At 34.8% G+C, this 144,179-nt stretch overlaps 1 pseudogene; it reads left to right on the forward strand.

Annotated features, from left to right (window-relative positions):
• Nucleotides 1-31,745: 31,745 nt before the first annotated feature.
• On the forward strand, nucleotides 31,746-104,005 carry LOC149551739 (polyadenylate-binding protein 2-like; annotated as a pseudogene).
• The last annotated feature ends 40,174 nt before the right edge of the window (nucleotides 104,006-144,179 follow it).

Below are 144,179 nucleotides of genomic sequence, written 5' to 3' on the forward strand. Positions count from 1 at the left end.
TTATTGTAACCTCATCCATTTAACTCTTCATAACATTAATATAGTGATGTATTATTATTATATTTTAAATATAGTCATATATTATTACTATATAGTAATGGGGTTATAGGCTAGCCCTAACTCCCTAGGGGTCCTAGGACACCTAAGGACACATGTCAGACTACAATGGGTCCAACAGGGTTATGGTCCATTTGACCCATTGCATCAATTACCCTAAGACCCCTAGGGATACATGTCATGATGCAATGGGTCAAATGGGTTCATGGGCTAGCTTATGACCCCATTGGACCCATTGCATTGATTAGCCTTCGTCTCTAGCGATCCTAGGATGCAAAGGAACACATGTCATGATGCAATGGGTTGAATCGGGTCATGGGCTAGCATATGGCCCCATTCAGCCCATTAAATCAATTACCATATGTCCCTATGGGTCCTAGGAGCCCTAGTGATGTAGGAGCATCCTAGGTTACACTGTTATCCTGCATGTTTTCTGTTGTTATCTTGCTGTTGAAACTGTGTTCTACTGAAACTATGTTTTCTAGTTTCTAGGTACCTGTTCCAGACCATGTAACTAATTTTTCATGATGAATGAAATTCTATTCACTTCATATATTGAAGATGGCCTAGAGTGTTATCTATGATCGAAGGTGCAAGTTCTAACTCCTTATGAGTTGGGAGATATGACAATTCTCCTAGAGTATCAATTTTTGGTAGTTCTACATGATAGTTTTTTGTACTTGACTTTTAGGTTGGATGCACACTTTTCCTTGATGAATTAGACTTTGTGCACTTAAGGGGTTGTAGAGAACCTAAATATCTACCCAAAGTTCAAAGTGCAAGTTCTAACTCAATTGAAGCTAGGAGATATTAAAATTTTTCTCGGACATCAATTTTTGGATAGTTAATTGCTGATTTAGGCCAACTTGTGTATTTAATGTTAGGTTTATTTTCATTTAATATTTTCTTAGAGCTGAATTGTGGCTTCTCCATGTTCTAGAAGGATTTGTAAGCCATTTTTGCTAGTATAAATAGAGTGTTTATGCTAGGAGCTAGGTAGTTAAGAGTTTTAGGAGATGATTTGAGAGCAGAACTAGAAAGTGTGAATTTGCTGTTGGATCTTAGATTTGAATGTATTTGTATTTGGCCATAACCAAAAAGTCCTTACAGCTAGGCATGCATGTTGAATATTTGAAGAATTCATAAAATTATTTTACTCTTCTTCCTCCTTTGGTTGTTGTTCTTTGTGTTTTCTTTTGTTGCATTAACTTTTTTAGGGTGGTTCAGAGAGCTAGGTGTGCCATTGGCCCTAGTTTTCCCTATCCTTCCTTGCCTCACCTAGGGATACATGTCATAATGCAATGGGTCCAATGGGGTTGTGGGCTAGCATATGAGCCCATTTGACCCTTAGCATCAATTAGCCTATGTCCCTAGGGGTCCCATGTCACAATGCAATGGGCCCAATGGGGTTGTGGGCTAGCATATGAGCCCATTTGACCCATAACATCAATTAGCCTATGTCCCTAGGGGTCCTAAGATCCCTAGGGACACCTATCAAGATTTAATGGGTCCAATGGGGTCATGAACTATCCTATGACCCCATTGGACTCATTGCATCAATTACCCGATGTCCCTAGGTGTCCTAGGACCCCTAGGGACACATATAATGATAAATGGGTTAGATGTCTGCTCTATCATGATACAATGGGTCAAATGGGGTCATGTCCTAGCCTATGACCCCATTGGACCCATTCCATTGATTATCCTATGTCCCTAGGGGTCCTAGGACCCGTAGGGACACATGTCATGATGCAATGCATCCAATGGGGTCATGGTCTAGCCTACGACCCCATTTGACCCATGGGCATAGGGTAATCAATGCAATGGGTCAAATGAGGTCATGGGGCTAGCCTACGATCCCATTGGATGCTTTGCATCGATTACCCCTATGTCCCTAAGGGTCCTAGGATCCTTAGGGACACATGTCACAATGGGATGGGTCAAATGGGATCGTGGGCTAGCCTACAACTGCATTGGACCCATTGCATTGATAACCCTCTATCCCTAGGGGTCCTAGGATCCCTAGTGACACATATCACGATGCAATGGTTCAAATGGGTTCATGGGCTATCCTATGATTCCATTGGACCCATTGTATTGATTACCCTACATCCCTAGGGGTCCTACGACCCCTAGGAACACCTATCGTGATGCTATGGGTCCTATGGGGTTGTGGCTTATGACCCCATTGGACCCATTGCATCAATTACACTATCTTCTCATGATGCAATGGATCAAATGGGGTTGTGGGCTAGCCTACGACCACATTTGACCCATAGCATCAATTACCCTACGTCCCTAGGGGTCTTAATCGATCATATTGTAATTAAATAAACTGTATAATAAGATGTGATAATTTCTAATACTATGTAATAATATATATTTAATATAATAATAATATATTATTATATTTTAAATGTTAAAATATATTTAAATATGTTTGTTAACTTTTAGTTTAAAATATACAATTATTTCCCACCTTGTCAATTTTTGAAATTTTTATTTTTGTCACTAAATTTTGGGTACCCGATCTAGGGTAGGGTACCTAATTTTGGATCGGGTACTTGATTAGGCTTGGTATATACCAAACCTTTTTGGTCAACTCAAAAAACATGTTTTTATGACATTCAAACTTCAAGTAGCCATCTGACAATATTTGTTTCATCTAAATTTAATGAAATGAAAAGGGTTTTTTTATAACACTCTCAAGATTCCATCGATATAATTGCTATCAAATTATGAGTTCGATAAGTATTTATTAGTTAATTTTTAATTAAAATATTTTAAAAATTTTGATTGACATACTGATTGAAAAATAGCTATAACTTTCAAACTGTATAACATTTTTGAAATCCAATAGTTGCATCACATTCTATGCTTCACCTAGTGTAAAGAAAAAAAGAAAAAGCTATTTTTGTAAAGTTTTCAATTAGTTAAGGTGGTTAGATATGGGAGTTTTTTATTCTGAAAAGTTATAGTAGAAAATTCATATTTAATTATTTTTAAAAAATAAAAATACCTAGAAAAATGCATCACATCTGGGCACGAGTCTATGTTTAATATCTATAATTATATTAAAAAATATTATCATTTGATTTTGATTAAGGTAGTTAGACATACACCTACTTTTTATTTTCACCCTGAAATTTTTGTAGTACTGCACAAAAATTCAAAATTTTGACAAATTAAATAATTTTTTCTCCAGATAAGGCCTAGTAGTTTAGAAACTACATTCAATTTCCTATTGATTCTTTTCTTGAAATTTTTTTATATAAAGCCCATAACTACTTTAAAATTATGTGTCAAGTTAACATAACCCTAATTTGTTGATTTTTTAGTGTCACTTAAGGCCATAGTTTGGTTGACCATGATATATATATATGTATGTATGTATGTATGTATGTATGTATGTATGTATGTATGTATGTATATGAATGTGTGTGCGCGTGTGTGTATAATCTAATCCAACATGAAAGAATACATAAAAATTATTTATATATATTAATAGTGGCATAAAAAATGAAATAAGATGTGTGTGGGTGTGTGTGTGTGTACAATCCAATCCAACATGAAAGAATACGTAACAATTACTTCTATATATTAATAGTGACATAAAAAATGAAATAAGATGACTATGTGGACATGATAGATGATATGTGATGCATAAATCGTATATACTAAAGTATATAGTATATTATTATATATAATTTAGTAGTTGTATATCAAGACACTTGTACTTCTACAAGAACTATTTTTTCCACATGTGTAGATGCATTTTTTATAGGTCAAATTTTGTGTTTCATACCTCATCTATAATCTTTTTTAAAGATATAATAGTTGTATATTTAATTTGGGAAATGATTCCCATCAATAGCAAGAAAAATTGGTATAGTGATCCACCCCTATATTTAATAACTAGTTTCCTAATACTTTTTTTAATTGGTAAAATTTCACTTTTGACTAGAGCTATGCACTAGTAAGATCACAAATCTAGGGGACCTCATCCTTGAATAAAACAATTAAGACCTATAAGCATAGAAGCCCATTAGGGATGCCAAGTTGGAGGGGAACAACTAGAAAAATTGGCAAGGGCTTGATACAGGTTCTAAAAGCACTCCTATCCCAACATCAATCTTGATAGTTGACTATCATTCTCTCTATCTCTATTGGTGAGAGACCCCAACACCTTGATCTCTATTATGAGTACAACATTTATGTAAACCTAACCACCACCACACATTACAACAAAGGTGGTCCCAACTAGTATTTACACTATTTTTGGGTAGAGTGAAGATTTCAACCTTGGTTGCACTAGTAATAGTGGAATCAAGTCACTACTACACCACAAGGTGATTCACTAGTTGCCTAATACTTGAGAGTTAACCCTCTTCATGTTTTTCTCCATCTGAGAGTTTTATGATATAAAATTGGAGCTATGTGTTAGTTCTTCTTTATTTTATTTTAGATCTTTCTTTTTCAATGTGACGATTTGTATAAAAAATTTGGTTTTTTCACGTGAATACTAATTCAACCCTCCTCTCTCAATATTTCAAATGATAATTTTAATAATTTACGCTATATGTTGATGAGGGCACAACCCAAGAAAAAATGACCACAACAAGAAAGGAGCCTTTTATTATCAGAATGATATCGTAATACATTCATTACAAAAAAGAAAGCTCAACTATATGCCCTATGGGCTTACAATATAATTAGATTATAGAGAAAAACCCTTCTCATTGTGCCTTCTCCCAAACTCCACAAAAACTACCTTTACAATGCAAGAAATGATCTTAAGTAACCCAAATTAGGTTTAGGTTTAGGAATACATTTTAGAATATTTCATTTGGCATCCAAAACCAATGAAGAAGGTTCTAGAAGACATGTCAAAAGTTGGTGCAAAATTAGAAGAATCAAGAAATGGTAGTCCAACTTTCAGTAGGCGTAACTTCTGATCTAGGGTTCTGATTGACAAACTATTTACATTTAGAGAAATCTCTCTAAGCACTCTATGTTAAATGAATACCTTTTATTTTTTCCATTTTTTGAGCCTGTACAAGGCCATTTAGTGCCTCAAATATGACTTTGAAGCATTCTTAGGAGGTCTCTAAGCAACTTAAAACTGTAATAACTTTTAAACTGTAAAGCCTTTTGACCTAATTCTTTTTTCTTTAAAATTAAAAGTATAGCAATTCCTCCAACTTACACACTCCAAATCATCATAATTAAGTATAAATTAAAAAATAATCCATTTTCTACATTGGTACATATCTCAAGGTGCTAAAAAATAGTAACTTGGAAAAATAATAGTTAAACTATGAGAGTTGGAATCTCTATTTGGCTCAAATGGGTATCCCAAAATACAAACACATTAAATAGAAACTATCACTAAACACATATTTTGGGGTTTTATAGTTTTTCCCTTACACCATTGGATGCTCCTACATGAAACAACTAAAGTAAATTGAAAACTAATGGTATCACTTTGTACCTAGTTGAGGAAAGCCCAAATGGGCAACCTTTGTCTTGGATATCCATGTTAAATCTTCCAATGTTTGTCCCTTCCACTTCACTAGGTACTCCTTATACTCTACCTTTTTGGTATTGTAACCAACAAAACTGTCTAGATTTCTTCAATCTCCTTCTTTTGAGAGGTGGGAATGGGACATGGCTCCAGTATCAAATCCTCACCTACAAAATCTTTATGATATTATTTTCATTTTACAATATTGAAAATAGGGGAAATATGTATCCCATCTAGCAACTATACTACATATGTATTCCCTAAATCATGTTTCTTCAAAATCTTGCAAGGGTAAAACTTATTCATCTTCAGCTTAGTGTAGGTGCCCACCAAAAATTGTTCCTTCCTCAAGTACATCATAACTAGATTTCCAAATAAGAACTCCTTATGTCTCCTCTTTTGATTTTCTTTAGCCTTATAATGCAAGTTCATAGTGGTAATATGTTCATGTACCTCCTCATGTAGGTTCTTTATATATTCACAAAAGTGTTCTCCCTCAACACTAGTCCTCTCACCTTTCTCTATCTTCCTCAACTCTAGAGCAGTCTGTGGACTTCTCCCATACACCTCTTGGAATGGTGATCTACCAGTACTCCTATTCACAAAATTAATGTAAGAAAATTTCACTTGTGGTAGAATCAAATCCCATCCCTTGGGCTTATCTCCAACTAAAAACCTCAACAAATTTTTTAGACTTCTATTCACCACCTCTATTTTTCCATCAGTCTACAAATGATGTGAAAATCTAAACTTCAACTCTATCTTCACCTTCTTCCAAAAATTCCTCTAGAAATACCCCACAAATTTTGTATCTCTATCAAAAACAACATGTTTTGGGAGACCATGTAGCCTTGCCACCTCTCTAAAAAAGAAATTGTAATATGCACCACATCATGGGTCTTATGACAAGGAATAAAATGAGCCATATTTAAAAACTCATCAACCACCAAAAATATTGAGTCATTACCCCATTGTGTCCTTGGCAACCTAGAATTAAATTCCATGCTTATGTCTTCCCAGGGCCTTGATGGAACAAGCAATGATTGATAGAATCTAGTATTATGACTGACTCTCTTACTTGTCTGACACACTCAATAACTCTGCACAAACTTGACGCAGGCAAGGGAGGTGAATAACTAGGGCCAAAGGCCAACTGATGTAGGCAAGGGGGGTGAATAACTAGGGCCAAAGGCTCACATACCTATCCAAACCACCTTGCAAGAGTTAACACAATGGAAGCAAACACAAATGGACAACAACCAAAGGAGGAGAAGAGGGAAAAGACTTCTATTGATTCATCAAAATATCTTCATACATGCCCAGCTGTGAGGCCTTCTAGGTTACAACCAATTACAATATATTCACATTCAAAGATCCAACAACAAATTCACACTTTCCGTTCTGCTCCCTCAAATTTTTTCTTCTCTTCTAACAACTTCCCTAGCTTTAAGCCTAAACTTTCTATTTATACTTGCCAAAATGGCTTTATAGAACATTCTAGAACATTACATAAGAGGGGGGCTGACCCAACAATGGTCTAGACTCATCCCAAGAAAAGATCTTAAATTAAATGTCATAAATGAAATAATTCTCGCAAGTCAACTCACAAAAATTACATCCAAATACTGGCACTCGACATACACTGGGTAACTCGACACTTGAAGAAATGTGATAGGAACTCAGCACCTGAAGAGTGCGATAGGAGCTTGGCACTTGAAGAGTGCGATAGGAACACCCAAAGGGTGCGACAGGAGCTCAACACTTGAAGAGTGCGACAGGAACTCGGTACCTGAAGGATGCGATAGGAGCTCGACACTTGAAGAGTGTGATAGGAACTTGACACCTGAAGGGTATGATAGGAGCTCGACACTTGAAGAGTATGACAGGAACTTGGCACCTAAAGGGTGTGATAGGAGCTCGACACCTAAAGAGTGCGACAGGAACTTGACACCTGGAGGGTGTGACAAGAGCTCAGCACCTGAAGAGTGTGATAGGAGCTCGGCACTAACAGCCAAAAGAACAAAAAAAAATGAGCAAGATAACAAGGCAACCCAGGATGCTGCTGCATTAGACAACCGAGGTTGGAAGAAATGATTCTCCTGAATCATTGAGATGTCCCAACCTGAGCTGAATCCAACTCAAATTGAGAAATCCATGAAGCATCTTCAATAGGTCTGTTCTTCCACTTCACCAAATATTCATAGTAATCTTTTCCTCTTGTACTCTTGCCAACTCTCTGATCCAATATCTATTCAACTTCGTCAATCTGTTTCTTAGGATAATCATCTAGTATAACAAATTCATCCTCTAACTCATGATACTTATACAAATCAACAATGTTAAATATAGGAGATATATCCATGTCATCAGGTAACTCAACTTCATAAGCATTACCACTATCAAACTTCTTCACGATCTTACAAGGTCCAAATTTCTTCATCTTCAGCTTGCTATATGTTCCAACTGGGAATCTTCCTTTCTTTAGATGAACCATTACCTCATCACCAACCTGGAAATCATGGTGTCTTCTAGACTGATTAGCATTCTCCTTATACTTCTGATTACTTTGTTCCAACTTCAACTTCAACATCTCTCAAATCTGATATACCTCTAGGATGCATTCCAGTAACAATCTCAAAAGGTGTCTTCCCTATACTCCTATTCACAGAATTATTACATGCAAATTCAACTTGTGCCAATACCATCTCCCAATTACTTGGCTTATTCCCAACTAAACATCTCAACAAATTACCCAAGCTTCTATTCACAACCTCTGTCTATCCATCTGTTTGTGGATGGAATGTAGAACTAAACTTCAATTCAGTACCCATCTTATTCCACAAAGTCTTCCAAAAATAACCAACGAACTTACTGTCTCTATCTGAAATAATGCTTCTTGGTAATCCATGCAATCTCACAATCTCTTTAAAGAAAAGTTCAGCAACATGCTTAGCATCTAATGTCTTCTTACATGGTATGAAATGAGCCATCTTAGAAAATCTATCCACTACAACAAATATGGAATCATACCCTTTCACTATTTTAGGCAATCCAAGAACAAAATCCATACTTATATTAGTCCAAGGTTTCTCAGGAACAATAATAGGTGTGTACAAACCTATATTTTGACTCACTCCCTTTGCAACTTGACAAAATCCACATATCTTTACAAATTTTTGAACATCCTTATACATTTGTGGCCAATAATATTTCTCTTTCAGCAAACTCAATATCTTATCAATTCCAAAATGTCTAGCTAATCCACCACTATGCTTTTCCTTAATCAAATTCAACCTCATAGGACTTCTAGGAATACACAACTGAATACCTTTGAACAACATACCTTCTTGAATGAAATACTCATCATACTTATGTGATTTGTTAGATTTGGTGCTCTGCACTCTCTCCACGCCTCAGAAAAATTAGGATTAGCATCATATAATTCTTTCATCTCATCAAAACCAAGAACTTCAACCTTCATTTCATTCAACAAAGAATGTCTTCTACTCAATGCATCAACAACTTTGTTAGTAACTCCACTCTTATGCTTGATCACAAATGTAAAACTCTGCAAATACTCAACCCACTTCATATGTCTTTGATTCAATTTATGTTGACTTCCCAAGTATTGTAAAGCTTTATGATCAGTGTACAACACAAACTCCTTAGGCATCAAATAATGTCTCCATTTCTTCAATGCTTGAACAATGGCATAGAATTCTTGATCATACACAGAATATTTCCTTTTAGCATCATTCAAATTTTCACTAAAGAAAGCAACAGGCTTATCTTCTTGACTTAATACAGCTCCTATTGCATTACCACTTGCATCACATTCAATTTGAAATACTTTGTTGAAATCAGGTAAAGCCAATACAGGTAATTTAGAAACCTTTTTTTTCAAAGCCTCAAAACTCTTATCAGCTCCATGCATCCACTTGAATTCCTTTTTATCTCCCCTCATTGTTTCAGTCATAGCATTGCAAACAACACTAAAATTCTTTATAAACTTTCTATAAAAACTAGCCAAACCATGAAATGATCTTACCTCACTCACATTCTCAAGTGTAGGCCATTCCAAAATTGCTTTAACCTTTTCAGGATCCATCTTCAAACCATTAGCTGAAATCACAAATCCCAAATACATAATCTCTTCTTGCATAAAAGAACACTTTTTTAGATTAATCAATAACTTTTCCTCTTTCAACCTCTACAATACTTGCCTAATATGCTCAAGATGTTCTTCCTTAGTCTTGTTGAATATCAAAATATCATCTGAATAAACAATCACAAACTTACCCAAGAATCTTTTCAGAACTTCATTCATCAACCTCATGAAAGTACTAGGTGCATTAGTCAAACCAAAAGCCATAACCAACCATTCATACAAACCATCTTTTGTCTTGAAAGTAGTCTTCCATTCATCACCTTCTTTGATTCTGATCTGATGATAGCCACTCTTCAAATCAATCTTGGTAAAATACTTTGCTCCACTCAAACAATCCATTATGTCATCCATTCTTGGCATAGGAAACCTATATTTCACTGTTATCTTGTTAATGGCTCTGGAATCAGTACACATTCTCCATTCTCCATTATTTTTAGGTGCTAATACAGTAGGTACAGCACATGGACTCAAGCTTTCTCTGATCAAACCTTTGTGCAACAGTTCATGCACTTACCTGTTAAGTTCTTCATTCTCTTCAGGTGTCAATCTATATGGTGCTTTGTTTGGCAAACTAGCTCTAGGGATCAGATCCATACAATGACTTATACTTCTTACTGGAGGTAAACCATCAAGAATATCTTTAGCAATAATGCCTTTATACTCATTCAACAACTCTACAATTTCTCTTGGTACTTGGTCAATACTACCATCTGTCACTCGGTCATCACTAATTGGCACTCGGTTAACATTGTTTTCTAGCACTCGGTCTCCATTGAAAAAACCTGGTTTTCTTGGAATTATAGCAAAACAAACTTGATTCTTTTTCACTTCTTTTTCAAATTCTTTCCTATTAACCATGCAAATTTTTATAGCGGTACAATTAACCTCATCTGGAACTTCAATCAAAGGAAACAATGTTTGTTTCTTCCCATTTACCCAAAGAGTATATTGATTCAATCTTCCATCATGTACAACATATCTATCATATTGCCAAGGTCTACCCAAAAAAATATGACAACAATCCATGGGCATAATATCACACAAAACTTCATCAACATAATGTCCAATTTTAAATTTCACAAGGCATTGCTCACTTACCAATATCTTATGCTCATATTTGATCCATGAAACATGATAAGGTTTGGGATGTTTGAGCCTCTCCAACTGAAACTTTGTAACCAGCTCTTCTGATGCCAAATTTGTAGAACTTCCACTATCAATGATCAATTTACAACATTTTCCAACCATCTTACATCTTGTCTTGAAAAGACTTCTCCTTAGAACAGGTTCCTCATTACCTCCCTTATTACATAAGGTTCTTCTCACCATCAAATTTTCTCTAGCCTTAGGTCCACTTGGTGAACCCTCATCATCTTCTTGAATCACAACATTTTTATTATTCTACCCACCTTCAAAAGATCTACATTCAAAGGATCTATGCCCTTCTTTGCCACATCTAAAACAATTACCATTAAATCCACCTCTAGAATAAGAATTACCTCTTCCTCGGTAAGAATTAGTGCCTCCTTGGTAAGAATTACGACTTTTCCATTTAGACTTGCCTTTGTCATCATTCTTCCATTTAGATCTGCTTTTATCCTACACAAAACTTTTAGATCTACCACTTTCTCCATAAGATCTACCTCTGCCTCTCTAGAATCTACCACCTCTACCTCTCTGTCTTTGTTCATGCTTCTTTGTCAAGATCTCCTCAGCTTTCAAGGCATATTGATATGCTTCTTCTACACTTTCCAGCTTCACAAAACTTATTTCATCTTGTATTCCAAATCTCAATCCATTAATGTACCTTGTAATTTTCTCAACATCATCATCCACATGTCTAGATCTGATGTCCAGTCTATAGAATTCCTTAGTATACTCTTTCACAATCATGTCTTTTTGTTTCAAATTTTGCATCTTTCTCAACAAGCTAACTTGATAATCAACAGAAAGGAATTTTTTCTTTACCTTATTCACCATCTTTGGCCAAGTTCTGATCTTTTCCTTTCCTCTCCTTTGTATATTAGTTTGTAAGTGTTCCCACCATAATGATGCATGACCTTTCAACCTAGTGACTACAATCTTCACCTTTCTATTATGAAGAGTGTTTTCATACTCAAAGAACTTCTGCATATTAGAGATCCAATCCAGCACACCATTGGTGTCCAATTTTTCATCATAAGGAACAACTTCTACAGCAGGCTTTGAATTCACTCTAGACAATACTCTCAACAATCTTGCTTCATCTTGGTCTTCCTTAGGTTCTGGATTATGGTTTGGTGCTACTGCTTCATCATCACTTACATCATCAAGATGTGCTCCTCTCCTCTGGGCTGTCTCCACAGCATCTAATCTAGTTGCAATTTGTCTCAACTGATCCAATATAGCATTATCAACATTATTTCCTCTACTACGAACCATCTTTACAAATCAGGTTCCTGCAAGATCATAACGCTCTACAAGTTATAGGTCAAATCCATAGATCTGCCACCCTACAACCAAATCCAAATCAAGGTTCTACATGATCCAATCTCCACAAGGATGAACCTCAAGCTCTAATACCAACTGCCACAGGAAAGGGGGGTGAATAACTAGGGCCAAAGGCTCACCCACCTATCCAAACCACCCTGCAAGAGTTAAAACAATGGAAGCAAACACAAATGGACAGAAACCAAAGGAGGAGAAGAGGGAAAAGACTTCTATTGATTCATCAAAATATCTTCACACATGCCCAGCTGTGAGGCCTTCTGTGTTATGGCCAATTACAATATATTCACATTCAAAGATCCAACAACAAATCCACACTTTCTATTCTGCTCCCTCAAAACTTTTCTTCTCTTCTAAAAACTTCCCTAGCTCTAAGCCTAAACTCTCTATTTATACTTGCCAAAAAAGCTTTACAGAACATTCTAGAACATTACATAAGAGGGGGGCCAACCCAAAAATGGTCTAGACTCATCCCAAGAAAAGATCTTAAATTAAATGTCACAAATGAAATAATTCCCACAAGTCAGCTCGCAAAAATCATGTCCAAATACTGGCACTCAACATACACTGGGTAACTTGGTACCTGAAGGAATGCGATAGGAACTTGGCACCTGAAGAGTGCGACAAGAGCTCAACACTTGAAGAGTGTGATAGGAACTCGTCACCTAAAGGGTGCAACATGAGCTCGACACCTAAAGAGTACGATAGGAACTTGACACTTGAAGGGTGTGACAAGAGCTCAGCACTTGAAGAGTGCGATAGAAACTCGACACTTGAAGGGTGCGATAGGAGCTCAGCACCTAAAGAGTGCGATAGGAGCTCAACACTAACAACAAAAAGAAGAAAAAAGAGAGAGCAAGATAACAAGGCAACCTAGGATGCTCCTACATCAAAACTTCTTCATATCTTGTGATAATTGAGGCTAGAAATAATATTTACTTACAATGGAAATAGTCTTGTCTTGACCAAAGTGTTTAGCCATCCCTCCTCTATGTTTCTCCTTGATCAAGTTCATCCTCATGGAATTCACTAGAATGCATAACTTACTACCTTTGAACAACATACCATCTTAGATCATATAATCCAACCACTTAGTCCTATCTATAGTGATATGTTCCTTACAGTCCTTCCAAGCTTCTGCAAAATCAAGATCCTTGAGCTACAAAGTCTTGAGTTCACTAAGTCCAACCACTTCAATTTTCATTTCTGCCAATAACGATTGTCTCCTACTTAATTTATCTACAACCCTATTAGAGCTTCCACTTCTATTTTTTAATACAAATATATAACTTTGCAAGACTTAGACCCATTTCAAATGTCTCTTATTTAATTTACCTTGGTTATTTAGGTACTACATGCCTAATGATCAGTGTAAAAAAAAATCTTTTGGCAACAAATAATGCCTCCATTTGTTTAAAGCTTAAACTATTGCATATAAATCCTGATCATAAAAAAATTACTTCTTCTTGGCATCATTTAATTTCTCACTAAGATATGCAATAGGCTTACCTTCTTGCCTCAATACAACTCTAATGGCACTACCACTAGCATCACAATCAACCTAGAACACTGTTAAAATTAGGAGGTGCAAAGACATGTTTCTCTATTACCTTCTTCTTTTGTAACTCAAAAATCCTTGCAACTCATGTAGCCCACTTGAACTCTTTTCTATCTCCTCTCATTGTTTCGATAAGGGGTGCCTCAATACTACTAAAATTACTAATGAACTTCCTATAAAAACTATCCAAACCATGGAATGACTTCACCTCAGTGGAAGACCTTGGAGTAGGCCATTCTAGGATGAGCTTTACCTTCTTTGGGTCCATTTGGAGACCTTCAACTGATACAAAAAACTCCAAATAGACTAAATTCTTTTTGACAAAGCAACACTTCTTCAAATTAATAAAAAATGTATCTTCTCTCAACCTCTCAAAGACACTATGAATGTGCAACAAATGTTCATCTAGAGGCTTACTAAAAATCAAAATATCATCCAGATAAACAAAAACAAATTTTCCCAAAAAATTCTTTAGTACCTCATTCATAAGCCACATAAAGGTTCCTAATGCATTGGTCAGTCCAAAGGGCATGAACAACCACTCATATAGACCCTCCTTTGTTTTGAATACATTCTTTCACTTATCTCCCTCTCTTATCTATATCTAGTGATAGTCATTCTTGAGATCTATCTTTGTGAAGTAGTAAGCTCCACTCAAGAAGTCCATAAGATCATCCATTATTGGAAAAGGAAATCAGTACTTGATGGTTATCTTATTTATAGCCTGAGAGTCTATACACATCCTCCACTCTCTATCCTTCTTTGGTGCTAGTACTCTAGGTACTGCACATGGACTCAAACTCTCCCAAATTAGATCTTTCCTCAATAACTCCTAAGCTTGTTTGTTCAATGACTTAGTCTCAGTAGGAGTCTTCCTATATGAAGCCTTATTATACAAACTAGCTCCAAGGACTAAACCTATCTGATGACTAATTTTCCTTACTAGTGGCAACTCTTCTATTGAGCTTCTCTATTTTCTATGCAAACTCATTTGTGAAGTACAATTTTTTTAAGGTTTTATTTATATTCTTTTGAACTTGATAGAGCTTCATATTGCTTTTGTATTCTCTTTGTTTTTACTAAAGAAAATTTAATTGCTATAATTGTTCATTAATTGTTTCAAAGAAGACAAGCAAAGTTAGTAATACTTTACATTAAAACTATAGTTGTTCAACATAAACTAGTTAGATTCGTAGGAAAATAGCCAATATTAATGTGTACTTATTATATGTCTTTCTCATGAATTGTTTAATATTTATTTTCAAGTTTATGTTTCATGATTCTTAATGTTCCTTGGGATGGTACTAGGAATATTGTTATAGGAAACACAATGAGATTTTATCACAGGAAGCATTGTGGCTAATATACTTTTCCTTTTAAGTCTATCATATTTCCTATTATGATCATTTGAGATTTGTGGGTGATGGGTTCTTCTATGCAATGTGGGTAATAGCTTCTCCACCTCTGATGATGATGATGAACTATTGATTTTAATTGTTTATAATCTATAATTTTGAATGCAAAAAGTGGTAGCATGTCATTGTTTCTTAGTTGCATCGGTTATAGTCATAATGCTAGTGGTCATTTTGTTTTGACATAAAATAAAAAATAAGACATATTTAATAGGCATGTCCAATTTTAAAAACTACACCCTTTGACACTTTTGTCATTCCCTGTAGCCCTTCTTTTATTGAAATCAACTTGAATTTGTGGTCCTCTTTTCTTCCTTCACATTTATTATAGCACATTGTTTATTTGTCAAATTCATGTAGAAAAGATTGTCTTCACTGTTTAATCACATTTTATGAGTAGCTTGAACTTAAATCAAGCTATTTATGAGATTCATAATATAACATAGTGAAAATAAATCAAAGAATTGTGTGAGGTAGGGTTAAATAGTACACACTCAATGTTGAAATATAGGAATCTAGGTATTATGTTTTAGTTTAGGCTTTAGCCATTGCCTCTTCAGATAAGTAGTATAATAAAAACAAATATCTTTCCAATGATGTCACTACTAATCCCTGCAACAATTAAATCTCACCATATGTGATAGAAGATAGAAGTATGACGGCTTCTATATAAAGTAAAAAAATTATGTCTTGAAGTTTCATATATTCCTCTTGGATGAGAAACACAATTGATCTAGGTGGATCTAGCAAGACTCAAATTTTCATAGTCTCAAAATCTCTCAAATTCAACATCATTCTAAAGATCTCAAAAAAAATAGACCCGACATAACTTGGAATGAGTCAAAAGGAGCTCATATGCAGAAGTTATGGTTAGTCAAAGGTTTGGTGAAATTGACAAATCAGAGGGCTCAGCAGAAGGTAAAAAAAATAAATTCATGGAAAATGGTCAATATTGGTATCATTGTGAAGAGTTTTTAAAGAGATTTCCAACAGTGTTTATTTCATCAAAATCTGAGATAAAATGTGGAAGATATTGCAGAATTACTTTTACCTTAGAAAAAGGATCTCCCTATGTTCAAGTGCCCCTATTTTTGTGGGTTTATATTTTCTAAGAAATTAGCCACAAATTTTTTTTAAAAAAAAATGTCCTTTACCATCCCTAGTTTAAAGGGTTGGATTATGAACCCCTATAAAATAGCAAGCTTTATTCTCTGCTATAATTAAGGATACAAATCCTTAAAATATTAAGTCTATTTCTAACGAAGCCAATCAAATATTAAAATGATTTATAATTGTTATAGATAAATCCAAGAAGGATTTCATGATCTACTTATAAATCATTCATTCCTTGGGAATTATATTATTTTGTAAGAATTTGTTGTAATGGAGAGATTTTTGTGTAAAAATGGGAGATTTGTCAAATATTATGGTTTTAACCATAATAGGCAAATAAGCTTGTATAAAAGGGGGTTATTTCTCTCTTGCAATGACAATGAGTATTAGAGAATTTGTGTAAATTTTTGGGGAGAAATTTTGTAAATTCTTGGGAAGGGAATTATTTTGTGCCAAGAAAAATAATAGTCTTGGAGAATTTTTGCAGGGAGATTTTTTTTTGTAAAGGAATAGTTTTCCTTGTGAGAGAAATTGTAAGCACAAAAGCATTGTATAGTGCTTTCAAGTGCATGGAATAGACTGTGAATGTTTGAAGCTTGGATTCTGTAACAAAGTATTATTCTTGGCAGAATTAATAGAGCGGTCCCCCAATTGAGAAGCGGACCTGGAGACGTAGTCCTACCTAGACGAACTCCGTATCAAATTGTTTGTGTCTCTTCCATCTCTTTCTTATTTCTCTCATTTCATTTTTAGTTATGTTCTTTGTTTTATGTTATTAAACACATTGTTAATTTTAAGTGTTTAATGCATAAATCTCCTTGTAATTTCAACGGTTTAAGATATATAACCACACATTTACTACAAGGATTAGGAATTTAAATCTGTATTTTGGATTAAGTTATAAAACTTGTAAATCCTAGTTTATAGATCACGTTGGTATCAGAGCCTCTTTTTGCAGAGAAATTGTAGGCGGTGAATGTTAACCAGGTTGAGGTTAAAGCAAGGAGAAGGTGAACTTGCAAAATTCAACTTAGAGATTGGAAAAAGAAAATCTTTTCCACGAATCATGGAAACTGAAAAAAAATCTTCCCAATTTTGATGCAGAAGCCTTCCATAGAGATTTTGTGGAATTGAAGGCTTTGGTGGACATTCTTCTTCAAGAAAGGCATGAACAACAGTTGAGAAAGGCAAACAAGGCTAGGAAGAAGGAAGAAGCTAAATCTTCATCAAAAGATGACAAAGGCAAAGGAGTAGGAGGTGGTAGTGGCCTCTTGAACCTCCATCCCCATCTTCTTCATCTTCTTCTTCTCTGTCTACTCCTTCTAAAAAGAAACATTCTATGAAGACACCCTTGTTAAAGCTTGATGTAAAGTTTGATTTGCCTATATATAATGGTGAATTAGATACTGAAAAATTGGATAATTGACTTAAGCAGATTGAAGTGTACTGTAGGGTTCAAAATATTTTGGATCATTCTTCCAAAATCCAGCTAGCTACTCTCAGAATGGGAGGCACTGCATTAGTCTGGTGGGAGACAAAGATCCAAGATGATCTTGCTACACATGGTAAAATCATTTCATCTTGGTATGAATTTACTTCTGCTTTGAAGAAACAATTTTATCCTTTGGGTCATATGCAACAAGCAATTATGGACTGGCAAAATCCAAGGCAAGGTAAAGGACAGTCTGTACAAGAGTATACGCAGGTGTTTAGGAAGAAGGCACTAACTCTTGCAATTCCTCTTTACATGCAAGATACTTTGTTAAAGTATATAGGTGGTATGCATTCTTATTTGAAACATACAATATTGATGTTTAGTCCTTCTAACTTTGATGAAGTGTGTGTTCAAGCAACCTATATTGAAGCACGTGGAGGAAACCAAAGTTTCAATTCAAAAAAGGAATTTGTTCCACCTGAAGGCAACAAGAAGGGAAAGAAAGCAGCCACAATGAAAAAAGAGGAAGGTGAAAAACCTACTTGTTCACATTGTCAAAAGAAACGGCATGTGGATGCAAAGTGTTGGAAACTGCATCCTGAGTTAAAACCAAAGTGGTTTAAGAATAATAACAAAGGAAAGCAAAAGACTATGACTATTGTTCAGGATCTTGGATCAGATTCTGATGATGAAACAAAGATATTAGTTATAGGCTTAAAAGGTAAAACTTTTGCTAATTATTCAACTAATGTTTCATGTTCTTCTTCCAAAAGTCATGATGTTCCTGAAGATAGTAAGAGAAGTGAATTATTTCATATAAGGGTGATTTCAAAGAACACCAAAATTGACACATTCATAGATAGTGGGTCCCAAGTTAATCTGGTTTTAGAAGAAATTGTTAAAAAATTGGGATTGGAAACTAAGCCATATAAGAGACCTTATCCTTTAGGTTGGGTGTGCAATGATAATAGATTGCGAGTAACTAAGAAATGTAGGTTAAGATTTGCAATTACATCCAAATACATAGATGAGGTTGACTTTGATGTGGTTCCACTTGACATCTGTGGGATTGTGTTGGGTAGCCCATACTTATATGATAGAAAATCTATCTTCTATAGGGAGCATAATAAGTACCATTTGTTTAAGGATGGAATTGAATACATTGTAAAGGCTCATCACATGAAGAATGAAGGATCAATTGTAAATACAGGGCATTTGAAAATGATTGTAAATGCAAGCAGTAGACTAACTCTCATATCTGCCACAACAAGTGAGGATCAGATGCAAGTAGAATCAAGTCTTCAACCAGTGATAGTAAAAGAGGGTTTGGATGATTCATTTTCTAATGAAATTCCTATGCAAGGGATCCAAAGAGTTGATACTTTTCATTTTTCATCAATTTATTTAGTGTTGTTGCTTCTTTTTCTACTAGTTGGTACTATGTGGGTGATGGATGCAACAATGAATCTTGGTGGATGTATGGTTAACTGTGTCGACAATACTATCTCATTTTTAATTATGTTTGTGATGAGTCAGATATTTAGACTTCCTATAGGTTGTACAAGTGATACTGGACAAGTGAGACAAACATGCCCTCACTTTCATTCTATGTAAAAATAGACTTTTGGAGGTCCAAAAGCTTCTCAGTTGGGAGGAATGATCTAGGTGGATCTAGCAAGACTCAAATTTTCATAGTCTCAAAATCTCTTAAATTCAACATCATTCTAAAGATCTCAAAAAAAAAAGACCCGACATAACTTGGAATGAGTCAAAAGGAGCTCATATGCAGAAGTTATGGTCAGTCAAAGGTTTGGTGAAATTGACAAATCAGAGCGCTCAGAAGAAGGTATAAAAAAATAAAGTCATGGAAAATGGTCAATATTCGTATCATTGTGAAGAGTTTTTTAAGAGCTTTCCAATGGTGTTTATTTCATCAAAATCTGAGATAAAATGTGGAAGATATTGCAGAATTACTTTTACCTTAGAAAAAGGAGCTCCCTATGTTCAAGTGCCCCTATTTTTGTGAGTTTATATTTTCTAAGAAATTAGCCACAATTTTTTTTAAAAAAAAAATGTTGTTTACCATCCCTAGTTTAAAGGGTTGGATTATGAACCCCTATAAAATAGCAAGCTTTATTCTCCGCTATAATTAAGGATACAAATCCTTAAAATATTAAGTCTATTTCTAACAGAGCCAATCAAATATTAAAATGATTTATACTTGTTGTAGATAAATCCAAGAAGGATTTCATGATCAACTTATAAATCATTCATTCCTTGGGAATTATATTATTTTGTAAGAATTTGTTGTAATAGAGAGATTTTTGTGTAAAAATGGGAGATTTGTCAAATATTATGGTTTTAACCATAATAGGAAAATAAGCTTGTATAAAAGGGGGTTATTTCTCTCTTGCAATGACAATGAGTATTAGAGAATTTGTGTAAATTCTTGGGGAGAAATTTTGTAAATTCTTGGGAAGGGAATTATTTTGTGCCAAGAAAAATAATAGTCTTGGAGAATTTTTGCAGGGAGATTTTTTTTTTGTAAAGGAATAGTTTTCCTTGTGAGAGAAATTGTAAGCACAAAAGCATTGTATAGTGCTTTCAAGTGCATGGAATAGACTATGAATGTTTGAAGCTTGGATTCTGTAACAAAGTATTATTCTTGGCAGAATTAATAGAGCGGTCCCCCGATTGAGAAGCAGACCTGGAGACGTAGCCCTACCTAGATGAACTCCGTATCAAATTGTTTGTGTCTCTTCCATCTCTTTCTTATTTCTCTCATTTCATTTTTAGTTATGTTCTTTGTTTTATGTTATTAAACACATTGTTAATTTTAAGTGTTTAATGCATAAATCTCTTTGTAATTTCAACGGTTTAAGATATATAACCACACATTTACTACAAGGATCAGGAATTTAAATCTGTATTTTGGATTAAGTTATAAAACTTGTAAATCCTAGTTTATAGATCAAAAATCTAACACAATATGGAAATCCCCTATTGTCTTCTATACTAAGCCTACTAACAGGGGAAAAGTACCTAGTGTATTGAATTATATGTATTTCTATATATAGTTCATGCAATTTTGTTGAGAGTAGTAGATGACCATAATTGATTATGGTTTAAGTAGTACTAAGGTCAAAAGTCTAGTGACTTCACCTACATTCATTGCCTCTTCCTATTATACAATATGATTTCATGATCTTTCTTTGAATAGATTTTTAAACCACCTAATTAGGCAAGGAAAATAAGAAAAGAGTGAGTTGAGGTTTCATATATTATTGTGAGTTGACGTTTCACTCTATATTTTCTATCTAAACTCATTACGCAAGTATGAAATGTTTTAGGTCTTCTTCATATTCATTTGAACTTGATAGAGATTCATGTTTCTTTTGTAGTCTCTTTATTTTTAGTGAAGACAATTCCATTGCTATAATTTTTCATAGATCATTTCAAAGAGGACAATCATGGTTAGGAAGAGTTTACCTTAAAACTATAAATTTTAAATATAAATGAGTCAAATACCTAGATAGAATGCATTTCTCATGGTTTGTTCACTATTTATTTTTAAATTTATGTTTCATGATTCTTAATGTGCCTTGGGACGGTACTAAGAGTGTTGTTATAAGAAACATAGTCAATTTTTGTCATAGGAAGCATTGTGACTAATATACTTTTGTTTTTAAGTCTATCCTATTATCTATGGGTGATGACTTCTTCTATGCAATGTGGGTAATGGCTTCTCCCCCATAGATGACAGATGATCATGATGATGAACTAATGATTTTAATTACTTATAATCTATAATTTTGAATGTAAAAGTGGTAGCCTTCTATTGTTGCTTGGCTGCATCAATTATGCCTATAACATTAGTGGTTTTTTTGTTTTGGCATAAAATAAAAAACAAGATATTTTCAATAGGCATGTCTAATTTTAGAAATTGAACCCATTGACATTTTTGTCACCTTCTAAATCCCTTCTTTTATTGAAATAAACTTGAATTGGTAATCCTCTTTTGTTCCTACACAATTAATATAGATCAATTCTAATTTTTTTAATTCGTGCAAAAAATTTATCTTCCCTTATGAATCAAATTTTATAACCAGCCTAAACCTGAATCCTATAATATATCAGATTCATAGTGGAGTATGGTCAATGAATATACCATGTAAAACTTAGCTATTAGTGTACTATTTTAATCTCACACTATGAACACAAAATATATAGCCACTTATGATGTTTATATTACCTTCTACATGTTTATGAACATTTGTTAGTGTATGTGTATAGCAATTTCTTAAAGCTTAGTCAAAAAATCCTTGTGAAGAGGGCAACCAGATCTAAAAGTATAGACTACCAATTTGGTGGGGAATGGTAACTAATATTCTATACAATAAAATTTCTTTGTATTTTCATGATGGTCGATACCCACATAGCTCATCATCATCTTCAGCAGTGGTTAATACCCTACCTCTCATCTCTCTCCTTGTCACTACATCTCATCCCTTCATCCCCTTATCTCTCTTCTCCTTTTCCTACCTCCCTTTCCCATTATATTTCACTATCTACCCCTCTCCCCTGCTGTCCCTATCCTCCCTTTCTCTATACCCCTCTCCACCACCCTTTCCCTCTGACACCCCCTTCACTCCCTCTCTACAAAGTGGGGACAAGGAAGATGAGGAGTGAAGGAAGGGGAACTAAGAGGGAAGGGAGAGGAAGAGGGAGAGGGAGAGGGAGAGGGGAGAGTTAAAGTAAGAAGGAGAGAAAGGAGCAATAGGAGAGGGGCAAAGAGGAGAGTTAAAATAAGAAGGAGAAGGAGGAGAAGTAGTAGAGGGGCAGAGCAAGAATGAGAAGGAGAGATCAGAAGGAGAAGTGAGAGGGAAAGATGGTGAGGGTGAAGTAGGATTAAAGGGGGAGAGGGAGATGGTGAGGATGGAAGGGGTTGGATGGTGCGAGGGAGAGGTGGGGGGACAAGGGTGAGGGAGGGGTTGAGGGAGATGAGGACAAGTAGGGGTTGGGAGATGGAGAAAGCAGAGAGTAGGAGAGGATGATGGTGAGGGTGGGAGGGAGAGGGAGGAGGAGGGAGGAGGATGAAGGAAAGAAGGGGGGGGGGGGGGAAGGAAAAGGGTGAGGGAGGGGAAGTTGGAAAGAGGGGTGAGGTTGGAGTAGGGGAAAAGGGGGAGAGGGAGGAAAAGAAGGGTGGGACAAGGGTGAGGGAGGTGAAGTTGGAGAGAGGAGTAAAAGGAGAGGGGGGGAGATAGGGGAGAGGGAGGGATCGAGAGATGGAGAGAGGAGAGGTGGGAAGGAGAGGAGGCAAGAGGGGGGAGAAGGAAAAAGAGAGGGAAAGAAGGGGGGGCACAAGGGCAAGGGAGGGTAAGTTGGAGAGATGTGAGTGGGGGATTGGGAGATGGAGAAAGGAGAGAGTAGGAGAGGTGGGAAGGAGAGGGGGGGAGAGAGAGGAAAAGAGGGAAAGAAGGAGGGGACAAGGGCGAGGGAGGGGAAGTTGGAGAGATGAGAAAAAGGAGAGGGGGGGCACGAGGCAGAGGGATGGATTGAGAGATGGAGAAAGGAGATGGTGGGGGTGGGAGGGAGAGGATGTGAGAGGGGATAGAGGGATGAAGAGAAGGGGGGACAAGATGAGAGAGGGGAAGAAAGAGGAGGGAGAAGGAGGAAGAGAGGGGAGGACAAGGGCAAGGGAGGGGAAGTAAGAGAGAGGAGAAGAGGGAGAGGGGGGAGAGGGATGGGGTGAGAGAGATGAGGATAGGTAGGGATTGGGAAAGGAGGTGGTTGGGAGGGTAGGAGTGGAATGGTGAGAAACAAGAAGCAAGAGGGAAAGAGGAGCGAGGTTGAATTGAGAGAAAAGGAGGAGAGGGAGAGGAGAAAGAGGGGGGGGGGGGGGGGGGAGATACATGGGAAAGGGAAGAGAGGGAGATGAGAGAGGGGAGCAAGGTTAGATGGAGAAGGGGATAGTGAGGGTGAGATGGTGGAGGGAGGGGAGGATAGTAGGTGGGAGAGGGAAAATAAGTATGAGAGTGGGGGAGGGGGAATGGTTGAGGGAATGATGGTGGGAGGGAGAGGATGAAGGGAGAGGGGGAGGGCAAGGGCAAGAGGGGGAGAAGGGGGGACAAGAGTGAGGGAGTGGATGTAGGAGAGAGGAGAAGAAGGAGAGAGAGGGTCAAGGGAGATGAGGAGAGGGAGGGATTGGGAGATGGAGAAAGGAGAGTGTAGGAGATGGTGGGGGAGAGGTGATTGGGAGAGGGAGGGGGAGAGGTGGCTGGGAGAGGGAGGGAAAGAGGGGAGATACTAAAGTAGGAGCAAAGGGGGAGATGGTGGGGGTGGGAGGGAGAGGAGGAAAGAGGGGGAAGAAGGAGGAAGAGAAGAGGGGACAAGGAAGGGCAAGGGATTGGAGGAAGAGAGGGGGAAAAAAGGGCGAATGAGGGGAAGGAGAGAAGGAGGGTGGGAGGGAGAAAGGGGAGAAGGAGGAAGAGAATAGGGGACAAGGGCAAGGGAGTGGAGGAAGAGAGGGGGAAACAAGGGTGAGCAAGGGGAAGGAGAGAGGAGAAGAGGGGGGTGGAAGGAAGAGGGGAGAGAGGGAGGAAGAGAGAGGGGACAAGGGCAAGGGAGTGGAGGAAGAGAGTGGGAAACAAGGGAAAGCAAGGGAAATGAGAGAGGAAAAGAGGGAGAGGGGGGAGAGGGAGGGGTTGAGAGAGATGAGGAGAGGGAGAGAGTAGGAGAGGGAGGGAGTGGAAGGTTGATAAAGGGGAAGCAAGAGGGAAAGAGGGGTGAGGTTGAAGTAGGAGCAAATGGGAAGAGGGAGATGGTGGGGGTGGGAGGGAGAGGAGGAAGAGAGAGGGGGAAGACATAGGGGATAGAGGGATTCATGGAGATGGGGAGAGTGAGGGTGAGATGGTGGAGGGAGGGGAGGAGAGGACAAGAGGATAGAGAGGGAAGAGAAGTATGAGAGTAGGGGAGAGGGAACAACCAAGGGAAAGATGTTGGGAGGTAGAGGGGGAAGGAAGAGGGGAGGACACGAGTGAGAGGAGGAGAGGAATGGGTAGTAGGAGAGAGGGGGGAGGTAGGAGAGAGGTGGAGAGGGAGAAGGGAAAGGGTGATATGGTGGGAGGGAGAAGGGGAGGACAAAGGTTAGAGAGAGGAGAGGGAGGGGAAGTATGAGAGTGGGTGGAGGGAGATAAGGATAGGGAAGTAGGAGAGGAGTGAGAGTGGGGGGAGAGAAGGGATGAGGGAGATGAGGAGAGATGGAGAGGGGAGGATGGGGATGAGAGAAGATGGGGATGAGGTAGATGAGGAGAGAGAGAGAGAGAGAGAGAGAGAGAGAGAGAGAGAGAGAGAGAGAGAGAGAGGATAAAGAGCGAGGAGAAAAGGGGGAGAGATTAAGGATGATGGCAAGAGGGTGGGAGGGAGTGGAGGGGGAGAGGAGTGTAGGACAAAGGGGAGTGAGGAGAGAGGGAGGGGAATTAGAAAAGAGGGGGAGAGAGAGAGGGACGGGAGGGAGGGGACAAACGAGGTGAGGAGAGGGAGGGATGGGGAGATTGAAGGGTGAGAGAGTAGGAGATGGATGGAGGCAGGAGAGAGGGGAAGGGCAATAGAGAGGGAGGGTGAATGCAAGAGGGGGAGGGAGAAAGAGGGGGAGAAGGATGTAGAGAGGGAGAGGGAGAAGGGGAGATAGACAGGGAGGGAGAAAGATAGATAGATAGGGAGGGAGAGGGATGGGGAGAGAGAAGTAGAGAGGGGGTGAGAGGAAGAGGAAGAGGGGGAGGCAAGGGGATAGAGGGAGGGAGAGGGAGGAAGGGGTGGGGGGAAGAGGAAGAGAAGAGAGTGAAAGGGAGTGAGAGGAAGAGGGAGAGGGAGAGATGAGGGGATGGAGTGAGAGAGAGGAAGAGGGAGAGAGATAGATGAAGGGATCGAGGGAAGTACAGGGAGGAAAGGATAGGGGGAAGAGGAAGATAAGAGAGGGACAGAGATTGAGAGAGAAGAGGGGAAGAAAACACAAAGAGGGAGAGTGGGAGAGAGAGGAAAGAGAGGTAATATGAGCATGAGAGAGAGAGAGAGAGAGAGAGGGAGGGAGAAGGTGGGGAGAGGTAGAGGGAGAAATAGGGGAAGAGGGATGGGGAGAGAGAAGGAGCAAGTGGTGGAGGATGAGGGAGAGGAGGAGCAGGAGGGGGAGAGTGAGAGGGGGAGATGAGAAAAAGTGGGGAAAAAGGGAGAGGTGAAGGGGGAGGTAGAGGGACTGAGGGGGGAGAGAGAGAAGAGAAGATGGAGGGACATAGGGAGGGAGAGGGAGGAATGGGCATGGGGAAGAGAGAAGAGAGGGAGAGGGAGAAAGGGGGAGGAGGAGGCTAATTGGAGAGAGAGGGAGATAGAGAGAGAGAGAGAGAGAGAAAGAGAGAGAGAGAGAGAGAGAGAGAGAGAGAGAGAGAGAGAGAGAGAGAGAGAGAGGTGAATGAGATATATGGGAAGAGGGATATGTTAGCTATATGTGTGATTGTGTGCATTTAGATATGTGATTTTGAGTGTATGCACATGCATGAGAGGTATAATGAGTATGTGTGTATTTTCATGTATGGGAGTGTGAGAATTATTGTGAGTGAGTTTGATTGTAATTGTGGGAATCTATGTGTCTCTAAGAGAGAAGGGGATGGAGAAGACAAGGAAGGGAGAGGGGGAGAGTCAAGGAGGGAGGGAGAAGAGGAGAGAGAGAGGGAGATATGAGGAGAGGTAAAGAGAGGGAGGATAAGGGTAGGGGAGAGGCAAATGAGATAGGGAGAGAGGGGGATAGGAAGGAAGAGAGAGAGATCATGGGTCCCCTTCCCATTATTTTTAAAGAATGACAATATCTAGAAGTGGGCACAAGAAGAAGAAGATAGGTTTGAATTGTTGAAGTTCAATCTCACTACAAATCTAATGATTATGTTGCCAAAGTATAAGAATATGTTTGAGGTTCAAATAGATATTTCAATATTTTCTATTGGAGGTGTTTTTATGGAGACACACTTACACATATAAATCGATAAAATGGAATGAATGATAAAGATAGAAACTACTCATCCCATGAAATTGAGATGGTAATGATTGAAAAATGCAAGTTTGGTGACAACAAATGCTTCAAGTGCATTTGTTTTAAAAAAGACAACATTGATTTGATGTATTTCAAGACTCAAGATAATCTCACCATGAAGTATGAAAGATGAAAAGGACTGAATTGGATGGATCCTTTCTTAAAAGGGTTCATCATAATTCAGTTGTTGCACCCATGAGGTGGAGTCAACTTAATTGTCCATTATGCCTAGTAATGGTTTCTAGAAATTGTGTTCTACATAGATATGAGCACAATAAATCACCTTTTTAGCTAGTTTTTAAAATGAAATTTCCACTACTTTCCCAATGGTAACACTATCATATGCAATCTCCTTTTGTTGGAAAAATATTAGTAGCCAAAATTTTTTTACCCATATTGAGATCCTAGAAGGGATAAGAATTGACACAACTAACAAAAACATAAACCAATATAAGAGATATTTTTTGTAGCATTTAGATCATATGCTCTACAAACTCATTGATATGTCTTTTTATTGTCTTATATATACCCATTAAATATTAATATACCTTTCTCTTAAGGCTCACTCTTTCAGAGTATGCATTCTATTGATATTCAATAAAGTATTAAAAAGTATTGCATTAACAAAAATTAATAGAGTGAAAATGGCCATAAAAACTAGTGATTCATTATCCCAAATAACCCCAACAAATACTATGCATCACAAGACAATAATAACTTAATAAAGGAACTAAATAATTAAATTAAAACCACCATTATCGCCAAGAAAAATCCAACCTAGAAAGAATTTAGAAAACATATTAAAGATAGAGTTGACATATTGAAAATATCCCCAGTCACCCCCACCCTCACCTTCCCCATGCACAAAATTTGGATGCTATCCAATAACACAGAAATCCATTAAACAAAAAAAACTAACAAGTGTCCATATACCTTTGGATTTTAGTTCTCTTCACTAATATCATGTCTCTGCCATCATCTTTCCCCTTGTCTTCCACTTCCAGTTCCTTATGTGACTATCCTCTACCACCATCAAATTATCAGTAATTTTGACTTTTCCATTGTTATTCATATTATAGATAGTTGGAATTCATCTAGTAATATCGATGATAAGTTTAAAAAATCTATTGATTATTTAAATTTATTTCTCCAAAGTTTACCACAATAGTGAAGAGACTATTTCTCACCTTTTTTCTAGTGCCCCTTTGCCAAACAGATTTGGCACTTCTAGTGGAGTGTGTAAGGATGCATGTGCTGGCATGTTTCCTCTTTGTCTAAATTTTGGGACCATTTGTGCCATCCCCCTTCCAAGACTTCTTTTCTTCAAGTTGCTTGGACTATTGGCCCTTCACTTATTTTATGGCATGTTTGGCTTGAGAGGAATAGGAGGATATTTCATGATGTGCAGTTTGAGATCAGGCACCTGTGGGGGAAAATTGTTAATTCTCTTCATGAAATACTCCTAGTTAAATGTGACATTGGTGGAGGTTTGGATCCTAGAGATGCTAGTATTTACTCATACTTTTCCTTTCCTCTTCAGGGCAACACTCCCTCGGTCCCCCACAACCGCTTTGGGAATATAGCTAGGCAACACTCTCACCATGTTAATCATGAGGGGCATTGGTCTCCTCTTGAGGTGGGCATTCTTAAAATCAACAATGATGGTTCTTCTTAGGGAAATCCTAGTCCGACTGGTATTGGGGGAGTTGGGTGTGATAGTTCTAGTGATATTCACTTTCTATTTTCTATATACAAGGGTTACCATACTAATAACCTCATGGAAGCCTTGGCTATCTTGGTTGTAGTAGAACAGTGTTGTCAATGTGGCTAGAAAAGAATTATCTATGAGATTGACTTGTAGGTGGTTGTGAATTTATTGAATAGAAGGAACCTTATGCATGTGGATTGGCATTTGGCTCTAGTTATTCAGCATATCGTTCGGTTAAGCAATTGTCTAGATTTTGTTTCTTTTATGCATATCCCTCGTGAGTGGAATAGTGTGGCTGATTGTCTAGCTAAATGGGCCTCTGAGGATGGGTTGGATTGGAACATTATTGATCATAGGATGTTTCCCCTTGATTTATCTTAGATGCTAGTTCAACTTGTGGACTAGGATAAAGCTTTGTAGTTCTCTTTGTTTCTTGTGTTGTTCTACTCTCTTTGGTATTCAATAAATTTTTTACCCCTCTTTTAGTTTAACTAGTAATTATGACAAAGATATCTTTAGTCAATCTGTTGACAAATTTAGAGATATTCATGCATCTCTTGCTTCATCTTCCAAATTTAAACCAATCCCAGGCTCAGATAACATATAGATGAATATCACTATGGTTTAGTCCAAGAAAAATGAAAAAAAATCATTCCATTCACCAAAACTATAAATCCCTATCTAGAAATTTAAATAGTAGATTTGAGGAGTATGCAATTTTTTAAATTCCGTCTATAGGATGGAGAAAGGAAAAGAAAAAGAAAAAGGTCACAAATCCCTCAGGTATAGATACTCAAGAAGAAAGAGATATTGTTAGGAAACGAAGTGAGTGTATTTTAAAGAAAATTTATTTTAGTAATTTACATAACAATAATTCTTATTTTTATTTCATGTTTTAATTATTTGTTATTGTAGGTTTGGGTGATCAAGAAAGTATTCCACAACCTCAATTACATTTCTTTATTGATCTAAACCATACGATAATAGATGAAGTGTAGTTTACAAATAGTAAGCTTTAACTATTAAATGTCTTTACTACTTTTATAAAAAAAATACTTAGTCCGTATTTCTAACCACTTTTGTATGTACTTTAACAAATAAACAAGATACAAATTCTAGATATCAACCATCAACGATCAATATTATCCTTGCCCATACCTTTCAACAAGCTATTGCAAGTAGATAGTAATTTTCATATTGTTCAGATTATTTACATAAATTAATTTTATACTTGAACATTTTATCTAAATAAAAATGTTAAATATGAGTTTTTTTGTAGTTTTGGATGATCAACAAGAAGCTCAACAATGTATGTTTCCCTTTTATATTGATCTTAACCAAACATTAACAATAATGGATATAATCAAAACTAGATATGGTAATGACATTATATAAATCAATCAATTATTAGTCTTTATTTTATAATTTTATTTTGTCAAATTTTACATATGAATTATTCATGTTATTGTAGGATTAGATGATCAACAAAAAAATCAAGAATACGTGCAACCAATTTCCATTGAATCCAATCAGACATCAACAAAAAATAGTGCAATGGAAGCTAGATATGGTAATGAAATTATGAAATAAACATAATTATGAGTAATTAATTTACAACTATATTTTAAATTTATTCAGGATATATATATTATATGTTAATGCTCTTGCAGAATTAGATGATCAACAAAACATTAAAAAACACAAGCAACAATATTTTATTGATCTTAATCAAACAATAGCAAAAATGAACACAATGCAAAGTGGGGATGGTAAGGAAAATATGAAATTAACTTCAACCAATTGTGTGTCTTTAGTTTGAAAATGAATTTTAATATTAACTCAATAGATTTTCAAGTGTTGGTGAAATTTATATCGAGGATGATGATCAACACTATTTTGGAAATTAATCAAAGTGATAAATTTGGTTCCAATTAGAAGAGTGTGTTAATGTAAGTCAAGACCAAGATCTTCATTGTGAGGTATTTTAAGAACTTATTGTATCATTTTATCATCTAAATGTTGCATCCTTGATTTTGTGCTTTTGAAAGGGATTTGCTTTTGTCTCATGGTGAAAGCATCATGGCTTTGAGCTATATTTTTTTCACTATAATTGTTCACCATCTTCACATATTTATGTTGTCTTCAACTTTCCATGTAATATTTGGTTAAGTTAGCATGTGATATCTTTAGTATTGTAATAAAAAAAATGTTAAAATAACATGTATGTGTATTGTTATGAATAACATGGTCAATTTAAGCATTTTTTATGTAACATGTGTATATGGTTAATAATCATACAATCAAACTAAGCAATTTTTCTCATTCTTGACTATAATTAGTTTTGAACCTTGTGTGCCTATTGTTGCTTGCAATGCTAGAACCTAGAGAAATTTATTTATTTTTATTTTTTGAAAAGAGGGGTAAATGCTTTGACCTGGAGCTATGAACTAGTAAGGCCACAAATAGGGGACCTCATCCCTGTGAGATTTGAACCTTGATGGCAAGGATAAAAACTCAACAACTTAACCATCATAACATGCCACTATTGGCAAAACCTAGAGAATTTTAAACTTCAACACATCACATCATTATATGCACCATCAAATTCTTAACCCTATCCTCCTATGCACCAAGAGGCAATTAAATGATAATATTTGATATTTAAGAGCATAGTTAATAATTTATTCTTAGAATGTAAATAGTGTACAAATGAGTTAATTAATTAAAACTTCTATTATTCATTTTAAAGAATTACATTTTTTAAAGCCTCGTCATTTAATTATCAAAAGAAATCAAAAGTACACTTAAACATCCTCTAATAAATTAAAAAATAATAATAAAAAATAGAATTACTTACCAATTATTATTTAGTAACTTACTAAAGTTAAAAATACTACTTAAATAGAAAAAAAAATAAAAATTGAGTGATAATTAATACATATAAGAAATAAAATTTAATTAAACTAAAAGAATGATTTAAGTTCATTAGTTGAACAATTAATCTAACCAATAGATCAAATCAATCAGCCAAAAACTAAAATTTTATATCATATTTTAATTTTTTACTAAGAATATGTGTTTTTTTTATTATAAAGAGACAATTTAATATTTTGAACTATATAATAATTTAAAAATAGAAGAAAATAACATTGTGGGTTGTGCAAAGAGGGTTATGTATGACATGTGTATGCAGCATGGAGGGGTATGACTAGTGCAAATATGTTGCACCATAGCCGATGCCAAGATTTAGTGGATGAGACATCACTTTATGGTGGAAATTGTGCAAGTGGAATAAGGAAACTTCTGGAAGGTACAAGAAGAATGTCTATTTATCATGACTTAGAGATGTTCTAGTGTGGAGCACAAAGATAACTTGTTCTAAGGAAGAAGAAACATTAGCTGGTGCCAACATTTAGTGGATGAGACATTGCTTTGTGGTGCAAATTGTGCAAGTGGAATAAGGAAGCTTCTGGAAGGTAAAAGAAGAATGTCCATTTATCATGACTTAGAGATGTTCTAGAGTGGAGCACAAAGATAGCTTGTTCTACAGAAGAAGAAACATTTAGGACTTTAAATTGTTTTGAAATAGGGAAAATCCCTTTTTTACTAGACTTGATGCTTTGTAGAACTCTACAGCTAAATCTGCAAAATAATTTAAGAATCTTGCTAGAAGAAAGAATACAAACTATAGAAAATCAAAGAGAAAAACAAAGATATTGAATAAAATCTATATTCATTGATTAACAATTTGCATTCATATGCATGATGTATACAGTCTTACCACCGAATCAACTAAGAAATAATGGCAAGAACTATAGGATTACTCTATTGTTAACTGGTAACTATCCACTATTTAAGCTAAAAGTGAGCAACCAACACCCTCTCTTAATTCTAACTAAGGAGAAAAGAAGAATCTAAGAAAAACAAAGAGGTAAGAGGGAAAACTAGTGAGAATAAACTCACACCCTCCTCCCCTTCAAAATATATGTTAATAAAGCAATAAAACTATTGTACTACAATTTCTTTAACCTCGAGATGATCTCAAAGAAAGTGAAATGGAAGAGAAAATAGACCCCTCATAGTCAATGGTGCAAAAGGTGATCCATGAGTTTTGAACAACATTCTTCCCTTTAGGAAGAAACAAAACTGAAGATGTATGAATGAAGTCTCCCCAATTCTGAAAGAAATATATAGGATGAAATCTCAAGATGTATGACACCTCTGAAAATTGCTTCATTGTCTCTATGTAGATATTGAAATAGCTAGAATCTTTTAGAATCTTGAAATGGGAGATTCTACAAACAAAGAAGAAATGCCTGATAGAAATTGATCCCAATGAGTTGAATCTGAAAGATGCAAATGATCATGATGTAAAGAATCATTGGAAGCTTTCAATGAAGCAACTCTAAAGAAATAACAGGAGCACCAGGGTTAGAACTGGTCATCCAAGGAGGATGTATACGCACAAGATGGGGTGACTGAATCTTAGTATCACCCATAGAAGTTTGATTATCAAATGAATCATCACTTTTAGATGAAGAATCAATATCTCCATACAATTGTCAGATGATGGTCCAAGCTTGATGAAAGGGCACTTTGTATAATCTATATGCTATAAAATATTCTCAAAAATAGTAAGACATATTAGTTCATAGACAATAACATTACTATTTAAGCATGGAGTTTTTTGTTTATAACCCATTGGCTTAGAAACATGTCCAAGGAGATAGGGCAATAGATGTTGCTCAAGGCACTAATCCTCTATCCTCTTTTTCCAAGACAACTAATTTTTTGAGGTTAGCTTGATAACAAAAGAATGAAAATAATTACTAGAATCATTGATATCCCCCCAAAATGGAAATTTATCTCAGTTTGTGATTACAAATAAAAACACATTAACAAACCCTAATCTAGTGAATAAAATTAATCTTAAAAAAAAAATCTAATTTGAAATACCTATAATAAAAAATAATACTTCTTTTGGCTTCCTAAGCCCTGATACCATGTATAATTCTACAGCTAAATCTGCAAAACAAATTAATAATCTTACTAGAAGAAAGAATACAAAGTGCAAAAAATAAAAGAATAAAACAAAGATATTGAATAAAATCTATATTCATTGATTAAGAATTTGCATTCATATGCATGATATATACAATCTTAACACTGAATGAACTAAGAAATCATGGTAAGAACTACTCTATTGTTAACTCGTAACTATCCACCATTTAAGTTGAAAGTGAACAACCATCCATCCATTATTTATGGAAAGAAACATAAACTTAGCTTGGAGTTGGAAACATAAATCATATAGTTCAAATAACACATGTAGATAGAATTAGTCACCAATGTGCTCTTGCTAAGATTTAATCTTATAACAATAAGCACCCAAACTCTTATTAAACAAAAATTATAAATGGAAGCTGAAAATTCATTAAAAGGAAGATGTTGGTAAAAACAATTGTAGGGGAAGAACATTGAAATTATTTCCAAAAACTTGTGTCTACTCTAGCATGCTCATGCAATAAAGAGATTATTTCTATGTGATTATTTAATATCAAATGGTAACTACATTCTATAGAAGTATGAAGGGTAAATTCTAAATTGTATCAAATTATAACTTTTACGAAAGCCTATTACTAGTGAATAATTCATCGAATTACAGAAACCCATTGAAATAGAAGAAACAAGGATTTTGTGAGATAAGTACCATACACCATGAATGATTAAAAGCTTAGAGACAAAGAAATATTAAGTCTTTGTTGTTTAGAAAGTCTGCCACTAATCGCTCTTGGAGTAGAAGGGGATAAATGGTTTTTGCTTCATCGCCTGTCTGTTAGTGTAGCTACATTTGAAGAAGATCTAATGAACATTGAAGGGGAATATTAAAATTTGGCAAAGGAACATTCCAAAGATTTTTATTTTTTTATTTATTTATTTGTTTGATGAAATTAATTTTAACCCTAGCAAAATTTAGAAAGCCAATAAGAATTTAGGAAATTTTCATTTCAATTTTATAGTCATTTTTAAAATTGAATGTGATGTATTAAAGAATGCTTTTACTCTTTATATGCTTTTGTTTAGTTCAATCATGTTTCCAAGTCACGTTTGCAACTTATACAGTGATACATCTTATTTTAATTGACATTTTTTAATTTATAAAATACATGTATCCATAATTTTTACTTACATAATCTTTAGATATTTAACTATAAAATTTAGAGTACACTATTTCAAATGAAATAATAAACTATTTTCTCCTAATTTCTATATTGTATGAAAAATAAGAAAAAATAAAAAATAAAAGCAACTCATTATTTTTCTTTTCTTTGGAGTATTAATAAGTAGTTTTCTAATTATTGAAGTCATATTTGTAAGTCATTTATTTTGATGGCCTTTACCACCCTCAATAGTCACATTTTCTAAGCCATCTACTTTGCAAGCCTTCACCATCCTCAATAGTCTTGAGCTAATATTCCAACCATTCTTTTAGCTAAGTCAATTCCACATGGTTGTAGGATCTGCTTAATCAGAAATTACATGGTGATAATTATAAACTTTGAGGTCAACCAGGGAGTGTGTATTTTGTGTACTTGTATTGTTTGTACATTAGTTTTCATAGAAAATTAGGTTCGTTTCCTTTATATACCCTACAACTCAACATTGTTATCATTCTGTAAATTCAACACCCAAATTTGTGTAGTGACATTATGTCTTACCAGGATATTAACATTAACAACATTTTTTCTTGGTAGGATCATCATCATAATATTGCTCTACAATGTTAGATTGATATTAGTTGATAGTACAATGTTAGAACAAAAATTGCATTTATGAAACTGCCTCTTGCTAGGCATGCTATTAACTAAGCTTGCTCTTATTTGAAATTATTGGTACAAGCCCACTCCTTGGTTTTTTCAAAGACTAAAAATTTATTGTTCCTTTTTGGAAAATGATTTAATTCAATTAGATTTATTTGTATTATTTTTGCTATGCCCTTTTCTTTCTATTCAATTAGTTGAGGAATTGTTGGTAAAAAAATTTCTTAGTTGTATTACTTTTTTTGTGCCTTTTTCATTTTATGGCATGTGAATCTTTCATGGATCATCTTAAGCCAATTAACACTTATGTGAATCTTTGATGAACCATCTATAAAGCAATTCTACAGTCTTTGTTATAAACAAAAATTATTCATTGTTATATTTGGATTTTTTTTTAGCTTTGTTTTTATAACAATTCACGTGGATGTACATGAAAGCATTATCTTTAGTGTAGGACTACAAAAATATTCTATAGAAAAAAGATGAGAAATTTCTTTCACCATTACTAGTTTTCTAGAAATTGCTTTAAAAATTGTCATAATTTGTAGTTATGAATTTAACTGTAAATTGCAGGTAAAATTGTATGCTAATATTTTAAAATATATCATAGAATTTAAGGAAATCAGATAAAAATGTCATCTAGCCAAATATAATTTTTATTTCATTAAAAAAAATAGTGAGATTGAATTAAATAATTTTAGATCACAAATTTTGAATCAAATTAATCAATTTAATTTTGTGTTTTGTAATTGTTGTGATATTTTGATCTAAAGTTGTTTTTACTATTCATCTGAACAAATGAAATTAGATATTTGAATGTGAATATTTTTCCCCCTTAAAACTAGTCATTATTGACATGATTTACTTAGTGTTGGTATTATAAAATTATCTATTTTACATAGTTTTGATTGCACTTGAATCAATTTGAATCAACTCCTTTAATCAATACTTGGAATGCTGAAATTTATTTTCTTCCTATATTTTTTTTTTATTGTAGTTCATTTATTGTCATGTTTCTTTTCTCTATGTTTGAACTTTTTTTTACATTTTTAAAAACATTTTATAGTCTATTTATTTTTTGTGTTTTTTTAAATTTTAAACATTTTTTTTTTGTGTGGTAGTGGAGGGGAAAAAGAGAGAGGGAGGATGAGGAAAGATAGGAAATGCAAGATGAGGTAGTTAGGGGGAAGGTAAGAGGAGGAAAGAGAGAGGAAGTGAGGGGGAAAGAGGGAAGAGAGAGAGGATATGGAGGAAGCAGAGAGAGAGAGAGAGAGAGAGAGAGAGAGAGAGAGAGAGAGAGAGAGAGAGAGAGAGAGAGAGAGAGAGAGAGAGAGATGTGAAGGAGAGGAGGAGAGAGCAAGGAAGGGAGGGGGAGAGGAGGAAGAGAGAGGAAGAAGGTGTGTGTGTGTGTGTGTGTGAGAGAGAGAGAGAGAGAGAGAGAGAGAGAGAGAGAGAGAGAGAGAGAGAGAGAGAGAGAGAGAGAGAGAGAGAGAGAGAGGTGTAGAGTGGGAGAAGGATAGAAGGTGAGGGGAAAAGGGTTGAGAGAGGGAGAGAGAGAGAGAGGGTCCCCACAATCTTCTCCCAGTCTCCACCCCTCCTCCATCTCCCTCCCTTTGCCCACTCTCTTTGTCTTTATATGTTCCTCTCCCACAAGTCTCTACTCATGTCTCACACCCACCCACACACCCCCCCCACTGGAACCCCCCCCCCCCCACCCCCTCCCCCTCGCTTACCCCTCCCTTTCCTCATCTCCCACTCTCTATACCACTTTCTTCCTATCCCCTTCTCTCCCTCCCCCTTTCATTGATTCTCACCTTCTTTCTATCTCCCATTCTCTCCCTCCTCCTTCCCCTCTTTTTGACTTTCTTCCACTTTCTTCTTATCTCCCCTTCTCTCTCTCTCTCTCTCTCTCTCTCTCTCTCTCTCTCTCTCTCTCTCTCTCTCTCTCTCTCTCTCTCTCTCTCTCTCTCTCTCTCTCCATACAAACCTTCCCCTTTCTCTCTTGCCCCCCTCTCTTTCCATTTTTTTGTCTACCCATCTCCCCCTCTCTCCTACTCTCTCTCACCATATATTTCCCTCCCCATCCCTACCCATTCTCTCACTCTCTATCACTCCTCTCACCCACTTTTTCCTTATCACCATCACCCCCTCTCCCTCACCCCCTTTCACTATCCGTCCTCCCTCTCCCACTCTCTCTTGGTCTCCCTCCCATCCCTCTTAATCACTCTCTCTACCTCTCTTTCTTTCCCTTCTCATATTTTCTCTTCTTCCCCTCCACCCCTCACTCTCTTTATACCTCTCATCCCTCTCTCTACCTCACTATCCTCCTCACTTCATTCTTCATCTCTCTCTACCCATCTCCACCTTTACTCCCCCTACCTCTCCATCCTTAACCCCTTCACTCCCTCTCTCTTTCTCTCTACCCTTCTCCCCACATTCTCTCCCTCTATCCTGATCCTCCCTCTCTCCTTCTCTCCCCCTCTAAACCTCCCATTCTTCTCCCTATCACTACATCCCCTCCCTCCATCCCCTTTTCTATCTTCTCCTCTCCCTATCTCCCTTTCCCATTATCCACTCCCCTCCCCTTCTATCCCTATCCTCCCCCTCCACCCCTCTCCACTTCCCTCCCCCCCTTACTCCCTCTCTACCCTTCTCCCTATGCTACCTCTCTCCCTCTCCCTCTTGCTACCTTCACTCCCTCCCTCTATCCCCTTTGATCTATTCCCCTCTCTACCTCCCTTTCCCATAACCTCTACCCTTCTTCTTATCTCCCTCTCCTATTTTTCCTCTCTTCCATTCTATCCCTATCCTCACTCCCTCTCTTCCCTTCTCCCCACCTTATTTGTCTCTCTCCCCACCCCCCCTCTACTTCTCTCTCCTTCCTTTTTTCCCTCCCTCTCCCCTTCTCTCTCTCTTCCCCTCTTCATATTGTCTACTCTTCCTCCCTCTTCTTCACCCCCTCTCCCTCACTTCCTTTCTCTGATTCTATCTTCATCCTCGCCCATTCCCCTCCATCTCCCTACCTCCTCCCTCTCCCTTTCCCATTCTCCCTACCTCCCTCCTCTTGCTCTCTCCCATCCTCCTCTATTTACCCCTCTCCCTACCTCCTCCTCCCATCTCTCTCCCTCTCTATCTATCGCTACCCTTCTCCCTACTTCCCTCTCCTTCCTCTCTCTACAAGATCTCCCCTTCTCTTTTCCCTCCACTTATTTTTCACTCTCCCCCTCTTCTTCTCCCCCTACCTCTCTCTACCCATATTCCTCTCCCTCCATACCTCCACCCCTCTCTGGCACTCTTTGCTCCTTCAATTCCATCCCTACCTCCACCTCTCTCCTTCTTCCTCTCTCCTTGTCTCTTGACCTACATGTCTCTCTTAATCTCTCTCCTCCTTCAACTCCATCCTCTCCCTCTCCCCTTTTCTCCCACTCTCTTTGTCTCTCCCTCTTCTTCTCCCTCTCCTTTCATCTAGCTCACCACTTCCCTTTTCCCCCCTTCACTTCCTCTCTTCCTCTCTCTAACCCTCCCCCTCTACTCTCTCTCCTCCCTCTCTCTTCCAACCTCTCCCACTCTCTCTCTCTCCCCTCCTCCCCCCATTCATCCTTCTCCTTCTTTCTCCCCTTCTTCCCCACTCCATCTTTCTCACTCTCCCCTTCTCTTCCATACTTTGTCACCCTCTCCTACCTCCCCCTCCATTCTTCTCTCCCTCCCTCTCAATCTTCTTCTCCCCCTCTCACTACTTCTCCCTCTCCCTCTTCCTCCCTCCCTCCCCCCTCTCCCTCTCAATTAAATTGAAACTTGTTAATAATAGATAGATAATTATTGCATAGCTAATTAAATTATTGTTTAAAAATATCATGTTTCCTAACTATTGTAGTGCACACATTCGAAATGCCAAATATTTAGAAACGTGATAAATAAATAAAAAAGTTTAAAAAATGCATTTTGAACTCAAGAAAAATGAAAATGAACAAATTTGACCAAAGAAAAAGAACTCTAATCAAACAAAACACATAAAATGACAATAAAAATAAATAATATTGTAACACTAGAAATAAATAAATAAATCATGGTAGCAGTAACAATTGTGTAAACAAAAGAAGTGCCACATAGTGGCTAGTACTTGCCAATAAGAAAATTTTAGTTCAATTATAGTATTAAATTAATTTGATAAATATAGTAAACTAGATTTAATTAAATATTATAATCTTATATATAATTAGGTATAGTAGAAAACATAAATATAAAGAATTAATTGAAGAAAATTTAATCACTTGTTAATAAAAAAGTGATTGCAATAGTATTTAGCCTTTTGCAAATACTAATAAAGCTGAACATTAATATTAATATAGATCGAGGCAATAGTTATACTAGTGTAAAACAAATAAACCTATTTGAATTTAATTAGCTAAACTTTAAATAACATAATAATACAAAAGAAATAGTATGAAACTGCTCTTTTATTACATAAATATAAAATATCAAATGTTGTTTTCTAGATGAATAGGCAAAAAAATTCTATATCAAACTATCAAAATAATCACAAAATTACTATTTCACATCAAAAATAAATTGGTTGATTAGGAGTTATTATAAATTATTTATATCATTTCCATTGTTTTAGTTTTAATACATAATAAAAATCCTATTTTTTACTAGGAGACGTTCAGGGTTCATTTGGTTCATGGAATGACAAAAATTGAGATTTCTACAAATCTTGAATTAGCCAAATCAAGGTTTTGCAAATCCTCATCCCTATTTTTGGTATTTTACTTCTACTATTTATTTGACTCAAAAGATGAGTGGAAAAATACATTTTTATGTGTAAGCTTGGAGTTGAAAGCAGACTCTAGAAAATAGTCCAATCTAATTTTTTTACACTACTCAAATAGCATAACCAAGTTTTGATTTTCAATTCCTAGTTCTAGTAGGAAGTCTGATAAACCAGTTTTGAGACGAATTAGAAGTTTGGTATTTTAATTCTATTTTTCCAATTTTGAAATAAACACAAAAAATTTCAAATCCAGATTATGAAAAAACCAATTCCTGTTATCTTCCATGAACCAAATGGACCCTAAATTATATGGTGTCATTTACAGGTATTGATATTCAAAGTATAGTTGTAAGTGTATTTCCTCTGTAGTGAGTCCATAATAGTTCAAAAAAAAGTAGTATTCTAAACATTTGAGAATTAAATTCTAGAAATTATAAAAGAAATTTCATAGCTTTCCTCTTCTAGAAGATTTTGTACCTAGTGATAAAACAAATGAACTAAACCAAGGATTATGCAATCCTATAGCTATTGGATTTGGTTTTAACCGAGTGAACAAAACTAGTTTTAAATGGAGAATGTAGATTAGCTAGCCTATGGTCCATCAAAAAACCAACATGAAAATATTTTCCTTTTCAATATGATATATATTGTCACATTTACTTATAGGAAAGTAGTAGCACTTACTAGAACCCCCTAATTAAACTACCAACCCTGACCCTATCCAATGCTTCTGAAAAAAAAAATGTTGTTAGAGCTAGACAAGTGTAGAAAATGCTTATATAAATATTTGAAAGATTTGATGTCAAGCTACCTTTTTCCCACTCCTTTCTCCCATTGGAAATAGAAATTCAAATTATATGCTCCAATTTGTTAATTTTAATGACTTGGCTTGTCTCCTTTTTAAGGAAATCACAGCTAATGTACATGCTAAAAACTCCTTGAGCTACCACAAAATAGAATCAAGACAACCTCCTCATCCATTCAAGACTTGACTTTGCAGCATGTGTAAAGATGACTCAACAAGATGGGAGATCTAGCTCATTGGCCGATTGTGATTTGGAGAGCACCATATCATACTGCATTGTTGTCAAACTCATGTTTATCTAGTATTGTTGTAGTGATGGTTAAGTCTGATGTCATGAGCATAGCGCTATATCACTCTACATTGTTGGCTGATTCATGTTTATCCAACATTGTTGTAGTGATGGTTAAGTCTAGTGTCATGAGTATATTCTACTGATTATGCTATAACAATATTTTTTTATGTTGTAATGTTAATATTTTAAATGATTTGTAATTCTTAGATTCTAATTCCAACAAAAAATAAATATAATCATTCAATACTATAAAATTAAGAAATTTGGGAGTAATTAAAGAGATCATGTTTGAGAATGAAGTTGTGAATCTCTCTCATCTTTGGGTAATGCCTAGCATGATAGAAGATAATAACAAACAACTCTAGAATCATTTACCACATGCTACTCGAGACCTTGTGTATGTCTGTTAGAGTTAATAAAGTTCTTGCTAAGTTTGTGAATGGGCTTAATGTTCTTAGACTAGATTCAAACTAGATTTGGGTTTGTATTGTGAGCAGTATTGGATGTCCTATTTTTAAGATTACTTATTTAATAGGAAGGTGGGGATGATGTTTGAAATGAACAAAACTAACTTGACAACCCTAGTTTATTTTCATACTCTTTGATGTAATGAAAGAGGGGATAATTTTTGAGCAAGGAAAAAGATTTCTGCACTAAAAGTGATTACTTTTGGGCTTTTGGATGGTCATTTTGTATTTGGATTCTCTAAGAACCAAAGTGAATAAGAAAAATTTAGGATATATCACCATGCTCAAAAACCATTCAAAAAGGTGATGATTAAAGAATATTTTATCCATGGTGTATTCATTCTTAGTGAAGAATATTACAAATTATTTGATTTAGTGGACCTACGTTAGGAGAAATAATTGACTACTATATGGCATGATTCTATAAATAAAAGGATGAAATCAAAGAAATCAAGCCATAAAAAGAAAGAGAAGATAGCTTGAAACAATACATAAGCGATGAAAGAAGAAAATTCCACTAGTGCATTTGGGGGTCATTTTCGACCTCAAATTTTGATAGCAAGCCAATTTGGCTTGTCAAATTCATTTATTTAAAAAAAATGATCCTAATAATATTGAAATTTCAATGAAAATTAAGTTTAGCATCAAAATTTTGGATATAAACAAAAAGGAAAAGAAAAGTGGAACTTCATTTGTTCACATGGAAAAGTGCAAGCATGTGGGAGGGGGGCTTGATAGAGAGTTTTACAATGCCATTGAACAAAAGTCTTTTTTGAACAATCCAAGATAACCAATTTCTTGTGTATTCTCCTTAATTAGGGCTTTGCATTTATTGTGCTATGAGTTATTTTTTGGAGGGAAAGAATTAGAAAATACCTTGATGCAAAATGGCTTACAAATCTCTACTAACATATTTGAGCGAACGAAATAAGGAAGAATACTGTTAGTCCTAAGCTGGACAAGAGTAGATTCCTTCACTCAATTTACCTACCTAGCTCAACAATGTCATCAAGAGGAATATAACTACTAACATTTATTAAAACTATCCTTTGAAACCTATTTGTATTAGGATGCACTATTTTCTACACTAAGTGGACTAAAATAGTGAATATGAATTGTAATAGATTTACTTCTCTTTAATTCAGCATTCAAGGTAGCAGGGAAACTCTAAACTCCCAAACTATCTCTTGCCTATATGGTATTGATAAAGATCTTTTTTTCAATGTGTGTATCAATTATTCAAAGGCTCTTTGAATTAGGAGTCATAGTGAGATAAATAGTATTCAACACATTTAATTATAACCTAATTTAAATGAACCTTTATATTAGCATCATATGCACAATGTTCATTTAGAATGACTAAGACATCAAGGAGGGAACATAGTGATTGATAAGAAAAGTGTAAAAAATGACGATCCATCCTTATTTTGCAAATAATTCAATTCTATCTTTATCCATCCCAATCCTTGATTTTGAAGTTTTCCCTTCACTCGTTGCATGTTTCAATCTTCTATTGATTTTGGGCTCAATATGTTTAGCAATGCATCACCTGAAGGTACCTTCCTACTGTTATGTTTCCATTTGATCACATTAAATGTGTTTTTGTATCATTTTTCCTTACAACTAAATAAATATCCTTTGTCTCTTTCTTCAATATAAACTCACAATATCCATTTTCAAGGCATAGTTGTTTTAATAGGTATCTGATATCTTCTAAACTTTGTAATCTGTCTTTGCATTATGATTGATCAGTCATATGAACACTATATTCTCTTCAATATATAGATACTTACTTTATAATAGTTCCTATTAGGGATATTTAATATTTATGTAATGTATGATCCCTACAAGAGTTCCATCTCCATACCTTATCATTTTGACTTAGTTTCTTTTGTATTTTGATAATAGCGTAACTACAGTATACATCTTTTATTTTTTAATTAAAATTGTATTGCTTAGTTAAGTTATTGCTCCATTTTTTTACCATATCTTTGCCTCTAAAATACTAAACTAAAAGGTTTCATATATTTTATTATATGTCACTTCAATAATTTATTTTTAATACTAAATCTATAGCTACATTGAATGTTAATTTAAAAGGTTTCATATCTCTAATAATCTATGTCTTCATGTGATTTGCGACTACTAAGTGATGAATCAAAATGTTTGACATCTTAAAGATACATCCCTTTACTGATCCATGTTTTCTTTCCTATAGCTACACATGATAAAAACACATTAGATAAAAAAAATAGACTTCTTTCCAAAAAATAAATAAATCCATGCTCTTATTTTAACCACTTCATGCTTTCTCATTTCTTTTATGTGGCTAGAAATACACGTGAAGAAAAATTTAGTTCTAAAGATTGGTGCTTTTATTTTCCATTGCTTACCCTTTTTCATACAAGACAAACAATAGGAAAGTATGATCTTATAGGAAGGTAAAGTAACCAATAAAGGGGTATGGAGAAAAAAATGCATGAAACCCATAAATAAACCAATGCTATTGTTGATAATAACTAGACCAGCACATTAAATCAAAGAAAAGGGGAAATGAAATCATGTGGTATTATAGTTAATTTAGTAACTAAAATTTCTAATACATAACCATGAAATTTAGATTGGGTGATGATATTTCATTGCAGCCTACTACTCTTGACATAGATCTTACACATGATGAGAAAGGCACAATTCCTACACATGAAAAAGACCTCAATGTCCATAAAAATGCTATAGGTCTATATTCAATTTCTATTGAAAATTAATCATGTAATTATTAATAAAATTTATCATCCTAAATTGCAATTGGTGTAACCTTTATGTGATAATTTTTGAGTATGTAGAGCATGATGTTAGTGTTCAGCATGTTGAGGTTGGGATTGAAAAAAATGTGATAGTAGATGATGTGGCACTATTAGGTAAAGAAAAATCCTTTTTATGTTCTTTAGATTAATGAAGTAATTATAACATTTTAAAAATATTTAGAATTAAACCCATTTATTTCTTATTGCAGGGATGCATCAATCTTGTCCTCGATAAAAGAAGAGGAAGCCTCATGTCATAAGATTAGAATAACAAGAGCCCTAGGATGTCGAAGATAGTCACAATGTTCCTATTAGCCTTTATCTTCAAAAAAAGAAAAAATAAAAGAAGAAATTAATGTTAAAAGGCTTGTTTGATGATGAACGTGTTGAAGGATTTTTATGAATGCTTTTTATTAATGGATTTTTATGATGATGAATGTTACTTATTAATGGATTTTTATGAATGTTGATGGATTTTAATGAATAATGATGAATTTTATATCATGTTGTTGAATATTGTTATGTGATTATAATGATTGATGTGTTCACGAATTATTGATGAATGTTTATAGGTTAATGAGTTATATATCATGTTAATGAATGTTATGTGAATATAATGATTGATGTGTTCAAAAATTATTGATGAATGTTTATATGTATTAATTAATTGTATGTCATATTAATGTATGTTATGTGGTTATAATGATTCAATGATATACTTCTAAAATGAATGAATGGAATATTTACTTAGTTGTTAATGGGGAATTTAGAGTGATTATAGGTGGGAGGGGAGAGGCCAAATGAGCTTCCACCTTCATGTGGTTGACCTTGTTAAGAAGAGAATATAAAATGATTCTCAAAATGAAGTGAAGATCAAACTAAACCCATTAAAAGCATTTTAGTTACAACTTGTTTTTGTATCATGTCATTAAATGTAGATGGGGATGCTTGAACTTTGAAGTATCCAATGTGGTACTTACTTTTAGTGGGTGAACATAGTAGGTTCCAAGTGAATACCTTAAAATGGCCTTAACATAAGTACTATGAATTAAAACATGTTGCTTTCTCTAAAAGTTGTATGTAGATTATGATTTATTGTTGATTATCAATTTGCTTCTTTGGTAAAATGGACAACATGCTACTTTCTCTATAAGTTGTATGTAGACATGGAGCTACTCTCACGAGAGATTGTGTATCACACTTATCCACCAAGGAGGAAAAAGTATTTGATTAAATCAATATACATATATCATGAGCAACTATCTTATTTGTGTCATTTGAGAATGAGTCTATTATTGTAGAAGTTGTGAAAACCAACTTCATAGATTGCCAAGATCACCTACATGCAAATAACCTGCTGAAGAGAAATCAAAAAAAGAAGGAAAAAGTGGAGCTTGGAAAAACTCAACAATATGAGAGAAACTGTATTCCCAAATTGATTGAATGAATGGATGAAAAAATAATTACAAGAGTTCAACCTTTAAAGGTGAACGAAAGCCCTAAAGCCTAAAAAAGCTAGGTTGCACAATATAATTAATAAAATATTAATTATATGCATCTAAAAGCAAGCTTAAGAATTAGAGTAATAAATCACTTAATCAACTAAATCAAGATGATCTAATTAATAAGTGAAACTAAATAATTACTCTAACAATTATGTCATGGGTTTACAATTTAAAAGGCTTGGGAAGAGGTGGGTATAATCAAGCATATCTAGAGTTGTTCTTGCATTATCTTTTTGAAATTGTAAAATTTGTTTGGTTGACATTAAATTACTTTGTGGTTGTGTACAACAAGAGTTATGCAATCATACATTGAATTTATATATGGGAGTTTGGACTATACATGTTAAGAAGTAAGACACTTTCTATTTTATCTTATTCTTTGCAATATTTTATCTAACCATTTGGGGTTGCTTACTCCTTATTTCCAGGTAGAGAATATTTAATTTATTCTTTTGATGACTTAATGGATCAATATAACCTAGTGTGCAGTTCAATATCTCTTGAAGTATATAAGCATGCCATTTTTTCCCTTTAACATCAATCAACATAAATCCACTCACATTGAATTTATTTTAAGTAGAAGAATCCACTTTCAACAACTCTTGCACCATTTCTACATGTTTGTCTTCCCTAGATATTGCCTAGTGCAATGGAGCGCTTCCAAGTTTGTTTCATAATTTAACTAATTTTGGTAGGTCTTGTAGAAACTAAAGCTACTACATCTTCAAAGAATGAAAGTACTATAAAACATGAAGGAGATCAAAGTTGAAATTTATATTAAGAGCCTTAGAATGCACAAGCATGGAAAATGCTGAGAACTTTGATTGATTTTATATATAGTTACTATGCATAAAAGAGTCCATATTATGTATAATATATGCTAAAAAGGTATATTAATCTTCTAAGTTTATTGGATTTGTTTCTTATACTATCTTTGTTACTGTCAATATGTTATGAGACTATCTACAAGCATGAGTTATGAATCTGTACAAGTCAAATGAAGGTGAATGAGTGTAGATCGTAGGCTGAAAGATGACTCTGAGATTGAAGGGATATGAGAGCATTAGGCACCAGATACCATAGAGCTTATTTAGTTGATACCAAGAGTTTCTTCCAAGTTTTAATTTATTATCATCCTTATTTTTCCAAAAAGATAAAAGAAACCTTGAGATCCCTTTTCTCTCCAAGCTCCTTAAAGTCTATCATAAAAAGAATTATGTTTATATTGAGACAAAAAGGTCAAGAATTCTATAGGTTGTGAAGATAACAACATGCCTTTGTTAGTATAAAAAAAGTTTGCATCATTAATTTATTGTAGTTATTGTCATAACTAGTGGCAATGATATATGACGACATGTTTATTTTATATTTTCCACAATGGTGTTGTATGTCACGAAAACATTTGATTATTTGTCATGGAATGACCCTACGAAGTAACTTGCCACTGTCATTTTTTAATTTAAGTGCTCTCATAATCAAAGCCCTCCTTGATATGCTTTGACTTAAATGGACTTATGTTATCATGGTTCTCTAATTCAATCTTGTTTATTGATAGCACATGCATTGTTTACATATATTGATGATTGACATGCTGAATTAAAAATGTGTTCAAAACTCACCACTATTGGACTTGGAAAATGCAATCATAAAATTGGCCCTTTAGCACAAAACTACGACTCTAAAGATATGGCCAGGACAATGTTTCAAGCATGAAATAAACTTACTACTATAAATAGTTTAAGATAACTAACTTAAGACATACAAAAACTATATCTCAGAAAGACTAATAGGAAAATGTTGAGAACTCCAATTGATTTGATATAGAGCTACTATGCATAAAAGAGTCCATATTTTGTAGTATATATGATAAAAAGGTAGATTTTGGGCTATAAGTGATAGAAGTGAAGATGGAATCATATTTCAAACTAAAGACCACTGATACAAATCAAAGGGTAAGATTTTTTTTTAAAACTTTGACTAGCATCAATATTTTGACACATTTTGTTGTTGATGGTATAAGTATCCTGTCGAATCATCTCTACTTGAGTCATCACTATTTCAATGCATCTTGTCATCGAGAGTACGATAGACCCATCGAATAATCTCTACAAGTTGTTAGTATTTCAATGCATCTTTTTATTGAGAGTATGATACACCCATTGAATCATCTCTCACAGTTGTTGATATTTTGACACATCTTATTGTTGATAGTGTTGAATACTTGTTAAATCAGCTCTCGTGGTCATTGATATTTCAATGTTTTGAACTAGTAGTCTAACACCACCATGTGACAATGATGGCAATAATTTTTTACTAATATTATCATTGATACATTGACAACTATCTTGTGCATGAAAATTGTGACTCTAGTTTAGCGACAACCATTTTCAATTTTTGCAAGTTGCAATTTTAACATACGTGCGTTGAAAATAGGTCCAAATTTACTAGTGTTAGAAGATACTTCCAAGAATAGAGAGGATATTGGAAGTAGCCAAAGGGTGCAATTATTGAAGGAAACAAATAGTAGATTGGCAAAATTGATAAGATTGAAATTTGAAGAAGCTAAGTTGGTCCTGAACAATTATGATTTCTTAATGGAGCAAGGATATAAAAGATATTTAGGGGTTTAGATTTTTTTTTAAAAATTAGCCATCTCCAATAGCCATTGAGTAAAGGAGTAAGGGAAAATATCAAGTGTTTTAGACATGGCTTAGAACAACCTGAAAATGTATGGGAACTTATAATTAAAATAGGATGTAAAGTCACAAGAAAGATTGAATTTCATCAAAGATAAACATTATGCTTGCAAGTTCTACTTGATAGTGATAGAAAGATAGGCTATAGATGATCAATAATTACATAATAAAAATTACTATACTTTAAAGCATCTGTGCTAACTCCTTATTAATGGAAATATAAGAATTCCATAAAAATTAATTTACTTTGAAATTGTGAAAAACAAATTCAAAGGGAAATGAGATTTTATTAATTAAAAATGCAAGGTTGAAAAAATATCATAGATTAGGCACTATCATGAGATATCAAATATCATACGGTATAGCTAAAATATCATTGAAACTGCTATATATAGAGCTAGGAAATTGTAAGCCCTATTTTGGCTATGATACATGCATTTGCACATTTATATAGAATTTATGAATGAGCGAATCATGTCACTCTAAAACCTCATGACTAAAGAGTACACACAAAACCAATAGAAAAATTTAATAATTAAAAGAAGAATGTGATTACATGAATAATCTCAATACAAATCTCATGGTTAAGGAGTATACACCAAATTAATAACCAAGTATGAACATTTAATGCAGAGTATGATCAAGTGAATCATTTCAATCTAGACTAACAAAGGTCATGAACTTTATGGTTAAGGAATACATACCAAACTAATAAAAATAATATGAGCATTTAAAGAAGGAATATAGGAAGTATGAGTTCCCCTATATGATTTTAAGGAAGAGTAAGATATAGTTAGTCATCTTGGTACAATTATAAGGAACATAGAAAGTAATACCTCAACTAGAAAATATAGGACTCTTTAGTCAAAGTTAAAATGATAACTTCATGAATAAATAAGAACCTTGAATGATAGAGGCAAATAAGCATAGTGTGGAGTAGTAGCACCAAGATACAAGCATAATCATTCAATGAAATACTAATTAACAGATAAGCACAGTGGAGTTATGATCACCAACATACAAGCAAAATATTGAAACCTAAGTAAATAAATCCTTCTATTTTAGATGCTTAATTTGAACACAAGGAAGGATAAAACTATTAAAGGTGGGCTATAAAATTGACAAATACATCCTACCAATCTTCTAGTTATGGATATTAACATGGAAGGAAGAATAGAACATTGTGAATAGAGCACAACTTAGATACCTTAGCCTCTACAATATTAAAAAAATAATGGATAACAAAATAATATTTGTATTACCAGAAAAAGGAATAATTGATAGTAGACTAGTGGTTGTATTACCTACGATAACATGCAAGGAAGAATAAAACATCATGAATATAACATAGTATAGATACTTACAATATAAATTCTTCATCCTTGTCCTCAATCATGCTAAGTTCTCCTCATTCTTTCCCTCCTCCTTTCTCCTCTAGGGAAAATAAGCTACCATAAAAAAATGAAGCAACAATTTTTTTTTAAAAAGGAAGAAAAAAGATGAAATGGGTCATGGAAAAAAAAAAACCTTGTAAAGAGGGAGCTCAAATATGAAAGTAAAGACAACTAGATTCACAAAGAAATGCATTTTTTGAAATTAGTGTCCAATGAATCTGCTCTACATTCTATTAAATCGACCTCCTTTATTACTTTTATATTTTTCATGTGACGCTACATCTTAATATTTAGAAAAAAAAAATCCTTCATATAAACCACAACTCCAAGAAATGATTGATGCAAGGAGGAGCAAATAACTAGGGCTAAAGGCACACCCAATAATCAAAACCAACTTGCAAAGATAACACAATGGAAGGAAACACACAAAGAGAAAAACATCAGAGAGAGAGAGAGAGAGAGAGAGAGAGAGAGAGAGAGAGAGAGAGAGAGAGAGAGAGAGAGAGACTTTTATTGATTCATCAAGTAATTAGCATACATGCATAGCTGTAAGGTCTTTCGGCTTACAACTAGATACAGGATCCAACTTCAAATTCACACTTCCAAACACATATGCATTGAACTTTCTAAGTTCTCCAACGTATATACTGTTGGAAATATTCAAGATATGACAAGTTACTGAGAGGGGAGGGGTGAATCAGTAACTTCTAAAATTTTAAACAATAAAACTATATACTGATATATTCACCATTCATCCAAGTAACCTATTGTAAGCATGAAACAAAATCATTTGCAACACTTGAACACACAGATTTGGTGACCCAGAAACCTTCCAAATAGAAAGTAAAATTGGGGTGGGGATGAAACCCACAAGCTTCGTTACTGCAGTATGAAGTTGGCCGGTTAAGGCTTACAATGACCACTTCTGGTGATCTGCCCTGTTAGGAGCACAAAGGATTGCTAGATCCACCTTGTTAGAGCATTTCCAAACATACAATAAAGTATGCACTCTGTTAGGAGATTTACAAAAGACTGTTAAGTCTACCTTGTTAAAGGATTTACAAAAAAACTGATTCACCTATTAGAATGAAACAGTGGATCTGATTACAACTGATTGCTGATAAGATCCGCTATGCTCTGATTCACCTTGATGTGATAGATAAAACTTTTCTGCTTCAAAACTAGACCTGCTAAATATCTTCACAATTCAGCCCACATACTTTCGCACGCATGTATTTCTTTCGCACTTTCACACTTTCACACTTTCACATTTCCATTCATTACCATTGCCATAACAACTGTTCTTTGAATGATACAATACATTGCATATATATACCATCCATATAAACAATACATGCAAGGTTGGCTAAACAATACATGCAAGGTCGGCTAAAACAACAAGTGCAAATCTCTATACAAAGTCGGCCCAAGGTAAAAACTCGGGTTCACTGAACTGACTTGGTGTCCTTCTGATACTCGGCATCCACTGCGTTACTCGGCATCGTCATGCACTCGGTAGAAGTGAAGGCACGGTTCATACTAAACACTTCGAGTAGTTCTGAACTCAGTAACCACTGGAGACTCGATAGAAGAGATGTCACTTGGTGAATAGTTCTATCTGAACTGTTGCTCGGTGATCAAAGGAAACACTTGATAGAACCTTGTGACTCGGTGATAGTTAGTTTCCTTGATATCCGTCTGAGCTCGGTAAAAATTAATTTCCTTGATAACCTCAGGAGCTCGGTTATCATGAAGTTCTTGATTACATCTTAGTACATCTTTACTCGGTCAAAACTGATTCCTTTCTTTACCTTGAACACTCGGTAAACACTGGTTGCTTTGTTCACCTTGATGACTCGATAAACACTGACTTCTTTGTTCACCTTGATTACTCGGTAAACACTGACTTCTTTGTTCACCTTGATTACTCGGTAAATACTGACTTCTTTGTTCACCTTGATTACTCGGTAAACACTGACTTCTTTGTTCACCTTGATTACTCGGTAAATACTGACTTCTTTGTTCACCTTGATTACTCGGTAAACACTGAGAACTAGGTAAAGCTTGGCTTCCGGTGAGAGCTCGGTAAGCATTCAGAATCCAATAAGTGTTGTAACTAATGACAAAAATGTATCATAATGCCAACAATCTCCCCCTTTGGCATTAGTGACAAAAACACTTATGAGACAAAATTTATCTGACATGCTGATGACTGATTCTGAATATACATGGCTTCGTTATATACAACTCCCCCATAGAATAGCTTTGTTATATACAACTCCCCCATAGAATGTACATACATTATTTACATGAGCTGTATATCTCTTCCTTTGTACAATTTTTCTAAAAACACTTATTCACCCATAGTATACATATCCAACAATAATCTCGCCCTTTTTGACAATAATGCCAAAGAATAAAGAATATATATACTTATATAGAAACACCAAAATGAGAGATGAACTCTGAATGTACCTGGAGAATAAGCTGGAGAGTCTTATCCCAATTCTCTTGCAAAATTTTGCAGGTGGAAAGAGCTATTTGGACTTCAGCCAAAAGTTCAATCACATGATCTGCAATGGAGAAGTTATTATCATGGATTAATGTCTTTGAATGTGCAATATGCTTCTGCATTGAATCCATGGTGGGAAGGATCATGTTTTGGATATCTATCAATGTAGATCGGATCCTTGCCTCTTCCCTCAACAGCTCTGCCTGCTTCTCTGACAAAAATTTGATTCTGAGGTGATGAGATGAGCTTAAACTGGGGTCAAGCTTCAAGTTCTGTGCACTTACCTTCAGATCTTCATCAATTTTATTTAGTTTTTCTCTTATTCCTTTAGTGTATTCGGTAACATCACAAAGTTTAGCAAAAAGAGATGTTACATTATTAAAAGAATTTTCCATATCTGCCAAAACTAAGGTTAATGCAACCTGATTTATTGCAATGTTCTGGGCAATGTTCCCTAATACCTTATTATCAAATTTCTTTTCTGCACGCTCAATTAGCTTTTCTTGTCCGGAGGCATCTTCATTGAATTTATTAACTGCCTCTTCCAGTTGAATCAAAATGTGTTGAGAAGTATCAACATCAACACCTATAGCCTCAGTAATTATGTTCTGGGCTTCCTCAATTATCCTATATTCCTTATCCCTTTCTGATCTTAACTGCATCTGAGTAGCCTTTTTCTCAATAAGTTGACTAGCATACCCCATTTCTTCAATGGTAGCATTATCAAAGTCAATCTTTGGAATTACTATCTCTGTGTCCAAGTCAATGTCTTCAGGAATTTCCTTTCCAGTGATCATAAGTCTTAATGGTTGCTTTTGTTTGACTTCTGAGATGACTGGTTTGACCTTTGGAATATACACAATAGTAGAGACAGAAGGACTAGCAGTAAAAACTGGGATGTTTGAGGTTTGAGTGCCAATAGAAGTATGTACAGGGTCAAAAATTTGAGTGCTGGCCAAAAATGGTGATACACTCGGTAATATAGTATCTAAGCTCATGTGCCTGAAGTAGATGGTGACAAAATTGTAGAACAAATTTGAGTTGTCAAAATTTGAGAACTTACAGCAATACCAACTGATGATGATGGAGTCGAGGAGGCTAACTTGGTAGATGAAAAGGGGTGCAGCTTGGTAGTCGAAGAGGGATGTAGCTCGGTAGATGAAGTGGTAGTCACTTCTACTGATGATACTTGGAGCTGAGATATGGTAGGTGTAGATGGTAAATCTGGTGTAGATGAACCTGCTGATGCTGACTCCAACCTTGATGATGTCACAAGTTTGTCTGGGGAGTGAGGAAGGGATGCAATAGCTTCTGCTACAATTTTTACCGTATCATCCTCCTTATCTTCCTCTTCAGCTTCTTCCTCTTTGTCTTCTTCCTCTTTTTCTTCCATCATTGCATGCAACTCTCCTGGTGTAACTGTGATGGATGGAGTGCTATCTGATTCATCACTGCTACTGCCGTTGTCATCATCTTTTATTTCTACTGGGTCTACACTGGGCTTATGTAGATGATAGATGTTTTTCCACATGTTTGTAGCATCATTTACAACATGCTCTATATCTTTGATCAAAACCAAACAAGTGTGGAATCTGATCATCATTTTACCTTCATAGGTTTTCAATTTAGATTTTACCTCTGCTCCAGTGAGACTAGGCCGAAGATTCTTTAGGGATTGCTCATATATATCTTTTACCGTCTTGGTGGCTAACTCCCATCTTGGCTGTACTCTCTCCAGTAGTTCTTTAGAGATATGAGGAGCAATCTGGTCTGGGGAGTATTTCCATTTTCCCATTTTGTTAAGTACCAGTTCCTCAATTTGCATTTTCTCTGCATCAGTCCTTGTCTCAAATCTTAATGCCTTGAAATTTGCAATGCCAGCTCCTTCTTCCAATGTTTTGAGCCTTTGCTCGAATGTAGGTGTAGGTTTGACCAATACAGGTTCCTGAATACCTTTTCTCGTTCTCTGAGTGAATACTGCAGTAGGCTGCTTCTTGGGCTTGGTAATGATTACCTTGCCTTTCTTCTTTGCCGGTTGCTCTTTTTCTGATTCTTTTTCTCCTTCTTTTTCTTCTTCACTTTCTTTATCTTGATCTTTTCCCTCGGTGACCATAAGAGAACTCATTTCTGTTTTTAGTTTGGCCATTTTCCTTTTACCTTTGCTGATGGCCTATGGAATTTTGATTTCTAGTTCAATTCTGGCCTTTGCTTCATCATAAGTACCAAAAATTTGTTGCCTTAGGTCTACTGGCTCATTTACCAGTGCTTTAATGATATCCCTGGTTTCATCAATATTTACCTCATATGGAAGAGGTTTCACCCATGCAACTCGGGGTCTAACTGCCTGTATGTATACCTTGTCACAGTCAACCATGAAACAGACATCATCCTTATACTCTTCAACAAGTTTTGGAGGTATTCTGAATCTGTTGTTCATCCTTTCCTTGAAATCTTCAAAATAATTGTCCATTACTTTGTCAAAATTCATACCCATATCTACTATGAATTCATTTATTTGATACAAAATTGGAGTATCTTTCCTCCATACAACTGTACCTTTGGATGGAAAGAATTTCTATACATAGAAAAATAAACAAACTAGCAAAGAACCAAATTTACAAGGGTTTGTCTTTGCAGTCCTTATGCTTTCCATGTTTTTATTGAATTGTTTTAATAGTACATCAGCTAGGTCAAACTCCATATTTTTCTTTATAATTTTATATGCCAAATCTACAACCTCGCAAGGTACACTATTCAGCCTGCTGGAACTATACAGTTTGTATGCAATAACATAAATACCAAATTTCAGTTCTATATCTGAAACATTGTTGAGTTTTAAACCTCTACCATCTCATTCAGCTTGGGTTTTCTTCTGTAACTCATCCCGTCCTAGGGTTTTGGTGGTTTTGGCTTTGCTGAGCATTGGGAGACCCGTGATTTTGTGAATCATCTTCTTGGTTATCAAAACTGGTTGTTCCAACCACAACTGACTATTATGTACTCGGCTCAAGATATACCTCACCCATTTCACTTGGAAACTTCTTGGCAGATGCGGGATATGGGTTAAGCCTTTGGTTTCCAAATGTTTGAACTCAGGTTTTAGGGTTCCATCCATGCATAACTCGGCTAGGGTGCTATCCATATCTAGTGTCCCTATTTCTTGCACAGTACACTTGAAATGAGTACGAATATCATTGATTAGAAGTACCTTTGGAGGAATCTGTGATTGAGCTCCATGCGGGTCGAGTGATTCAGCGATGGCAGGAACAAGCTTGAACGTCGGTGCCTTCCATTCCATTCCCTTTACAAGCATTTCGGATCCTTTCTTCGCCTTGCTGCTGCTGGTGCTTGTGAAAGCCATTGCTACTCGGTGAGTAAGAAGATTTTGTAAGAATACTTCGCTGGAAAATTTCTTCAACTCACTTGAATTCGCTTGAAAGCCCTCTTTTTGTAAATCTCGAATTCGCGGTGAAAAATGAGGTTGAAATCTGCCCTTTTGATGAAAAATTTGTCATTAATGTTTAGCACGGAGGTAGCTGCGATCGACAAGCTGTCATCCACTAGCTCGACTTAAACTTCACAACTTGGTGACTAAAAGAAAATAGGTTAATCTGCCCTTAACTCGGTAAGAGAAGAACCAACCATGCTCGGTAAGTGCAACTTGGTAAAAGAATCCTTATTGCACCCGACTGAGCTCGGTAAGGTCATGTACCGACCATGATCCTGATGTATCTGAAATACTGATTTGATCATATTTTCATTCTAGGACTGCTTAGGATATTGCTTGTAGATACAGTCCTGGTCTTATCCTGATGAGTCTTAATTGGAAATGGGAGAGTCACTCACTTCTTGAGTGACCATTCCATCACTTGAATTATTTGGCTCGGTAGACTTTGGAATCCATTGCTGCTTCATTTGTTTTTGAATATTATCTACTTTGATTTTCTTCTCATCCTCGACTTTTTTTATGTTCATGCAGTTTTTAGATATATGACCAAGTTCTGTACATGTATAACATCTTACAGTGGTATCACTTTTTCTTAGGTGATGCCTTGCACAGTTTATGCTAGTATGACCATATTCTCCACAATAATGACATTTGCACCAAGTGTTGTAGTCCCAACCAAATATTTCTTTGACAAGTTGTTCAGCTGGATTAAAAGATTTGAATTTGCATTGTGATGCCTTATGACCTTGCTTTTGGCATTTGTGACATTTACCTTCAAATTTTGGTTTCCTTTTGCATTCATTGGCTTTGTGTCCATGCTGATTACAATTGTAGCACTTTCCATTAAATTTTCCTTTTCCATTGCTCCAACATCCGTTAGATGTATGACCTAACTTACCACAGTGGCTGCAAGTAGGTTTTTGATTCTTTTGAGTACCCTGTTTGGAGGATTCACCTTCTTCCTTGTATCCAAGGCCTGCTTTACCATTTTGTTTATGAAAGTTTTCTTCATTTTGCAAATTCAATTGATCCATGTCTTTTTGAGATTTTACCATTCTCTCATTGACTTGTTTTTCAGAGATTAGATCACTTTGTAAGCTTGCATTGATTTGTCTTTCAGTAATTAAGTCATTTCTCAAAATCTCATTCTCAGATCTCAGATTCATAATTTCTTCATTTGCATTAGATAATTGAGTTACAAGATTTTCAAGCTGAGAGGATTGATTATTCCTTACCTCTAAGTCTTCAGCTACCTTGTTCCTTTGCTCCAAGATTTCACATAGCCTAATGGACTGGATTCCTTGTTCCCTTTTGAGCTTTCTTACTTCTTCCTACAGAGATCCATTCTTTTCTAAGAGTTCTTTGATTGCTTTGTCAGCTTCATCTGAACTATTTGATGGTGAGAGATCTTCAATCTTTTCTTAAACATATTGATGGTCATTCATTTTCTTTGCAAGTTCTTTTCTTCTTTTCAAGGATTGTGAAAGATGCTCTTTTGCTTCATTGAGTTGAGCCATGGCCATTTTCAGATCTAGCTTTTCATTCTCAATAGTTTTGTCAAGTCTGAATATCTCCATTGTCCTTGATCTTTTCTCAAGCTGTGAAGCTTTTATCTTGAGAACCTTATAGCTCTGATACCAATTGTTAGAAATATTCAAGATATGACAAGTTACTGAGAGGGGAGGGGTGAATCAGTAACTTCTAAAATTTTAAACAATAAAACTGTATACTGATATATTCACCATTCATCCAAGTAACCTATTGTAAGCATGAAACAAAATCATTTGCAACACTTGAACACATAGATTTGGTGACCCAGAAACCTTCCAAATAGAAAGTAAAATTGGGGTGGGGATGAAACCCACAAGCTTCGTTACTGCAGTATGAAGTTGGTCGGTTAAGGCTTACAATGACCACTTCTGGTGATCTGCCCTGTTAGGAGCACAAAGGATTGCTAGATCCACCTTGTTAGAGGATTTCCAAACATACAATAAAGTATGCACTCTGTTAGGAGATTTACAAAAGATTGTTAAGTCTACCTTGTTAAAAGATTTACAAAAAAATTGATTCACCTGTTAGAATGAAACAGTGGATCTGATTACAACTGATTGCTGATAAGATCCGCTATGCTCTGATTCACCTTGATGTGATAGATAAAACTTTTCTGCTTCAAAACTAGACCTGCTGAATATCTTCACAATTCAGCCCACATACTTTCGCACGCATGTATTTCTTTCGCACTTTCACACTTTCACATTTCCATTCATTACCATTGCCATAACAACTGTTCTTTGAATGATACAATACATTGCATATATATACCATCCATATAAACAATACATGCAAGGTCGGCTAAACAATACATGCAAGGTCGGCTAAAACAACAAGTGCAAATCTCTATACAAAGTCGGCCCAAGGTAGAAACTCGGGTTCACTGAACTGACTCGGTGTCCTTCTGATACTCGGCGTCCACTGTGTTACTCGGCATCGTCATGCACTCGGTAGAAGTGAAGGCACGGTTCATACTAAACACTTTGAGTAGTTCTGAACTCGATAACCACTGGAGACTCAGTAGAAGAGATGTCACTCGGTGAATAGTTCTATCTGAACTGTTGCTCGGTGATCAAAGGAAACACTTGATAGAACCTTGTGACTCGGTGATAGTTAGTTTCCTTGATATCCGTCTGAGCTCGGTAAAAATTAATTTCCTTGATAACCTCAGGAGCTCGGTTATCATGAAGTTCTCGGTTACATCTTAGTACATCTTTACTCAGTCAAAACTGATTCCTTTCTTTACCTTGAACACTCGGTAAACACTAGTTGCTTTGTTCACCTTGATGACTCGATAAACACTGACTTCTTTGTTCACCTTGATTACTCGGTAAACACTGAATTCTTTGTTCACCTTGATTACTCGATAAATACTGACTTCTTTGTTCACCTTGATTACTCGGTAAACACTGACTTCTTTGTTCACCTTGATTACTCGGTAAATACTGACTTCTTTGTTCACCTTGATTACTTGGTAAACATTGAGAACTAGGTAAAGCTTGGCTTCCGGTGAGAGCTCGGTAAGCATTCAGAATCCAATAAGTGTTGTAACTAATGACAAAAATGTATCATAATGCCAACAATATACAAGTTTTCTCTTACTTCTAACATAAGCCTAAACACCTTATTTATACTTTCCAAAATGGCATACAAAATATTCTAGAACATTACATATATATATATATATATATATAGAGAGAGAGAGAGAGAGAGAGAGAGAGAGAGAGAGAGACTTTTATTGATTCATCAAGTAATTAGCATACATGCATAGCTGTAAGGTCTTTCAGGTTACAACTAAATACAAAATACATTCAAGATCCAAGATCTAGCTTCAAATTTGCACTTCCAAACACATATGCATTGAACTTTCTAAGTTCTCCAACTTATATACAAGTTCTCTCTTACCTCTAACATAAGCCTAAACACCTTATTTATACTTGCCAAAATGGCTTACAAAAGATTCTAGAACATTACATAACAGAGAGCACAACCCTAAAATAGTCTACACACATCCCAAGACATTATTGTATCATTAAAGTCACAATAAAAATTAGAAATATTGAATATAAGAGATATATCCATGTCATTAGGTAAAGCATTACCACTATCAAACTTCTTCAAGATCTTACAAGGTCCAAACTTCTTCATCTTTAGCTTACTATATGTTCCAACATGAAATCTATCTTTCTTCAAATGAACCATCACCTCATCACCAACTTCAAAAATATGACATCTTCTAGACTTATCAATATTCTCCTTGTATTTTTGATTACTTTGTTCTAATTTCAGCCTCACTTCCTTATGCAAAGATTCCATAAAATTAGCAAATTCTTCTCCTTTAGCACTTCTCTTCTCTTCACTAGAAACATCCCTTAAATATAATACTTTTCTAGGCTACATTCTAGTAACAATATCAAAAGGTGCCTTCCCTATACTCCTATTCACAAAATTATTATGTGCAAACTCAGCTTGTGCCAATACTATCTCCCAATTATGTGGTTTATCTCCAACTAAGAATTTCAACAAATTACCCAAGCTTCTATTCACAACCTTCATCTTTCCATCAATCTATGGATGGAATGTAGAACTTAATTTGAACTCAGTACCCATCTCCTTCCACAAAGTTATCCAAAAATAACCAACAAACTTATTGTCTCTATCAGAAATAATAATTCTTGGTAATCCATGCAATCTAACAATCTCTTTGAAGAAAACTTCACCAACATGCTCAGTATCTGATGTCTTCAGACATGGTATAAAATGATCCATTTTAGAAAATCTATCCACAACAACAAATATAGAATCATACCCCTTTGTTTTTTTAGGTAATCCAAGAACAAAATGCATGCTAATGTCACTCCAAGGTTTCTCAGAAACAAAAATAGATGTATACAATCTAGTATTCTCACTTACACCTTTTGCAACTTGAAAAACTCCACAAGTCTTTAGAAATTTCTAAACATCTTTATATATCTATGGCCAATAATACGTCTCCTTCAACAAACTCAATTTATTATCAATTCCAAAGTGTTTAGCCAATCCACCAGAATGCTTTTCCTAGATCAAATTCAACCTCATAGAACTTCTAGGGATATACAACTAAATTCCTTTGGACAAAATACCTTCTTGAATGAAATATTCATCATACTTACTCATGTGATCTAATATATTTGGTGCTCTACACTCTCTCCACATTTTAGAAAAACCAGGATCAGTATCATACAACTATTTCATTTCATCAAAACTAAGCACTTCAACCTTCATCTCAATCAATAAAGAACGTGATCTACCTAATGCATCAACAAATCTATTAGTGACTCCACTCTTATGCTTAATCATAAATGTGAAACTCTACAAATAATCAACCCACTTCATATGTCTTTGATTCTATTTATGTTGACTTCCCAAGTACTGTAAAGCTTTATGATTAGTATACAACACAAATTCCTTAGGAATCAAATAATATCTCCACTTCTTCAAGGCTTGAAAAGTAGCATAAAACTCTTGATCATATACAAATACTTTCTTTTAGCATCATTCAACTTCTCACTAAAGAAAGTAATAGGTTTACCTTCTTGACTCAATACAAGTCCTATGACACTACCACTTGCATTAAATTTAACTTGAAATACCTTATTAAAATTAAGAAAAGGTAATGTAGGTAACTCAACAACCTTTTGTTTCAATGCCTCAAAACTCTTATCAGCTCCCTATGTCCATTTGAATTCCTTTTTATCTCCTCTCATTATCTCAGTCATAGCATTACAAACAACACTGATATTCTTTATAAACTTCCTATAAAAACTAGCCAAACCATGAAACAATCTTACCTCATGCACATTATTAGGTGTAGGCCATTCCAAAATTGCTTTAACCTTCTCAGGATCTATTCTCAAACAATCAACTAAAATCAAAAATCCCAATTGCACAACCTCTTCTTGCATAAAATAGTACTTCTTTAGATTAATCATCAACTTCTCCTCCTTCAATCTCTGCAATACTTATCTAACATGCTCAAGATGTTCTTCCTTAGTCTTACTAAATATCAAAATATCATCCAAATAAAAAATCACAAACTTACCCAAGAATCTCTTTAGAACTTCATTCATCAACCTCATGAAAGTACTAGGTGCATTATTTAAACCAAAAGGCATAACTAACCATTCATATAAACTATTTTTGGTCTTGAAAGTAGTCTTCCATTCATCACCTTCTCTGATTCTGATTTGATGATAGATGAATCTTGGTAAAATACTTTCCTCCACTTAAACAATCCATTATGCCATCCATCCTCAACATAAGAAACCTATATTTCACTGTGATCTTGTTAATAGCTCTAGAATTAGTACACATCCTTCATTCTCCATTCTTTTTAGGTATTAATACAATAGGTACAACACATGGAATCAAATTTTCTCTAATTAATCGCTTCCATAGCAATTCATGCACTTGTTTGTTAAGCTCTTCATTCTCTGTAGGTGTCAATCTATATGGTGCTTTGTTCAAAAAACTAGCTCTAGGAATCAAATCCATGTAATGACGTATACTTCTCACTGGTGGCAAGTCATTAGGAACATCCTCTACAAAAATTTCTTTATTCTCAGTCAACAATTCTATAATTTATACTCATGCTCGGTCAATACTACCAATTTTTGTTGTCACTTAATCATTACCAACTTTTCTTGCTCGGTCATTACTATCAAAACTTGGTCCTCTAGGGATTATGGCAAAATAGACTTAACTCTTCACTTCTTTTTCAAATTTCTTTTCATTAACCATGTAAAATTGAATAGTAGTACAATTAACCTCATCTGGACTTTCAATCAAAGGAAACAATATTTGTTTTCTCACATTCACCCAAAGAGTATATTGATTTAACCTTCCATCATGTAAAACATATCTATCATATTTCCAAGGTCTACCCAACAAAATATGACAAGAATCCATACATATAATATCACACAAAATTTCATCAAAGTAATGTCCAATCTTGAACTTCACAATGCATTGCTACCTTACTAATATCTTATGCTCATATTTGATCCACAAAATATGATAGGGTTTAGGAGGCTTTAGCCTCTACAAATACAACTTTGTGACAAAATATTGTAATGCTAAATTTATAGAACTTCCACTATCAATGATCACCTTGTAGCATTTTCTAGCCATCTTACATCTAGTCTTGAAAAGACTTCTCCTTAGGACACGTTCCTCATCACTTCCCTTAGTACATAAGGTTATTCTCACCATTAGATTTTATCCAACCTTAGGTCCCCTTGATCAACTCTCAATGTAACCTTGAATCACAACATTTCTATTACCTTTCCCACTTTCAGAGGATCTACATTCAAAAGATCTATGCCCTTCTTTACCACATCTGAATTAGTTACCATAAAAACTACCTCTAGAATAAGAATTGCCTCTTCCTCAGTAAGCTAATACCTCCTTAGTATGAACTACCAAATTTCCACTTGATCTTTTCTTTTTTCATCATTCTTCCAATCAGATTTGCCTTTGTTCGACATAGAACTATCAGATCTTCCACTTACTCCATAAGATCTACCTCTGCCTCTCTAGAATCTACCACCTCTACCTCTTTGTCTTTTTTCATGCTTCTTTGTCAAGATATTGTCAACTTTCAAGGCATATTGTTATGATTCTTCCATACTTTCCAATTTCACAAAACTTATTTCATCTTGAATTCTAGATCTCAATCCATTTAGATATCTTGTAATTTTCTCAACATCATAATCCACATGTCCAAATCTGATGTCCAATCTATAGAATTCCTTAGTATACATCTTTACAATCATGTCTTTTTATCTCAAATTTTGCTTCTTTCTCAACTAGCTAACTTGGTAATCAATAGGAAGGAATTTCTTCTTTACTTTGTTCATCGTTTTCACCCAAGTTCCAATCTTCTCCTTTCCTCTCCTTTGTCTATTAGTTTTCAAATGCTCCCACCATAGTGAAGCACAACCCTTCAACCTAGTAACTATAACTTTCACCTTCTTATAATCAGGAGTATTTTCAAGCTCAAAGAACTTCTCCATATTAGAGATCCAATCCAACATAGCCTTGGTGTCCAATTTTCCATCATAAGGAACGAATTATGCAATAGGCTTTGAGTGTGTCCTAGATAAGACTCTCAACAATCTTTCCTCATCTTGATCATCTTCAAGTTCTGGATTAGGGTTTGGCACTTCTAATTCATCATCACTCACATCATCAAGATGTGCTCCTCTCCTTTGGCTATCTTCACAACATCTAATCTAGTTGCAATTTGTCTCCACATATCCAACCTTTCATTATCAACATTTCCTCTACCATAAGCCATCTTTACAAATTAGGTTCTTGCAAGATCATAACACTCTACATGTTATAGGTAAAATCCTTAGATCTAAAACCCTACAACCAAATTCAAATTAGGGTTCCATACAATCTAATCTCCACAAGTACAAATCTCAAGCTCTAATACCACTTAACCCAAGGAGGAGCAAATAACTAGGGCTAAAGGCAAACCCAACAATCCAAACCACCTTACAGAGTTAACACAATGGAAGAACCACATAAAGAGAACAACACCAAAGAGTGAGAGAAGAAAATAATTTCATTGATCATCAAGTAATTAGCATACATGCCTAGCTGTAAGGCCTTCTAGATTATGACCAGGTACAAAATACATTCAAGATCTAAGGTCCAGGCTCAAATTCACACTTCTAGGCACATATGCATCAAACTTTCTAAGTTCTATTCCAACTTCTCTACAACTTCTTGCTTTCCTCTAACCTAAGACTAAACACCCTATTTATACTAGCCAACATGGCTTATAGAAGATTATAGAAAACTACATAATAGAAAGGCCAACCCTAAAAAAATCTACACACATCCCAAGATGAGATCATATTATTAAAGTTGTGCTTAGTGTTAAATACACAAGTTGGCTCCCACTAAGAACCAAGACATAGACAACTTGGCAAAAGAAGGAACCAAAATGCTAATGCTCAACATCAAAAGGTTCACTCATTGCATGAAAGAACACTTGGCCAATACTGGATAACTCAAAACACACTAGCTAGGTCGACACACACTATAGAAATTGACACATATTGCATAGTGAAATAAGATAACACACTAACCAGAAGGTTAGCACAACTTGTGATAACTTCAACTCAGCTGATACAACAAGATTAGTGGCACTCAACAATTATTACAACTTGGCAATGACTACAACTCGATAACAACTGATAGAATGAACACAAATGAGTAGGATAACATGTCAACCCAGGATGCTCCTATATTAATAAGTGTCAATTATTTGTTCTCTAAACACAAATTTAAGAAAAAAGTAATGTTCAATGTATATAGCCCAAAAAGGAGATTCTAATTTAAGGGCAGTATTTTGAAATTCAACATCTTAAATGTAATTTAATTTTCTTATCTGTAGAATGTATAGAATGATTAAACAAAGATTATTGCATACAATAATGGTAGATCATAGCCAGATCATGTAAATGCCATAACATAAAATTCTCAAGGAAAAGTTGGATTTTTTTCCAAAATGACATATAACAATATGATCGATTCAATAATACCATAACACATTGGAAATTTTTCTTAGCATATTAATCATTCAAAAGTCAATATATTAAATTTAAAAGTTATCAATTAAATCCACATACCACTACTAGTAAAATAACCAACATAACAACATCTTTTTCCACAAAGAAATTTGAATTCCCTTTATAGAAGAATGGACACTATGAATCAAACCTTGATAATAACAACTTGACCTATTTATGAGAGTCACCGATCATCCTTAATTACACAATTGGTAAATTCTTTTTGCATCCAATGACAATGCACTATGCTCACTACAATGTGATTTATGTATTTGTCTTATTTTATTGCCTAATTCTTCTTCTTCCATTATTAGTTAGCACTAGTACATTCTGGTAAATATGTGATTATGTGACTAAAAAATTTAGTCACACCACTAAAATTTTTAGTCACATGACTAAAATTGATCATATTCTAACATTTCTTTGTAATTTACAACTATAGGTGACTTAATAAGTGACTAAATTGATCATAGGGTAAAATCACAAGATGAACCAAATAAACGTGACTAAATAAGCTACCAAATATATGACTACTTAAGTGACAAAAAAATTAGTCACCTAAACAAAAACTGCTAAATAAAATAATAAATAAGTGACTAAATAGTTAGTCACTAATGATCATTCACCCAAAAAAAAATGACTGAATAAAAGTTGGTCCTTAACTTTGAGGAATCTTGGTGTTGAAAAAAATATTTCCTTTCATGGAAGGCATAGTCATATTCACCATATATGTTCCTCCTCGATGTTTGGATTTTTATCCACACACCTTAACCATCCCATCCTTCTAGAATTAAAAAAAAACTCTCAACATCCTATGGTTAAAACCATGGATCTTATATTTCTTGCAAGGTATAATCCCACCTTTATTAAAAAAGAATTTAATTAAATCATGTTATTCTACTTTACCCCTTCAACTTCCATGTATAATAATGTATACATATACTGTAATTAGATCTTTAATGTAAACTATCAATAGATATGTTAAAAGTACATACATGCCTTTTTTTAGGTGTAAATAAGATAAATAAGGTCTCTCATAGTCCTTCTAGTTCTTGAAGGTGTTGAAATCATGTACCATTTCTTGTACTATTTATTTTAATATAAAAAAATTATCATAAAATCTAAGAAATGATTGTTCCATCTTCATCAATATTTTCATTATGAAAGAAGGATAAAACTAGGAGCCATATCTAAATCCTTAGTCTATTAAACATTGTAACATACATATAATTAAAGAATTTTATGTAAAATTTGATGGGCTATGGGGTGCCCAATGAGAAATGGCCCCTACTATTCTATGGCATCTACCAAATGGAAAACTATATTATATACATATATTAAATTAAAAATTGTATTACATATAATTAAGGAAATTCATATAATCATTATGTTAAAAATCATAACATAATATTTATTGTTATAATAGAATTTTATACAATTATTATTTAAGTTCAATATTAAAAAATTTAAAGCGTTCGATGTTTGGTTGCATAGATAATGTATAGTAGAAGATTTGAATTTAATATTTCTTGTAATCCAAGGATTAGGTTTGGATATAAGAAGAACCATACATATCTCTACAAATTGTATAACAAACCCAACAAATATGACCTCTCACAAACCTAGACAATCCTGATGAATAGTGAATTAGTCTTATTTATATGGTAAATTAGATAATTAAAGGAGGAATCAACCCCACTTTTCCAACATTAATAACCTAATAGTTTAACTAGAGATCTATAATTATAAACATTAGGGTGCTAGAATTAGAGATAAGATGAATTCACTCTGTGTAGAGGATAGGGGCTTAAATATATTTTAAACCTTATGAGACACAATAGAGGGAAAACAATAGGTCTTTTGATGTGGATAATATCTCCTCAAGTGAATGTGGTTTTATGAATTCTATTTCTTTTTCTCACCTTGTTATCTTTTAAAAATGATAGTTAGTTCAAAGAGGCTAGAGACTTTTGGCAAAGGACTATGCTAAAGAGAATCAATTGGTAATATGTCCTATCCGTAGACAAAGATATCTCTCTAAAATTACCAATATCATTCACTGCATCAATAATAAAAAGTCCCTAGCCATTAACACTCTTCCTATTGAATTTGAAGAAGTGTAAATTGGATTGAAATTGGACTAATTAAAGTTTATAAGGATGCTTTCCAAAAAAAAATTTTTGGTAAAGATATTAATGAGAGGTATTAAACATATCCTAAGAAATGTGATAAGAATCATATTAAAAATTAGAAGTTGACTATTTTTTTAACGTCTCCAATAAGATCTTCACTTAGAAAATGGAAAGAAGTTATAGGGTATCATAATGAAGAGTATTAGCATCACCTATTTGTCCTAGCTTCAATTTGTTTATGACACCTCAATATTCAAAGTTTATTTGTACTCAACTAAGATTATTAGCTTTTAGAGTGGATTAAGAATAATAATTGGTAGTGGGGTGGCACAAATTAGGTGGTTAAGCATGTTTTCTATTTCTTCATTCTTGAAAGATATGTGGGATTGGCAAAACAAGTAGTAGCAAGAAGCAATACACACAAGTATTAAAATTAGTGTCATATAGAGTACTATATATTTTATCAAATTGACCCTAGACCATAAATTCATGCCCTAATTTCTAAGATATTGAGAATAGCCTTGTTTACAAATTAATGTTTTTGAATAAGTTTGAGCTATCAACCAGCTAACTACAAGCTATAAAGAAAGTTGAATCTATTATCCATTCACCCATCTAGTGATTAAAATGGTCCAAATGTGCATCTTATGTTGAGACATTTCTTTTCCCCTCTATCTCCTAGGAATTGGTCTTGGATCATGGAGTATGATTTGAAACTTCAAAAAATTGCACACAATATCAACATAGAAATACAACTAAACAACGCTTTATCTTGATGTAAGTAGGACAGTTACATCAAGTGCATCTCAATATAAGGACTATTCATTAGATGAATTTACATTATATAGATTTTTAATGTATAAATTGTCACGGTGAAGCATTTTTGTAGTTTGGTCATAAATTGTTTCCTAATGTAGGTGATTTGAGATGTAATAAAGCATGTGGCAGATAATGTTTTTGATTCCTTAACTTTTGTATCTTTATATCCAACATCCACCTTTGCTTATTTTCTAATCAACATGATGCAAAAGAAGTAAAATTAATTTTGGTAGTTATTATCTCATCTTAAGAAACATATTGTGACCCTTGGTTGAAAAAAAATAAAAGGTGACCTAACATGCACAAATTCTTGGGGGTATGGCCATAAGTTCTATGCAATAAAATTTGGCACAAGCTATCAAAAATTCATATGCAAGGAGTGGTTTGAAAAATAAACCAATATTAATCTTAAATGGTTTGAAAAATGAACCTATATTAATCTTAAGGCACATTGGGAGTAGGTGGATCTCAAGAGCTAAACTAATAGTCCTCCACTATGTCTTATCTTGAAGCCTTCATACTTCTTACATCCAAGTAATTTTCCTTGTCTTTATATAATTAGAATGCATGGTCAACCATTGCCACATCTTTAGATTGTGCCAATTTTGGCATAGAAATAATTCCTTCAAGGTTCCTTACCAATCCATCACTACTAGTGTCGTGAATGATTTTTCATTCACATCCATTGAGAGAAGGAAACCTAATCACCTTAGTTGTCATCTTCTTACCTCCTAGCTCTTCTTATAGAGCTACATTAAGAATCATGAAATTAAGAATGTTGTTAAAGTCATCTAATATGATCAGATGCTTGGTAGATCAACAAGCATCTAACAATTAATCTAGATATTATAAACTAGTATAGGTAAAAAAAATGAATTTAAGATGATATTTCATTTTTTTAATATAAGCCTATTTTACAAAATCATTTTCATAGTTTTTGAATATCTAATGAAGCATAATTATGCTAAAAGAGATTTTTTTTGTGGGGTTAATCGTGACTTGCATGCATTATTTCTGAGATTGACAACAGGGGAGTAATTGGATGCTTCATTAAGCATGGGATGCCAAAGGCACTGTCCTATGTTGGATATGCACCTAACAAGAACTTGTATAATCATGGCAGTATGATGTGGAGATTGAAAAACTTCTTAGAAGAGAAGAAATGTACATCTCCTATCCCCAAGGTTTGAATATCAATAAACATTAGATCTAAATTAGGTAAAAACGTATTCTACTTGAAAGAATCATCATGTATTCTTTTCTACGATTAGATTTATCTTCATTTATATTAATTATGTATTCTATTTTGTAATTATATTTATCTTCATTTATATATGATAAAATTTTATATAGTATATATACTATTTACATTTTGATAGATCCTCAGAGAAAATTTTGGTTGAATTCTCCACAAATTACAGTGCGGTTGATTTAAAATTTATTGCTACCAAAGCTTTCTTCTAGGTTCCTAGATCTTGGGGAGTTATGTTGGGGAGACAACTCATATTATACCTATCAAATTTTACTTCTTGTAAGCCATGCTTAGGCTTAGTGTTGTGGGTACATTGATCAACTATTTATAGGTATCTTTGAAGATTGATATACAATTTTATGTAAGTGTTCATTGGTTGAGTTGAAAAAATGTAGTGCTACACATTATTAATTCTATAAAAAATATAAATTAAGTACTTTTATATATGCTTACCTTGTGTATGTCTAGGATTCTTCTCGTGTATATCTAAGGCATGTATTGGAGAAAAAAAGAGTCTAAGCAGCACTGGAGGTCCCTAGACTTGATAGAAATGGTTACATTGCTAGCAATGGAAAAACATAGTATCACAACTAATTTTTTTTTCTCTACCTAAATTTAATGAGTAGGACAACTCTAAGATCATCTTTTCTAATTGATGATGACTTCCACATTTATTAGCAACAAGTCCCTCTCAAATTCTAAGATAAATATAGTTCTAAGAAATATTAACTACCTTGACAAGAATCAATCTTCCAAACTCTTTGCTTATTTCAATTGATATACATTGGTGGCCATGACCATTGGAAACCAAAAGGAAACTACTTTTCAATATTTTCTTGCTCCCTCTTATTGTATTTTTTATCGATCTTATCCCTATATAAATAATGATGGGAAGTTACAAATATTTCAACTATTGTATTATAATTACTATTTATATTCATATAATAATTCATTCAATGGACTTTTAAAACTATTGTGTTCTCATTAATCTTTAAAACATTGAAATGACTTTTATAATTTCATGATGTCAAGGTGCTCTTGCATTAGGCTTTCACATCATTATAGTACCAAACCTCTCCAATTAGCTATGAGATATAACTTCTCACATTGACTTCCTCTCCTCAAGACACTATTCATTCTTAGATCAACATTATGCTTTTTTTAACCAATCCCTCCATACCAAGCTTTCAATAGACCTTCAAGTGGTCACACAACACTCAAATCACCTTACTCCACAAGTTTGTTATACTCATCCCCTATTCATCAACAATTGTATATCAATACTTATATAACATCATATTTCTTTGATTAGTTCAGGCCCTGACATTGTTACAAACACATCCCATTGAGGATCTAATTCTAGATCCTACACTTATTATTGTCCACCAACATTTGATAGTATTGATGACTAAGCCCACATACTCAATTTTTTTGTTCTTACTATGATCATACCAAATTAATACCTAACTAATCAATACCCTATGTTCAAGACCTTCTTTTCACCCTTGATTTAGTGGTTCCTATCCTACAACACCCTAGGATCAATTAGAGAAATCTCTAGGATTTTTGAAAAATTCTCATTCAATGCCTTACTACCATTAACTTCTTTAGAATAAAACAAAAAATTGACTGTCATACCATGATAGTCCCATAGTGCATTGATGAATTCAATTGACATGCTCTACCCTTGGGCTCTTACTCTCTCCAAGGAAATCATACAAGGAAAGCCCCTCATTTACAATTATTGATTCAAAGTGTTTTGAATAGGGAGAGGTGGGATGAGATTTTGAAGAAAAAGCTACAAGAACTTGCTCAAAGGCAGTACATAAGCTTACCCATCTATAGCTCCACTTAAGATGGGCTAGACCACTCACCTTGATTCAAGGTAATTGTCAAATACAAAAGACAAGTTTATCACATTGAAAACATCTAAAAAAGCATCAAGAAAGTCAAGACTACTGCCACAATGGATAAAATTCATCAATTTGAATTGGAACACAATCCTCCAAAAATGAAGGAATCTATGAGTGTACATATGGGGAATTTTGAACTGCCATCAAATTTGCAAAGTGAATCAACCAAAGAGTAGAAGATGAAATAAAAGACAATATGCCAATAATGTGACATATATTTCCAAAGTTGGAAATGCAAACATTATGGAAAATGGTGAGCTAAAATCTGAGTCATCACAAGTAACACAATCTCCTCATGTCCCATTTTATATCTCAAGGATTCAAGTAGTAAATTTTGAGAATTGTCTTTGACTTACTCTTAGGCATAGAAAACCTATGCTTCTATCTTTTTTTTATTGAAGTAAAAAGAACTCAACACCTTCTAGATGCCCTACTACATGGACTTGGCCATTAAGCCAAGTGCTCTCTTGGCTAGTGCTTCTATCTTGAATCCATAAATTAGCTTGGGAGGATATCAATTGCATAAAACATCAAGATCCTAAATAAGGCATTGGTGAACTAGTCTCATGCTAAAAAATGACCACTGATACATAGTCATGCAATCCAATTCTAATCCCTAGAAATAAGATTAGCTTGAATTATATAAAGAACATAGACTTTTCTTCTACCCATATGTGATAGTTTTAATCTAGATTATATGAGACAAAGATAAGACTTAGTTTTGTGACATATTCACATAGTCCAACTTACATCTTACATGCTCTAGTCTTTCACTCTTGTTGTAGAAGCACCAACTTTTTTTTCATAGACAAGCTTATTCTAAAGACAACTTGCATGCTTAGTAAATTGGAGAATTAGTTTTCTTTTGTATAGAACATCAATTGCATTGGGAAAAGAGATAGTGGGGAAGAGATAATGATGAGGAGTTTCTTCCACAAGAGCTCGCTGGCTGTAGTGAGGCTATCTATAGCCTCCTAGTGTTCTTTCCTCAACCCTACTCTAGGGAATCACACTCTAGGTCCCCTTCTAAGAAAACTCCCCAACAATTAAAATCTCTCTCTCTCTCTCTCTCTCTCTCTCTCTCTCTCTCTCTCTCTCTCTCTCTCTCTCTCTCTCTCTCTCTCTCTCTCTCTCTCTCTCTCTCTCTCTCTCTCTCTCTCTCTCTCTCCTTCCTATTCTTTCCATTAGGCATATTTATACCTACAATGGAAAATCCCATCATACTATTATTCCTCAAAAAAAACAAAGCTTAGGCTCTCCTAATGTGTTCATTGACACATTCCCCACCATTTACATCATTCTTTTAGGTCCACCACACCCATAAATTCAAATTGCTCAAATTGGCCTTGTAGCCCTAAGAGTCGCTATCAGACCTCCTAAAAAAAAGGGTTTGGCTATTCCTCCAAAAAAGCCCTTAATAAGGCCAATTAGTAACTAAAGGAATTTTTCTCTTATGGATCTAAGCTAAAAGATTTTGGTGGTCTTAGGTCTCAGTACTATCCATACAATACAATTTCTAGAAACACCTATTTTGAGGGTTTCTTAGGTAGAAACAAGGTTTCTCTCCTCATAAGGTGTTCAACTTCACTCCCTACCTCCTTTTTTGAATCCAAAACTCTTAGTAACCTGATCTTGCTATACCTTCTAGAGATTTCCTCATACCAATCCCCTATTCACCACTTTACTTCTTTACAATCATTCATTATGCCTTGCAAAGCTCTTTTAGCTTGCCTAGGGCTTGGTTATAAATATGGCCAACTATCTTGCACAAACCCCAGCCTCCATATTTACAACTTGTATAGAGGCTATTTCCTAATTTCCAAAATCCATGAGAGTTTGATTGTGGAAGTTAAAGTTGTCACCATTGCTCTGCTAATAACTCAAAATTGGATAGTAGGATTGCACAAATAAGATGATTTTCTAAATCTAATGAAATGAAGCACTTGAATCCAAAAAAATATCTAAAATTTCAAAAAATGATCCAAGGAAACTAAATCAATGAAAATAGTAACACAATCAACTCCAAAAATTCATTAGTTCTCAAAAAGCTACTCTAGTGCTCATACAATGATCCACTTACAGGTGTTGTCCATACATCCATGTATCCAACTCTTGGAACTTGATTGAGGGATGTTTAAATAGACTTCCCATTACTTCTTATCCATTAAACCAATTCATAATTTCTTTGAGTAGTTATTTTTCAAAAAATTCCTAAAAAGTTGCTAAGGAACTTTCCAAAATTGAAAAGTTGTTAATGAGCAACTTTTGACAACTTTCGCAACTTTTGCAACCTAAGACTCCAAACTTGACCAGTTTCGTTCCAAACCTTTCCACATGGATTAACAACATAAAATGAAAAATTTCTACCTAATTTGACTACTCATTGGGTCTTTTCAAAGTATTGTGACATTTTGAGCACTTTAAGAAACTTTTTACTTCTTAGGACCTACTTGACAACTTTTAACTCCTAGACTCAAATCAACCAAATTGACTTATATACACTCACCTTGGGACTTTACATGTAGTCCCTATATTTTCCATGGTTGGTTAAACCATGTACAAACCAAAATGTCTTTATTTTTTGACCTTACCCCTAGGTGCTCCTGCATCATTCTTCCCATGTGAAGAAGAGTTCAAGGTACCTTTGGATTGATGAGCTCTTTATTGATGCCTTGCTTCTTAAAATTAATCTCTACAACCCAAGTAGCTTCATCTTCAATTTTATCCATCCATTTCACTAGGCTCTCCTAGTACACCTTATTTCTTGTACTTTTCTTCACTCTAGAGTCCAGAATCTTTTCCACCTATGGTGGCTCTCTTTTAAGTACCTACAAGTTTGTAACATCCTTGTTTAGCTCCTCCTAATACTATCCTTAATCAATCTTTGTTACTTTATATGGTATAAGGTCTCTCACATTGAAGATGGGAAAGATAACCATGTACTTTAGTAAGTATATCTTGTAGACATTAAGTCCATACTTCTCAAGTATCTTGCATGGCCCAATCCTCTTCATCTGTAAATTTCTTGGCATTCCCTTGGATAGTCTAGCCTTGTTCAAGTAAACCATTTCTAGTCTCCCACTTGGAATTTTAACTCTCTTCTCATCTCATCCTTTTTTCAACTTCATATTATTTTTCATTAAGGTTTGTTTAACCTGATTATGCACCTCTTTCATAGATTGGAAAAAATCATCAACATGCCCACTGATGTTGTCATGTGAAGGTAATTCTCTCAACTCCATGATACCCCTAGGTTGTATACCATACACAACTTGGAATGGGCTTAACAGTGTGGTCCTATTTTTTCTATCATTATAAGAACAAATTTCTTGAGGTATCACCTGCTCCCAACTTTGCCCATATTCATTAGTAAGGCATCTCAAAAGATTTCTTAGGACCATGCTTATAACCTTCATTTGTCCATCTATCTAAAGATGGTAGGTAGAACTATGTGCTAGGTTTGTTCCAAGTCTCTTCCATAGGGTCTTCCAAAAGTGCCCCATAAAATTCACATCCTTGTTAGCCACTATGATCCTTGGTAAGACATGGATTCTCACTACCTCCTTGAAAAAAAATTTAGAAATATTACTCTCATCATGTGTTATTTTGCATGGGATGAAATGGCTCATCTTACTGAACCTATCCACCACCACAAACATACTATCTAGCCCTATCTCAGTTCTTGGCAACCCCACTACAAAATCCATATTGATGCACTCCCAAGGCCTATTAGGAATAGATAGAGGTTGGTAGAGTCCTACATTTAATGAAGTTCCCTTTGCTTTCTGGCATATACTACATTGCTCCACATATCTCCTTATGCCTCTCTACATTTTGGGCAAATAATACAACCTCTCCACAAGGTCCAAGGTCTTATTAAACCAAAATTCCTTCTCATGCTTCCCTTGTACTTTTCTTGTATGAAATTCTTCCTCATAGATCCCCTTGGGATTCAAAACTATGGCCCTTTAAGCAATAACCCATTCTGCAAGGTATATTCAAAAAATGCACAATGAAAATGATTAGCAAAATCACTATGCACCTTATATGCTCTTGAGAAATTAGTATCCATTTCATATAGGTCCTTGAATCCATCCAAACCTATGCTTTACAACTTGACTTCTTGGACTATTAGCAATCTCCTACTCAAGGCATCAACTACCTTGTTGTTAGTTCACTTCTTATGTTTGATTGTGAATGTATAAGATTTTAGGAAGTCCATCCACTTTATATATCTCATACTTATCTTCTCTTGTGAGTGAATAACACTAAATGTTTGGTTATATGTGAAGACCAAAAAATCCTTTGGTGATACGTAGTGCCTCCACTTCTTAAGGGCTTAGAAAAAAGTATAAAGTTATAGATCATATGAAGAATACCTTGTTTTGGCTTCATTAAGCCTCTCACTAAAAAATGCTACTGGTCTACCCTCTTGACTTAAAACTTCCCCTATTGTTATGTTGCTAGCATCACACTCCACCACAAATGGTTTCTCAAAACTAGAAAAAACTATTATGGTTTTATAATGCACACCCCATTTCACCTAAAAATGGGGACCCCCTACTTTATTTTTTAGCTTTCTATATCCCTAGTCTAGGGTCTGAGTCTTTCTTGGGGTTTTGCCTCATGTGTTCAGTCAAATCTGTGTCCTGGACTAAAAACATAGATTTAAAAAACCATCATCTAAGGGAGTAAGTCATTTTTTGAAAGAAAAATAGTGCACCTAGCACACCTCCCTTGGTGTGCTAGTGCACCAAAATATTCAAGGAAAACACTTCCTCTTTGAAGTGCACAACATTGTAGTAGCACACTTGAAAGAGGTGCACTGCATCCTGAGTCTATAAAACCTAGGACCCTCTAACCTCTTATTCACTTTTCTCTCCTCTAGCTCCTTGACCTATACTTGCATAACTCCCTAGGTGTGCTAGTGTGTTGGGTCTCCTCCACTCCACCTGCACACAAAAAATAAAACTTTAAACACCAAAAGAAGGTGCACTACTACGTACTTTCTTGTTTAAAAATTCTAAAAATCCAAAAACCTAAAAATATTAAACCATGTGAAGGTGTGCAAAAGCGCACCTATCTAGGTGCACTATCGTACACCTTCATAAGGATTTACATCTTTTAAGATGAAAGGGTGTGCACTTGACACACCCAAAAAGTTGTGCCAAATGTGCACCCTTTGTATAAACCTAACCTGGTTGAATCAAGGTGCACACTTGGAACACCTTAGAGGTGTGCTAGATGCACCTAGTGCACCTCTAAGGTGTGCCAAGTGCACCCATCTTTGTGTATCAAAGTATAAATTTGAGTTTTTTACATGTTTTTGTCAATTAGGGTTTTCTAGTTTTTTTGTGTCATCATTAGGGTTTGTATTAACTGATTTTTCTTTGACTTTAGATTAATGGAAACTAATTTTGTATAGATTAAATGGCTTCTTTATCATCCTCCCTTGCTACAAAGATGGTCCCTAAACTAGTGCTCTTCAAATTCCAAGGTGTTCCAGCAAAGTCATGCTTCCAAGATGACTATTTGAGGATCTAGGACACTAAACTTGGTCATACAGACTAGAACACATTATTGGTATTGTGCAAAAAACCCACAGAAAGGTCCTCAATGATATTTGCTCTTATTTGACTGTACTAGTCAATGATACATCACATCTAGTATTGGTATAGTCCTTAGAGCTAATCATGACACTGGCAGAAAACTACATCTCTAAAGAAAGGGTCGTAAAGAGTATAACTAGAGTACTAGATCTTTGACATAAGACATAGAGAAGGTGTTCCATCTTCCAAGGGTATATTAATTTATCAAATTAACCTATCACTAGGCTGAAAGATGGTATAAAAAACATGTAGAGGAAGCATCCAAAATCATCTAGTCTTCATACCTCATTGAGAAGACTCCTCTAGGGCATAAAGAAAGTAATGTGGACATGAAAAGGGGTTACATGAAAGAAGATATTGGATATTCTATAATACTATCGAGTAGAGTTATGGGCCTGCCAACAATTGGACACCTAAATATATGGATGGTACACTTTATTAAGACTATCAAGACAACAAAGATGCCAATTGATTGGGCTTCCATTCTTAATGAGAACTTGGATGAGCAACTAGTGATGGTTAAGAACAACTGTAAGTTCTAAATGACATCCTATTTGGTGTACCTATTAGCTACAAGGGCAATGGATTATCTGAGACTCTTTAAAAAGGCAGTATGCAAGATGAAAATGCATGGCCATATATAATATATCCCTAGTTGGTGAAGAAAAAGATTCCAAAACACATCAAGGAATACAACATAGTGAATTATGCTTCATATATGTAATTATCCAGTTTATTGAAGGGGATTATGAGAAGAGGATGTTAGATGAGGCAACAATAAACATTTCAGAAGTTTGTGCCTATTACATCCAATTTTGAATATTCACTTATTTGAGGGTAGCAATTACCATTACCAATCCCAAGAAGCTCCCTAGGTATCCAAGTGATAGACTTATATTATTGGAGATCGCTTGAAAACTCTTATCTACTTACAAAAGAGTAAGGAAGAAATACAAGAGAACCTTGGGGTGGCCCATTACTATAGGACCATTTAGTGTGGTCCAAAGACAAGATATTCCATCTTTTAAGCCTAAGTGGGATAAATATAAATCTCCTCACCCTTATTTTGATAACATTGGAAGAGTGTAGTACTTAGCAGAAAAGACATTTCAACATGAAGATCTAATTGAGGACTAGTGGATGAAGGTAGTAGAAAACTATGATATCCATAGAAGGGATTATTGTAGGATGATTCTCTATCAAGAAAGTAGTGCTTTGAAGATAAAGGTTCCTTTAAATGTTATGCAACAAGATACTGAGGATGCCCTTGATCCATTGTACAATAGAGACAAGATTGATGATCAACCCATTATGAATGTTAACATTGATAAGGAAGAAAACTCAAATTTTAATCATGGGTCTAGGCATGTCATCAAATTGACCAAGGATTGGATCAAAAGATCTTTCAAATTGGATCCAATTCCTCAAGCAATAGTCTTCCACACTACAAACCACCCAGTAAGACGTTGAGGAGCTAAGGTAATAATGCCCACTTTTATAACATAGTCCCTAGTGAGGCCGAAAATAGTACACCAATTTGACAGAGAAGTTGGATATTATAGGGCTCAAAAAGGTAAAGGCAAGAGGAAGAGAACTTCTCACCAACAAGCTAAGCTAGAAGAGGAACCAATTCAAGCACCACCATAGCCTGGGGTAGAAAATGTACAAGGGTTAGAGAATGTAGAAGCTACATAGACCTAGGTCAATCCTCAAGTGCCACCAATTGAACAAGGGAAAGGAGAAGCTGAAATAGAAGTATAAGAAGTGTCTCCATCCACTCAAGAGGTGCAAGCCCCCCATCTTCTCCTAAGAGAAGAAAGATCAAGACTCTGGTCAAGAGGAGACAAAAGGTGATTAGAAGAGTTATTCCTTTCCCATTAACCCCATAAGCTATCCTAGAAGGAGAGGAAGAAGAGGATGATGAGGACATAGAAGATAACCTTCCTTTGAATCAGAGGAATCATCTTGCTAGAGCCACAAAGTTTGAATGGAGAAGAAGCTTCACAATTACACCAACATCCATTCCTAAGGAGCCTATTCAATCTACCACATTAGAAGCTAAGCTAAAATAATGGATTGATGAACAAGAAGGTGAAGGCATTGATGTCTTTTAGATGTTAGATTTTGATTTTATACTGATTGGCACTAAATTGATTTTATACTGATTGGCACTAAATTGGTGGGAAATAAAATAAGGGATACTCCAACTAATCAACCTCAATAGGAGGATTGAAGTTAGTTGCCATCACAGCCACAAGGACCCAAAGTATCTCCACCATCACCAAATCTAGTTACATTTTGCATGGATAAACATTTGGCTACTCCTCTTCCTCCAAGAAATGAAGAAGAATAGGTTCAAGTAGAATAGGAGGAAGAGACACAAAAAAATCTATTGATGAAGTTCCAAAGGAAGGGAAAATATGTGGGCAACCTCAGCAGACTTCCCAAGACACAGAGATGATAATTATGGACTCAACTAACACAAAGACTTCCAATGTAGATCTCTCACAAAAGGAGAAGACTCTAGAGAGGAGTGATAAGGGGAAGAGCATAGAAGAGAAAACTCCTTTTTCATGAAAAGGAAAATCCCTAATGGAGCATGTTCCAAGATGGATGAGAAAAGAGGTGATTAGAAACAAAAGACAATGATATGATACCGAGGAGGAAGGAATAAGAGGATTGATTGAAGTTCTTAGAAAACTCAAGTCACTGCCAAAAGATGCATGAGCATTGACCTTCATCATGAGTGATCAGAATTAGGATTTATTTTCTCATGTTGCTATCCCTCCCTCATATGTAGATGTTGAAGAATTAAATCCAAAAGATTATTAGATCAGGGAAGTTGTGCTTGGAAAACCCACATTGGACACTGTTAGTGTAGTTTTTTATTTTTCCTATTTTGCTAGGTTTTTCCTACACTTTTAATAATCTCGCTTAGGTTAATAAAGCATGTCTTATTAGGTGAATGGTTGTGAGGTGTCATCTTCCTGCATGTGAGCATCCATTAGCTATCTTGGGAAGATACTTTGCTATCTGTAGTCTGATAGATGGTTGCTCCTCATTGGTTGGTGTTGCCACCTCCTCCCTCTTCCTAGCCTATATAAGCATGCTACCTGGCTTGTATTTGCATCTCTTGTTTTTGCATCCTCTTAATGCTATTCTGCTTCCAGCATTTGCATTACTCTCTTGGAGACTAACTCTATGATGCTATTTTGATTTCGTATCATTTGCATTCATAGTTTAGATATTTACTCTTTGCACTAGTTTTCTGGGTTATTAATCTTTTCAGATTCTAACATGGTATCAGAGCTTTTCTATGTGCAAGAGTAGATTTTAGTTTCCTTATTTGAGAGATTCGAGGGGGGGGGGGGGGGGCAAATAAACTTTATTATAGTTTTTTGAAAAATGAAGTATGCTCTTCTCTTGCATCTTTGGATGATCCTGAGAATCAGAAAAGTTTTGACAAAAACAGTTTTTCTCTGGGGTTTCAATCTCAAATCTGACAACCAACTTGCATATTTGGAGTTTTTAATCAGTTTTGTAGGTTCCAGCATGCCATTGATGGACTTAAGAAGCTGATCCAGCATTTGCATGTCATATTTTGGTTGCTGGGGTCGTTTTCTGATTTTTGGAGCCATTTTTTACTATTAAAGGCGTCTGATTTACACTACAGCAACATCTTTTGTTCATCAGCAAGAAAAATGTTTTCTGGGTTTTGTTCGCAGCCCCGAAAAACCATCTGGGTATCTTTAAGATTTTGCATGAAAGCTGTATATTTTTCAGAATCAAGCATGCAAAGCTACAGCCATACCCCTCTCCGTTGGCAGCTGCATATTTGAATGCAGTTTTCAAATGTCTCATTCTTGCTCATACGGACTCCGATTTTGATGATTCTTGTTATGAACTTGGCTATTTTTTTGTGCTCTATCCACTAGTGGAGTTATTTTTTGATTTTCATGCATGAATTCTTCAGAATTTGCAGATTCTCAGCCGTGACTGTGCACAGTTCTCGTTTTGGAAACTTCGGAGGATCATAACTTTCTCATACGACCTCGTATCGAGGTGATTCTTTTTTTGAAAGTGCATGATTTTTTGAGTAGATCACAGTGGTGCTATTTTTTTCTTTGATTATTGTGCCCAAGTTTCACTTTTAGCATATGCTCTTATGAGGGTTTGTAATGCATTGAAATCAAGACCACTAAGTATCTCTTTCTAGTGGTAGTTGTAAATGCACTAAAATAAAGTGCCAAATCATATTTCTTTGGGGGGGGTTCTTTGATTGAGTAAAGAGAGGGGGGGGGGCATTATCGTGGCTAGGTTCTCTTCTTTCTAGCATTTCTTCTCTGCATTTCTTCATCATGGATCAAAAAAATATGCCCATCCTAACTCCATACAATTATTTTGAGTGGAAATCACGCATGAAAATTCACTTAAGGAAAGCTGGATTAAATAGGATAACTATGGGACTTGAAACTGAACCTGCTAAAGATGAAGATAAGCCTAAGTGGTTTAACAAATGTGATGAGGCATTTGGAACATTGTGTTTGTCTGTTTCTCCTGACTTGCTATTTCACATTGAGTCTTTGGATACACCAAATGAAGTATGGACAAAGCTAGAAACACTATTTGGCACACAAGATTCAATGAGGGGTCATATGTTGGAAAATGAATTAATTAGTTTGAGTCCAGGCAATTTCAACACAATCCAAGATTTCTTCACCAAATTGAAATCACTAAGGCTACAGTTAAAAAAATGTGGAATTGAAAAGAAAGATGAACAACTAATTCTTAGTATTCTCTCTAAGCTAAGTTCAGAATATTCTGTGTTTGTCTCTACCTTCTATGCTACTAAGGGTGCACTTGGTACTCAATTCACCATGCTATCTTTAGATGATTTTGCTATCAATCTCACTCGAGAACAATACAAGCTAATCTAGATGGGCATTCTTAAGTCCTCTAAGTCACAAGCCTTGGCTGCTAACCAAGGCACAAAAGAACAACAAGGACAAAGTAGTAACAACAATAGTAAGGACAAGAAACAAAAGAATAGCGAGGAGAAGAAGGATCAGATGCCAGTTTCTTCAAAAGCAACTATTGATACACCATATTCCAAGGGCGATAAACCTAAGAAAGAAAAGGTCAAATGTGCTTATTGTAAAAGACCTGGTCATGATGAACATAAATGTTTGCAGAAACAACTTGATCACTTGACATACATTCTTGAGAAGAATAATATCAGTGTTCCTGAGTCTATCAAACAAAGTTCTAATGAAGGGTCTAACAAAGAAAAAGAAAACAGCAAGGGGAAAGGAAAGGGCAAGGCCCTTTTTGCAGTTGCTTCCTCACCATCCACTTGGGTTCTTGATTCGGGTGCTTCACACCACATGGCTTCATCTAAGGAAGAAATTGCATCCTTGGAGCAATGTACTATGCCTTCTATGTTGATGGGTGACAACACTCCTATTGAGGTGTGTGGGAGAGGGTCTGTTGATGTGGGGGATGGCACATTCCATGATGTTCCTTATGTACCCTCATTGTCAACTAATCTCCTATCGGTACACCAGATCACTCACAACGGGGTTTAGGCAAGCGGGTTGAGTTCACTCCTGATTCAGTGGAGATACGTGAGTTGCACAATGATTCTACAATTGCAGTTGGGAGAGCAGATCATCAGTCAAGACTCTATATGTTTTCTCACCTTGTTCCTGATCCTCCTTTGACTATTTTTCTCACTCACTCTAATGATGTGAGCAGATTATGGCATGAGCAGTTTGGCCATCTTAACTTCCACTACTTGCATCAGCTTAACCAACAGAGCATGGTCACAGGGTTGCCTTCTACTTTGACATTGGAGTCACTTGGAATACATGATAGATCTTCTGATGGGTCAGATTCACTTGAGCAGTCTTCTACCTCCACTTTTGATGCAGAGAGTGATTCAGAGGACTCACCTCCTTCCTCTCCTAGTCATCATTCACAGGTTGATGATTCTCCTCTAGATTCTCCATCTTCTGGTCCACTTTGGGCTAGACAGACCTTGCAGTTTGCAGGTGATTGGGTTGGGGATCCATCAGACACCAAGCAGACTCGTTCACAATTCCAGGATGCTCTACATATCTTCATTGCTACTGCCTCAAATCCATAGTCCTTTCATGAGGCTTCTGGTATTTTTGAGTGGGATATAGCTATGCAGGAAGAGTATAGTTCCTTGATGAGGAACCACACTTGGGATCTTGTCCATTTTTCTAAGGGAAGAAAAATTGTTCGATGTAAGTGGATCTATCGGACAAAATTTGCAAGCTTTGCTGGAGGTGCAGGATGCTACATCTTTTGGGGGGGCCTCTTCCTCTCACTTGGAGTTCTAATTTTCTTTGGGGAGTCTCTTTTCTCTCTCTTTTGGGGGAATTTTATGTACATGGGTACCTCATCAGGCTTGACTTGCCGGGACCCATTTCTACATCCACCTAAGCTTCGCTTATGGGGGGGTGTTAGTGTAGTTTTTTATTTTTCCTATTTTGCTAGGTTTTTCCTACACTTTTAATAATCTCTCTTAGGTTAATAAAGCATGTCTTATTAGGTGAATGGTTGTGAGGTGTCATCTTCCTACATGTGAGCATCCATTAGCTATCTTGGGAAGATACTTTGCTATCTTTAGTCTGATAGATGGTTGCTCCTCATTGGTTGGTGTTGCCACCTCCTCCCTCTTCCTAGCCTATATAAGCATGCTACCTGGCTTGTATTTGCATCTCTTGTTTTTGCATCCTCTTAATGCTATTCTGCTTCCAGCATTTGCATTACTCTCTTGGAGACTAACTCTATGATGCTATTTTGATTTTGTATCATTTGCATTCATAGTTTAGATATTTACTCTTTGCACTAGTTTTCTGGGTTATTAATCTTTTCAGATTCTAACAGACACTACTAAGTTGATGGTGACAATTGGGATTAAAGAAGTATTTAGGCACTTAGAACAAGATGACATAGAATTGATAACACTTTAGAAATAAAATGAGATCCTAAAAGGATATCTAAATGAATTTTTATGGTCCCTTAGATCTTGAAAGTCCTAAGGAGACTTTGAATGTAGCATTGGAGAAAAGGGATAAGGAGATGGTATAGCTAGACCCATTTTTGAAAGCTTGTCAGCAATGGTGAGAAAGTTTTGAAGAAAAAGGTGTGTAGATTATACAAGGAAATTTTAAGCTACTACACCATATGCATAATAATGTATATAAGTTGGTAGGCATTTTTAATCAAGATTTGGGTTTGATGGACAAAGTACATACCTGGGGCAAGGACCTAGAAGCACTATAGTCAATCAAAGGTCAAAGGTATCTGATGTTAATGGAGATATACAGAGTTGAAGAGTTAGATAAAATTGATGATTAGATAGAGAAGAAGATTGTGGATGGCAATAAACTAATGGAGACATTACACACAAATATTCATAAGCTCAAGGATCAAACCCAAGAGAAAATTTTGGAGGCAGAGAGATATTATAGTGATGTGTGTTTAGATATATTTGAGGATGATTCAAGGGACAAATTGATGTCCATGGAAGTAGTTGTTGAAAAATTTTGAAAGAATTTTGAAGAAGCTTCTAATGATGATGATATTAGACAAGCATTCAGAACAAAAGAAGCATTACTAGATTTAATTATGAAATTGGGAGATTTTGCAGAGACTCACATCGAGGTGGGAAACCATAGGCAAAAAGTGAAGGAAAAATATGAATCCTTATATTTTCTGGATGTAGCTCAAGTCGCTAAGATTATTGAGAAATTTAAGAGAAAACATCTAGACATATCTCTGGTGTAAAGGGGAACAAAACCTAGAAGCTAGAATTTTAATTTTGACACTTGGTGAAATTTTGCATTTTTTTAACCTACTTCTAAGGTGCACAGGTGAGCTAGGTGTCCAGGTGTGCTACTTATGAGGTTCACTTTTTTAGAGACATGTTGGAAGTTTTTGAAGAAGTTAGAGGTGTGTTGACAATTAACTACCTGTTCTAAATTTAGAGCTTTCCATGTATCAAAAACACATTCTGATGATAGTTTAATTCCTACAAACACTCAGTAAAGATGAAGATTCTATTTTTTGCACTTATAGACACTCCTACATCATCTAAAGGCTTTCTTCTTATTTTATCATGCTTTCTTTGTTTTAAGACATGTAAAGGCTCATGTGTTCATTTAATGATATAAATATGGATGGAGTCCTACTAAGCACCAGTTAGATAGTTAGTTTGTACATATCTAGATTTGTTTTATTAGTTTAGAAGCATATGTTTGCATAAAGATATCTCTCACTCTAAACACAAATTGAGGAGAAAATTTCTTATAATTTAGGAATGTAATATGTATTCCAGGCTGCCATTATTTTGATGCAATAATATATGCTATTGATACTCGCACTTGGAGTGTAGTGATTCTTGCCTAAGTGTGTTATATTTTGTGGATGTATTTTCATGTAATGTAAATGAGCCAATAGTTTTATTACATTATTTTGGTTGTGCAATTTGTTTTCTATGGGTCTAAAAATTCCACTGACATACTTAGTTTGAGAAGAGATCACCATATTATTCCTACATAACATTTTGTCTCGCATGAGCACACTTTTTGTGGCCTTGTGATTCGATGAAAAGTGAAACATCTTATAGTTACTAAATTCCCATCAATGATTGTATCATTGTAATTGAGGAAGTGCTACTCCTCTTTTCATTGGTTACTAACCAATCTTTTCAAAGGCTTAACTCACAGATGAGTTGTTTCCATGGCTTATGTCCATTAGGATTTTACTTTTCATATTATTTGCTTAAATTTCTTGTTATCCTATCTTTGTTATTTGTTTACTAATCCCTTGGTTAAATTAGGAATTTATATAGTTGTATTGTTAGATTGCATTCATCAAAAAATAGAAAAATATATTTCTTTTCATGTGGTTATTTTGAGATAGCAAGCAGATTCAAAATTTTATCCGACTTGTTGAAGGACTAGTAAAGGCCTCCTCATCAACACTCACATTTATCTTCAACTGAGCAGATTCTAGTAGGTCACAAGATCACCTAGAACCTTGGAGTTGACCCAAGTTTAAATTTTCAAGAGAGGAGTTTGAAAGGATTCCTATTGTTAAGCATCATGCAAAATGACATCTCAATAGAAGTGGTACTAGGAGGGCTCCCTAACATTTGGAATAGAAGAAAACAACTTGCAATTTTAAAATTTTGCAACTTTTTACAAGTTTAGAATTTTTTTTAAGCTTCTGAGCTTCCAAGGTGCACCAAGTGCACTATCTTCCAAGGTTTGCCATTTTTTTTGAGAAAGTGTACTTCTACAGAGGTGTGCTTTTTCTAGAATTGATGCAAAATGGAAGATCTTGATCCATAATCCCCATTTCAATGAACTTTAAGATCTTCATCCTCTAGTGCACATGAGTTCCTTGAACTTAGCCATTTTTGAAAGCCTCACTATGACAAAGGATTACCTTGGATTCTACCATTTCCATTCAAAATTTCATCATCTTCTTCAATTCCAAGTTGACAACAACCACCTATTGTTCCACCAAATGCTTTGATGGCCTTTTTTGCAAATTTTGTAGACTCAGCAATAAACTTAACAAGTGTACTCAACAATCTTCCTAAGAATCCTAAGAATTTTTTCCCAAAGTTCATCTATGGAGAGACATGAGCCATTGAAAATCACATTAAGGTATTCAAGGAAATTTGCAACCAAAAGTAGATTGCTAATGAGAATGTGGTTCTTCACTTATTTCCCTACTCTTTCAGGGAAGTTTCCTTTAATTGATACATAAATTTTCCACCTGGATGTAATGGAGACTAGGATACTTTCAAAAAATTATTCTTAGAACAATTCAAAACCTTCATCAACCCAGTTGTGATACATCAAAAATTCATATTAATCAAAAGGGACCCACTTGAAATGGTTTCACGCTTCAACCATCACTTTCACATGGCATACCACAATTTGGAAATGCCATACACTATACTAGTTCAATCTACTATTTAAATTTATCTGAATTTTATGGACCATCTCACTGCTATTTTTCTGAGAAGACTTCCTACAACAAATATCAACACATTGGATAAAGCCTTTGCAAAAGCAATTACCTTTACTAAGAAAACCAATCCTAATGGAGGAGGATTGATGCTTCCAATTCAAGCTATTACAATGATGCCAACATATCCTGTTGGAGCACTTGTGATGCCTAGCCAATTCATACCTATGAATCCAATTTCATTACAACAACCACCCACTCTTAAAAAACCAAGCTATAACATATCTAGGATATCATCCTCCAAAAGTTGATTTCTTCAAACAAAAGGCAACAACTTCCACTAAGGTAGACAATAGTTTTGTCTACGAGATTGGTCAAATGAAGAAGACCATGTCATAAATGAATAATGAGCTAGCCTACTTAAGGTTGTCACAAGGATAGAATAACAATTTTTGAAGAAATAATGCTAGTCCTTAAAACAACAACTATTATGGTCAGAATTAAAATGGGAATTTAAGTGGAAACAATAATATAGGAAACAATAATGGAGGAAACAAAATCAATCCTCCTAATTGTAGCAATGGATTCCAAAGACAAAATCATCAATGGAACACTCATCTGAATAATAGAAGTATTCTTGTAGATAATAATAAGAATAATGCTTATTATGTGGGCATTAATCATTATGGTTCATATTAAAATGGAAGTCAAGACATGAATCAAAATTCACAAGCAAATGATAATCTAGTCAAGAACTAGACATTTAGCTTGAAGAAATGCTTGCTTTTTGCAATGATAATCAAAATACTTACAATCTGTGAAGTAGAAAAGAACCTATGACAAATGGGATACCTCCAACATTATGACCAACTCCTCCCAATCCAAGAGTGAGTAACAATCTAGTGCCAATTAGGCCACCATATGGAGGACAAAAAAATTAGAATGAAGGAAATGAGCTAAAAATCTTGAAAAATGCCACCTAGTTTACTGAAAAATATAGTGTGGTGGAAGATTTGAAATGAACAAAGGCAAACATGTCCATGTTTGACATGTTGCAAAATTGTCCCCATTAATGAGAGGCATTAATGAAAACTCTTGATCATACAAAGGCACCCCATAATATGGATGCTATTTCTCAAAAGATAGTATATCAACAAGTCAATGCTTTAGAGGCAATGCCAAATATGTTTAAAGACAAGGTCAAGGTGTCCCCATTTCTTCTTAGCATCAAAATATATTGGAAGAATATTCATAATTTCCTAATTGACTAAGGAGCCTCTTGTAATGTTATTCCACTATCAATAGCACAAAGGTTAGGAGTCACTCCTCAGCCCTCTAAACAAATAGTGATACAATTGGATAAAATGGAGGTGAAAGTCATTGGTGTGTGGAAAGATGTTTGGATATAGTTGATAGTTGACCCTTGGATTAAAGACATTATCAATATAAATGTGGTTGATATTCTTAAGAAATATGGACTACTACTAAGTAGAGAATGGACAAAATTCCTAAGAGGATGGTTTTCTATGGATTTTACTTAGTTATGGTTACCATAGAAATGGTTGAATAACCAAATCAAGATAGATGCAGAGCTAAAGTTAGAAACAATGATTTCTAAATATAATGCACCTAAAAAGGTTGCATTCTTATAATCAAATTTGGGCTCCTATAAAGTGATGGCATTTGATAGAACTTCAACCAAAATATTAGATGATCAAAATGAAAGATCCAAGATTTCAATTCCAAAGCAAAAGATCATGACATAGTTCATAGATAACATGGTGGATAATTTACAATGTTTAGGAGAAGAAGTTGACCCTAATATCCTACTTCTCCCAAGATTTTTTCCATTGTATAAAGTTAGTAATTCAAAGTTTGAACATTCATTGTGCCAAGAAGTAGTTGCTAAGGTATTGACACATATGATGGGACTAAAGATTGGTAACATTTCAAACGATGAACCCATAGAAAATAAAAGTCCTATAAACATATTTGAATCTATGGAAAAGGTTGAAGAGGAAATTGAAGATCTAAATGTATCATATAGTTATACCTCTTCAAATGGTGGGGGTTTGTCTTTTCCTCCACCAAGAATGATCAAAGTTCAAAGAAGAAGATGATATGTGAAAGGTCAAGGATGGACTTTGTTAGTCATCCATCTAAAACCCAAAGTAGATGAAATTAAAAAATTAATTGGGGAAATTCAAGACAAATAAGAAAAATATACACTACCTATATCAGGGACTGAAAATGGAAAATCATCAAGTCTACCCTATGAAAGACTATAGTGGATCCCCAAGAAACAATCCTTTCAAGCCTAAGTGAAAGAAAACCTAAGGGAAAATAAGCGTAAGGTTAAAAAACCCAAAGACGATCCAATCTAGACACTTCACTTTGACAGTTCCAAATGTAAATTAGGAGTTGGTGTAGGTATTGAGTTGATCAACCCAAAAGGTAAGTCTTTCTATGTAGCATATCGATTACAATTTAGATGTACTAACAATGTTGTAGAGTACAAAGTGTTGATCTAAGGAATTCTTTTCACATGGAGAAATGAATCTTAGATCTCACAGTTAAGGGAGATTCTCAGTTGGTTATAAGACAAGTGAAATTAGTATACTCCTACAATGATAAGAGGTTTCTTTCTTATAGGAAAAGGGTATGTAATTTAATGGATGGTTTTGAAGCTTTGAATATAAAAGCAATTTCAAAGAAGTAAAACATGGTAGTAGATGCCCTCACTATTTTAGCTAGCATATTACAACCTATCAAGAGAACAAAATTGAAAATATTTTTAGTTGAATTAGTTGCCGCTTCATCTATCTATGAAAAGATTACAAAATTCCAAGTCTTTCATGATGATCAACACATACTCAAATTTATCATGTGTAATGGCCACTTTAAAGGGCAAGAGATTGATGACACTCTAGATGAAAAACTTGAGGATGATGAACTTGAAGATGAAGATGGGATCTTGAACTTAAAAACCAGCATTATTCCTAAGGAATAGTGAAGTTGGAATGTATTTTTGATCATGATGGATCAACACTTAACAAAATAATGGTCCAAGAAAAAGGGATCAAAGAATGAAACTCATAAAATTTGGGTACTAATGAAGATCCTAGAATAATAAGGATTATAAAGGTGTGTAAAACACAAGAAATAGAAGATATGCTTAAATTATTTATAGAGTATAAGGATGTCATTTCTTGGAGCTATAAGGAGCTCAAAACATATTATCTTGAGATTATTATGCATGACATTCCATTGAAACTAGATGCAAAGCCCTTTTGTTAAAGGAAAAGGCCTATTAATCCCATTATTGAACCCTTTATAATGAAGTCAAGAAGCTATTTGATGCTGAGATCATCTTTCCCATTCGCCATTCTACATGGGTGGCTAACTTGGTTCCTATGTGGAAAAAGACTAGAGAGATTCATATTTTTATGGATTTTTGTAACTTGAACCTTGCATCTCAAAAATACAACTACCCTTTTCCTTCACTAGATGAGATTTTGAAAATTGTAAATGGTTCAAAGATGATGTCTTTCTTGGATGGATATTTGGGATATAATCAAGTAATGGTTGATGAAGAGGATAGGCTAAAGATGCCCTTCATGACTAAATGGGAAAATTTTGCTCATAGAAGAATGCCTTTTGTACTGATTAGTTCAAGGGCTAAATTTCAATGAGCCATGCATGAAGCTTTTAAAGGATTAATAAACAAGTGTATAGTCATCTACATGGATGACTTAACTATCTTTTCAAAGGATCAGAGCACTCACATTGCTGATTTAAGATAGGTATTTTATAGATGTCATAAATACATCATATCACTCAATCCTAAGAAATGTTCATTTGGAGTTACTAAAGGAAATTGCCTAGGTCATATCATCTTTGAAGCCAAAATCTCCATTGATGTAGATAGGATTGAAGCCATTCTAAAGTTATTGCCTCCTCATAGTCAAAAAGAACTTAAGTCATTTAGAAAGATAAATTTTGTGCAAACATTCATAAGTGGATTTGTAGAGATAGTTCTTCCCCTTAATGATTTACTCAAAAAGGAAGAAAAAATAGAATGGCTTCTAGAGATTAAGAAATCATTTGAGGATATCAAAGTGGCCATCTCCATGGCCCCAATACTAGTGAGTCTAGATTATGGACTACCTTTCAAAATATACTCTTTTGCTTCAGAACACTCATGTGCTTGGATTCTTACATAGAAGAAGGAAAAGGAAGATGAAAGACCTATTTCCTTTATGAATTTCCCTCTAAAAAATGCCAAGTTAAATTATTCCAACCTCAACAAATAGTCTTTTTCTTTAATCAAAGCAGTAAAGAAGTGTCACCATTATTTTGATGCAATAATATATGCTATTGGTGCTTACATTTGGAGTGCACTGATTCTTGCCTAAGTGTGTTATATATTGTGGATGTTTGTTCATGGAATGTAATTGAGCCAATAGTTTTATTGCATTATTCTAGTTGTGTGATCTTTTAATTTTGGTATTTGCTAAATTTTGCTGACATACTTAGTTCAAAAAGAGATCACCATATTATTCTTGCATAGATTTTTGTCTTGCATGAGCGCACTTTCCATGGCCTTGCCATTCAATGAAAAGTGAAACATCTTACGATTACTAAATTCCTATTGACAATTACATTAGTGGAATTAAGGAAGTGTTTCTACTATTTTGATTGGTTACTCATCGATCTTTTCAAAGGCTTAACTCATAGACGTGACATTTTTGTGGCTCATGTCTATTAGGATTTTACTTTTCATGTCATTTGCTTCAATTTATTGTTACCCTATCTTCATTATTTTTTTACTAATACCTTGATTAAATTAGGAATTCATATAGTTGCACTATTAGATTTCATTCATCAAAAAATAGGAAAAAAGAAAAAAAATATTTCTTTTTGTGTGGTTATTATTTTGAGATAGTAAGTAGATTCAAAATCTTATCTGAATTGTTTAAGAACCAGAAAAGGCCTCCTCATGAACACTCACATTTATCTTCAACTACGAAGATTATAGTAGGTTATAAGATCTCCCAAAACCTTAGATTTGATCCTAGATTAAGTTTTCGAGGGAGGAGTTTGAAATGATTCCTATTGTTAAGCATCGCACAAAATGACAACTCAAAAAAAACCAATATAGGTCATGTTTCTAGTTCCTTTTTTAGGTTCCTTAATCTTTCATCTATTTCTTTGGTCCATGTGAACTTGGTCTTCATGCCCTCTTTGATGGTATCACTCATTGGTGCACATATTTCATTGAACCTCCTTACAAACTTCCTATAAAATTGAGCTAAGGCATGAAAGCTCCTAACCTCAGTAGTAGATCTAGGTGTAGGCCAGTTCAACATTGCCTCCACCTTACTTTAGTCCATCTTTAGGTTGCCTTGGGATACTACAAACCCCAAGTATACAAGATTTTCTTTCAAGAACTCACTCTTCTCCAAGTTGATTTTCAACTTCTCCTCCTATAGCTTCTTCAACACCAACTCAAGGTGCTTCATATGTTCATCCTTTATTTTTCTAAGGATGAGGATGTCATCTAGGTACACTATAAAAAAACACTCTAATTTATTCCTTCAATGCCTCATTCGTGACCCTCATGAAGTTAATACATGCATTGGTAAGACCAAATGGCATAACCAACCACTCATAGAGACCATCAGTAGTCTTAAATGTAGACTTCCATTCATCCCCCTCTTTCATCATAATTTGATAATAACCACTTTTGAGATCAATTTTGGAAATGTACCTAGCCCCACCCAAGAAATCCATTAGGTTCTCTAAACTAGGAATAGGGAAGCTATATTTAATTGTGATTCTATTGATTTCTGTAGAATCAATGCACATTCTCCACTTACCTCCCATTTTGGGTACTAGGAATACTGATATTGCATGAAGATTGATGCTCTTCTTGATAAGCCCTTGACCAAGCAATTATTGCACTTGTCTTGCTATCTCCTTATTCTACTCCATTGTCATCTTATAAGCAGCTTTATTAGGCAATTATGCCCTTGGTATGAAGTCAATTTGATAATTATGGCCCTCTTAGGTGGTAGAGTAGGAGGTTCCCCATCAATTTTTTTTCCTTAAACTAATCCAAGAAAGTTTGTACCTCAACAGGGATAAATGTTGATGGATATGTCTCCTCTTCTTTGGGTTTCACTATAATGGCATACTCTACTCCTTCATTCTCCTTTAATTCCCTAAGAAACTCCTTTCCACTCATTAACAAGGTCTTGGTGGCAACCTTCTCTACTTTATCTTCCTCTACTATGGACTATATCATATAAGTGACCCCATCTTTCTGAAAAGAATATTTATTCTCTTTCCCATGATGTATTTCTTCTCTATCAAACTTCCAAGGTCTTCCTAGCAATAAGTGATAAGAATCCATAGGAAGAGTACATCACATATGACCCTATCAATGTATCTCCAAATTGTGATGTCTTTGAAAACTTCTTCATTAACTAGGATGTTCTACCCTTTGTCCAACCAAGTCACCCTATTTGGACATACATGTTGTATCTTTGTGAATCCAAGTTTTTGCACTGCCTCCTTTGACATAACATTTTCAATAGACCCTAAGTCTATGATTACTTTACATACATTTCCCAATATCTTGAAAGTAGTTCTAAATAGTTCTCTTCTCTATTTGTGCTCTTCCTTTATTGGATCCTTCACTAGAACCCTCCTTAGCATGAGGTTTTCGCCCTTTTCCAAATCAAGATCTAGTTCATCTTATTTATAATTATATTCATTCTACATATAGGTTATCTTCTTTTCTCCATAAGACCCTGATGCATTATCAAGACATATATAAGGAGGTTTCCCTACCTTGTTGCAATTATAGCATTTCATGTTGCTAAAATGAGATCCTTTGTTGTTGCCATCTCTACCTCTACCACTATTATTGGATCCTCTCCTCTATTAGATCCTCCTCTCTAACTGGTCTTACTGGACTACTCACTCCACTTAGATTCTCCATAGCTTCTTTTTGTAGTACTCCTACCACTATAGCCTCCCCTTGAATCACCTCTTTAAGTCCTTCCCTCTCCCCTTGTTCTTAGAACTGGAGTCCCCTTTCTTCCTTAGGTTTTCCTCCACCTTCCTAGCCATTTGAAAACACCTTTGAAGTATGGTGAGGCTAGAAAAACTTAGTTCATCCTAAATGGACCATTTATGGTCATTTAAGTACCTTTCCACCTTGATACTCTCTGCTTCTTGCACCCTTGACCTTAGTGCCAACTTTTAAAACTCCTCAGTGTAGGTAGCCACATCAGGTTCCTTCTATCTAAGATTTTGCTTCTACTTATGGATCTAAATCTCATTGTCCTCTAGTAGGTATGTTTCTTTGATCTTTGCCACCATTTCCTTCCAATTAGCTATAGGCTTCTTCCCTTCACTTTTCGTTTCTTTCTGCATAAACTTCCTCCATGTCAAGGCTTGGTCTTTCAACCTAGACTTTGTAAACCTCACCTTTTAGCCTCTATTGTCCTTTCATACTCAAAGTACTTCTCCATACTTTCCAATAATTCCAAGACCACCTCTACATCCATTTTTTCATGAAATAGAGATACATTCTCTAGACTCTTCCCTCAAAATTCTTTGAGGGCTTTTAGGAATGGTTCCTACTCACCAAGTGGAGGATCTAGTTTAGAGATTTCATCCTCCAAACTCACTCTCTCTTTACCCCTGTTGGAATTTTCATCTCCCTTAGCTTGGGTTAAATCCTCTATCTCTTTCAACTTATCTTTGACCTCTCTAGGGCTTTATCTAGAACCTTGGTCCTTTCTTCTAAGAGCTTTTTCTTCTCATACACTTCCTTGGCCAACTCTGCATTGGTCACCATTTGTGGAGATCCACTTGATTCAGTAGGCTAGAACATCTACCACAAGACACAAATATTTAGGGGCTTTCATACCACTTTGATGAGGAGTTTCTTCTACAAGGGCTCACTGGCTCCAATGAGGCTATTTATGGCCTCCTAGGATTCTCTCCTCAACCCTAATCTAGGGAATCACACTTTAGGTCACCTTCTTCCAAGAAAAATCCCCAACAATTTAATTTGCCTCTTTCTCCTTCCCATTCTTTTCACTAAGCATATTCAAACCTACAAGGGAAAATCCCATCATAGCACAAACCAAGTTTAGGCTCTCCTAATGAGTTCCTTGACACATTCCCCACCATTCTATCTCATTCTTTTAGGTCCATCACACCCACAACTCCAAATTGCTCAAATTGGTCTTGTAGCCCTTAGAGCCCCTATTAGCCCTCCTAAAAACAAGTGTTTAGCAATTCCTCCCAAAAACTCTTAATGAGGCCAGCTAGTAATTAAAGGACTTTGTTTCTTATGGACCTATACTAAAAGATTTTGGTGGTCTTAGGTATCATTACTGTTCATATAATACAATTTCTGAAAACCCTTGTTTTGGGGGTTTCTTAGGTAAAATCAAGTTTTCTCTCCTCTTGATGTGTTCAATTTCACTCCCTACCTCATCCTCTAAATCCAACACTCTTAGTAACCTACTCTTGCTATACCTTCTAGATATTTCCTCATACCAATCCCCTATTAACCACAACATTTCTTTACAAGCATTCATTGCACCTTACCAAGCTTTGTTAGCTTGCCTAGGGTTTTCTTGTAAATATGGCCAACTATCTTGTACAAATCCTAGCCTACATTTTTACAACCTATATAGAGGCTATTTCCTAATTTCCAAAAGCCATTAGAGTTTGACTATGAAAGGTCAAGCCATAGACATTGCTCTGTTAATAACTCAAAACTAGACAATAGGATCGCACAAAACAAAATTAATTTCTAAACCTAGGGAAATGAAGCACTTGAGTCCAAAAAGCTATGTACAATTTCAAAAAATTATCCAAAGAATCTAAATCAATGAAAATATTAACACAATCAACTCCAATAATTCATTAGTTCTCAAAAAGCAACTCCAATACTCATACAATGTTGCACTTATAGGTGTTGTCTATACATTCAAGTCTCCAACTCCTGGAACTAAATTGAGGGATGTTTAAATAGTCCTCCTCTTCTTTCTTGGCCATTAAACTGATCCATAACTTCTCCAAGTAGTTAATTTTAAAAAAATTCCTAAAAAGTTGGTAAGCAACTTTAAAAAATTGAAAAGTTCTCAATGAGCAACTTTTGACAATATTTGTAACTTTTGCAACCTAAGACTCCAAAATTGACTAGTTTGGTTCCAAACCTTCCCACATGGATTAAAAATATCAAATTTCAACTTTCTACCTACTTTGACCACTCATTGGGTCCTTTCAGAGTATTGTGCCATTTTGAGCATCTTTTTGCTTCCTAGGACCTACTTGACAACTTTTAACTCCTAGACTCCAATCAACCAAATTGACTTATCTAACTCACCTTGGGACTTTACATCTAGCCCTTATTGTTTCCATGGTTGGTTAGACCATGTAAAAACCAAAATGACTTTAGGGTTTGACCTTACACCTTGGTGCTCCTACACTAGATAAGCATCTCATAGAAATCAATATTTTGATAAATTCTAAAGAGAGAAGATACAATGAGTCACTTTGTACCTCTCTTAACCTTATAATTCTTGATATACAAGATAAATTGTTTTTTCTAAAAAATATTGAAGATGCAAAATCCCAAAAATTACAAATGGACAATTTACAATCCAACATTCAACTCAAATTTGATGTTCAAGTAGGAATAGCTATTTTTGCTCTCCTAAGGAGTTAATTGTTGTGACTTCAACAACTATGTAGGCTCTATTACACTCTATTAGATTTTCATAAATATTAGTGGCGATGCAGCTTAGATGGTAAAGTGCTCACTTAGCATGCAAGAGGTACGAGGATCGATACACCACATCTCCACTCCATCAGTGTTTTCTTTTCAAGTCCTCATCTTTGGCTCCAAAACATAGAGAAATTATCAATCGAGCATATTGAAATTTAATTACTATTCTCGCAAGTGATAAAAGTGTTTAAAACTTACATTTGTATGGCTGATTGACATAAACTCAAGTGTTAACATAAGATAGGTCATCCATCTATAAGATCTTGGTTAGCTTTTGAAGGCTTTGAAATAAAAAAACTGTAAGAGAGACAATTAGAAATGGAATTGTGCAAAAAATCAATATTGATTTGGTGGTAGAAAGCTATTGGAAAGAGGAAAGTGTTTCTTCAAAATTTTGGCTATGGGATTTTTCTATTCAATAATGGTATCTATTCATGACTAGAAACTTGGGCTCTTTCCTGATAAAATGCATTTATTTGGAATTTATCCTTGTGTAGGTACTATATATGTTTTAATCCTCTTGATAGTTCTTCCAACATTAATAGTGGAGTATCAATTGGAATAGTAACACTTTTAACACCCTCTTTGATATTTCTTCGGTAAATCTTGTTAGTTTTTTATTTATACACTAATGGAAATTGGATTACTTATTGAGCTCAAATGAACAATAACCAATCACTCAATCATTAAATCAATTCATAGTACATAGACACAATAAAGAAGCCAAATTAAACACACACTAAAACCTTCAACTTTTTATTTATCCCAAAAAAATGAAGGATTTTTAGAGGAAGGCTCAATTAAAGATTTTTTTGTTCAAAATGAACTTATCACAATTTGGTCTAGGGGAACCTACTCAAACATTTTTCTTCTGCACAATTTTATTTATTAACCACTTTGTCTTCCTTCTTTGGACAAACAACCTACTCACTTTTCTTTTATAGCATGTTTCCCTATTCTCAAGAAAGCTTTGTAAAAAATATTTTAATGATGGAAAAGGGCAAAGTTCTATATTATCTTTTGAATTTTACAAAATTGAGAAGAAAAGAGACATGTCATGGTTGTCTTTTTTTTTTCTACAAAGCTTCTATTGCATCTCTTAATTCTTCCTAGCCATTTATCTAAACTGTCCCTAAAAATTTGTTTCTATTACCTTCGAGGATTTTAAATCTTTAGTTAGCTTTAATTCCATGAAGAGTCCTACCACTTTTTAATTCAAGGTAGCAGAACAACTTCCTACACTAACCTTGAGAGGAGGGTAATGAAAAAGTTTCTCAAATCTTTGCAATAATTACATAAGCTAAACATAAATAGACATAAATAACATGCATACCATAACATAGTGATTATGTGGAGAAAATACTTTCAGGATATACACCTTCCAGTTTAAAAATTGCATAATATATTGCTCATAAATCAACAACAGATTACAATATACTTGTAGAGAAAGCTTCTCTTGGGAGTATCACCTATGGAGATCAAAAGGCAACTCAACAACTATCAAATTCTTAGAATGCATCATAATACAATGCTCTCTTAAAATAGGGATGCTTTGTAGGGAAAATAAAGCACACATAATATCCAATGATCTATGACGATGATAAATATTTAGGATTCACAATGACAAATCATAAATAATATTTTGTGGGGTGCTACCCCTAAAAATTGCTATTAGGCCACAATACTGCTTTGATGGTAGAAAATACCTTGTCTGTGTGGAAAATTTGCAACACATACATTGGCTATGTTGGTGGAAAGGATGCCCAAAATATTTTCATTAATGTACAATTTAGATAAGTATTAATTATCCAAAGGAGAATTGGTGGCAATAAATGTCATTAGCTGATGAAATATATTGATTGTAATGAGTTCTAATGGATACCATGATTTCTGTCAAAGCCATGTAGAGGCAATTAGATTTTCATAGGAGGATCCCAGAGTAGTAGTTGAAAAATTATTTAACATGCCAAATTTTTTTTTTTTGGGGTGGGGGTTGGGGGGGGGGGGGGGGGGGGTGGTAGTCATCAAGGGTATCCTTGGTGAAGCCTTCCTTTGCTCTTGATATTGCTAGGAGGACCATGTAAGAGTGCAAGACTTAAGTGAAAAGCTTTTTGGGGAAAAAATCACAAAGAATGACTGCATGGATCTTCTATTTGAATCTAACCAAAATTAAAGTAGAATGTTCTTACAATATTTGTAGGAACCAACCAATTGGATACACCAATTCCCTCTTATAGAGTTCATAGGCACCAACCTAGGTCCTACACCAATAACAACTTCTAAAATTTAGAGGTACCAACCTATTGGAGACAATGATATCTAAAAGTGAGCTCCAACTTATGAAGAGACACCAAATTTTTCTTTTAGGAGACACCAACATTTTTTGCAAAAGTTTACCTTCTATAAGTTGTCTCTTCAAAGGATTATGGACATACTTTTCTACACTCCATTCTTAAAAAAATCTCAACTCCAACTTAAGAAGAGACACCAACTTGTTCTTTTAGGAGACATCAACATTATCTACAAAATTTTACCTTCTAGGGGTTGCCTCTTTCTACACTTCATGCTTAACAAAATCTCCTCTACTTTGATTCAAATGATTAATCATTTCTCAATCTATACTTCTAAAATAACTTCAACATTCTATACCCTAGTTGGTGACAAAATTAATTTCATAAAACACATGGGTTAGTGTTTCAATAGTAAACCATAATAATAAAATTCCTTGAATGGGACTCCCATTACATCTCTTTCAAAACAATAAAATTCCTCAAATTTTCCTTTACCTCTTTCAAAATGATATAATTTCATGAATTGGCTTACAATTAAAGCTAATATAATAAAAAATCTTTACATCCACAACTATTTAGAGATGCTAAATTTCCATAGTTCATGTTAATATGCTTGAAGTATCCTGTAGAAAATTATATTTATGTGCTCTATTGCACTATCCTGGTGATGGATCATAAAGAATGACTTGAGATATAGATTAAAAAATATAAATATAGTTAAATTCAAAAAGCCTTCCAACATATCAACAATATTTTTCATCAATAACAATATTTCCAAATATCTCACTATGATATGAATGACCATATTTACAAAAATCTTCTTACTTGAACAAAGTACACTTTGAAACCAATGATACATCTCAAATAGTTACATATGAGATATGTAGTTAGACTTGAGGAATCTCATAAGCTTATTGAAAAAAATTGAATATACAGTGAGTGATGATTAAACCAATCCATAATTGAGAGTGATTCCAAGAAATTATAGTCATGGTTGACAATTTCATTGTGGTCATAATTATAAAATGGTATAAGGAATGAAAGAACTATTATGGCTTTGGTTCTATCTTTTAATCCTTATAAAAAATAATGTCATGGAGTTTCTCAAAAAATTTAATTAGATCATTTTACAATGTCATGTTCAATAGCAATGCCTTTTAAAATTAGTCTTTAATTTACAGAGCAATTTGTTCTAATATTTTTTTTAACAATTAGTTTCATTAATATGTTTTCAAATCTCTAGATAATATGTATTATATCTCCTCATTTGTGATATTTCTATAGTCTTTGGGGCAAATCATAGGTGCAAAAAATGTTGCACTATATTGTAGAAGAGCCACTGGAAGAAGCAGACAGTAGACAAACATTTAAGTAAATTGGAATATCCTCTATTGTTTTGTATTTTTCTCCTACCATGGAGTATTCTTAGTGCCCTTTACTTACTTGATAGAAAATATATAATATTAATATATATTATCTTTATTTAAGTAATTTTGTTGGTGTTCATTTGTAGGTTCCCATACATTTCTTGTGAACTATTTAGTTGTGAGATTGATTTTATACTAAAGACTCTTGTAGTAGATGAGGAGGTTGGTTTCTCTTTGTGTTTTTGGATACATTCTCTTATGATCTTATTGCTACATAATATGAGAAAGATGACATGGTTCAGATCAAATCTTTCATTATTATATTATAATACTTTTTGAACTTTGAAGAAGTGATAAAGTATCCCTTCAATCAAAATTTAAAGTTATTTAAAAATAATTAACATAAACTTTTAGATTTTATCTCTTACCTTATACTTTGTTTTTGCAGATTTTTTTTGTTTTTTTTCGCTTTGCTTGTATTTTATGTATTTCTTGTTTTCTTTTTCACAAAATATTTTCCTTTTATAAATATCTTGGCTACCATACAATGTTCATCATACCATGAGTTTGCTAAAAAATTATTTGCAACTTTCTTTCTTTTGCAACATCTTTTGTATGTGCCTAATGCCTTGTGTGTTATAGGAATTAGAAAAGTTCTATAAGAATGATCATCCTCCTTATTGATCTTTTCATCTGTTGAGGCATTATTTATCTGATGAAATTGTGGCTTAAGAGTGACACTAAAGATGTCCCTATTTTCCAGATCTTGGTAGTTTTTTTCTTTTGCATTTAGGGGTCATGTATATTATGTGGCTGCCTACAGCCAAGTGTAACTAATTGCAAGATTTTGATTAAGATTAAATAGGAAAATCTTAGGACCACAAACAAAGAATAACTAAACCTAAAATATGGAATGCAATAGCCTAAATGAAAAAAAAAAAAAAAGGTCTCACAAGGGGAGAGACAAGTCACAATGAAAATAAACTAAAAATTCTTTTGGCTAGAGCATGGAACCCAAAGAAGCCCACAAGTTCCAAGGAATATCAAGGGCAAGAAATAGACTCTTGAGGGGTTTGAAACTCGTTAGCTTCCAAGGCATCTAACTATGGGGAGGGTGGGGATTCAAAGTCATTACAAACTCAATCAAAGCACTCTCAAGGACATCTGCAAGTTCTCTTTGACCTTACAAGGGGATTCTTTGCTCACATCAACCTTAACAAAGTAGACTCCACAATTAGATTACCAAGTGAAGTTTTACTATTTGTTTTAATTTTTCCATCATTTAGAAATGGAAATTGCCTAAAACTTCAACAAAGGGTTTTTTTTCATGTGTCCATCATTGAAACTCTAATTTTGTATTCAATAGTCATAAAATATTTGTAGGACTTGGTACCTTTTGGGACTTACTTTGAGGCATAATATCAAGCCCAAAGGTATCATATGCATTAAATATCCTATGAGTTGCATCTTGATTTTCTCCATCAAGGTGTGTTTCATCATAGGAATGAATATGGTAATTTACTTAATTAGAATATATCACATGTCTCTTAAGGTTTAAATTGGCATCTTTCCTGTGAAGGGCCCAAAAACTACTTTTTAGATCCTTAACTAAATCTTATTTATGTATCTATTACTAAATGTTTATTATTGTAATTGACAATGTAGTTTCCATAGTATATTTAATCACTTGTTTTTACATGTTATTTATTTTCAAAGACTAGCAACCAAGTTCCTTTCCTTGAGAACACTTAAATGCATTGATATTTGTAGTTTGATTGTGATTTATGATATGCTAAATAAAAGATCAAGCTTTTTTTTGTATTTTGCAGCTAGTTGTGCTCTAGTGATTTTGAATTATACTAGTGTTAATGGTAAACCACTAAGAATAATATTTTCCCATCATGATCCAAGCATTCAAAAGAGTAGCTCTGTAAACATATCCATCAAGGTGAATTTGTTACATCAAAATTTTAACCTTGACTACAATTTTTTTTTATGTTTCTTGCTATGACATAATAGTTGAATATTTGTGTGTTTAACATTATTTGTTTGCAAAATCTCAAAAAAAGTATAGATAATAGAGGATTATATGATACATTCTCTACTTTTGGGACCATTATTTCTCACAAAGTGGCTACAGATAATAATGGCTAGTCTAAAGGTTATGGTTTTGTCTAGTATGACCAAGAAAAGGCAGCATAAAGTGCCGTTGAAAAATTTAATGGCTTGTTTCTTAATGGAAAATAGGTCTATGTTGTCTTGTTTGGAAGATGATAAGAAAGAGAGAGATCAATGGGTACTTCCAAGTTTAGCAATGGTTTTTTGTGAAAAACTTTTCTAGCATGACTATATGAAGATCTGCAAACTATTTTTAGTAAATGTGGCCCCATCACTAGTGCAGTTGTTATGAGGGATGTGGATGGAAAATTCAAAGGTTTTGGATTTTTTAATTTTGAAAATGTAGGTGATGCAACTAATTTTGTTAATAGTTTAAATGGAAAAACTTTTAATGATGATAAGGTATGGCATGTTGGAAGGGCACAAAAAAAAGTTGAAAGGGAGGTAGAGTTGAAAACCAAGTTTGAACAAGAGAGGAAGGGAAAAAATGGAAAATTTTTAGGGTGCTAATTTGTATCTAAAAAATATGGATGATTCCATTGATGATGAAAAGTTGTGGTTAAATTCAGCTCCTATAGCTTCTTATGGAAAAACATTCTACTTATTTGTGCATTTAATTTCTTAACATCATGCCACTATTTTTAGGTTATGAGAGACACCCAAGATCAGAGTAGGGGATCCAGGTTTGTTCCTTTTTCTTTTCTAGAAGAAGCCATGCATATTGTAAGATGTTATTTATTATCATGTTACATATTTTGTTTGAATTCATAGTATCCAACTAGATTTTCCTATTTGCTAGCCACTGGAGCATGGCATGGTTTTGAATGTGATGTATTTGTCATGAAATGTAGGTTGCTGAGATGAGTGGAAAGATGGCTAGAAGAAAACCTCTTTATGTTGCATTGGATCAATGAAAACTAGAGAGAAGGGTGAGAATGCAGGTATGTAGAATTCTTGTCGTATAAAATTTAAGATTCCCATATAGATTTTCTAGATGCATAGAAGATTCAAGTGCTTGAAAATAATGTAAATGCTTGATCTATTGTCATGCTAGGCTCAGTTTTCTCAGGATATCTCCTATTGGAGTTATTCTTGTAATACTAAAAAGTTTATCACCATATCATCTTGGTTCTCCAAGGCTCACCCCACAAAAACTATTGTATAGTCAATGTCATCATGGCCTGATTCCTCCATAGGTTAGTAAATGGGATTAGTAGTACTTTAATTTTGATTCACAGGGAGTTACTTTGGCTAGAAATTCCTTGATTCTTGTAATTCCTTGTAGCATGCAGGTTTTGGTTATCAATAACAGTTACTACCTAGAATTCACCCTGGAATGGCATAGATGCAAAATTTTATGCTAGCATTTCAATTATAGAGGTAGAGCCAACAAAGACAAAGAATGGGTGGAAGGAGGGATGATACACAAAAAATTCAACAATAGGTACTTGGTGCATTTGTCTTTCCTAGACTTGATAAAATATTAATAATTCATGTTACTTTATTTTCTACCCATGTGGTTAATGCAATATGGACAACTTAGAATCTTCTCAAGACTTAGATGATTTACCTAAGAAACCAAAGTTTGTCAGAACTCACTTCCATCTAACCTTTACTAGTGTAGCCTGTACTATTGTAGATTCACCATCATGTGAAGTAAGGCCAATAAATCTCGAGCCCATCATCAATGTGGAAATTTCTTTGCTACAATACTAGATCATTACCTGGGTGACTTGGTGATTGCTATTCTTATGTAATGTTTTATTGGGATTTATTTGCATATTTTTTAGTAAACACTTATCGACTCAAATTTTTGGATAATTTTTCACAAGAACTCTACTTTTGGGACTAAATGACATAGTTTAAGATTTTTATCCTTGTCTAGCTCAAGACTATTTGTTTTTGCAAACTTTATAGAGCCTAGTACTTTTTTTTGGAATGATCTCAGCTAATTTTGAAGAAGCCAGTGCATTGAGAACACCATTGTTTTGCATTATTTAGTTATGTATAATTAGTATCACTATATTTTATTATTATATTTAAGTTTTTAGAAATTATTATTTGTGTGCATTGAGAATATTATTCAATTGTATTATTTACTTTGGTGTAAATATTTTCATTGTCTAAGTTTGTATAAATTGTCAGATGTGACTAAAAGAAAAAATGAGGCACAATAAAACATTCTTGTATTGATAGGTACATGGATGGTATGGATTATGAAAGGTTCAGTGTGTTCTTTTTCTAGCTCATCTTCTTATGACTAGTGGGTTTTCATCTATTAGTGGAGTGTCATGTTAATGGCTAGTGTAGAGTGTCATTAAGGCAATGACACTATATCTAGTACAAAGTGTCTTTTTTTTATGACACACTTGAAGCAATCTTCTAGTCACTACATGCACTTCTACATTGTTAGTAACAAGTTGGACACCATTTTTAAATTAAAAATCCATTACCGTAGTTCCCTTTTCCTCTAGCTGATTTATGTTTGACAAACTAGGATTATTTTTGAAATAAAAGGAGCCTTTAAACTATTAGTTTGATTGGATGTTTCCTTGTTGCCCCCATTTAAATAAATATAGGTCCATGATCTTTTTGGGTGCTATATTAAGAATGAAATGAAACAAATAATAATTTATTATGCATTCTTTAAAGGGTGCTATCTCAATGGAAGAGCACCTGCTTTACAAGCAGGAGGATGGTGGTTCAATTTCATCATTCCCTATTACTACCAAGACACTACCAAATATGTGACTAAATATGCTACCAAATATACTATTCAATATGCTACTAAATACACTATCAAATATGTGACTAAATATCCTATTGAATATGCTACTAGACATGTGACCAAATGTACTATTAAATATTTTGCTAAATACACTACCAAATATATGAGTAAATATACTAAATATGTTGTTAAATATGCTACTGAATATACCACTATATGTGACAAAGTTAGCTACTAAATATATGATTAAATATGTGGTTAAATATACTACTAAGTACACCACTAAATATGTGACTAAATTGATGATCAAAATCAGTGATCAAATAAGTGACTAATATAATTTAGTAGTAAATTTAGCAGCATTAGAAATTACTGGATATTAATTACTATTAGTCATGTGACTGATTTTAGTCACATATATACAAATTTAAGTGATTTTTTTAGTCACATATTGTTGTTTTTGTACTAGTGTAAAAATAACTAGGATACTTTGTTATGATTGGACCTTCAATGAAACCTATTCCTAAATGGAATAATTTCTTCTACCTAAATCAAATCAAGAAAACTATGTAGACTAACTAAACCACAAAAAGTAAACCAACCTTTAAAATTGACATTTGAGAAGTCCTAACAATATCTTTCCTTAGTCCTCATTTGATAAATTGAGCTAAAAACCATGCCTCAAACCCTCCTTTATCACACCAACATCTTTCTATTATTGCCAATTAACAACAAACAAGATTACTAATAGAGAAAATGCAATGATAGAATATTATAAAGAATATGTGTTTACAAAAATAAATAGGAATAGGAATTGAAACAAATCAAGGTAACTTCCCAAAGTAAGAAGGAAAAGGCTAAATTTATTTCCATAGCCAAAAAAATCAAAACTTAGGCTAAAGGGATGAGAATTATCCAAGATTTTTTTTTTTTTTTGGGAGCGAAGCAAAGCTCCCACACAAAGTGAATCAAATTAACTAATAGTGTGACTCAATAAATATCAATAAGCAATTGAGATTTACCTTGTAAGTTTCCCATTTTCTATAGTTTTCTTCCACTATGTAAAGAAATAATTAGTTTATGAGAGCCTACACTAATTTTTCATAATTGTGTGTTGGTCCCAACCAGTACTAAGAGGGGGAGTGAATCAATAAAAATTATCCAACCAATCTATTGTATGATTGTTCTAATAAACTATACAATAGATACTTGGTTGTTATAATAATGACAATTGTAGTAAGGTAAAAACATATAATCACACACACAAGAGCATACATCAAGTGACATGATTTATACATGGAAACATTTAATGAGAAGATGAAAACCATAGTGGAAGTAATATACCCACTAGCCCTTATAATGCATGTAAATGGTTCCCATTTAAAAGCTACAATTTCTCCTTCTGGGAACACATCCTATTAGGAATGTATATGACCTACTAGAGTTACAAGAGCATGTGAAAGCTACCTAGTTAGAGGATTTACAAATCTATTTCTGAGAGATACTTTGTTAGAGGATTTACAAAAGATTACTATTGAAGCTTTCCATGTTAAGAGCTATAAATAGATGCAATGGTAAGAAAGAAATCTAAGGTGTGATTTAAAGTTATTATTTTCTTTCCTTGTAGATCTCTATTGTGCATCCTCAAAGACTTTTATGATCTTCTCATTTCCTCTATTTATTCTATGAGCACTTTACTCTCACCTCTATTTTTGTTCTTTGGAATAGCTTATCTAGTGTAGCACTCTAAAACTTCATTTTTAGCTAGCTTGCACTTTGAAAAACAATGCTCAGCTCTTAATTATTGAGAATTCAATCAATTTCCAATTGCTACATGAAATTAAGTTTGAGTTCATTGATGTACTCTACAATGTCAAGTTGTAGTTACCCATGGAAAAATCTTGCTTGATTTCAAATTTTAAAATCCATATCTAAGATGTTCACAGAAAACTATTGACCCCTACTCCTAGGGTCTAGACTGTTGGAATGAGTATATGGGAAACAAGATACTGAAAGGGGGAAGGGAGGAACTATTGGAATTAAAAATGGGAAACATATACTTTTCGGGGGTGGGGGGTCAATCAGAAGTTCAAAATTCAACCATTAAAACTTTCACCATTCATTAGATGCATGTAATATATGAATTGAAAATAACATGAAAAATAAATGCATCTAAAACATGTAAGAAATTGAACACACACACTTAACACCATATATGATTACTCAGAAACCATTCAAAGAGAAGGTAAAATTGGGGTGGGGATGACACCCACAAATCTTTGGTATTGTAGCCAATTGAGGTTACAATGGTTTGATCATGAAACATGATCTGCCCTATGAAAGGCCTAACCTCCTAAAGACATACAAAGATTGTTAAGTCCCACCTTGTTAGAGGATTTCAACACCCTATTAGAAGTGTGCCTAGATAAAGGACTTCAAAACATCCACTTGGAATGTCACCTTGTTAAAGGATCTACAATAGCCTATTAGGACTACTCCACCTAGAAGATTTAACTAAAATCTCCTATTAGGATGTTTCAGCATAGATCTTGTGATTGGCTTTGGTTTCCTAATTAAAGATCAAATCTGTATAGTGTCCTTCTTGATCCTCTTTGATCTAATATGACAATCGATGTATCCTTCTATTATTTTTTCTCCTCCAACTAATTTTGCAATTCACTCTCACTGCTAGGTCACCTTGAATGCTCTGTGAAAAAATTCAATCATTCAACCCTTTTAGCTCCTGTAACATGATCTTTTTCACTCACTTGATTCCTTCAATTTTATATAATTGTTGGGGCTTTGTCTTCCTTATAAATACTTTGGTGACTTAGGGTTAGGTGTAATGCCCCGCCCAGAGATCCTTGGAAATAAGGATTCAAATCAAGCCAAGATTTTTTTTTTAAAATTACAAGTATGAATGCACATGACAACATCATACAGGGATCACAACGATTGCAACGGAAGACTTTGCCACAATCCCAACAACCAACGAATCTCCAAACGCCACTACCCAACTGACACATGCAAACAAAACCAACAACGACAACACACTTGATGAGGGCACAAGAACAACCACTCAAAGCACCAAGCTAGGGTAAAATGCAGGAACCAAAAATTTGGCTAAGCCTGAAATCCTGAAGCCCTGAAAATTGGCTAAGTCTGGAATTCTAAAGCCCTGAAATTTCTTAGAATCCATAACTTATCTCTGAGAGGTCTGAAACCTATCTCAAACGATTTGTCACATATATTAAAATATATCTTAAGTATAAGAAAATACTTAAATGATATATTTTAAACCCCAAGAGACTAAAACAGAAACACAAAAACTTGATTTCAAGAGAAATCGACAGAATTCAAAATGCAACAGCATAGGGTCGAAGAACGCCCAAAAGGGTATCCAAAAACACTCTCACAAAAATCGGATCACGAAGAAAAGTGCTCGCTAATGGCATGCGCAAGTTTTTCACAAAAACCGTGCGACACTTTTTACTAAGGGAGGGCAACACTTCTTCCTTATTGAGTGCGACACTTCTCAAGGAGGCATGCGATACTAGAAAAGTATCGCGCGACATTTCTCATAAAGCTGTGTGACACTCTTCTAGTGTCGTACGACACTTCTCCAGTAATGTGTGTGACACTTTATAGTATCATACGACATTCTTTCTATGGGCATGCAATACTTTATTAGTGTCGCACAATGCTGAACAAATGTCGCCCATAGAAAGTAAAAACACTTCCAGAACTCAAAAATGGGGAAAAACCAACAAAAGAACCTCCACACCGGGGAGTACCGGATCCACAAAGGCTTGAGGAATGAACACTCGAGTGCAAGAACAACACAAAATGAAGAACACCGAACCATCTAAACTATAGCAGCAAAGAACACACTGAAAATAAACATCGCAGAGATCAAAAGCAACATTACAGAACTAAACAACCAAATAAGTGTGTGGTTCCTCCCAACCGTCAATAGCATCATAAGACCATCATGGATCCTAGCCATCCCCCGTGCGTAACATCCCAAGTCACCGACCAGATCGCCAATACTATCATAATAGGGATGCCACTACTAAAACATGCAACAATATAAGCATAAAGAAATCTAACATGCTAGTAGTAAAGAATAAAGATAATCCTACAGTAGATAACATCACCTATCACATGCTAAATATCAATAAGCAACAGATATACTACTAAATAAAATAATGTCATATAATCATATGCTAAACATCATGATAATGGAATGCGTCAAGTAAACTAACATCATCTAAACATGATATACAAGCATCCCGATGAAAGCATAAATCACAAGAAAGCATACTCTGAAACCCGAAGTACCAAGTGAAAACATCCAGCAACGGTCACACTAGGATAAGAGACTGTCTTTGTACACCAGTCCCTAGCAGTGGTGAAGGTAGCTATGCCTCCCAACCACATGACACCTGTAGGTCCACACCTGCCGTGCTGATGGAGATAATGATCCAACCACAAACACACATAAAGCACAACATCCAAGGCTAACACTCACGCCAGATAGTATGATGGCTGAACCAAGAACCTAAGACAATGCAAGGAGTACAGTTCCTGGTCAGACACTCAAAAGGCTACTAAGTAGGGGCTGACATCATGGAGAGTCGCTTGGCATCAACAAGCCCAAGCTCAGATCTGTGTAGCTCAACTCCCTCAACAGAAGGCCAATACACAAAAGTACCATTTTATTATCCTAAGTTTTATTACTAGTCACACATTTTCTTTAATTATCACTTATTCAAGCTCCTCTCAGCCATACCCATGGTGTCATGATCGCCGAGCTGCGAGATAGAAGCCCCCTCCATATGCTACCCTACCCTACCCATGCTCATCCTACGACAAGTGCTCATGGGCATGCATACTCGCATCTCAACCCAAATGATCATAACTTTCGGCAAATCCACAGAAGATCAAGCCTCGCAAGTCACCCAACAAATGTACGCGCACGTACTCATGTGTGTAGCACCACCATCACAAAGATCATAACACAAGGATAGGAATGAGACATAATGCAAAGAAAACACCCAACTGAAAGCAACACGGGAAGGATGGATTCTACACGAATCCCAAAGCTAATAAAATCATACATCATGAAATCACTCAATAGGCCTCAATCCGAGAGTATGGATTCTACATGAATCCTAGCATTCACGAAACAAAAGCAAAGGTCTAATAAAAACCATAACAAGTATAAAATCACTCAACCGAACACAACGTTGGGAGTACGGATGAAACACGCATCCCAATGCAACATAAAAGTGCAAACATGGTCTGACTGATATCCAAACGAATCATCAAGGTCCACAACCCACATTGTGCCAAGAAAACCCGAGAAAATAGGACGGCACACAAAATGAGGTAAAAATCCCAAATTTTGAAAAAACTTCAAAATTAAAACCCATTTGGCCTTTGGGTTCAAAAACCCCAAAAATCCAAAAATAACTGAAATCAGACACCGTATGCAAAAATAGCCAGCATAACGGTGCAAAATCCCAAACCCTCATCCCAAAAAAATAGGAAAATGTTCATACCCGTCCAACTGGGTAGAACTAGCATAGAGAAACAGAGGGGAACACTAGTTCTCATCCTCCAAACAAACAACTACCAAAAACAGAAGTAGAAATAGAGCAGAAACAATAAAACAGGAAAGCCCTACGTCACAGCCAAAAGGGCAAAATGGGAATCTGAACCATAAAATAAATATGTCGCAAAAGTAGCTAAAAATCACGGCAATCCAAGGTTTCTCTGAGCTAGATCCAATGAGCCCAACCTTGCAACGATCCCACGCCCATAGCTCCCACAACGAACAAAACAGTAAATCCTCATGAAGAGGATTTTGGGTTTTAGTCTCCAACTTTCCAATTCAAAAGTGAAAAGTGAGGAATTAAATCCCTTTTTGGATACTTATTCACTTTTTGGGTGAATAATCGATTAGGGCATTTAACTAGCCAATCCAGTTAAACCCTAAATAGACCCAAATGAAAATAGGCTATTCCTATAAATAGGAATTCATCTATGGCAAAGCTGCCAGAAATTAAAATAAATCAATTAAAAAGCTCGAAAACCCAAAAACACATAAATCTCCTTAACAACTTTCACGACAATGCGAACCTCTAAATGCACAAACACACTTACTGGACTAATCACATAATGCAAATGAGTTCGGATTTAATAATCACCGAAAGTTTTAAATTAAACATTTAATTAAGGATACATCGACCATACAAGGACAACATTGGTAAAATATGAATGGCTGAATCACTAACTCCATGTGCCACTGCCAGGGATATAAATCCTGCACACTAAACAACACGATCAAGTGCAGTTGCATATAATAACATAACCGAAGCAATAATGCATTAAATCACCTAATTTAACCATTTAATTAATTATATTAAAATAATCTATTTACATCACTCACGTTCGCATAAAGCATAACAACGTAGGAATGAAGTAAATAACCATAGCATTAAATCCATCACATAACATAATTAGAGGTTATGTCCAAATACCAGATAACCAGATATCATCATAAAACACACTGTCATCTCAAAATGGTGTCATCATGCAATATGATTAACTGAACAACATAGTAGTCTAATATCTATGATACTGGAATCAAAGAGTAACATTTGACCCTAAGGTCATCTCAAATGTAAATCATCACATAAGAACAGATATCTCTCAGATCAAAATAAAACAAGGTAAATTTCCGCAGCACACAACCAAAGAATCCAACAAGAATAATCCATTCTAATTACTTAAGCATTTAATAATGATTGATTACTCTGCATAAAAAGGGCATTTAAAACACATAAGCAAACATAGTCATAAACATGACTAACCACTGCTATAGGAACTTAGTCTAGTGTAGCATGGTAAAAGAACATAGTGCAATCTCTGCACACATCTTAGGGTAATCACGAAACAACCTCATGATACCACATCGATCCTGGTAATCACTGGCACAAACCTCAGTGAACCAAAAATCACATCATAATCTCAAATATCAGTCAAAAGCATAATCAAAGCAACTGATACAGAAACATAAATCTAAACATCTCAACGGTGTAGACCACTCATGGTCACAATCATGATCCATCACAACAAGATCAGCAAGGTTGCATCCATTAGGATGACTTACAGAAGTCAAATGGGAGAGGCACTACATCGTCCCCCCCAAAGACTAGGCTTACTCCTGGAAGCCTGAAATCCAAGAATAGAAACCAAAACACATAAGAACCAAAATCCTAAGCAAGCAATAGGAATGACTCAACAACTCTATACAAGTCAAACCCAAATCACTCCAGCATTCTCAAACCATCACGTTAACCCCCAAATAGGTTAACCATGAGAGAATGGGTGTCACACAGACACAAGGTCATCCAACAAGGAACCTTCTATGCGCTAGGAAGAGCCCATCTAGCCATAGAGTCAACAATACAAGGTAAGGAACAAGCCACTCTACCTTGTCAATAGGTGCCCAACCACGACATGCACCAACCACATGACCACAAAACTAGGTCAAAACACTAAGCTCTTCCAACAAAAGTTTGAATCATGGGGAATAACCATCCCAAACTCCCAAGAATACTATCATGTCACACATGATCATTTTGGAATCCACGTAAACTCACCCTTAGAACAAGAGGATGAAAGTTTATGAACAAAAGGACACACTCCAAAGGACTACTCACCACCAAGCATAGGAGCACAACACCTCACCAAGGCACAAAAGCTCAACTAACACTGGGAACTAGGGCAACACAACCCAACCAGACAAGATATCACCTTCTCACAAGGTTCAAAGACTTTCGTCAGTGGACACAATCATCAAATGTCTGCATACCAACTCACAAGATGGTAACATGTGTCCAATGATACCATGACCCTCCAGCACCATGCTAGGAAAACTACACCCAAACTACCGCTAAACTCAATCTCTAGCCTCAAGTCAATAGTTAAAGAGAAAACTTGATTGAGACAATCCACATGAAGATGTAAGCTTAGGGAGAAGGATACTATAGAGTATTAGGACTGAGAGGGAGTCACTCTCAACCTCTACACAAAATCAGCCCAAGATGCATTAGGGAACTCACAATTCCCCCAACCATCAACATACTCACAAGAGAACACTAACTAAGCTAGTGGCATAACCACACTAGCCTACTCTCACAAGAGAGAAAAGGATACAGAGGTGCGCCCAAGACAACGTCCAAAAAGGAGAATCTAGACTCATCAAAGAACTGAGTCACTCCCAAAAGACAAGGCAACATCAACCCTGAGCAAGGAATGCTCACAAACCACACTACACCACACAAGGGTGGGTCAGTGCAATAGGAAACCCAAAAACCCAAGAACGAACTCCAACAAGTACCTAGTAGATTATGAAGACAAGATAACTCTTCTGTTATGAATAACATAAGGAGTTAAACTTCTCCAATGGCCATAAATACGACATGCCATGATTGAATTGGCCTCTACTCGAAAAGGTACCCAGAACATCGATCAATAACTCCAGAAGCCATAGCTTCACCATCGGACTTGGATTGAATCCATTTGAAAAGCGTCGAAAAGATATCAACAAGGACTACAACATGAAGAAGCTAAGAGAGACCAAGACCTATGATCTGAGCCACCACTCAAATCAAAACAACAAGGACAAAACCAACCCCCTTGGTCACCAAGACAAGCAACGAACAAAATGTCCAAATCCACACAAGAGCACACATGCCCAAAACAACATAAGGCATGGAATGAAAGGTAAATCACACATTGAAACCATCATTACTCTTCTTTCATAATTTCATTACTTAAGCATAACATAAGCACTAATGCATAATGAACTGAAAGATTTCAAGCAAGGGTCCAAGAGTCACCATAAAAAAAGTACATATCTTTCAAAAATAAAATTAAGTTTAATCACCATTTAAACCATTCAGTTACAATAAAAAATTTAGATCTAACAAAGACACACTAGCATGTTCTCCATGATATTATCCCTTGAATGTACTACCAGAGGTTCTAGATGAACATGATAGAGTCACAACACACAACTGGGCAGCCGTAAAACACATCTAGAATAGTCATCATGAAACAAAATCAAAAAGCCCAAATGGGAGAATTATCAATTCCAACAGTAAGTACAAAAAAAGAGCTCACTTCAACAATAAGTCAAATGTGACAACTATCACAACGAGAGCGCTAGATAAAATTTGACGACTACTCCAAGAGAGGAAAATACTAAAAACCAATGCTAGCCCAACGACAAGAGGAAAGTACCTCCAGCCAAATAAAATAAGGCATCAAACAAATCACATTACAGGTGATGACTGGGTACAGTCACACAAGAGGGATAAATCACCACACAATGCTAAGGAATACATCATCCTAGTAATGTTAGAGAACACACTCACAGACATCAAACAGTATACCATCAATAATCTCATGCATATGCAGAAAGCAATAATTTCCATGCAATGCAACATTTAAATATCCATCAAATTAATATAGTTTTACATAAGCTTAAGAACAATTAGATTGGGGACTTAAGTCATTAAACCAAGGATATAATGCAAAACTACTACTTTGCAATGATTCACAATAAACACTCATTTCTCCATGAAAAGAACCATTTCATTATAATAACAACAAAATAAAGAATCAAAAATAAGATTCATCTATTTACTTGCAATTAGGAGAAAAATAGGAAAAAAATGCACCTACTCCACAAGGAGAAACAAAAAAGAGGCACACAAGCCAACACATGGACACCAATCAGTGGTTCCATCCAAGGAGGTTCACACAAGCAACCACCCAAACAAGGCGCATCAATCCCACCTACAAGGCCAGGAAGACTCACTTCCTTCTCCACACACTGCTCTAGTTGCATCTACTGAAAAAGCAAGTCCATCACGAGTATATACCAAAACAGCAAAGATCACGAGTTCTCACCAAGACACTCACACTCAACCAATGCAGCAACAACCACAATGACAACATAACACAGAGATCCCAATGTTTGAACATGGGCTCTGATACCAGATGTAATGCCCTGCCCGGAGATCCTTGGAAACAAGGATTCAAATCAAGCCAAGATTTTTTTATTTTATTTTATTACAAGTAGGAATGCACATGACAACATCATACAGGGATCACAACGATCACAACAAAAGACTTTGCCACAATCCTGGCAACCAACGAATCTCCAAATGCCACTACCCAACTGACACATGCAAACAAAACCAACAATGACAACACACTTGATGAGGGCACAAGAACAACCACTCATCAACAAAACACCAAGCTGGGGTAAAATGCGGGAACCAAAAATTTGGCTAAGCCTGAAATCTTGAAGCCCTGAAAATTGGCTAAGTCTAGATTTCTGAAGCCCTGAAATTTCTTAGAATCCATAACTTATCTGTGAGAGGTTTGAAACCTATCTCAAATGATTTGTCGCATATATTAAAATATATCTTAAGTATACTTAAATGATATATTTTAAACCCCAAGAGACTAAAACAGAAACACAAAAACTTGATTTCAAGAGAAACTGACAGAATTCAAAATGCAACAGCATAGGGTCGAAGAATGCCCAAAAGGGTATCCAAAACCACTCTCACAAGAATCGGATCACGAAGAAAAGTGCCCGCTGATGGCATGCGCAGGTTTTTCACACAAACCGTGTGACACTTTTTACTAAGGGAGGGTGACACTTCTCCCTTACTGAATGCGACACTTCTCAAGGAGGCGTGCGATACTGGAAAAGTATCACGTGGCATTTCTCATAAAGATGTGCGACACTCTTCCAGTGTCGTACAAAACTTCTCCAGTAATGCGTGTGACACTTTATAGTATCGTACGACATTCTTTCTATGGGCATGCGATACTTTATCAATGTCACACAATGCTAAACAAATGTCACCCATAGAAAGTAAAAACACTTCCAGAACTCAAAAATGGGGAAAAACCAACAAAAGAACCTCCACACCGGGGAGTACCGGATCCATAAAGGCTTGAGGAATGAACACTCGAGTGCAAGAACAACATAGAATGAAGAACACCAAACCATCTAAACTACAGCAACAAAGAACACATTGAAAATAAACATTGCAGAGATCAAAAGCAACATTACAGAACTAAACAACCAAATAAGTGTGCAGTTCCTCCCAACCGTCAATAGCATCATAAGACCATCATGGATCCTAGCCATCCCCCGCGCGGAACATCCCAAGTCATCGACCAGATTGTCAGTACTATCGTAATAGGGATGTCACTACTAAAACATGCAACAATATAAGCATAAGGAAATCTAACATGATAGTAGTAAAGCATAAAGATAATCCTACAGTAGATAACATCACCTATCACATGCTAAATAGCAGTAAGCAACAGATATACTACTAGATCAAATAACATCATATAATCATATGCTAAACATCATGATAAGGGAATGTGTCAAGTAAACTAACATCATCTAAACATGATATACAAGCATCCCAATGAAAGCATAAATCACAAGAAAGCATACTTTGGAACCCAAAGTACCAAGTGAAAACATCCAACAACAGTCACACTAGGATAAGAGACTATCTCTATACACCAGTCCCTAGCAGTGGTGAAGGTAGCTACACCTCCCAACCACGTGGCACCCGTAGGTCCACACCCACCATGCTGATGGAGATAATGATCCAACCACAAACACACATAAAGCACAACATCCAAGGCTAACACTCATGCTAGACAGTATGATGGCTGAACCAAGAACCTAAGAAAATGCAAGGAGTACAGGTCCTAGTCAGACACTCAAAAGGCTACTAAGTAGGGGCTGACATCATGGAGAGTCACTTGGCATCGACAAGCCCAAGCTCAAATCTCTGTAGCTCAACTCCCTCAATGGAAGGCCAATACACTGTATAGATTCAACTCACTCAACGGAAGGCCAATACACAAAAGTACCATTTTATTATCTTAAGTTTTATTAACAGTCACACATTTTCTTTAATTATCACTTATTCAAGCTCCTCTCAGCCATACCCATGGCGTCATGATCATCGGGCTGCGAGATAGAAGCCCCCTCCATATGCTACCCTACCCTACCCATGCTCATCCTACAACAAGTGCCCGTGGGCATGCATACTCCCATCCCAATCCTAATGATCATAAGTTCCGAAAAATCCACGGAAGATCGGGCCTCGCAAGTCACCCAACAAATGTACGCACACGTACTGGTGTGTGGCACACCACCATCACGAAGATCATAACAAAAGGATAGGAATGAGAACATAATGCAAAGAAAACACCCAACTGAAAGCAACATGGGAAGGATGGATTCTACACGAATCCCAAAGCCAATAAAATCATACATCATGAAATCACTCAATCGGCCTCAATTTGAGAGTATGGATTCTACACGAATCCCAATGATGTAACAAGACCAAACATCATGAACTCACTCAACCGGCCTCAATCCGAGAGTATGGATTCTACATGAATCCTAGTATTCACGAAACAAAAGCAAAGGTCCAACAAAAACCATAACAAGTATAAAATCACTCAACCGAACACAACATCGGGAGTACGGATGCAACATGTATCCCAATGCAACATAAAAGTGCAAATGTGGTCTGACTGATATCCAAATGAATCATCAAGGTCCATGACCCACATTGTACCAAGAAAACTCGAGAAAATAGGGTGGCACACAAAATGAGGTAAAAATCCCAAATTTTGAAAAAACTTCAAAATTAAAACCCATTTGGCCTTTGGGTTCAAAAACCCAAAAAATCCAAAAATAACTGAAATCGGACACCGTATGCAAAAATGGCTAGCATAACGGTGCAAAATCCCAAATCCTCATCCCAAAAAAATAGGGAAATGTTCATACCCATCCAACTAGGTAGAACTAGCATACATAAACGGAGGGGAACACTAGTTCTCAGCCTCCAAACAAATGGCTACCAAAAACAGAAGCAAAAACGAAGCAGAAACAATAAAACAGGAAAGCCCTACCTCACAGCCAAAAGGGCAAAATGGGAATCTGAACCATAAAATAAATATCTTGTAGAAGTAGCTGAAAATCACAACAATCCAAGGTTTCTCCGAGCTGGATCCAATGAGCCCAACCTCGCAACGATCCCACGCCCGTAGCTCCCACAACGAACAAAACAGTAAATCCTCATGAAGAGGATTTTGGGTTTTACTCTCCAACTTTCCAATTCAAAAGGGAGAAGTGAGGAATTAAATTCCTTTTTGGATACTTATTCACATTTTGGGTGAATAATCGATTAGGGCATTTAACTAGCCAATCCAGTTAAACCCCGAATCGACCCAAACGAAAATAGGCTATTCCTATAAATAGGAATTCATCTATGGAAAAGCTGTTAGAAATTAAAATAAATCAATTAAAAAGCTCGAAAACCCAAAAACACATAAATCTCCTTAACAACTTTCGTGACAATGCGAAACTCTAAATGCATAGACATGCTTACTGGTCTAATCACATAATGCAAATGAGTTCGGATTTAATAATCACTGAAAGGTTTAAATTAAACATTTAATTAAGGATATGTCAACTATACAAGGACGACATTGGTAAAATATGAATGGCTGAATCACTAACTCCATGTGCCACTACCAGGGATATAAATCCTGCACACTAAACAACACGATCAAGTGCAATTGCATATAGTAACATAGCCGAAGCAATAATGCATTAAATCACCTAATTTAACCATTTAATTAATTATATTAAAATAATCTATTTACATCACTCACGTTCGCATAAAGCATAACAATGTAGGAATGAAGTAAATAACCATAGCATTAAATCCATCACATAAAATAATCAGAGGTTATGTCCAAATACCAGATAACCAGATATCATCATAAAACACACTGTCATCTCAAAATGGCATCATCATGCAATATGATTAACTGAATAGCATAGTAGTCTAATATCTATGATACTGGAATCAAAGAGTAACATTTGACCCTCAGGTCATCTCAAATGTAAATCATCACATAAGAATAGATATCTCTCAGATCAAAATAAAACAAGGTAAATGTTCGCAACACATAACCAAAGAATCCAACAAGAATAATCCATTCTAATTACTTAAGCATTTAATAATGATTGATTACTTTACATAAAAAGGGCATTTAAAACACATAAGCAAACATAGTCATAAACATGACTAACCACTGCTATAGGAACCTAGTCCAGTGTAGCATGGTAAAAGAATATAGTGCAATCTCTGCACACATCTCAGGGTAATCATGGAACAACCTCATGATACCACATCGATCTTGGTAATCACTGGCACAAACCTCAGTGAACCAAAAATCACATCATAATCTCAAAGATCAGTTAAAAGCATAATCAAAGCAACTGATACAAAAACATAAATCTAAACACCTCAATGGTGTAGACCACTTAGGGTCACAATCATGATCCATCACAAAAAAAGATCAGCAAGGTTGCATCCATCAGGATGACTTATAGAAGTCAAATGGGAGAGGCACTACATTAGGTATAAATCTACAACTGAGATTCATTCTTTTTGCCACTTAATCCTTCCTATTTTCTAATTGGCTACATGAAAACACATAGGGATTTTGCAAATAGATTCATCATTATCTTTAAAGAATCAAAATCTAATCTTATGTCAGCTTGAAAATGGTTTAGTTGTTTGGGCAATCACAAACAAATATGTCCAATCTATGTTACTTGGCACTTGAAGTTATTGATGCTCCACACATACTGTAATTATGTTTTTGACTTGGCATTTGAACTACTTGACATCTACTATTCACTTGGCACTTGGACTACTTGGCATCTACTATTCACTTAGCACTTAAACTACTTGGTATATGAGTGACTCGACACTCATTGCAACTTGGCATGGTCTTGTATTTTCATGTTATACTCAACATGTATTACTAGTTTAGCATAAACTAAGTAAATATCTTAAGTGTGTTGACACTCAATTGTCAAAACCAATCTGAGATCAACAACCTCCCCCTTTGACATGAGTGTCAAAAACACTTAATTATACATAACCAATTCTAATCTTCTCATGTATAACATATTCACAACTTGGCTTATATACAAAACTTCAAAATTTTCAAAATTTTGTAATAACCTATATACTTCAAAATTTTTAACTCCCCTTGAGTTAATGTGCCTATTTTGTATCAAAAATTTGTTCTCCATTCTGAGTAGGTTTGTCTCTACTGGAAAATACTCTTTGCCTTCAATGTATTTGCAACTGATGCTCTGTCATCTAATATATGTTTTGCTCTATTTCTATTTCTGCATTCTATACCTCAAAATGTATATCACTCGGGTCAAAAACTGATTTAGCTCCCCCTTTGATTTAACTTCCTTTCTACTTTATTCACTTCTCTCCCTTTTGGTTTATCTCTCCCTTACTCTTTTCTTTCTCCCCCACTTTTTCTTTTATCTCCCCCTTTTTGACACTTATGTCAAAGAGTTTATATGCTTAGAGTATATTTTTTCAAAAAGGATTTTTTAACTTCCATAATTATCTTCAGAGCTGCATCCCAGTTGTCACATGCAAGATCTAGTGACTTGAGTTGGATTGCTAGCTTGGGTGCTAGGTGAACTAGCTCGTATAATTTGGAAAGATGATGATATTTCTTTAACAAAGTTTCTACATATCCTAGCTCTTTATGGAGTATTTCCATATGTGAGGTGAGGGAGGCTTGAATTTTTTTCAACTTGGCTCTTATATTAGCCTCTTCTATTGTTAACAGAACTAGTTGACTCTATGACTGAAGCAATGTGTGAAAATGCTTCTCACTCTGAGCTAGGTTTTGAGGTAGTTGCATACCTGATACATTGAGATTTCTCTCTAGACTAGGAATTCTATGTCTTGTTTCTTGAGTGAAGAGTGTTGGGTCACATATTTTAGTGTACAATGAGAAAATATTCTCTAGTACCTTCTTCACATCTTCAACCTTTGTGGTTAGTGCAACTTGAGTAAGTACAATTTCACTAGATATTTTCTTGTTCATTTTACTCTAGAATTTCTTCTCTAACCACTCAAGAAGTTTTGCACTTGTGTCAATATCTTAATCATTGACCTTTTCAACAAATTTTGACAATTTTTCCAATAGAGGCTTTGATTCTTTAGGTGTAGGCAGGTTGAATGCATCTAAGAATATTTCCTTGATGTCTTGTAATGCTATCCTTTGCCTAAATTCCTTTCTAAGTATTTCTTGGTGTTTCTTCTTTTCTAAAGCTTGTTGCAACATGTTTATTTGTTCTAGTGTCATTGTTGTATAATCAAACTAAGGTATCACTATTTCTTCATCTAAAGTTACATCAACATAGTGAGTTACCTTGTCAACTTTTGTAGAGCATGAGCCTAGTGAAGAAATTTGTAGTGGTACAACATTTGTGCTTGGCTTTTGAAGGATTTTTGTAGGAGTGCTTGATGTTGGTAATGTTACTAATGCTTGAATAGCTTCTTGCTCCTTTTCCTTTGGTGTATTCTTGATGTCTTTAGATTTTATCTTGTCAATCATAATGATTTGAGTGGCACCTTATGGTTGTGCTACAAGTACAGATGTGTCTATCTATCCCATTTTCTCTATTATTGTCTCCTTTTCCTCTTCTTTGGTAGTTTACCCCTGCTCAGCTATGTCTTCTTTAACAATTGTGTCAACCTTGATAGATGTATCTCTAGTTGTTTGAATCGAGGGTTGATCACTAGTAGCTAAAGGGATGGTAGAAGGTGGTTCTTGTGTATTCACCTTATCCCTTTTGATGTTAGCTACTACCTTCTAAAGCTCATCTACATTAACCAATGCTAGAGTTTTACATAATCTTACTTGTAGTGTGGATTGGTTAAGAATCTTCTTTAGATCTTCTACAGTTAAAGGATTGATGTTCTAAGCTAAACTATCAAGAACATCCTTAGTAGTTATGGTTTCTACGGGTGTACTAGTGTTATGAGGAGGGCTCATAGTTGGTATTTGTGTGTCTTGCACACTCTATTCTTCCTACTGCTCTTTAGATGTAGCCATGTTTTCATCTTTCTTTTGTGTCTCCTCCTTAGTATTATCCTTTTCTTTATCATCCTCCTTGTTAGCCTCCTTATCATTGTTATCATCACCATTATTTCTTCTCTCAAAGGGATCTTCTTCTCCTTTTTTGACAATTGTCAATCCATAAATCAATTTCCACATTTGAGTGGATTTCTTCACAACATCTTCAATATTTTTTGAAGAATGTTGAATGCCCTATATTTTGGTGCAAACCTTCCACCAAATTTCTTGATGGCCTTGATAATCTACCCTTTTGATAATTCTGGCATTACTTGGGCTAATATGGATTCTCTAATTTGTTTCTCTAGGTTTAAAAAATAATGCCATTTATTTTCAACAATAGTATATAATTCCTTTAGCATGGTATTATCTAATTCAAGTGGGGTGTTCTTGAATTTAGACATCATTTCATATATTGATTCTTTAATCAAATTTTTCTTTTCTCTACCAAATTTTTCAAAATTAATACTTTTCAAACTAGAAAAATCTACATTATTTCTAACATTTTCACAAATATTCTCAACATCAGATTTTTGTGGATGACTTACCACTCTAAATTGGCTTGTATCCTCTGATTATGTTCTCTCATCATCAGTATCTAGCTGTGCAATGTATTTCCTTCTATGTTTCTTCTACTCTAGCCCTTCTTGTTCTATAGCCTTGGCCTTTTCTTTGGCTTTTTCTTTATCTTTTTATGTGGTGGCCTGTGTGCTTGCCCTAGTTGTCAGTGTTGTTAGCTTTGCTGGGCTTGACTTAGCAATCTTCTTAGCCTCTATTTTTGCCACATGTTGTGCCTTGGCCTTTCTCTTCTTAGGTTTTTCTTGTGCTGGTGCTTCCTCTTCTTCCTTGGCACCTTCTACCTCTTCTTCATCCTTATCTTCTCCCAATCCTTGGGTTAATGTAAGAGGTTCTTGAGCTGGTTCCTATTCTTCCTCTTCATCTTCTTCATTATCTTCTTCTTCTTCACCTGTACATTCATGAAATTGGGCCTTTATTTTCTTCACTAATTTATCTTTCTTCTTCAATGTGGAGGCTATCTTCAACTCCATCTCAACTTTGGACTTCATAACATCATAGTTTCCAAAAATTTTAGTTAATTTATTAACTTCTTTAGTAAGAAGTGCAATGATGGTAGCTGAGGCTTTATTAACATTAATCTCATAGCCTAATATGAAAGCCTATACATATGTATAATCAATATCAACAAGAAAGCATATGTCATTGAAATATTTCTCAACCAATGAAACAGGTATTCTCATCCTCTATTTCATAGACTTCTTGATGTCTTCAAAATAGCTGGTCATAATAGTCTCAAAGTTGTCTCCCATTTTCTCAATATACTCATTGACTTGAACTACACTGATCTATTTATCTTCCAACTCACCTTGCAAAAAGATGGGAATGTGTTTTGAACATAGAAAAATATGCAAATTAGGATTGCTCCAAACTTACATTGTGCACTCTTGGTTTTTCTAATGGCACCTAGGTTCTCCATTATTTGTTGTAGTTGTAGTTCAACCAGATCATAGGTATGATCCCTCTTTACAATTTTGTAGCCCACCTCTACTGTAATGCAGGGTACACTATTTAGTCTACTTCATTGATAACATTTATGAGAAATTATCCTTATGGAAAAGTCAAGTAGTGGGTCTATAATGGTATCAATAGTCATTCCATGTTTGTTCCATTTGACTCTTGTATTTTTCTCAATAACCTCCTTTGAGTAACTTTGTAAAGTCATCGACCGATCTAGGGTTGGAAAACTAGTTACCGTATGAACTAATCTCTTTGAAATTTTGATGGGACCATCTTCCAGCCATAAGCATCCATCATGTATTCTTCTCAACACTATCTTGATCTATTCTATTTTTAAAACTGTGGAAAAATCTAGGGCACAAGTCAAACCCTTCCTTTCAACAATCTTAAACTCTTCTTTCAGAATGTCATTTTCACACAATTTATCATAGGCTTTCCTTATTTCCATGTCTCCTATTCCTCCTATCTTGCAACTGTAACATTTTCTGATGTCTTTGACCATTATGACTTTTGGGGGAATCATGAAAAGTGTGCCTAATGGGTCTTGTTTATAGGAAACATCTACAATTGCTCTAAAATTTGGTTTCTTTACTTCATTTCTAACTAATTGAATATTCAAAACTTCTTGACCCTCTACATTCCTTGAACTTGATGCCATTTAACAAGCTAGGGTTTATACAAATTTCAAATTGGGTGACTCAACTTATGAAGAATACCTTGTAAATTCGATGAACTGGTGTTGAATCATCGTTGGAATCTGAAACACTTTGAACTTGGTTTTTAAGTCACCTTCTACTCTCCTTGTATTCACTCAAATTTGAATTGACAAAAAATGAGTGAAAGTCAACTTGATACCCTTCAAAACTTTGCATTTAATGCTTAATGCTTGTACAACTATAAACTTAGCATCAACATAATTTCTCTCATTCAGCATCTATTGAAATGACCATCACTCGATAGCTATTGTAGGCTTGACATCAACTAGCTAATCTAGAAAATTAGCACTAACTAATGTTTCACTTGGCATATACAAAGAACTTTTCATGCTCAGAAATAAGATGAAAAATTTGAAGATTTATCTTAAATTTTTACAACACCTTGCATTTTTATTCATGCTAATCTAATACTTTTAGTACTTCCTTATTTTGGAACTAATGTATAATGTAAAAATTTAAGTATTAGTCCCACATCCCTCTTGTTTGCTTAGTTTTATGAGGTGTGACCACTTGACCCATTGGGTGAAGTGATCCTTTCTCCATTTGATGTACTATCACCTTCTTTTTTCTTCCATGTCTTATTCATCTCATTCTTGATGCGTTCAACATCTGCCTTGCCTTTTCCTTTATCAAATTCACAACTTGGTGCCTTGGACCTAGTTGGACAATGTTTACTAATGTGACCAGTCTTCAAAGAGTTGAAACATGTAGTTTGACTAAACCACCTCTTGTAGTTACCACTGAAGTGAGTCCTAATGTAGTTTTCAGGTACATGTCCATATTCTTGACAATAGTGATAGCTATATCTTGTATTATAATCCTAGTTATAGGAATTTCCATAGCTTCTTACCTTTTTTGGCTTTCTTGATGACCATGTGGACTTGGATCTACACTCAAAGGCTCTATGTCCATACTTCTAATAGTTGTAGCAATATCCTTCAAATTTTTGTGCATGCATGGTTCTAGTTTTGCATTCATGTGCCTAATGATCTTGTTTATTGCACTTATGACAGTGGACCATGTTTTTAGGATTAGCATTCCAATTTGTATTCTTCCTCCTACACACATTAGAGGTATGACCTTTCTTTCCACAATGATGATAGGTAGGTTTGAAATTCTTACCTTTGTTTTCCTTTCCTCAATAGCTTTGGATGACTCTCCTTCTTCAATGCTTATGTAGCCAAATCTTGATGTACCTCTATTGGTTCTAGGGGATTTTAGTAATTGCTTAGAGTACTTGATAGCTTCATTTGGCTTGTTGAAACTTTCAACAAATTCCTTTTCTATTTTTAGGTCATTCTATAGTTGTTCATTTTGCAACTTCAATATAGTTATCTTAATGTCCTTCACATTTGACTCATGATGAGCATTCATCATTTGGCTTAAGGTATCCAATTTCATGCTTGAGATCTTAGATAGCTCTATTGACTTTTCTTCCAATCTGTTTGCCAAAATTCTTTTGTCTTCTTCAATCATGGCCTTATCTTCTATAGCTTTCTTCTTTTGATTAGTCACCTCACATAGTAGTATAGCTTGTCATTCTTGCTCCAACTTGAGATTTTTTATTTCTTTAGCTTGTGCTCTATTCTTCTCCATTAGATCTACAATTTATGCATCAAATTCACTAGAGTTACCATCTACAAATAGCTTTGTGGTGTTAATCTCTTTATATTGTGTGTCATTTTCTACTGTGGCAATCTCTTTCCTTCTCTTTAGGGAGCTCTTCAAAGCATCTCCAACTTCATTCAGTTGATGTAGTATGTGATGTATTTCAATCTCTTGGTTCTCAATGGTCTTTTCCAATTCGTAGACTTCCATTTCAAGATCTTTCCTCTAAGCTGCAAAGCTTCTTCTTCTAAGAACTTGGCTTTGATACCAATTGTTGGAATTACAAATGGAAAACATATACTTCTAAGAGGGGGGTGAATCATAAGTTCAAACTTTAGCCATTAAAACTTTCACCATTCATTAGATCCATGTAATATATGAACTAAAAATAACATGAAAAATAAATGCATCTAAAACATGTAAGCAATTGAACACACACACTTAACACTAGATATGATTACCTAGAAACCCTTTAAAGAGAAGGTAAAACTAGGGTGGGGATGACACCCACAAATATTCACTATTATAGCAATAAAGTGTAGCCAATTAAGGTTACAATGGTTTGACCATAAAACATGATTTGGCCTATGAAAGTCCTACCCTATTAAAGGCTTACAAAGACTGTTAAGTCCCACCTTGTTTGAGGATTTCAACACCTTGTTAGGAGTGTGCCTAGCTAAAGGACTTTAGAACATCCACTTGGAATGTCACCCTGTTAAAGGATTTACAATAGCCAGTTAGGACTACTTTGCCTAAGAGATTTAACTAAAATCATTTGTTAGGATGTTTCAGCATAGATCTTGTGATTGGTTGTAGTTTCTTGATCAAAGTTCAAATCTATATAGTGCCCTTCTTAGTCTTGTTTGATGTAATATAACAATTTTTATATCCTTTTGTTCTTTTTTCTCCTCCAACTGATTCTGCAATTCACTCTTACTGTTAAGTCACCTTAAATGATGTATGAAAAAATTCAACCATTCACTCTTTCTTATCTCCTATAACATGATCTTTTTCACTTGCTTGATTCCTTCTATTTCATATAATTTTTGGGGCTTCATCTTGTTGGCACTCAAAATTTTCGCTTTGATTTTGAGCACCATTGAGAAAATCAAGCCCTATAAAATCTCTTTAATGCATGTGTACCTAACTGTACTTTTGAGCCCCATGAGGTGTTTAATACTTCTAGCACCTTTCATTTAATGCATTTGTGTGTTCAATGAAGTTAAACTGTTGTTCTGAGCCATTTTGTGAAGTCCCGTTTTGAGCATTTGTCAAATTTGCATTTTTGCTAAAGTGTCAAACAGCTACAGGAGGATGTGTTTGCAACTGAATATCCCACACCTAGAAATGTTTCATGAATCACCATTTTGGAACTGTCTAGTGTCCATATTTGAGAGCCTATGTTTTAGATTTCAAGTCATTTTGAATCCATTTGACTAGGTTTTGAATCCCTCAAAGTTGGTCATTTGTTATTGCCATGTTGATACAATTAGTTCAAAATTCTGGGAGGCCTTGTTTGACGAATTATAACTTTGACCCAGTTGACCAAAATGAGAAAATTCCTTTTGAGTTACATTTTAGAGGTTAGAGAATTACTATGTTTCAAGTTTGATCTTATGACAAATCCATTTGGTCAATTTTCAAATGTGATTCCAAATGCAATTTCTAACTTTTTATTGGTGTCAACATATGCAAATTTTTCAAAACCCCTGTTCAGGATGTTATAACTTGAAATATGTGATAGGTGAAATCAAATGGATTACACCACTATGTTGTACTCTAAAAATGCTTCAAGTGTGCCAATTTTCAAAACCTGACGAATTTGTTTGCACACTTTCCTAGGTCAATTCCATTTGCAATTTTTTTCTGCCATTGTTTCAATCTTCAAAATCCAAGTAGCCTACTTTGACCACTCACCATTTGTGTCTAGTTATTCATCATGAGCTTAAATCATAGATCCATACTCTCCTTGTGGCAGTGAACTAATGTTCTAGTTTTCATCTTCCCAAGTGTCAATTTGTCAAATTTTCAAAGTCAAATCTGAATGCAATTTACTATTTTCTAACATGTTTTCTTGCACAGTTTTCAGAGCTCAACTTTGATGGTCAATATCTTTTGACTCCAAATTTTTCATGAGACAAGATTTGGCAAGGTAAAAGTATGCAGAATAGAAAATTAGTGTGCTAACTTTTAGAGCCCAGTCAGGTGTTTAGATCAGTTTGTAATGGCCAATCAACAGACCTCCTGGCACAAAAGTGACAGGTTGCAGAAAAGGATAAAATGAGTTTCAAATGTTGATTCATTGGTCGAGTTTGATTTCGACTAGTATCAGGTGATGAATGGATTAGTTACAATTGTTAGTTGTTTGACAATGAATTTTTTTTAGCTGGACCCTCTTTAGGGCCCGACTCATTCCATCAGATCAACAATGACTATAACAGTTATGAAATGACTAGTGGATGAAGCATGCTTATTGTGAAAAGTTTTTTATTGAGTTTTTAATCAATTTACTAATTCATCTTCCCACTCGAAGATTTTGAAGGCTCTTGTGGAAGATCTCTCTATTGTGGCTAAATGTAAGTATTTGTTTTTTCCCATGGTACAAGTGCATATATATGAGAAAAAGGCCGAGTCAAAAGCAAAGGGTGAGATAACCATTTTATTCATTTGGCATCATAGGTTTGAATATTCATACACACATTTTCTTCTTGTTCAATCCCTCAAGAGTTTGGGTGTTCGTTCCATCTTGATGTTAAGATTTTTATATAAAGGACTAGCTCTATAAACTATTTTTCTAGGAGAGACTACCTTATCTCTAGTTCTAGCATGTATAGACATTATAAAGGGAGCTATCTGACGAAGATGACAATAGTGTTAATGGTGTGCAAAGCATTGAGCTCTCAAAACTAAGATGATATGTTTACCATATTGTTCATGGGTAGGATCTTATTAGTGAACAAATATTCATCTGTGTAGAGCACTATGTTAGCAAATTTTGATTGTATAGTCACTAGTCTTGCAGTGATGTGAAGGGAGCATTTATAATAAAAGCCTCCATAAGAAGGCACCTTGCAGCATTAAAAGAAAAGACTCAACATCGAGGCAATCCATGCTGGTTAGTAGTAGCCATGGTGGAAGGAAAAAATATAGTTAAAAGACATATCAGCAAATAAAAACAAGACTCATGCCAAGAGAATGGCACCATCACAGACTCAGAGTGTAGACAGGGGAAAGTATCCTATCTTGAGAGGAACCCACATGCACATGAAGGACTTAAAACTTTGGAAGAGGCAGATTATAAAAAATGGCATGGGTAAGAAGATGGCCACCTATCAAAGGAGCTCACATGATATGAAGCAGGGGAATGTTGGCAGCTATGGTCTATGAGGAGCTCAAGGGTTCTATACCCTTGAATCCCATGAAGCCTTGCATTAGCAGCACCATCTATACCCATCGGGAGCTTCCTATGCCTTGCCTTTAGATGGAACGGTACCTCCAAGGTCATCATATTCTCTCAACAAGAATGCCCAATAAGATAAAACTAACCACAATCATATGTCAGCCTATCATTATCATCATCAATAGCTGGGTCATATGGGTCCTGTTGCTCAAGGAAGTTATGGCTCAGCACAGGCTGATCTTGCAAGGGTGGGGAGCTTGTTGCACTCTGACCTAACTTCCTATGGGCTAGATTCATCTCTTTATCCTTTCTTGGCCCTTGGTTCTATTCCATCTCTACAATCACAAACAAAATGGAGGCAAAAAAATGGAGAAGGGTGCAAATGCAATCTTTATTGTTCTGTCTCAGCTTGCATACAAAGAATATGGTTTTCCACCTATAATTCCACCCAATGCCATTTTAGATTCTGATGTGGAATTTCTCTCCTAGTCTAGTGTGAAAGATATTTGCAAAGATGGAGGTATTTTCAAGAATTATAAAGGAAAGAGAGTAAAATACACATGACAAATCAAGAAGAGAAGAAATGATTCAGACATTTTATCCCACATTCACTAAGTAGGGAGTTTTAAGGGGTTTAAATAGAATTTGAAACTAAATGTGGAATGTCTAAAGATAATGGCTTTTGTGAGAACCAAGCCTGTACATGGAGCTTGAGGGTCGAGGATAGCTAGCGGGTTGCCCAGGAAGAAATTTTAGATCAAAGTACAAGCATGTTGATGTGGTGAGATGCATTGAGATCACACCATGTGTCCAGATCAAAGGGCTGGTGCATGCCTACAAAATCAAGTTGCGCGAGGTTTAAAAAGTGTGAAAATGCAAGAATTTGACACATGGTAGTGGGTCCTGACTAGTGGTGATGTGGCAATCAATGGCAGGTTTAGATGCAAAGCATAGGATCGTGACATGTGTCTACATCCAATGTTCTGCGCAATTTCACAAGATGAAGATGCAAGGCCATTAACAAATGTAGGAATACAGGTGACTGCCACATGGTAGTGAGCCTACCCATTGATGATGTGGTAGTGATGAGGCAAGAGCTATTTGGGTGATGATATGGCACCTTGGCAAACCAATCAGAGATCACCATGTGGTGCTTGGTCAAACCTAGTTTGACCCTAAATTGGAAGGATAGGGAAAAATAAAATAATTTTAAAAGTCTCATTTTAAAATTATTTTTCAACTAGGTGTACATGCAAAATTTTTTTAATTCAAAAGGTTGTTATCCTATACTTGAAAACTTTAGGAATTTTAAATTTTTGAAAAAATTCAATTGCAATTCAGAGTTTCATATCAGGGGGATGATTTTCAAAATGGCTTTCTAGAGGTTCCTAGTAAGAAAAACATGTGATGTTATATATCACTAGAACTGGGAGAAACTAAATTTTCCGAATATGAAGTTGGTTTTTACACAAAATTCCACTAGTACATGTTATAGGAGGTTTTCTCTCTTGGATTGATTTACATGTTTTATTAGGTGTTTTGAATCACCAGTTGTAGAATTCAATGGAAAAACACCTAAAACATATTCAATGACTCTTTTGTCAAGTTATTTTGAGTTTTTGTGGTGTTTTGGCTTCAATTGGATCAATTGGCACATATCCAAGTTTAGTTAGCAGATCTTTGTCTTTTATTGAGATATTTTGCATTTGGAAAGGCAAAACAGAAAGGATATGATTAGCAATTGAGGAGAGAAGGTAGAGAGATTCTTTTTAGCTTCTTGAAGGAGAATTCTGAAGGGACACATGTTAGTTGCATAACCAATTTGGGAATTGCTTCCTTTCTATTTATTCTTTCTTCTTCTCTTTTGTAAGGGCTGAAACTTTGGAAAGTTTCTCTAGAATGAAGACATTTAGTAGAATTGGCCCTGGAATTGATGAAATCTAAATGAAAGATCTGGGATGTGCTAGTTCCAGACCATGAAGCTTTTCTTTGGCTGTGATACCCACTCCCCATCCCATCAGTTTCTCATTCCTACCATTTTCTCTCTTGTATGACAGCATTTTTTCATTGTATAATCTAGTTTATTAGGTTCTTTATGAGTTAATTTCATGCATTTTTATGTATAGTTTCAAGAAAACCAATACAAGGAATAAAAAATGTTGAGTTTTAGTTTAAATCTTGTCTCCTTGCTTAGTGAGTTGTGATATTTTATGATCTTTGAATAAATAGCCTAGATCATAGTTGCAGTCCCTTAAGGCTATATGTTACTTCATTATTGCTTGTAATTCAAGGAATTATGTAAATGCTTTAGGGAAATCAATTGTGTTGCAAGTTTATTGAGGAGGATATCAAGTAAGAATAAGATTTAGATCAAACATTGATATCCAATTTACAAGGTAAATGGATAGATCTAGAGTCTTGGCATAAGATATGTGTTCTAGATATCCAAAATGCATGAGGGAGATTCATGAATTGCCCAATGGATGAGGCACTGATCTATTATAGGATCATAAGTTTTTTTGTTCATACCTAGTTTTCATCCACTTTCCCCACCCACATAAAATCAAATCAAATTCAAATCAACTTTACATTTTATGTTGAAGAGCTAGAACAATTTAACCCTCACTCAACTTGTGCATTTCATAGAGTTGCAATTTGCTACAACACTTCTATGTTGCTGCATAGGTCATTAGGAGAAATTAGGGTTTTTATCTACTTTGTGAGATTCAAGAATATGTTTTGCACTGGTACCATATGAATTGAATCTAAGGTCCACTTGCATAGGTTTTGTAGAGCTTGAAGTGAAGAAGGGTCTAGCCTTATAGTTGGCTTAGCGTCTGAAATAGTATGTTGAAGATGGGAGTTAATTGCCCCTAGATGTACCATATTCTCATCGGGCTAATTAGAAATCGGTAACATTTTCAAACACCAACACATATTCCTTATCAATACTTTGGTGAATTAGGGTTAGGTATGAATTTACGACTAAGATTCATTCTTTTTTTTGCTTAATCCTTCTTATTTCTGATTGGCTACATGCAAACACATAAAGATTTTGCAAATATATTCATCCTTATCTTTAAAGAATCAAAATTTAATCTTCTGTCGACTTTAAACAATTTACATAGCTGTTTGTGCAATCACAAATAAATATGTCTAATCTATGTTACTCAACACATGAAGTTAGTGATGCTTAGCACATACTGTAATTCTATTTTTGAATCAATACCTAAATTGCTCAGTATTTACTGTTCACTTGGCACTTGAACTGCTTGACATCTATTGTTCACTTGGCACTTGAACTACTCAGCATATGAATGACTTGGCACTCATTGCAACTGATGAACCTATAAAATGTCATATCAATATCCATTTTTATAACACTTTACCCCATGGTTTTAATATATTCCCAAGTCATTTCCATACATTAACTTGGTTTATGAAGCATTAACTATGATAAATGATTTATTGATTAAATAATTGCATGTGTAGGTAGTTGATGCTAGATTGTGATGATTTATTATTATAAGTAGGTATTATTGAAATATAATTATCTTGAGGTGATTAAAATATTTTTTTTGAGGTATTTGAGCCATTCATGCAGCTGGAAAGAAGGAGAAGAAAGTTGAAACTTGTCAAAATTTAGCAATTGCAAGAAATGTAGAAAAGTCAAAAGTGAGTTTTAAAAATATAGGCACATCTTACTCAATTATTAATGAAATTAAGAATGCCTTATAGTTTTGGAAAGCTAAAAATAAGGAGCACAAACCCTTTTAAGCATTTAAGTTGGTTTGAAATAGTGAATGAGCACTATGGATTAGAAGTTGACTAAGGAAAAGGTGGCACATTTTCAGGCAACATAAAACCACTTTCAGTAAAATGGTTATAACTTCCACATTTCTTAATAAAATTCAGATTTTCAACATGATCTGGAAAGGTGAGAAGGAAGAACATAACTTTACAATAGGGTTTGATATAATTCAAAATAATAAAGAAGAACCATATGCTTAAGCAGACTGCTCAAAATCTAGAATTGAAAATCAGCACACTTTGTCATTAGTTTTGTAATAAGTCTCTATCTTGTTTAAAGGAATCATGAGAAACTTGTTAGATGTTTGTTAGAGAGTCAATAAGTTTATATATTTGAAATTGTAATCAAGCATTTGAGATGTAGACATATATGAAAAGTTGTAGTTTATAGTATACAGTTCCTGCAGCCATTACTATGCAGTTTCCTCCAGCTATTACTGTGTATTTAGATTTATTTCCAGCATTGTTATAGTTTATATTTTGCAATGATAAAATAGCTTAGAGAGTTTTCTGATGCATATACTTTTTAGATTTGTTTTGAGTATACGTCCTTAGGTTGACAATTTAAATGAACCTTCTCTATTAGAAAGATAACTGCTCATTTTGGATGTCCAATCCATGAGTTGAGTTCTTAGAACCAAGTTATTGATCTAATTGAGAAGTCAACATTTTTGGCATCATTGTCAGGGACAAATGAAGCTATGAGAGTCTCTGAGTTTTAGCTACTTATTGTAATTTTTCTAGAATCTTAGTTTCTTTTCAAAGCACTTAGGATCATAGAAGTTTGCATGTAACACAATATAGATTTTAGATCCATGGAGAATAAGAATGAAGATCTATTATCATTTTTAGGAAGTTTGGAAATCAATGAAGACATGTTCTCTAGTATCATAGAGGAATTTTGTTCACATATTGATGAAAAAATGATGACTTTTGCAGAGTCAAATGAAGATAGTCTTGTTTTGCAAAATGATAAAATCACCATACAAAAGGTTGTTGGTAATGATGGATTTCATGTCAAATCAGAACTCCTACTTCAAGAAGAGAGTTGCAATAAAGTGAAAATTAGTCCTCCCATGGATAAAATTAAAGAAGATATTGAAGAAGATCAGTTTTGGGATGATTTAGAAGAGTTTTGTTTAACATTAGATGTTAAACCAACATCTTTTGTAGAGAAAAAATATGAGCCTTATGAAGATGGTGCAAAAATTCTTGTACTTTTATCAAATCAGCCACACAAATTGGTTTTTAAAAGTCAAGAAGAGGATGAAGAAGCAACTCATCTACACAAAGCCAGCAAGGAGGGTTCAAAATTTTTTCTTTCATGAGGGTATCCTATTAGACATCTCATTCATATGGAGGAAAAAATGTTATCACAAGCTATGGTTGCAGCAAAGAAAGAAGATACAACTAAAGAGAAGCCTCAATATGCAACAATAGAAAAAGGGGACACATTTTAGCTTACTTATGTACTTCAATATAACAATATATATTATCAACATGAAGTAATAAGTAAGTTTGTTAATTTTTTTTCAAAAGTCTTGTTGTTTGTTAAGTTTCTACTAATGCTACAACTTTTTCTCACTGTGCATAAGCATGTGAAGCATTGGAAGATTTTAAGAAGAGGAAGATACTTCAAAGAACCAATAAATGGTTTTGTTTGAGTGGGTCATGTAATCTAGCCAGTGTAGGATAGGATATTTTAGGTTAGGTTTTTCATTCAATAAGTGTTGTTACACAATTACTTAGAGTTAGTATTTGTCTAGTTTAGTGTTTTTCTGAGTTTTTCTTGTCTTAATGGCTATTTTGGAGGAGATCAAAGTTGGTTGGTTGCTCATATTTCAAACCATTTTTCCAAGGGTGTGAGTGAGCCAAGTTTCTAATTGTGGAAGAGAGTCTTTGCATATATTTCCAAACATTCCATTGAGTAGTTGAGTCTTCATGATGTCAAAAATGTTCTATTCAATGATGGTGTCTAGTTGGTCTTATCTGTAGGTTTCATATTGTAATAATCAGCCCTGCAACAACTACTATTTGGTTTTAACAACCAGTCTTGCAAACACTACTCTTTGATTAAATAGATAATCCTAAAACAACTACTATGTGATCCAAAAGAAAAATTTTAGAAAGTATGAAGATAGTACTCATATTAAATATGCAACACTCTTCGAGGGACTTGAATATTCAACAATAAATGGACCTGTACTTTCAACTATTTACAAAATTTGACATTTCTCACAACAACACAAATGGTACTATGTTTATAATTTCCATTTATTCATAATATTTATCATTTTTAGTAATTTATTATCTATGCATTGCATTTTGGTTTTCAATTATCATTATTGTAATTATATGCTCCATAAGCAATTTGATGTTACCCTCATCCAAACATTCTCTTTTGAGGAAAAACAACCTTTTAGCTGGGGGGAGCACATGTATACTTGGTTTTTACTATCATAGACCATAGGAGGATTACATTTCGTGTATACCTTTTATAACACCTTTTAAATTTTTGATGATTGATTAAAGTTGTCACAAGATTTCATGCTAAAAGCTTTCATGACTATCTAATGTCTATTCCTTGCTTGAGGACAAGCAAGATTTCAACTGGGGGGAAATGATGAGCCTATAAAATGTCATATCTACATGCATTTTTTATAGCACGCTACCCCATGTTTTTAATATATTCCCAAGACATTTCCATACATTAACTTGGTTTATGAAGCATTAACTATGATAAATGATTTATTGATTAAATAATTGCATGTGTAGCTAGTTGATGATAGATTGTGATGACTTATTATGATAAGTGGTTATTATTGAAATATAATTATCTTGAGGTGATTTACAAATTTTTTTTGAGGTATTTGAGCCATTCATGTAGCTGGAAAGAAGGAGAAGCAAGTTGACACTTGTTAACATTCAACAATTGTAGGAAATGTAGAAAAGTCAAAAGTGAGTTTCAAAAAAATAGGCATATCTTACTCAATTATTAATGAAATTAAAAATTCCTTACAGTTTTGGAAATCTAAAAAAAGGAGCACAAACCCTTTTAAGCATTTGAGTTGGTTCAAAATAGTTAATGAGCACCACAGATCAAAAGTTGACTAAGGAAAAGGTGGCACACTTTCAAACAGCATAAAACCACTTGTAGTAAAATGGTTATAACTTCCACATTTCTTAATGAAATTCAGATTTTAAAAATGATCTGGAAAGGTGAGAAGGAGGAACATAACTTTGTAAAAGGGTTTGATATAATTCAAAAAAATAAAGAAGAACCATATGCTTAAGTGGACTGCTCAAAATGTGGAACTAAAAATCAGCACACTTTGTCATTAGTTTTGTAATAAGTCTCTTCCTTGTTTAAAGGAATGATGAGATACTTGTTAGATGTTTTCGAGAGAGTCAATAAGTTTATATATTTTAAATTGTAATCAATAATTTGAGATGTAGACATATATGAAAAGTTGTAGTTTGTAGTATATAGTTCCTGTAGCCATTACTGTGTAGTTTCCTACAGCTATTACTGTGTATTTAGATTTATTTCTAACATTTTTATAGTTTATATTTTGCAATGATAAAATAGCTTAGAGAGTTTCATGGTGCATATACTTTGAAAACTTGTTTCAAGTATACATCCTCGGGTTGACAATTTAAATGAACCTTCTCTATTAGAAAGATAACTACTCATTTTGGATGTCCAATCCATGAGTTGAGTTCTTAGAACCAAGTTATTGATCTTATTGGGAAGCTGATAGCAACTTGGCATGGTCTTGCATTTACATGTTATACTCAGCATATGTTGGAAATTTGATTGAAAAGCTCATTATTGTTGAAGATCAAAGAGGGAGATTATTGTAAAATAATATTTTCAATCATTGTTTTGTCATTGATGTCAAACTTGCTATTTGTAGGGATGATATTTTCTTATAAGATCCAAGTACTATCACTTAGTTGATTGATGAAGAGGATTTGATCAACAAGATGTAACAAGAGCACCTAAGGGAAAGGTTGAGTTATGATGTTGTAATGAAGTGCAAGGATTAGTTAAGACAATGGTTAAGTAATGTATTGATGACATACTTAAGGATACAAAGGTTGGTCACACTTAGAAACATTGGTGGAAGAAGTAGTAATAAGACTGACTGCAAAGCTTAAACTAAGATCATAAATGGGTGCCAAGCAAGTTAGTTGAAGTTGAGTAAATTTTTAGTAGAAGCTGAGTAACAAACAATTCTAGTGTGCACCGAGTGATCTTCATGTGCCAAGTGAAGATTAGGTGCCGAGCATCAAAAATTTTTTAGTTAGTGTCGAGTGATCTTCAGGTGCCAAGCATTAGGAAAAACTTAGTTGATGCCGAGTAACACAGTATGTGCCGAGCACAAGTATTTCAATAGTGCTGAGTCACTGCATTATTTCAAATGATGAAGATTTGCAAAATCTAAGCCGACATAGTGGTTACATTGAATTTTGTGAACAAGCTGGAAGATAAGGATGATGAGTTGTTGGCACAAAATCATATGTAAGCCATTTTTGGGCAAGTTCTAAAGGATTATTTAAGAAGTTTCTAGAGGAAATAGAAAATGGGTTAGATGCAATGAATCCTACCTAATCCATGCAAATTGGAAATTAAAGAATGGAAGAATTGAGTGGGAAAAAGTACTCCAAGACTTCTATTTAAGAAGTTATAGACCAAGAAGAAAAGAGCTATTGACACTATTGTTGCTAAAGAGCCAAATCTACAAAGTGGTTAGAAGGGTGTCAAGGAGGTGACATCTAGGAGAAGGAAGAGCATAGAGGCTTTTCTTCTATAAGTGGTCATGAAGAGATGATTGCACTAGTACATTGAGTATGGAGACTCAAGAGGACAAAGCTTGAAAGGAGGCCAAGTTGTTAAGAGTTGCAGAGATTGGAGGCCAGTCAAGGGTATGAGTTGAGAAGTGATCTAAGATCTACAGGATAAGTTGTATGTTATAGTCAAGTCAAGATTTTATAATACTCTCTAGCAATTGTATTGGATCTAAAAATCCTATGTACTTAGGTTGGCCTAATAGCCATTTGTAAATCCTTTAATAGGGTGGCATTCTATGTGAATGTTCTAAAGTCCTTTAACCAAGCCCACTTCTACTAGGGTGGTTAAATCCTCTAACAATGTCACATTTGATAGTATGTTATAAGCCTTTAACAGGTTAGGCCTTTGATAGGGCATCACTTCAAAAGGGTGAAAATTGAGTAGCATGTTATTGGTGGTTTTTCCCAAATTAGGTTTCCACATAAATCATTGTGTCATGTGTTGATTTCTAATGTGTTATACTTGCATGTTGATTTACAATAACTTGCTCACTAGATAAGTTAAAGCTTGGATGAATAAATGGTTGAATGGGTTCACTACACTTAGTGAAAAGTTTAAATAGGACATCTGGACCTTGAATAATTGATTCACCCCCTTGCCCCCCCCCCCCCCCCCCCTTCCAAGTTATTCTAAAGCAATTCTAATAGCATATATTACTAGTTTGGAGTAAACCAAGTATTTTTCTTAAGTGTGTTGACACTCAATTGTCAAAACCAATCTGAGATCAACAGGAATCAAGATCTTAAACTTTTGACTTCAATACAAATTTCATTCATTCATATATAATTCATCTCATAGATCTATCATTAAAACTATACCATTGAAACATAAATAATATAGATCACATTCATTAAGAGTTCAACACATAACATAATGAGGTGGTTACATAGAAACACTTCAAGATGATGGTAAAACTGGGGTGAGGGAAAACCCACAAATCTTTACCATTGCAACAATAAAGTTAACATGTTAGGTTTTCAATGTTTAATCATAAGATATGATCTACCATTTGAGGGGTCTTCCCTATTAGAATCTTAAGAGACTATTAGGTCTCACTTTGTTAAAGGATTTTACATTCACAATGAAGTAAGGACTCTGTTAGGAGATTTACATAGGTCTATTAGGACCCCTTTGTTAAGATATTTACCTTATCCTAATTAAAAATAACTAATTTAGTACCTAATCCTAGTTTTCTCTACAAGCTAATCTTGGGTTTCATCTTTGTTGTATGTCTGATATGATCTCCTAATCTAATAACTCCAATCCTTCACTACTCTAATTTCTCTATGTCTAGTTTTCTTTTAGAATTCATCTTCACTCCTTCACATGCACATAAGGATACTTGTCCTTCTCTTTTCCTCCTTCTTCATACACACACATAAGATTATAGGGTTAGAATCCTTCTTAAATAGATGTTCTGTGAAGGTTCTAGATCTTGATTGATAGCTTACACTTCATCATCTTTTCTTGTTTTCATCCCATTTTTTGATTGGTTGGATCACATGCCTTGGGATCATTACCTTCTACAATAACCTGTGATCAAATCCCTAGCCATCTCATCAATTATTAAATATCATAGAAAAGTTAGTCAAAATGGTTTACATATGAGTTTATGCCATTACAATCTTATATGTCAAAACTAAACTACTCAACACTTGAATGCTATGACACTCAGTCATATAAACATCTTCATGAAGAGAGTCAATATGCTTAGTTTCTAATATATTTTTGAGCTCATTCTTCTACTCAATCTCTACTAAATACTCAACAACTACTATCTTTCTTGGTATAATCTTTGTATGCTAAACCTTTACTAGATAAATCAGTCACAATTATGACCTTGTAATCTTTCTTAGTAAATAACTAAATATTTGAAGACTAATAGAAAATATAGGCTTAGAGATTAACAATATTCCCCTTTGACATTAGTGTCAAAAATACTTGGTCATAAAATTGTTTCATTCAAAAATGTATACTCCACCTAAGACCATAATATGATCTTGTAAGATCTATTATCTTCTTTGATTTTCATATTGCTTCTCCTTGATTTATATCCCCTTTTATTTCTGATATGTCTCTTTCTCCTAGTCTTTCTTTATTTCATATTCCCTTTTATTCTTTATTATCTCCCTTGTTTTTGTCATTGATGGAACTTGGGGCTATAGAGGCTAATTGATACTTATCAAAGAATTCTTGATGACTTGCTACAATATTGGCATAACCTTTATTCCATCTGTCCTGTATTTGTTCCAAAATATGAAATTGAATCTCTATCTCAGTAGCTAGATCAATGAATCCTATAATATTTGAAAAAAAATTGTCTCTCTCTTCAAAATGTCCTTGGCAATAGAGACTACCTTTTAAATAATCTCTATATGTGGCAATAACTAAAGTTTAATCAATGTCAACTTGTGCCTAGTATTTGTATCTCTATCCATGAGCTCAACTAACCTCTTTTGACTAAATGTCAGTTCATTATAAGAGGATGAGATTGAACTTGCATTCTTATTCAATGTAATAACATTAACTATAATGTATGCATGCAATAGCTCTAATGACCATATAGTATCTATTGTAAAGAAATCTATATCAACAATTTCAAATATAGGTTGTCAAAATTGTTTCTAGCTATGTGATAGAAGTAGAAAGCTCAGCTTGTCTATGTACAAGTTTCTGTGAGATTTTCTATAATACTTTATGGTCTACTCTTCTCTCAGACCATTTTAATAACTTTTCATATGTCTCTATGTCATCTATCTAAATCTTATCAACTAAATACACTAGCTGATCCAAAATTGTATGTTGATTGTTCACATCTATGATTACAAATGCATCTATAAAATATAGTTGACAATATGAAGTACTTATCTTCTTTTCTTCTCTCTTCTTAATTGTTCTTATTTTTCCTTACGACTCAATGAAATTTTCAATTCTTTCATATGCTCTAGTGTAATATTATTCAAATCATCAAGGCTCACTAATTCATCATCTTCCTAACCTACATGAGTCACATCCTAAGATCGTGAGAGTGTATCACTTAGTAATGATAATTGCAATTGTTTGGACCTTATTCACTTGATCTCAGCTTTGGTTGTTGCACTTGTGTAGAGATCACCTATTGCATAGGTGTCATATTTCTTGGTTTTGTAGCCTTTGCACTAAACAACTTGGTGGTGTATATACAATTAAATCCTTACCAAGTTGTTTGACACTTGTATCCTCTACAATTGATGTGACATTAACATCACTAGTCTTCTTAACTTCAAACTTTGCATATTCAACTATCTATAACAAAATTGGGTTAGTATAGAGTTATATTGCATCATTTATTAAGCCTTGAATTTCCTCTTCTGTTAGTATATTTGGATTAGGTAGAGGGGTGTCAGTGTCATCTTCAATTGTGACAAACTCTTTCTATTCACACCTACTGACAAGTTGGTGAATCTCCTTTGTCATCTTGGCCACTTCTTGTTTGTATTCACCTTTAAATTCAATAGCAACTTGACCTCCCCTCACTTCTACAAATGGCATAAGCAATCCAATCGATTCTTTCCATATCCAAATGTTGTCTTGCTCAACTTCATGAGCTTTATTTTTCAAAATTTTACATGCCCTGTCCCTCGGCATAAACTTCTTAACAAAATATATAAGGGCTATAGACACATGAGTCTTCCCTAAATCTAGCATACCTTGTTCCAATGTTGTCTCTCTAATTTTCTTCATAGTGGAAAATGCCCACTTCCACTTAACATCGACCGTCTTATACAATCCCACTAGAAATTGAGTTCCCAATTCTAGGGGTGTACACCTGAACTTGATCATCATGTCAATAATTGCACCTTTGAGCTTAACTTGATCATCATTACTCAAAAAATCATATTATATGTCTTTGAATCCCAAAATACTTTTTGATTCTACCAATTTTGCACATACCTGATCTACATTCATTGTAGGGAGTCTCTTTAATATTTTTTTTCTAGTTTCATTAGACTCTATCTTTTCATCATATTCCTCCTCTTGTTGTGCAATGATTGACTTTCTCTTCATCTTTGCTTGGACTTCAGTTGGTTTCTCTTCTTGGATGGACTTCTAGTTAATAGCTTGGCAATGGGTTGTGCATTCCATTTCTTGGTGATGATCACCTTGCCCTTTAGCCTTTAAAGTGTCACCATTTCTTGCATGTCCTTCTTTAGTTTTTCCTATACCTTAGGTTCTATAAAAATAGCCTTTTTCTATTTGATGGCCCTTGGCTTGACAACTACAAGCTCTTTTCCTTTCCATTCCTTAGCCTCTGTAGGTTTTCCTAACCCTTCTCCTTATTCCTTAATACCACCCTCAACAATCTTTTTTTTTTCCTTTTCTTCCCTTCTTTAGGTGTGTTGGATTCAACATTAAAATCGAAAATTACAACCTCATATGTGTCAGATTGCTTGATGCCAACATCTACATCCTTTGCCAAAAGTGCAATAACTATTGTCACTACCTCATCTATGTTTACTTCATAGGGTATTGGCCTTAGCCATGCTAGCCTCAGTAACAGTACCTATACATACACAAAATTTGCATCTACAATGGAACATACTTCTTCATATTATCTATCCACAACTAATTTTGAAATTCTCATTCTATTCCTCATTTTAACTTTAAATTCTTCAAAGTGGTTGTCCATTATAGCTTCAAAATTCTCTCCCAATTTTCTTATTAAATCACTTAGTTTCTCCATAGAAGTTATATTCCTAACCCATCTAACTATTCTAATGATAGACCTAAATAATTATGTACATATAAAAATATGCAAAATAATAAGGATCTAGACTTACAAGAGGCATTCTTTGCTTTTCTTATTGCCTCTAGGTTCTCTATCTATTAGTGTAGTTGCAGCTCAGTAAAGTCATATCAATGATCCTTCTTCATAATTTTGTAGCCCAAATCTACTACTATAGAGAGCACACTATTTAATCTACTAGATTGATAGAACTTGTGTACAATCAAATGAAAAAAAAATTCAATTAATGGGTCCTCAAATACATTAATTGACATTCCACGACCATTCCACTTTGCCTCGAATCTTCATTTTTCTCCTTATGCTCTTTGGTAGATCCAATGTAGGGTACCCACTTACCCTAAGAATTATTTCCTTGTTTATTTTTATTGGTCCACCTTCAAACCATAATTTCATATCATGAACTCAATTGAGCACAACCTTAATCCATTCAACTTTAATTTTTTTTGGAAATCCTAGGGCACAAGTGATCCCTTTGTCAGCAAAAACCTTATATTCTTCCTTTAGGTATCTCTCAATATATAGCTTCTCATAAGATTCTCTCATTTGAAAATATTTTATTTCTCCAACCTTACATTGATAACATGATCTTAGATCTTGAATGGTCAAGACTCTAGGTAGAATTGATGATAAAGCTCTAATATCATCAACAATGTTTTCAATTTTAATTGAATTTCTGAATTTGGGTGGAGAACTTTGATCATTCCTAATGATTTGTGTAATCCTATCCTTCATCATTTTTCACTCTCACTTACCATTTTGAACTAGGGTTTTAAACAATTATTTTTCAAATATCTTCATTAAATATTTATCTTGGCACTAAGAATGATACTTACTTTGTTCCAGAAATTCATTGTTAAATTATTGTGATACGTTTACTCTATTTTATAAGCTCTCTTTAGTCACCCTGAAATCTTCTCATGAGCTCTTTGATCACTTGGTGATTGCAAATGAATCACCAAATTCAATAAATACCTTCAATCTTTCATTTTAGGTATGTAACTAATGTCTTTGTACTTGGTGTATGACAGCTATCTCAGTCTCTATTTTAGATTGTTCAAGGTTACTTACTCAAT

Source organism: Cupressus sempervirens, chromosome 6, assembly GCF_028749045.1.
Source record: "Cupressus sempervirens isolate cs-2001-9-10 chromosome 6, ASM2874904v1, whole genome shotgun sequence".
Lineage (NCBI taxonomy): Eukaryota > Viridiplantae > Streptophyta > Pinopsida > Cupressales > Cupressaceae > Cupressus > Cupressus sempervirens.